General features: G+C 44.4%; 1 protein-coding gene across 3 annotated transcripts; it reads left to right on the top strand.

Annotated features, from left to right (window-relative positions):
- Positions 1–51,840: 51,840 nt before the first annotated feature.
- XDH (xanthine dehydrogenase) lies at positions 51,841–120,661 on the top strand. 3 transcript variants are annotated; one of them, XM_049696316.1, is made up of 35 exons: positions 51,841–52,181; positions 57,210–57,267; positions 60,141–60,237; positions 61,542–61,650; positions 64,871–64,997; positions 65,951–66,012; positions 69,499–69,567; positions 69,886–69,972; positions 71,011–71,152; positions 73,451–73,543; positions 74,128–74,279; positions 75,530–75,623; positions 77,242–77,351; positions 79,469–79,653; positions 81,103–81,277; positions 82,673–82,756; positions 84,589–84,758; positions 86,397–86,520; positions 88,206–88,325; positions 88,804–88,900; positions 89,882–90,006; positions 91,010–91,143; positions 91,558–91,645; positions 92,877–92,963; positions 98,161–98,352; positions 98,531–98,676; positions 99,468–99,549; positions 100,058–100,153; positions 100,788–100,916; positions 101,506–101,580; positions 103,862–103,914; positions 109,115–109,229; positions 109,888–109,953; positions 111,408–111,596; positions 112,906–120,661. In XM_049696316.1, exons 1-35 carry the CDS (start codon positions 52,140–52,142, stop codon positions 113,089–113,091), a joined length of 3,960 nt encoding a protein of 1,319 aa, XP_049552273.1. In that variant the 5' UTR covers positions 51,841–52,139; the 3' UTR covers positions 113,092–120,661. The 3 variants fall into 3 exon arrangements, with proteins under 3 accessions (XP_049552273.1, XP_049552272.1, XP_049552274.1); XM_049696315.1 differs by having other exon boundaries at positions 51,842–52,181; positions 69,883–69,972; XM_049696317.1 differs by lacking the exons at positions 51,841–52,181; positions 57,210–57,267; positions 61,542–61,650 and having other exon boundaries at positions 60,157–60,297; positions 69,883–69,972.
- The last annotated feature ends 12,027 nt before the right edge of the window (positions 120,662–132,688 follow it).

Raw genomic sequence — 132,688 nt, forward strand, 5'->3', positions numbered from 1 at the left:
ACACTCTGTGCTGGTAGTTGCCAAGTCCGGAATTCCGCACCTGGAGAAATTTTTCGGCCAATGGGGCAGCCACAGGGAGGTGAATGGGGGAGGAAATTAATTTTAAGGATCCAGTTTGAGGGCATTTTTATTAAGGTTAAGTAATGGGAGCATACACTGGCCCCCACTCTATTGCCATTTTCCCCATGGTTAGAATAAAATATGTAGATGTGGACGCTGGAGAAGAGTTATGATGAAAGAAGAGAAGGAATCTGGGGGTGGTGGACATTTGTAGGCAGAAAAAGTGACAAAGAAAGTGTTGGGAGGAAAAGCTGCTGAGGGTAAACCATCCTTTTCCTTTTCCTCCTGCAGAACAGGACACTTGAGAGGAAGATGGTCTATTTTGAGGGTAACACACCACCTACATTTGGCAGGAAACCAGACCCTGGCTAGGTGGTTGTGGGCCTGTCCTACTTGCTGTCCTATGTGGAAAATTGATTCTCCCATCGCTGTGAAACCTGGCATTGCTGGCTCTTGCTCTCATTTCCAACACTGGACTCTCAGCCTCCTGAAAAACACCCTCTCCACCTCTGGTGTCCAGTCCATTCAGTTACCCTGTAATTTTCATCTCTTTCTCCCTCTTCTCTTCTGCTTCTACTCAGTGCTGTATGAAGAGGTAACTGTGACTTTGGGGACCTCTTGAGTGTCTCCCTCTGTCTCTGCTCCAGGGGTCCTGGGGGCCAAAGCTGAGTCACATTCTTCCTCCTTAACCAAAGCCAGCACCACGCTGAGCCACATCAGTGCCTGGGCCCAAAGGAAAAACGTGCACCCCTATAAATAGGTCTTTACCACTCTTTTAATTTTTTTTTTCCTGGAACATTCAAGAAGTTGAACCAATATTGAAAAATTAACCTCTCTGTGCCTCAGTTCACTCATCTGTAAAATGGGAGTTAATTACAGTCCCTGTCTCATAGCGTTGCTGTGAGGTTAAAGGCCTCTGGCTGACTGAGGCTGCTGCCTTTCTGCAATTCACTCGTAAGGTGCTGGAGAGGCAGTGATGAGCTGACTGGGTGCAGCCCTACTCTCCTGGAGCTGACAGTCTGGGAGGGAAGAGATAATTAAGCAATAACAGAGTAACTCATGGGGTAAATGGCTTCATTTTTCTGACAGAGAACAAGCCTCCACAAGCCCTCTGGGGTCAGAAAACTTAGAAGATCTACTTCACTGTCTTTCTCATCTATCTTTCTTCAGTAGATCCTGATACTGCAGTGAGCAGATCTTTGTAGAAAAGCTTAGGGCTGTGCTGTAAAGTTTTACAGGGTGGGGCTGCTGGTGGTGGTGGCAGGAAACCAGGCACTGTGTCATGGGTTCTGCTCTCATGCTTCCCTGTTTTATCCTGAGCAAGAGGTTAGTTTCCTTGCCAGGTCTATGATATATTGGGTGGTGGAGTTCCATGTGAGGGGGGTTCTTAACTCTCCTCTTCCCATTTCTTGCTGCCCTTTCCCTTAATCCCTTTTACACGACACTTGCACACACCCTGCATATATACATACCTTTGCCATAAGACATGCCACATTTCCCTAGAGAAGTAGTTAAGCCTAAGTTCTCATGAGCCCCCTCTGGGTCTTGAAAAGTCCTAGTCTCAGGTGGTCCCTGTGTGTTTGCAGCTTTTCCCTTTCCTTCAGTCATGGCTGTTTCAAGGAGGGGGCTTGTAGCTACATCATTCCAACCTCTGCCTCCATCTTTACATGACAGTATTCTCTGTCTCTATGTCTTTTCTTCGGTCTCTTATAAGAACATTTGTCATTAGAGTTAAGGCCCATATGAATAATCCAGGATGATCTCATCTCGAGATTCTTCACTTAATTATGTGTGCAAATATCTTTTTTTTCCCAAATAAGTTCACATTCACAGGTTCCAAGGGTTAGAATGTAGACATATCTTTTGTGGGGGTGGGAGGATGCCATTCAAACCACTATATACACAATTATTTCTTACCAGGATCAGTGCAATAGCTTTTTTACTGGTCTCCATGTTTTAATTTTTGTATTTCCCTAAACACACACACAGAATTTATTTTAGAATAAAATGTAACTTCTTACCATGGCCCACAGAATAGGTAAATCTAATCTCTGACCTCATTTATCAAATACTACTGATATTATCCAGGCTAGTAGGTGACCCTCAGACAGAGAAAAACAGGGGCCAATCAGATTCTCATGAGCATGGGAGGTCAGCCATTCTAAGGAGAGGTATGTAAATAACACACACACAAAGCTGAACTCAGTATGTATATTTCACGGAGGAGCGAGGGAACAGGCAGGGAGTGAGATGGCTGGGAACACTTCCAGGGGTTGGGACTCAGAAGGAGGTGGGCAGAGTAGACATCAGAGGGTGAAGTCAGAGACACACGTACGGGGTTTAGCCTTAGGTGGGTGAGTCCATGAAGAGGCACAGCATTGTTACAGCTACTGAGGTCAGTCTGTTCATTCCTCCTCTGCATCCCTGGGTCCTGCACAAGTGTAGTACCACCAAGGGGCAAGACGCCATTAGAGGGTGGTAACTGAACTGCAGCAGTCATCTTGTGTTCAGGGAATAAAGCCTTCGCAAAAGCGAATTATCCAGATATGTGAATATCACAGCGGTGGAGTAAAAAGAATATGAATTAGACACCTGCTTTTAAGTTCCAGTTCTTCCACTTACTAGACTTGTTTAAGTTACTTTCCCTCTTTGGAAAATTCATCTGTAAAATGGGCATAAAAGCATCTGTGCTGGATGCTGTGGATTGGGTCACCCAGTCTCCATTTTAGCATTCTTCTCCCTGGAGAGGCTGGAAGACTAAAAACTACATTTCTCAGATTTCTCAGTTCAAAATATGAATTTGATTTTACCAATTTGATACACTTGTATGATTTTTAGAAAGCTAGAGGCCATTATCTGGGGAAAAAAAATTGTAGAAACACTTGACATCCCTACAGATGGTTCCAGGGTCAAGTCTCCAGTTTCCTGGGGATAGAGAAGGAGTGGTAGTGTCCACAGCTTCTTGGTATGACTTCTAATCCTGATCACAGATTGGGCTGCCCATTCTCCAGTTCTCTGAGCATGAGAAGTAGTTGGCAGGGCAGTGGCTTTTTGCTTCTATAGCTACAGTGACAGTCTCAGAGGAATAGCTCCCATGGTGGATCAGTTCTCCATTTCTGGGGATTATTCCAAGAGGACCAGTCTGGAACCTGATCCTTAAGCCCTTCTGATGATTTTGAAAAAGGCCTAATCTTAGGAACCAAATCCTTTCTTGCTTAAAATTCTCAAAGTAGATTCTATTTCCTGAATTGGAGAAAGGGACCCTTAGAAAGGCATGAGGGGTGTTGCCTGGGAAAGACCAGTTCAGCATGAAGAAGACTCACAATATACTATGGTATTTACCTTGCAGAGTACACTTGAGGCGCAGGTCTGGCCTTTGGCTTACCGTCTTAGGACCTGATGTATTAGGATTGATGGGGCTTGGACACTGACTCATGCTAACAAATCTCTCAAGATGAGAATTTATGAAATCAGAATGCTGATTTAGTCATTTATAATGAGAACGGCACTGCCAAGAAGACCAGATGCAAGTTTTAGCCTGACTAGAAGCTCTGTCAATTGTGGTCAAGCCACACGGGAATTTAAATTATCAAAGGCTGCTCGGTGAACAAGCTATAGAAACAAAGAAAGAGCCACACGGAGATGGAGTTGCCTCCTGTGCCAGACCAACCATGGGTCTCGGGCACCTGGACGGTGTGTGGAGGGGACTCTCCAAAATGGTGTCCCTGAGGTCCTCCTTTCCATGCTTTTAAGGCAGACCAGAATTCCTTCTGATTCTAAACATCACAAATCCTAAGACCTAGGAGGCATTCTGCTCCTTAGGTAATGCCTAAGAATATCTCTATTCTGTTTCATAATTAGTGGATTCTCAGTTTTACATCTCATAAGATAAACTTACTTCTCCAATTTCCAAGGTCTTAGAGAAAAACTACCCAAAGCACATACTTGTCAAGGTTGTTGTGAGGATTAAATTAAGTAAAATCAGTGTATGTATTCAAAATACCTACCGTAATATCTGGCATATAGCTGCATAGTTAATAAAATTAATTTTCTTTTTATGATCCTTTTTTCCTCTCCCAGATTTGAGCATAACTTTAATAATATTAAACATCTTAATATAAATCTTTGGAGAGTACATTGTTTACTTATCTGCCTTCCTAAAGAAAGGATACCAAACTTAACTTGGCTTTTTCTTATTGACTTTTGGTTATCAATATAAACAGCCATTACTTTTAATGTAATGATACTCTCTGGGGTTCATTTGGATATAGATTAACTTGTTTCGAAGTCAGATGGCTCTCCCTTCCTTTGTTTTTCTTGTTCCATGTCTCCTACTTAGGATTTATAGTCTCCTCCTTTAGAGATAATTGGTACTTTGTTACTTCTAGGTACTGCCAATTTGCCTGTCTTTATCAACCATGACCTACCTGTAGGTTACACATCAGGTACTAAGCCTTGTCAGAATTGCTTATCAAATAAGAACTGTCAAAGCTCTGAGTGAGCATCTAAGCATTGCCTATGGGTTCTAGGCAGATGAGAGAAATTCTAGGTGGAGAAGCAGCAGTAAGTTTGAGAGCTCTAGACAGGATGAATACAGGGAGGCCAACCAAAAAGTACATGCAGGTGTCATAAGTCAGTCCAAAAGCATCCTGAAATCAGGAGGTCAGTGCTAACAAGTATAGCTGAAGTCCTATTGGAGCAGAGGCTGTTTTCTCTCTGCTGCTGCATACTGCCTGCCAATCAGGTGGAATTTATCATAAATATGAAAGAACTGCAGAAAGCAGGGAGAGGAGCCCAGATGAGTCAGTAAGAAAAGTCTTTTGGAAATTACCCTGTGGGATTTTAATCCTACAGCCTCCACCAAAAGAATAGAATGTCTCTTTGTAATTTCCAGACTTGGTTTTTGGAACTGCACCTCTTCTTCTTCAAGTCACCCTTATGTATTTTGAAGACATGAATATTAGCACTTCTTCTGGCATCTTAACTTTGCCTTGGGTACAGAGGTGAAGGCCTTCAATCAGCAGCCCTTAGAAGTCCATGCTCAATGAGAAAATGTAACCGGGCTTCCAAGAGGGGGCTAGGAAGTGTTGACACAGAGACAATGTTAGCGCAAGTCCGTGTGCCTGAAGCACAGTGAGGCCAAACAAACCGAAACGTTGGACTTTGGAGCAGAGAAAGTTTTATTGCAGGGCCACGCAAGGAGACAGGTGGCTCATGCCCTAAAAATCCTTGAGCTCCCCAAACGATTTTGGCAAAGCATTTTTAAAAGCCAGGTGAGGGATGGGGGTCACAGGGTACGTGATCAGCTTGTGCACAAGTCTCTGATTGGCTGACGGTGAGGGAACAGGGTAGTGTCATAGGGGTTAACATTATTAGTCCTTAGGCTCCAGGACGTGTGGGGGCTATGTGCTCAGGGTCATTATGTAGTTAACATCTTCCACTTGGGAGGAGGGTTCACATCTGTAAAACAACTCAGGAAATGTGCATCAAATACTGATATCTAGGTACTTCAGAGAGGAGCTAAGGCAGAGGATATGGGGGAAGAGCCTGTCCTGGGAAGGCCCCATAGGGTCCTGCTCCCTTACAATTGGACTTGGAGGTGCAGGCAGGCAAGGGGGAGATTGCAATGTAAACATAGATTGCACCTCTCTAGGCAATCTGCCAGCAAAAGACTCAACCAGGACTTTGCCCTAATTTCTGTCTAACTCCCAGTATCTTTAGAAAAATATGTAAGATCTGAGCAAAGGTCAGTTATCATCAGGAAGAGTAGGCTTAATATTGATTAATGAAGAGTAAACTCAGACTCTCAGAGAAAGGATTATATTTAGCCAAACATCTTGATAAGCTATGTTTTGACATGAAAGAGTAGCCCTCAAAGAATTTTCTGGACTGGCTGGCATCAATCAAAGAAGACAAAACCATTTCTGCAAAAATCATGAAAGCAGAATTTTGAGTGTCCAGGGGCAACCTAAGAAGGAAAAAGGTGAGGACAGACCCGTCCCCTTTATTTTCCTCCTTCCACCAAAGGCACAAGGAATAATCAAAGGGAAAGGGAGAGGGGGTATTGGGGAGAGGACTTAGCAAGATGCACACAGCTGAGGAGAGGCATGGAGAGGTTCTGTATCCAACCTTGGGGAATTGGTAGGGGCTGCGACCTCCATGTCTGTGTCCCAAGATCCTTAATAAAACCTTTCTCTTCATAACTGCTTATGTGGTGTTGCTTTGGAAAAACAAGGGAAAGGGACTGAGCTCTAGGTTTGGGTTGCTGCAAGATGGAGAAGAAAAAGCACTCCACGAGGGAAGATGGCGGAGAGTACGAGAATTCTGTGAAAGGAGGAGGTGGATTAAGCAGTTGAAGCCAAATCTGGCCTCTGTACCCCAACACCGAATTAAATCTCGGAGACAGAGTTTTGGGTAAAGTAGAAAAGAATAGCTTTGTTGCTTTGCCAGGCCAAGGCAGGACACAGTGGTCAAATGCCCTCAAAACTGTGTCTCAACCTGGAGGGGGTAGTGAGGAGTTTTATAGTAATGGTGCAAAGAGGGTGTGATCAGCTCATGGACATTCTTCTGATTGGTTGGTGGTGAGGTAAGTGGGAGTCAACATCATTAACCTTCAGGTTCCAACCGGTCTGGGCAGCATACCATTAATTTCTCCCACCTGGTGGGGGTTTCAGTATCTGCAAAACATCTCAAAGATATTGTTATGTGTGTCCCTTGAGGGGGAAACAGGACCCTGCCCCAAGGCTGCACTATTGTTTCTTTTGACTGTTCCTCCCTTGTCTCCACATACCCTCCCTTCCTTAATTAGCAACTGTTTGAACCTGCCCCTTGGAACTCAGGGAAGGTCATGGAAGCTGAATGAAGCCTATTTCCTGTAATCAAGAAATGGGAGAGACAGAAAGGCTTTTGCACCCAGGAGCCCCACAGGGTCCTGCTCAGTATCACAATGACTGGAATATATAACTCACTAAGAATTTCCAGTGATCATGGTGGAAGGAGAGTGCTGTGTGTTCGTACTATGCAGGATCAAGTTCAACCCATTTTTATTTAAATCTCAAAGGACTGGCAATCTGGGTGGGATCGAGAGCACAGGGCACCCAGAGTCAGTGCAGCCAGGAGCTACAAGGTTTGGCTTAAAGAAGAGGAGGGTGTCAAGTACAAGACAGCATAAGTAGACCCTTGTGTCCTGCCTTTGGAACAGATAGTTCAACTTCTTACAGTTCCCCTTGACCTCTTGGAAGATGTTAATAACTTAACTTTCAGAAGCCAGAGAGGGAAGCTTTTCTTCTAGTACTTCCTAGACTTGTTTCCTCCCGCACTATGTCTGACTGGCCAACACGGTTTTCTGCTAATTCCTAAAATAATCCCTGAACTTTCTTCCCATTGTGTTAATACACAACAGGAGATCATACTGACTCATGCTTCTCAGGCTTTAAAAAGCCCATAGCACCAAATAGTACTTCCTCTTTGTTCTCTAAGTCTTAAAAGACCTTTGGTGGAGATCAGTAAAATTCTGTCCCACTATATATGTTAACTGCAGGGTTTTAACTACTTCATGAAAGGCCCTTTCCCTTGAGAAGAAAATATCTTCTTCCAATTAGGAACAGCTGATCCTCAAGGATAAGTCACACAGCTCACTGCCTGGCGCCCACGTGAGGCTTCTCAGGACTCGCGTTTGGGTTTGAAGTCACTTTGTATAAGGGACTTCTCGTCATGGAAGGGGACAAAGCTGAGTGGAGGAGTAGGAACATGAGCTCTCTGGAAGGTTCTATGCTGCTGCCAAATGCTTCCACTGAAAGAGTGGAACAGGGTGTCTGTGAGACATTTTGACACCAGATTACCCAAAGCTTTTAAGAGCCTTAGTCAGGGCCAGAAACCCTTACTCATGAGTAAGGATCTTGTGTGTGAAAGGAATGTTCTGGCCTAAGTTTTTTCAACTTCATAAATAGAACCAGAGTGAAATCTGAGGTAAATAAAACTTAATGAGTTATAGCAGTGTTGTTCACAATAGCCGAAAGGCAGAAGTAGCCTAAGTGCCCATCAACAGATGCATGGATAAACAAATGTAGTATTGTTTGGCCTTAAAAAGGAAGGAGACTCTGATACAGGCTACAACATGGATGAAACTTGAAGACATTATGCTAAGTGAAATAGCCAGTCACAAACATGCTGCATGATTCCACATGTATGAGGCACCTAGAGTAGTCACATTCACAGATACAGAAAGTAGAGTGGTGGTTGCCAGCATCTCGGGGGAGGGGAGAATGAGAAGCTATTATTTAATGGGTGCAGAGTTTCAGTATGAAAAGATGAAAATAGATCTGGAGATGGAGGTTGGTGATGGTTGCACAACTATGCGAGTATACTTAATGCCACTGAACTGTATATTTAAAAATGGTTACAATGGTAAAAATGATAAAATTTATGTTACGTATATTCTACCACAATAAAAAAAAGTTTAGTGAGAAAGATATTGTGCTGTTTGCAAAATTTTGCATTTCTTTAAATCATATTTTTCCACGTGTATTCCATGAAAGCACTCATGAGAAAAAGATTCTGTTGTTTGAATCAGCTAGGGAACTCTCCATACACAAAGCACATTAAGTACAGAAAAGTCGCTGACAAGACCTGCATTGAAATTTTTAAAGCTTTGTTTAAGCCAGCTTTTCACATATGTATTTGACCCCAGAACACCTTTTTCTCAGAGATCCCTTAAATACCTGTTAGAACTGGTATTCCATAAAACATCAGCTTGGAAAGCACAATTTATTTATTTTTAAAATATTATTTATTTTTTTCATACAGCAGGTTATTATTAGTTATCCATTTTATACATATTATTGTATACATGTCAATCCCAATCTCCCAATTGATCACACCACCCCCCACCTCCCCACCGCTTTCCCCCTTTGGTGTCCATACGTTTGTCCTCTACATCTGTGTCTCAATTTCTGCCCTGCAAACCAGTCCATCTGTACCATTTTTCTGGGTTTCACATATATGCGTTAGTGTACGATATTTGTTTTTCTCTATCTGACTTACTTCACTCTGTATGAGTCTCTAGATTCATCCACATCTCTACAAATGAGCCAAATTTGTTCCTTTTTATGGCTGAGTAATATTCCATTGTATATATGTACCACATCTTCTTTATCCATTTGTCTGTTGATGTGCATTTAGGTTGTTTCCATGACCTGGCTATTGTAAATGGTGCTGCAGTGAATATTGGTGTGCAGGTGTCTTTTTTAATTATGGTTTTCTCTGGGTATATGCCCAGTAGTAGAATTGTGGGGTCATATGATAATGCTATTTTTAGTGTTTTAAGGAACCTCCATACTGTTCTCCATTAGTGGCTATATCAGTTTACATGCCCACCGACAGTGCAAGAGGGTTCCCTTTTCTCCACACCCTCTCTAGCATTTGTTGTTTGTAAATTTTCTGATGATGCCAATTCTAACTGGTGAGAGGTGATACCTCATTGTAGTTTTGATTTGCATTTCTCTAATAATTAGTGATGATGAAAAGCTTTTCATGTGCTTCTTGGCCTTCTGTATGTCTTCTTTGGAGAAACGTCTATTTAGGTCTTCTGCCCATTTTTGGATTGGCTTGTTTGTTTTTTTACTATTGAGCTGCATGAGCAGTTTCTGTATTTTGGAGATTAATCCTTTGTCTGTGGATTCATTTGCAAATATTTTCTCCCATTCTGAGGGTTGTCTTTTCATCTTGTTTGTAGTTTCCTTTGCTTTGCAAAAGATTTTAAGTTTCCTTAGGTCCCATTTTTAATTTTTTTTTTCCATTACTCTAGGAGGTGGAACAAAAAGGATCTTGCTGTGATTTATGTCAAAAGGTGTTCTTCCTATGTTTTCCTCTAAGAGTTTTATAGTGTCCAGTCTTACATTTAGGTCTCTAATCCATTTTGAGTTTATTTTTGTGTATGGTGTTAGGGAGTGTTTTTTTTTTTTTTTTTAGGGAGTGTTTTAATTTCATTCTTTTAGATGTAGCTGTCTGGTTTTCCCAGCACCACTTGTTGAAGAGACTGTCTTTTCTCCATTGTATATCCTTGCCTCCTTTGCCATAGATTAGTTGACCATAGGTGTGTGGGTTTATCTCTGGGCTTTTATCCTGTTCCACTGATCTTTATTTCTGTTTTTGTGCTAGTACCATACTGTCTTGATTACTGTAGCTTAGTAGTATAGTCTGAAGTCAGGGAGCCTGATTCCTCCAGCTCCATTTTTTGCCCTCAAGACTGCTTTGGAAATTCAGAGTCTTTTGTGTCTCCATGCAAATTTTAAGAATTTTTGTTCTAGTTCTGAAAAAATGCCATTGGCAATTTAATAGGGATTGCATTGAATCTGTAGATTGCTTTGGGTAGTTTAGTTATTTTCAAAATATTGATTCTTCCAATCCAAGAACATGGTATATCTCTCCATCTGTTTGTATCACCTTTAATGTCTTTCATCAGTGTCTTATACTTTTCTGCATATAGGTCTTTTGTCTCCCTAGGTAGGTTTATTCACAGGTATTTTATTCCTTTTGTTGCAATGGTAAATGGGAGTGTTTCCTTAATTTCACTTTCAGATTTTTCATCATTAGTGTATAGGAATGCAAGAGATTTCTCTACATTAATTCTGTATCCTGCTACTCTACCAAATTCATTGATTAGCTCTAGTATTTTTCTGGTAGCATCTTTAGGATTCTCTATGTATAATATCATGTCTTATTCAAACAGTGACAACTTTACTTCTTTTTTTTCCAAATTGGATTCCTTTCATTTATTTTTCTTCTCTGATTGCTGTGGCTAAAACTTCCAAAACTATATTGAATAATAGTGGTGAGAGTGGGCATCGTTGTCTTATTCCTGAACTTGGAGGAAATGCATTCAATTTTTCACCATTGAGAAAAATGTTGCCTGTGGGTTTGTCGTATATGGTCTTTATTATGTTGAGGTAGGTTCCCTCTATACCCACTTTTTGGAGAGTTTTAATCATAAATGGGTGTTAAATTTTGTGAAAAGCTTTTTCTGCATCTATTGAGATTATCATACGGTTTTTATCCTTCAGGTTGTTAATATGGTGTATCACACTGATTGATTTGTGTATAATGAAGAATCCTTACATTCCTGGGATAAACCTCACTTGATCATGGTGTATGATCCTTTTAATGTGCTGTTGGATTCTGTTTGTTAGTATTTTGTTGAGGATTTTTACATCTATGTTTATCAGTGGTATTGGTCTGTAATTTTCTTATTTTGTGACATCTTTGTCTGGTTTTGGTATCAGGGTGATGGAGACATCATAGAATAAGTTTGGGAGTGTTCCTTCCTCTGCAATCTTTTGGAAGAGTTTGAGAAGGATGGGTGTTAACTCTTCTCTAAACGTTCAATAGAATTCACCCGTGAAGCCATCTGATCCTGGACTTTTGTTTGTTGGAAGATTTTTTTTTTTTTTTTTTTTTTTGATACACGGGCCTCTCGCTGTTGTGGCCTCTCCCGTTGCGGAGCACAGGCTCCGGATGCGCAGGCTCAGCAGCCATGGCTCACATGCCCAGCCGCTCCGTGGCATGTGGGATCCTCCCAGACCAGGGCACGAACCCATGTCCCCTGAATTGGCAGGCGGGCTCTCAACCACTGCACCACCAGGGAAGCCCTGTTGGAAGATTTTTAATCACAGTTCCAATTTCATTACTTGTGATTGGTCTGTTCATATTTTCTATTTCTTTCTGGTTCAGTGTTGGAAGGTTACACATTTCTAAGAATTTTCCATATCTTCCAGGTTGTCCATTTTATTGGCATAGAGTTGCTTGTAGTAGTCACTTAGGATGCTTTGTATTTCTGCGGTGTCATAACTTCTCCTTTTTCATTTCTAATTTTATTGATTTGAGTCCTCTCTTTTTTTTGATGAGTCTGGCTAATGGTTTATCAATTTTGTTTATCTTCTCAAAGAACCAGCTTTTAGTTTTATTTATCTTTGCTATTGTTTTCATTGTTTCTATTTCGTTTATTTCTGCTCTGATCTTATGGTTTCTTTCCTTCTGCTAACTTTGGATTTCATTTGTTCTTCATTCTCTAGTTCCTTTAAGTGTAAGGTTAGATTGTTTATTTGAGATTTTTTTGTTGCTTGAGGTAGGCTTGCATTGCTGTAAACTTCCCTCTTAGAAGTGCTTTTGGTGCATCCCATAGGTTTGGATCATCATGTTTTCATTGTCATTTGTCTCTAGGTATGTTTTTATTTCCTCTATGACTTCTTCAGTGATCTCTTGGTTATTTAGAACGTATTGTTTAGCCTCTATGTGTTTGTGTTTTTTACATTTTTCCCCCTGTAATTCATTTCTAATCTCATAGCATTGTGGTCAGAAACGATACTTGATATGATTTCACTTTTCTTAAATTTACTGAGGCTTAATTTGTGACCCAAGATGTGATCTGTCCTGGAGAATGTTCCATACGCCCTTGAGAAGAAAGTGTAATCTGCTGGTTTGGGCTGTAATGTCCTATAAATATCAATTAAATCTGTCTGGTCTATTTTGTCATTTAAAGCTTGTGTTTCCTTATTAATTTTTTGTTTGGATCATCTGTCCATTGGTGTAGTGAGTTGTTAATGTCCTCCACTATTTTTGTGTTACTGTTGATTTCCTCTTTTATAACTGTTAGCAGTTGCCTTATGTATTGAGGTGCTCCTATGTTGGGTTCATATGTATTTATAATTGTTATATCTTCTCCTTGGATTGATCCCTTGATCATTATGTAGTGTCCTTCCTTGTCTCTTGTAACATTTTTTATTTTAAAGTCTATTTTATCTGATATGAGTATTGCTACTCTAGCTTTCTTTTGATTTGCATTTGCATGTAATATCTTTTTCCATCCCCTCACTTTCAGTCTGTATGTGTCCCTAGGTCTGAAGGGGGTCTCTTGTTGACAGCATATATATGGGTCTTGTTTTTGTATCCATTCAGTGAGCCTGTGCTTTTTGGTCGTAGCATTTAATCCATTCACGTTTAAGGTAATATCGATATGTATGTTCCTATTACCATTTTCTTAATTGATTGGGTTTGTTTTTGTACATCCTTTTCTTCTCTTGTGTTTCCCACTTAGAGAAGTTCCTTTAGTATTTGTTGTAGAGCTGGTTTGGTGGTGCTGAATCCTCTTTGCTTTTGCTTGTCTATAAAGCTTTTGATTTCACCATCAAATCTTAATGAGATTCTTGCTGGCTAAAGTAATCTTGGTTGTAGGTTCTTACCTTTCATCACTTTAAATATATCATGCCACTCCCATCTGGCTTGTAGAGTTTCTGCTGAGAAATCAGCTGTTAACCTTATGGGAGTTTTCTTGTATGTTATTTGTCGTTTTTCCCTTGCTGCTTTCAATAATTTTTCTTTGTCTTTAATTTTTGCCAATTTGAGAAGTACGTGTCTCAAATTGTGTATGTATTGTGTAGTATGTATCTCTGCGTGTTTCTCCTTGTGTTTATCCAGTATGGGACTCTCTCCGCTTCCTGGGCTTGGGTGGCTATTTCCTTTCCCATGTTAGGGAAGTTTTCCACTATAATCTCTTCAAATATTTTCTCAGGTCCTTTCACTCTCTCTTCTTCTTCTGGATCTCCTATAATGCTAATATGGTTGCATTGAATGTTGTCCCAGAGGTTTCTTAGGCTGTCTTCATTTCTTTTCATTCTTTTTTCTTTATTCTGTTCCACAGCAGTGAATTCCACCATTCTGTCTTCCAGGTCTCTTACCCATTCTTCTGCCTCAGTTATTCTGCTATTGATTCTTTCTAGTGTAGTTTTCATTTCAGTTATTGTATTGTTCATCTCTGATTGTTTGTTCTTTAATTCTTCTAGGTCTTTGTTAAACATTTCTTGCATCTTCTCGATCTTTGCTTCCATTCTTTCTCTGAGGTCCTGGATCATCTTCACTATCATTACTCTGAATTCTTTTTCTGGAACATTGCCTATCCCCACTTCATTTAGTTGTTTTCCTGTGGTTTTATCTTGTTCCTTCATCTGGTACATAGCGCTCTGCCTTTTCATCTTGTCTATATTTCTGTGAATGTTGTTTTTGTTCCACAGGCTGCAGGATTGTAGTTCTTCTTGCTTCTGTTCTCTACCCTCTGGTGGATGAGGCTATGAAAGAGGCTTGTGTATGCTTCCTGATGGGAGGGACTGGTGGTGGGTAGAGCTGGGTGTTGCTCTGGTGAGCAGAGGTCAGTAACACTTTAATCTGCTTGTCTGCTCATGGGTGGGGCTGGGTTCCCTCCCTGCTGGTTGTTTGGCCTGAGCGACCCAACTCTGGAGCCTACCTGGGCTCTTTGTTGGGGCTAATGGCAAGTCTGGGAGGGCTCACACCAAGGAGTACTTCCCAGAACTTCTGTTGCCAGTGTCCTTGTCCTCACTGTGAGCCACAGCCACCCCAGATCTCTGCAGGAGACCCTCCAACACTAGCATGTAGGTCTGGTTCAGTCTCCTATGGGGTCACTGCTCCTTTCCCTGGGTCCCGATGCACATACTACTTTGTGTGTGCCCTCCAGGAATGGAGTCTCTGTTTCCCCCAGTCCTGTTGAAGTCCTGCAATCAAACCACTCTAGCCTTCAAAGTCTGATTCTCTAGGATTTCCTCCTCCTGCTGCTGGACCCCCAGGTTGGGAAGCCAGACGTGGGGCTCAGTACCTTCACTCTAGTGAGTGGACTTCTGTGGTATAAGTGTTCTCCAGTTTGTGAGTCACCCACCCAGCCATTATGGGATTTTATTTTATTTATTTATTTATTTATTTATTTATTTATATATTTATATTATATATTATTATATTATATAATTTATATAATATATATTATTAATATATATAATATATATAATAATTATATATTATTTATTTATATATTTATTATCTATTTATTTATTTATTTATTTATTTATTTAATTTTTATTTATTTATTTATGTATTTTGCATTACGCGGGCCTCTCACTGTTGTGGCCTGTCCTGTTGCGGAGCACAGGCTCCAGACGCACAGGCTCAGAGGCCATGGCCCACAGGCCCAGCTGCTCTGTGGCATGTGGGATCTTCCTGGACCGGGGCACGAACCTGTGTCCCCTGCATCGGCAGGTGGACTCTCAACCACTACGCCACCAGGGAAGCCCCTGATTTTATTTTGTTTGCACCCCTCCTACCCTCTCATTGGGGCTTCTTTGTCTTTGGATGTGGGGTGTCTTTTTTTTTGAGTTCCAGTGTCTTCCTGTCGATGATTGTTCAGCAGTTAGTTGTGATTCTGGTGCTCTGACAAGAGGGAGTGAGAGCACGTCCTTCTACTCTTCCATCTTGAACCAATCCCAAAATAAGTTGAGTTTTGGAAAGCACAATTTAAATCTTCCTCCAACCTGTTGAGGGGGTGTGTCTGGAAAGTAATGGATTGTTTTCTTTGGAAACTGAGTTCTTTATAAATATATCTGGTGGACTTTGTGATTAGCAGTTAGAGATTAATTTGTTATGTTTTGTTAGTTCAGTAAAGAGACCATAAATAAAAAGCTCTCAGTGGATATGTCCTCTGACCCACCTACTGGAAAACTAGTAGGATTTTTGGATTTTGCCAATAATGGAGGCAACCTCTGTCACTCCGATGGTAACTACCTGGATTGCAGGCATGTGATTTGCAAATATAATAAAAATCAGTCAGTTGACCGTAACTGTCCCACAACCAACATTTTTTTTTTTTTAATCTGCCAAGGGTTTCCCTTTGCCCTGATTGTTGTAAGTGGTCATTAAGCCTGTATGGATGGAGAACCTAATGAAAGACATGATCTTGCTTTTGCAGTTACTATTTTATGCTTGGATTTTGACCTACATCTCCATCCAGGAACATTATTTCACAGTGTATCTCATGCCCACAAATCAACATTTTGGGCAGATTATTTCCACATTCTGGATTTCATATTACCCATCTTTAAAATAAAGAGCTTGGATTAGATTGCAAAAGTTCCTTCCTGTTTAAAAAAATGCCTTTTTTTCCAGATAAAAGGGACTCATTTTCCCTTTCCTTGCAAGTCAACATTTCTGTCTTTACCTTATGAAGATTTGAGGTCTAGATACTTCCTGTTTTATAAGCATTAGCAATTTGCATACAATATATTTTATATTTCATACCTACCAAACGCTTTTCTTAACAGTTCTGTTGTTCTGACACATTTATTGCCATGTTTTTGACCAATTGTTCTTACAAAAGTTGGAAGGTATGAAACTACAGGTATTTTAGAAAAGAATAGAACATTTAAAGTGAAACAAAGCAAAGTTTTAGAAACACCTACAGACATTCACAGAAAGATAGACAAGATGAAAAGACAGAGGGCTATGTACCAGATGAAGGAACAAGATAAAATCCCAGAAAAACAACTAAATGAAATGGGGATAGGCAACCTTCCAGAAAAAGAATTCAGAATAATGATAGTGAAGATGATCCAGGACCTCGGAAAAAGAATGGAGGCAAAGATCGAGAAGATGCAAGAAATGTTTAACAAAGACCTAGAAGAATTAAACAAACAGAGATGAACAATACAATAACTGAAATGAAAACTACACTAGAAGGAATCAATAGCAGAATAACTGAGGCAGAAGAACGGGTAAGAGACCTGGAAGACAGAATGGTGGAATTCACTGCTGTGGAACAGAATAAAGAAAAAAGAATGAAAAGAAATGAAGACAGCCTAAGAGACCTCTGGGACAACATTAAACGCAAAAACATTCACATTATAGGGGTCCCAGAGGAGAATAGAGAAAGGACCCGAGAAAATATTTGAAGAGATTATAGTCGAAAACTTCCCTAACATGGGAGAGGAAATAGCCACCCAAGTACAGGAAGCACAGCGAGTAACATACAGGATAAACCCAAGGAGAAACACGCTGAGACACATAGTAATCAAATTGGCAAAAATTAAAGACAAAGAAAAATTATTGAAAGCAGCAAGGGAAAAATGACAAACAACATACAAGGGAACTCCCATAAGGTTAACAGCTGATTTCTCAGCAGAAACTCTACAAGCTAGAAGGCAGTGGTGTGATATACGTAAAGTGATGAAAGGGAAGGACCTAAAAACACGACTACACTACCCGGAACGATCTCATTCAGATTCGATGGAGAAATCAAAACTTTACAGAAAAGCAAAAGTGAAGAGAATTCAGCACCACCAAACCAGCTCTACAACAAATGCTAAAGGAACTTCTCTAAGTGGGAAACACAAGGGAAGAAAAGGACCTACAAAAACAAACCCAAATCAATTAAGAAAATGGTCATAGGAACATACATATTGATAATTACCTTAAAGGTGAGTGGAATAATGCTCCAACCAAAAGACACAGGCTTGCTGAATGGATACAAAAACAAAACCCATATATATGCTGTCTACAAGAGACCCACTTCAGACCTAGGGACACATACAGACTGCAAGTGAGGGAATGGAAAAAGATATTCCACGCAAATGCAAATCAAAAGAAAGCTGGAGTAGCAATACTCATATCAGATAAAATAGACTTTAAAAGAAAGAATGTTACATGAGGCAAGGAAGTACACTACATAATGATCAAGGGATCAATCCAAGGAGAAGATATAACAATTATAAATATAGATGCACCCAACATAGGAGCACCTCAATACATAAGGCAACTGCTAACAGCTGTAAAAGAGGAAATCGACAGTAACACAATAATAGTGGGGGACTGTAACACTGCACTTACACCAATGGACAAATCATCCAAAATGAAAATAAATAAGGAAACAGAAGCTTTAAATGACACAATAGACCAGATAGATTTAATTGATATTTATAGGACATTCCATCCCCAAACAGCAGATTATACTTTCTTCTCAAGTGCGCATGGAACATTCTCCAGGATAGATCACAACTTGTTTCACAAATCAAGCCTCAGTAAATTTAAGAAAAGTGAAATCATATCAAGTATCTTTTCTGACCACAATGCTATGAGTTTAGAAATGAATTACAAGGGAAAAAACGTAAAAAACACAAACACATGGAGGCTAAACAATACGTTACTAAATAACCAAGCGATCACTACAGAAGTCAAAGAGGAAATCAAAAAATACCTAGAGACAAATGACAATGAATACACGACAATCCAAAACCTATGGGATGCAGCAAAAGCAGTTCTAAGAGGGAAGTTTATAGCTATACAAGCCTACCTCAGGAAACAAGAAAAATCTCAAATAAACGATCTAACCTTACACCTAAAGGAACTAGAGAAAGAAGAACAAACAACATCCAAAGTTAGCAGAAGGAAAGAACTCATAAAGATCAGAGCAGAAATAAATGAAATAGGAACAAAGAAAAGAATAGCAAAGATCAATAGAACTAAAATCTGGTTCTTTGAGAAGATAAACAAAATTGTAAACCATTAGCCAGACTCATCAGGAAAAAGAAGGAGAGGACTCAAATCAATAAAATTAGAAATGAAAAAGGAGAAGTTACAATAGACACCACAGAAATACAAAGCATCCTAAGAAACTACTACAAGCAACTGCATGCCAATAAAATGGACAACCTGGAAGAAATGGACAAATTCTTAGAATGGTATAACCTTCCAAGACTGAACCAGGAAGAAATAGAAAATATGAACAGACCAATCACAAGTAATGAAATTGAAACTGTGATTAAAAATCTTCCAACAAATGAAAATCCAGGATTATATGGCTTCACAGGTGAATTCTATCAAACATGTACAGAAGAGCTAACACCCATCCTTCTCAAACTCTTCCAAAAAACTGCAGAGGAAGGAACACTCCCAAACTCATTCTGTGAGGCCACCATCACCCTGATACCAAAACCAGACAAGGATACTACAAAAAAAGAAAATTACAGACCAATATCACTGATGAATATAGATGCAAAAATCCTCAAAAAAATACTAGCAAACAGAATTCAACAACACATTAAAAAGGATCATACATCATGATCAAGTGGGATTTATCCCAAGCATGCAAGCATTCTTCAACATACACAAATTAATCAATGTGATATGCCATATTGAGAAATTGAAGAATAAAAGCATATGATTATCTCAATAGATGTAGAAAAAGCTTTTAACAATATTCAACACCGAATTATGATAAAAACTCTCCAGAAAGTGGGCATAGAGGGAACATACCTCAACATAATAAAGGCCATATATGACAAACCCACAGCAAACATCATTCTCAGTGGTGAAAAACTGAAAGCATTTCCACTAAGATCAGGAAAAAGACAAGGATGTCCACTCTCACCACTATTATTCAACATAGTTTTGGAAGTCCTATCCATGGCAGTCAGAGAAGAAAAAGAAATAAAAGGAATACGAATTTGAAAAGAAGAAGTAAAACTGTCATTGTTTGCAGGTGACATGATAGTATACATAGAGAAACCTAAGAATGCCACCAGAAAACTACTAGAGCTAATCAATGAATTTGGTAAAGTTGCAGGATACAAAATTAATGCACAGAAATCTTTTCCATTCCTATACACTAATGATGAAATATCTGAAAGAGAAATTAAGGAAACACTCGCATTTACTACTGCAACAAAAAGCATAAAATACCTAGGAATAAACCTACCTAGGGAGACAAAAGACCTGTATGCAGAAAACTTTAAGACAGTGATGAAAGCAATTAAAGATGATACCAACAGATGGAGAGATATACCATGTTCTTGGATTGGAAGAATCAATATTGTGAAAATGACTATACTACCCAAAGCAATCTACAGATTCAGTGCAATCCCTATCAAATTGCCAATGGCATTTTCTATGGAACTAGAACAAAAAATCTTAAAATTTGTATGGAGACACAAAAGACCCCGAATAGCCAAAGCAGTCTTGAGGGAAAAAAACGGAGCTGGAGAAATCAGACTCCCTGACTTCAGACTACACTACGAAGCTACAGTAATCAAGGCAATATGGTACTCACACAAAAACAGAAACATAGATCAATGGAACAAGATAGAAAGCCCAGAGATAAACCCATGCACCTATGGTCAACTAATCTATGACAAAGGAGGCAAGGATATACAATGGACAAAAGACAGTCTCTTCAATAAGTGGTGCAGGGAAAACTGGACAGCTACATGTAAAAGAATGAAATTAGAACACTCCCTAACATCATACACAAAAATAAACTCAAAATGGATTAGAGACCTAAATGTAAGACTGGACACTATAAAATTCTTAGAGGAGAACATAGGAAGAGCACTCTTTGACATAAATCACAGCAAGATCTTTTTTGATCCACCTCCTAGAGTAATGGAAATAAAAACAAAAATAAACAGATGGGACCTAATGAAACTCAAAAGCTTTTGCACAGCAAAGGAAACCATAAACAAGACCAAAAGACAACCCTCAGAATGGGAGAAAATATTTGCAAACGAATCAACGGACAAAAGATTATTCTCCAAAATATATAAGCAGCTCACGCAGCTCAATATTAAAGAAACAAACAACCCAATTCAAAAATGGGCAGAAGACCTAATAGACATTTCTCCAAAGAAAACATACAGAAGGCGAAGAAGCACATGAAAAGCTTTTCACCATCACTAATTATTAGAGAAATACAAATCAAAACTATGAGATATCACCTCACACCAGTTAGAAGGGCATCATCAGAAAATCTACAAACAACAAATGCTGGAGATGGTGTGGAGAAAAGGGGACCCTCTTGCACTGTTCGTGGGAATGTAAATTGATACAGCCACTATGGAGAACAGCATGGAGTTTCCTTAAAAAACTAAAAATAGAATTACCATATGACCCAGCAATCCCACTAGTGGGCATATACCCAGAGAAAACAATAATTCAAAAAGACACATGTGGGCTTCCCTGTTGGCGCAGTGGTTGGGAGTCCGCCTGCCGATGCAGGGGATGCGGGTTCGTGCCCCGATCCGGGAAGATCCCACATGCTGCGGAGCGGCTAGGCCCGTGAGCCATGGCTGCTGGGCCTGCATGTCTGGAGCCTGTGCTCCACAACAGGAGAGGCCACAACAGTGAGAGGCCTGCGTACCGCAAAAAAAAAAACCAAAAAGACACATGCACCCCAATGTTCATTGCAGCACTCATTACGATAGCCAGGTCATGGAAGCAACCTAATGCCCATCGACAGAGAAATGGATAAAGAAGATGTGGTACATATATGCAATGGAATATTACTCAGCCATAAAAAAGAATGAAACTGGACCATTTGTTGAGACGTGGATGGATCTAGAGACTTTCATACAGAGTGAAGTAAGTGAGAAAGAGAAAAACAAATATTGTATATTAACACATGTATGTGGAATATAGAATAATGGTACAGATGAACCAGTTTGCAGGGCAGAAGTTGAGACACAGATGTAGAGAGCAAACGTATGGACACCAAGGGGGGAAAGCTGTGGGGCGGTGGGGATGGTGGTGTGATGAATTGAGCAATTTGGGTTGACATGTATACACTGATGTGTATAAAATTGATTATTAATAAGAACCTGCTGTATAAAAATATAAATAAAATAAAATTTAAAAATTAAAAAAGAATCATGTGACTGTGGTCACAGGAGAAATGGGAAATCCTCAGATGCTTGAAATGAAGGGGTAACTGGAAAAAAGCAGTGAACTTTGGAAGCTGATGAGCACCTTTCCAGAGAGATTAGTGGTCCTGGAAGCCTTGCTTGGAGATTTTTCTTTTAACACCAAAACATTGGGCTGGGCCCTTGAGCAACTGAAACTGATACCACTACATAAATTTGAAACCTTTAAAAGATTTGCATGGTGGTCCAGTGGGTAAGACTCTGCAATCCCTGTGCAGGGGGCCCAGGTTCATTACCTGGGCAGGAAACTAGATCCCACATGCCGCAACTAAAGATTCCACATGCCACAACGAAGGTCCTGTGTGCTGCAGTTAAGACCCAATGCAGCCAAATAAATAAATACTAAAAAAAAAATAAAAGATTTGCCTCCTAAGTAAAAGGGCAGAGTACAAAAAGTCAAAAACCCAAACCCATGCATCAGCACTAAGAGAAGATAAGAAAAATAAATTAATTAATTAATTAAATAACACCTATAAATGGCAACGTTCAAGGACAGCCATTATAAGAACTGAAATGGAGTGTAAATCTTCCAAACCAGAAAAGAGAAAGAAATTGAATAAGAAAATAAACATGTCACAGGGCTTCCCTGGTGGCGTAGTGGTTAAGAATCCGCCTGCCAATGCAGGGGACACAGGTTCGAGCCCTGGTCTGGGAAGATCCCACATGCCACGGAGCAACTAAGCCTGTGCACATGACTACTAAGCCTTTGCTCTAGAGCCTGTGAGCCACAACTATTGAGCTCGTGTGATGCAACTACTGAAGCCCACATGTCTAGAGCCCATGCTCTGCAACAAGAGAAGCCACCACAATGAGAAGCCAGCGTACCACAACTAAGAATAGCCCCCTCTCGCCACCATTAGAGAAAGCCCGCGCACAGCAATGAAGACCCAACACAGCCAAAAATAAATAAATAAAAAGAAAGAAAATAAATATGCCACAAATTCAATATTTTTAAAAAAGAAAAGAGAAAAAAATCCTACAAAAGATAACACAAAGTAAAATGGTAGGAAGAAGCCCAAACATTTAATCAACAAAATGTAAATGAATTAAATATGTTAGTTGAAATAGGCTTAGAAGGATTTTGAGAACAGTAATACAGAATTCAGCCATGTGCTTTTACAAAAGAGGTACCGAAACCTTACAGACATGGGAAGGTTAAAAGTAAAAAGAATAGAAAAAGATGAAACACATAAATCCTAAACAAAAGAAAGCTGGTGAAAAGATATTAATTTCAGATAAAGTGGACTTTAAGACAGAAAAGATCTTTAGGAGCAATGCAGTTTCTACATAATATTTTGAAACCTTTAACACTAGAAAGATGCTTCAACATAGTTTCAAAAACAAAGTAAAAATTTATAAAATTACCTAGAATTACCAAGAAGAATAGGAGAATTCCCCATCAGAGTGAAATATTTCAATAAAAAATGTGCAATTATTGGGAGGTGAAATAGACAGATGTTAGGGTTGTGGTGAGGGTTAACCCATAAGGTGTATCATTTCACATATAAAATTTTGCCTGAGTGCCTATTTAGCGTGAGGGCACTATTCTAGACTTTGGGTTAGAGGCATGACACACAGATGTGGTCCCTGATCTTGAGTCAGAGTCCAGGACCTGGGGGAGTGCGGAGAAGGTGGCCAGGACACCCCCTCTCCACGGTATGAAATTTGGAGGTATAGTTCACATACTTGGGACTTAGGTCTTCTTTGGGTCTCGTCTGTAGCACTTAGGAACCGCACATATTGGGACAGTAGTTTAATCTCAATCTATATATAAAATGGGATGCAGTGCGTCCCTCCAAGTGTAGGTGGGTAACATGACATAAGGTATTTGAAAGTCTTAGCACGATGCTTGGCATAAGTTCTCAGTAATTGATAGCATTTACTATAACTCATTATTTTTCAAAAAGCTCTGAATCAGCAGTTGCTGCTGAACCTGATGATAAAGTTTTAATAACACTCTGTTTGAAAGCAGTGGTACTTTGTGAATGAATATCAGATGGATGAATCTATTTTCCCACAAATCCTAGTTTTCCAGTTTTTTATTCTTTTTATCTAACTTTATAGTTCTGCATATTTGAGGCCCACAGTAGGCAAACCTGAATGCTGTGTTTACTTTTGGCAGTTCTTAGTGTGCTTAGAATTTTAGAGTCAGTGTAATGCAGTGTGTCTTTCTTAGCATCCTGGTCAGAATGGTCAATGTCTCATGGCCATGCCTAGACCGTCTAACATGATATTTGCATAAAACTCAGAATCTGAAAACATTAACTCTTTAAAAAAATTCTTTCGTCAGTGGTTTCCTATTTATATGAGCTGCCATTTCATTTTAAGAGATTAGCACCAAATGTGGCAAGGATTCACAACAGAACAGGTCCCAGTGCATTTCTGCTATCTGTCGTTTTTTAAATACATCAATAAATATTTACTAAACTCTTCTTAGATGACAGACACTTTTCTATGTCAGGCATAGCAGAGAGCACAATCATGAATAAGTCATGATTCCTACTCTGGAGGGTCTCACTGTTTAGTGGGAGAAATAAGACAGATTAAAAAAAATTACTCTCCCTAAGATCAGGAAAAAGGCAAGGATGTCTACTCTCACCACTTCTACACAACACTGGTCTGGAGATAATAACCAGTGTAATAGGCAAAAATTTAAAAAGAGAAATAACATAAATAATGGAGATGAATAATTAAAACTCTTTATTCTCAGACAACTAAAAGCTTCTTTGTATTTTGTCACAGTCTTTGTTTTAAAGTCTAGTTCATCTGATACAAATATTGCTACCTCAGCTTTCATTTCATTTCCATTTGCATGAAATACCTTTTCCCATCTCCTCACTTTCAGTCTCTGTGTGTCCAGATCTGAAGTGAGTCTCTTATAGGCAGCATGTACATGGGTCTTGTTTTTGTATCCTTTTGGCCACTCTACATCTTCGATTGGAACATTTAGTCCACCTATATTTAAAATAATTATTGATAGGTATGCAATATTGCCATCTTGTAATTGTTTTGAGGTTGTTTTGTAGTTCTTTCTTGTTCGTTTTTTCTTCTTTTTCTCTCTTCCCTTGTGATTTAATGACTATCTTTAGTATTATGTTTGGATTCCTTTCTTTGTGTGTGTGTGTGTGTGTGTGTGTGTGTGTGTGTGTGTATCTATTGTAGATTTTTGGCTTGTGGTTACTATAAGGTTTATATATAGCAGTCTCTCTCTCTTCCCATTTATATATATATATACTTATATATATATGTATATATGATTATTTTAAGTTGATGACTTCAAGTTCAAATGCATTTTAACAGCCTTGAATTTTTACCACCCCCCAACGTTTAATGTTTTTGACATCATATTTTACATCTTTTTGTTTTGTGTATCCCTTAACTACTTATTGTAGATATAGATGATTGTACTACTTTTGTCTTTTATCCTTCCTACCAGCTTTATAAATGGTTGATCTACTACCTTTACTCTATGTTTGCCTTACCAGTGAGACTTTCCTTTTGTAATTTTTGTATTTCTAGTGTGGCGTTTCTTTTCTGCTTAGAGAAGTCCCTTTAACATGTCTTGTAAAGCTGGTTTCTTGTTGCTGAACTCTTTTAGCTTTTGCTTGTCTGTAAAACTCTTGGTCTCTTCTTCAAATCTGAATGATGGCCTTGCTGGGTAGAGTATTCTTGGTTGTAGGTTTTTTCCTTTCTTCACTTTAAATATATTGTGCCACTCTTTTCTGGCCTGTAGAGTTTCTGATGAAACTTAAGCCGATAGTCTTATGGGAGTTCCCTTGTATGTAATTAGTTACTTTTCCCTTTCTGCTTTTAGTATTCTCTCTTTATCTTTTGTCTCTGCCATTTTAACTACAGTGTGTCTTGGTGTGATCCTGTTTGGTTTGATCTTGTTTTGGACTCTCTGTGCCTCCTAGACCTGTTGCCTTTTTCTTTTCTCAGGTTACAGAAGTTTTCAGCTATTATGTCTTCACATATGTTCACTGTCCCTTTCTCTCTCTCTTCTCTTTCTGGGACTCCTATGATGCAAATGTTAGTATGCTTGATAGTGTACCAGAGGTACCGTAAACTGTCCTTATTTAAAAATTTTTTTTTTGCTGTTCAGCTTGAGTAATTTCCACTACTCTGACTTCCAATTTACTGATCTGCTCCTTTGCATCATCTAGTCTACTCTTGACTTCTTTAATGTATTTTTAATTTTAGTTATGGTATTCTTCAGCTCTGTTTGGTTACTCTTTATATTTTCTAATTCTGTTAGAAACTTCTAACTTCTTACTGTGCTCATCCATTCAACTCCCGAGTTCTTTGAGAATCTTTATAATCATTACCTTTATAATCATTATCTTTATAATCATTACTTTATTGGTAGATTGCTTATTTCCACTTCACTTGGTTCTCCTTCTGGGGCTTTATCTTGTTCCTTCATTTGGAACATATTCCTCTGTTGCCTCATTTTGTCTAACTATGTGTTTTTATTTCTATATATTAGGTGGGTCACTTATGTTTCCTGATCTTAGAGAAGTGGCCTTATGTAGGAGATGTCCTATGGGGACCTGCAACACACTCGTCTGTGGTCATCAAAGTTATATGCTCTAGGGCTGTGCCCTGTGTGGGTTGTGTGGGCCTTTTATTATAACGGGTTGACTGCTGTGGATACACTGGAAGGCATGGTTGGCCCCCAGCCCAGTTGGTTGCTAGGCCCTGCCTAATTCAGAGGCTGCCACTACTGGTGGCCAGGACCAGTTCCTGGCATAGCTGGTTACAAGGCCTGAGGAGTCCCATCTTGGTGCTGGCCCACTAGCAGGAGGATCCAGGTATTTAGGTAGCTGCTTGCAGTACTGGGGTTTCCAGGGCTCATGCCCACCCACTGGGTGGCAGAGCCAAGTCCTGGGGCTAGGGCTGGCCCACTGGTGGTTGAGGCGTGATCCTTAGGCGGCTGGCTGAAAGGCCTACAATGTTCTGGAGCTGGTGTCTGCCTGCTGATGGGTTGGTGGGGTCAGGGCCCAGGGGGTCCAGGAACTATCACTGGCCCACTTGTGGGTAGAGCTGGGTCCTGGGGTTTCTGGCTGCAGGGTCCTGGAGGTCCTAGAGCTGGTTTTGGCCTGCTCTTGGGTGGGTCTGTGTCCCAACAGTGGATAGCTCGGCCCTGAGGGTCCCAGGGCTAGTGCTGGCCCAGTGGTGGGTGGAGCTGGGTTCTGGTCCCTCTGATGGGTGGGGCCATGTCCTGGGGTGGTTGGGGAGCTAATGGGGGTCCATGGTGGCCAGGCTCCTGGTGGGTAGGGCTGTGTCCCCCTGCAGCCAGTAGCTCATCCTGGGGTGTCCCAGGACTGGTGCTGACTGGCTGGTGGATGGGTCTGGATCCCAAGGCTAATAAACTAGAGAGAGGATTCCAAAATGGTGCTTACCAGCACTAGTGTCCTCCTGGTAAGATGAACTCCCCAAAATGGCTGCCTCCAGTGTCTATGTACCCAGGGTGAGTCCCAGTTGCCTCCTGCCTCTCCTCTCTGGGAGGCTCTTCGAGATCAGCAAGTGGGTCTGACCCAGGCTCCTTTCAAATTACTACTTCTGCTCTGGGTCTCAGCGTGTGTGAGATTTTGTGTGCATCCTTTAAGAGTAGAGTCTCTGTTTCCTATAGCCCTCTGGTTTTCTGCAAAGCAAGCCCCTCTGGCCTTTAAAGCCAAATATTTGGGGGACTCATATTCCCAGGGCAGGAGCCCTGGGCTGGGGAGTCCAATGTGGGGCTCTGACTCCTCACTCCTTGGGGAGAATCTCTGAAACTGTGATTATCCTCCCATTTGTGGGTCACACACCAGGGGGTGTGGGTCTTGACAATACTGCGTCTCCCCGCAACTCCTACCCATTTTGTTGTGGTTCCTTCTTTATATCTTAAGTTATAGATCTTTTGTGCTAGTCTTCAGGTCATTTATATTCATAGTTGTTCTGTAAATAGTTGTGATTTTGGTGTGGCTTTGTTAGGAGATGAGCTCAGGGTCTTCCTACTCTGCCATCTTGGCCACTCTCTCCCATGTATTAACTTTTTAAGAACCCCAAAGTAGAGGATAATACAGAAGCTCTACCTGTTTCTCCCTACTACTAAACCCAAACACCTGGTGGCATTACCACCCAGTTTTCTTCCTCTTCTGTGTCTGGGAAGAAGTGTCCCTTCCCTTCCTCTGCAAAGCTAGGTTCCCTATTTGTGCTCTGGATGCCACCCCTTTTTTTTTTGCCTTATAAGGCTCTTCGTTCCTTTATTAGGGATTCTGCCTCCACCTCTCTTTAACCCTTCACTCTCCATTGGATCCACCCAATAAATATTCAACATTTGTATACTATCCTTGTTATCCTCATCTCCTCCAAGTATTGCCCCAATTTTCTGCTTCCTTACTTAACTACACTTCATTCAAGAGCTGTCTGTGTCATGTCCTCACCTCTTATTAATCCTTCAGTGTATTCATTTTCAGCTTCTGCACCCTCTACTCTATAGAAACCCATTTTCCTAGGTCACTACATGGTGCCAAAGCCAACGGTGATTTCTCTGTCCTTGTTTTACTGGACCTTTTTGTGGCATTCTAAGCTGTTGGCCACTTCTTCTTTCTTGAAATATATGCTTCCTCTCTTGGCTTCCATGGCACAATACTACCCTGGTTTTCTCCTAACTCCCTGGTCTTCTCAGACTTCTTTGCCAGCACCCCTGTTCTTCCTCCCCTCATCTGAACTCTAATACTTTGAGCTCTTCAGGGAGCAGTCCATGGACCTCTTCTCTTCTCCCTTTAAATCCTCATCCCATCCATTCCCATGACTTTTGACATTACTTTATATACTATGACCCCTAAATGAGTATCTGTATCCCAGATTTTCTTCTGGGCCTCAGACTCTTATATTTAATAACTTATTTGATATTTCTAATATCAAATGAAATGGCTCACAGGAATCTCAAAATTAACACGTACCAAAGAAACTTTTCATTCCCCTATTCCTGGCCCTTCATCATTCTTCATCTGGGTAAATTTCATTCAGGCAAAACCAGCTCTATCTTTCCTGCTACCTTTCCTCATTCACTGCTCCTCTTCTCCCAACACACATTCTAATTCATCACAAACTGCTATTGATTCTACATCTAAATCAACAGTCTTGGAATCATTACGGATATGTCCATATCCATCTCCAGAGGGCTACCTCAGGCCACCACATCTTTTGTTTGATTCCTGCCTAACCTCCAACCTGGTTTTACTGTTTCAACTCTTGCCCCACTTCAATCCACTCTCCCTGTAGCAGTAAAAATGATTTATAAATGGGTGTAGGATAATGTCTCACACTTACACATAAATTACACCCACCCTCCATGATGGAAAACTGTCAATGGCTTATTTCAGTTAAAACACAATAAAACCCTTACCATGGTCTCAAGGCCCTCCATGATCTATCTTCTCACTAACCTCCCCTTGAACTGCTTTTCCACACTCACTACACTGATTTCCCTCCTCCCACCCGTACTTCAAGTAACCAATCCCTTTTTCCATCTCAGGGAGTTTTTACAACCTGTGTGCTCTGCCTAGAACATTCTTTCCACCACTCTTTGCCTGGCTAACTCAGTCAACACTCAGTTTTCTCATCACTTCCTCAGTATGGCCTTCTGTCTGCATTTCTGTCCCTGACAGCCCAGTGTTTTCCATTGTAACAGCCCAATTTGTAAGTATATATTTATTTGTGTGTTTATTGGTTTAATTTCAGTTCTTTTCTAAATATATTTAATCTCTGGGAGGGTAGAGACCAGGCCACTTTTGTTTGCCACTGTACATCAGTGGGTTCAGTTCCTGATCCATAGTAGATACTCAATAAATATTTGTTGAGTGAATTTATTGTTGAATATAATATACATAATGATAAGTTCTCCAACTCTAGGTCAGGATCAATTGTCTGTTTTTCTGTTTAACTGTCCCTACTCCCTTAATCTCTAGTACAGGCAGGATGTACCATTTCTTCCTACAAAGTTCTGTTTTAAAGCCCTCTGTATTTGCATTTACAATGCTACTAATGTCACGTGAATGAGAAATAAATCACTGTTCCTATAAATTATTGAGATTTGGGGGGCTGCTCATTGCCACCATTTAACCCGAACTGCACTGACTGATGGACTCACTTCCTTGAAGTTAGATGTAACCAGTGTTACTAGCTCTGCCAAGAAAATGTGGGCAGAAGTCACATGTATTACGTGTATCACTTGGTCACATCTCCCCAGGCTTCAGAAGTCATACTTCTGGGTCCAAATGCAGTGGGGCAGTAAGGAATCAGGAACAAAATGCAGAGGTTAGGTATTTATGACTTGGTAAAGAGAGAATGAGATTGCCTGGAAGATCTTGTACATCTAATATAAGTGAGCCTTGACTCTCTCTTCCAAATCCTTACTTCTGCCTTTGGGCCACCCAGCATTTTCTTGGATAGAAACAGAGCTAAGCGTCCTGAAGTCCTGGATGTCAGAGACTTAGTCCCATCTCTGCTTGGCTCCCCACATGTGAAGTGAAGGGACGTTGTGTACTTACTGCAGCCGTGTGGCCTAAGGCAGGCTCTCAGGAGGGGTTCATTCTCCTCATGCCTCCTGGTGGTTGCTGGTGTGTCCCAGTGTGAGATTCAGGAACTCTCCACTAGGAAGTGCCTAGTTGATATCACCAGTTTATTGACAGATGCATCTGGCTGGTAGGTTCTTGGGAGAGTGGCTAAAATACAGTATAAAATACTGCCAAGCTCCAACTTCTGCTTCAGGAAACATTTCCTGAATACCTGCTCTAGTCCTGGAAATTAACAAACACTTCTCCTTGCAACCACCAGATAAGGAAAGTATTATCTCCATTAGACAGACGGGGATGATGTTGGTTCAGAGACCACAGGGATCTTATCCACGGGTGCAGAGCTAGTGAGTGAAGAACAAAGGATTTGAACACAAATATAACTAAATGTACAACTAGGCTCTTAACATTCCCTTCTCTAAATCTCATCCCTGCAATCTTTTTCTTGAAAGCTCTTCCTACTGGCCTGGTGTTAAAGCAATTTTTCAGTGTCCTGGAAATTATTGCTTTGTGATAAAAATTAGTTCATAGAAGTTTGATGGAAGAGCCCAGAGGGGCAAGCCTTGGGAATCAAAATAGTAACACCTTCTTTCCTGATTCCTGTTGTTACTCCAGCACAAGCTGTGCTGGGCTGATGTAGGGATTCATAGAGCTCCCAGCTGGAGCCACTGGCCCGAGACAGTCCTCTCTGGGTTACTTCATACACCTGAGCCGTCACTGTTGTCCAACTGAATACAGTAACATAATCCAGAAGAAAAGACCAGCTGTGGGGTCCGTCACCCCAGAACACTTCTCAGAACTAATTGTGGGCTTCCCAAATTGGAGGGCATGCCATAATTAAGGGGATCTGCTGGGGTAGCCACAGGCACCCCCAGCTCAGACAGTGCCTCCCACCCCTCCCACCTGCTGCTGCCATACCTGTCCTCAAGGTGCTCTCCCAGCTCTTGAAGGTGACTAATTACTATGTGGTGGCTCTGCTGGGCATTTCAGCCCTGTGGTCACTTGGGCCTTCAGAGAATTCCTGGTGGGAATTTGAATGTCATGTCTGTGTTATGTTAATCTTTGTACAGAACAGTGTCTTCCCACCCTCTTCCCTGACATTTCCCTTCCTTTCAGTGGGTGCTGGTAGGAGAGGGCTGGATCTCCAGGCCCTTACTGAAGGAGAAGGCAGGTACTAGGTGTATGAAAGTGGATGCAAAGTTGGGCTCTTTAATTTAGGTAGTGTTAATTACCGCTTCTTGGAGTTTATATCTGCTTACATAGCCTATTCTTTTTTCTTTTATTTGAAGCAAAATTTATTTTTTTATTCATTTATTTTTTAAATTTATTTTTTATTGAAGTATAATTGAATTACCATGTTGTGTTAACTACTGCTGTACAGCAAAGTGACTCAGTTGTACATATATATACATTCTTTTTTATATTCTTTGCCATTATGGTTTATCACAGGATATTGAATACAGTTCCCTGTGCTATAGAGTAAAACCTTGTTGTTTATCCATTCTATGTATACCAGTTTTCATCTGCTAATCCCAAAGCTCCCAATCCAACCCTCTCCCACCCTCCTCCCCCTTGGCAACCACCAGTCTATTCTCTGTGTCCCTGAGTCTGTTTCTGTTTCATAGACAGGTTCATTTGTGTCATATTTTAGATTCCACATATAAGTGATATCACATACCCTAGTCTTACACTCTGGAAAACTGGCCTTTACTGACGGGTGCTGGGCTTTAACTTATTCCTCATCTCATCTACAAAGTCCAGTACAGCACTATGCTGCTTCCTACACAATATAAAACTGAATAACATCTTCCCCACCCCATGTCCAAACAGAAAGGGACTGAATTGTGAGAGGGCACAGAGGGAACCTGGGGAGACCTTCTGGAGGAAAGGAGAGGCTCTGCTCTGACAGCCCAGCAGGGCAGTTGTTCCTTTCCAGAAGTGAAGTAAGAAGAGATTGTTTTAGCTTTCCAGGGATTTTTGTAGGGTAGGAGCAGTCAAGCCTGTGGTCTACCCCTTCCAGTCAGAGCTGACTCGGTTGGGTGCAATTAGGTTTATATCATACCACTGGAAACCATGAGGCCATGGGAGTGGGCAGATGTTCCTGGCTCATCCTCTGTCTTCCTGGGGTTGGCTTTCTTTGAGCTACTTCCTGGTTTCCTTCCTCGTCCTCTGCCCAAACCAGTTTCCCCACTTTTCCTTTCTCACTTTCCTTATAATCTTTACTTGTCCATTTCTGGACCACTTCCATCCCTTTAGCAAACACTGTTTCCAAACCCCTTTCAAAATGTTTCTTATAAGAGAGCACCCAGCATTGCCCATGACAGATTTCCAGACCATGAGTAACTCCCATCTGACCTGCTGTTTTCTGGAAAGTCCTATTTCACTTAAGCTAGCATTTCTGGTGACTGGGGTTTACTTAGGCCAAACTCACTTCCCAATCCCTGGATTTTCATTGTTGGTTGTTGCTATTTTGTTTTATAAATGTTGAGGGTTTCCTCCCTGACTCCTTATTTGTCCAAATCCAATGTTGATTAGATCTCTGCACTGGTCAGTTACTAGGGTCTACATGAGCTTGTCAGTCATAAGAACAAGGGGGGTGCTCAAGTCATAATCTTGGGGATCCAGTAGAGAGGAAGGAACACTGAAACTGGAATTAAAACCTGGGGTTCAAGTTCAAACTCTGCTCTTCTCACTCTCAGATCTATTTCTTCAGATGAAGATGGGGCTTATAACATTATGTAATACTTATGAGGATACCATGAATTGATGTACATGAAAGAGCTGTAGTGCTGTACAAACCGTAGGGCATGAAGATGAGTGCAGAGAAGTATCACGATAAGAATAAGTGTGAGATTAAGATGATTTTTCTCTCTGGATGGGAGGGAAGCAGACTTAGGTAAAACATGTGAGAAGAATCAGTGCCTTTCCCTCAGCCCTTTATAGCTGAGCAGAGGTCATTGAACAAATACTGATTGACCACTACTAGGGATACAAAAAAAGTAACATCTAGTCTCTGTGTTTTATGCCGTACTAGAGGTAGACATAAAATACACTGGAAATAGATGAGAGAGCAATGAATTTTCCTAGGTGTGGTTGTGTGTGGAAGTCTGAGGCTATGGCCTTTGGGGAGCTGATTGCATTTAAGCTGAGCTTTCAAGGGTTTCATTATGGGGAGAAATGGGGAAAAGGGGTTCTAAGCTGAGGGAGTAAACTGGGAAAAGGCATTGAGGTTTGGTGGTGAGTTTAGGGATTGGGGAATAGCCTATTGGCCAAAAGATGGGTTCTGTGGGCTGGGTCCAGATGGGTCCTAATGGCACAACCCTGTATGCTAAGGCAAAGTGGTCCGTGCTGTGGACTCTTGGTCCTTCTCACTGCGCTTGGAATCTTTCTGTTTGCATTGGTTTGAGTTTTAGGAGAGGTTTTCACTTAAAGCTGTGAGTCTTTGCCACTGCTCACCTACTTTCCCTCCTCTTTAATATTTATACAAGCTGTTGGAAGTGCACCACTTTCCAGACTCACTCCCAGTATTTGCAGGGAGAGGGTACAAATGGAAGCCCATTTGCTATATGTTTATATATTTAAAAGTTGTAAACCAACTTAACAAATGTTAAATCAAGAGGTTGTATGCTCCTCGCTTGACAAATGCACCTTCATAATCACCTTGAAGACTAGGTTTTAATTTATAGTGTACGGACTCTCCAGCGAACTGCTCTCCCCAGCATCATAGTGCATCTCCCCTTTCCACCTTGACCTCCCAACCTCAGCTCTATCCCACCCTGTGATGGTCTTCTCTCAGGCAGATGAGTGGATAAGGCAGCTCACAAATCCAAGCTATGCCCACTGTCCCCAGGAGTCACCCTCTGGGGACCTCAGGTTGTACATATCAGGAGCCAGGGGTGGTCATACTAAGAGCACAGCTCTCCTCTGTGGGAATAGACCAAGGAAAATGGCCAGATTGGGCCTTGAAGTGAGCTGGGGCCATTTGGGGTTATGCTATAAAAGGGGGAGTGATATAGGCTATGAGTGGTTACTTTCTTAGGCCTAAAGGACCTCTCAACCCATGGGGAGGGGGATAACCACAGGAAAAATGGAGAAGCGTCCTTTAAAAGGCAGTCCCAGGGCAGGGCCACATCTTGCTTGGGCCTCAGGGTGGGGCTGTGATGAGCAGCTCCTATCCTTGGTGAGTCCTACTTTCAGGGTTACTGGGCTGACTTTGTAGGCGCGCCCAACCTTGCCGGCAGGAAGACTTCTTGTCACCTCCATCCCCCAATAGATCTTTTAAGGGAGTCAACTCTGTGCATTGGTGGACAAGAGTCTGACAACATATTTCATAATGCCATACAATGTTATGACTATTTCAGAGGCTTACTAAAGAGAGGATTACTCAAGGATACTCTATATTAGGAAATGCTGGTCCAAGCAGTTATATGAAAATGATAAGCATAAACTAAAGCACTTCTATCATCTGATATTATTTTCTTTTCCTTAACACTCTGGCTGCACTGATGTTGCACAAGAGTTGAGAGTGTCCCGATAGCAATGCACAACTTGCTCAGAGATGAGTGAGGCTCAGAGGACATGAATATAGAGCACCGTTGCACACTTGAGCAGGCCATGCCATTGGAAAGAAGGATGCAAAACAAAAGTCCAAGTATTATCCCACACCATAATACCCTAGTATGACAGAGCTGCGAGAATACGTGGAGTTTATAGACGGGAAAGGGTCTTGCCGACAGAGCTGCGAGAATACGTGGAGTTTATAGACGGGAAAGGGTCTTGCCGACAGAGCTGCGAGAATACGTGGAGTTCATAGACGGGAAAGGGTCTTGCCGACAGAGCTGCGAGAATACGTGGAGTTCATAGACGGGAAAGGGTCTTGCCGACAGAGCTGCGAGAATACGTGGAGTTCATAGACGGGAAAGGGTCTTGCCGACAGAGCTGCGAGAATACGTGGAGTTTATAGATGGGAAAGGGTCTTGCCGAAAGGGTCAAGGAGGAACAGATCCTCGGTTGCCCCTGAGTCTCTTGTCTCTTAGACTGAGACTCTTTCCATGGCTTCATCTCAATACAATGTTTGGTTGCCAGAATTTTTTAGATCAGTTGAATGAGGGCTCTGTTTCATAACAAAGGAATGGGAAGCTAGAAGATTTTGCCTTGGAAGAAGATACTCTTTTTCTTATTTGGAACAAGTTCACGAACGCTGCTCATAGACCCACCATTGAGGCACTCTGATTCAGCCTCCAGGCAAGGTGCTTCATGCATTTCCTGGGAGCTGCTACTTCCCTGGCACCCAGACATGGCTACTGGGGCTGTGTGATTCAGTCACAAGATCCTTGTCACCGTAGTTCCTACTTCCATATGAGCTTCTCAGAATAATGGTGATAATTAGATACAGGTGATGAATAGGGGACATTTAATATCACTGATAGCGACCAAGACTGAAAAATTATAGTTGCCAGGTCACTAAGGACTGTTAACTCTTCTGGTCTGGCTACTCACCTGGTTCTAGAAGACATCCGAGAATCACAGAGGTAGGACATTAGATTAAGAGGCCATGGAGTGGTCCCTGAGGTAACTTCGTCATCCTTGGGAACCACTCTATTTTTTCTCCCTTTGGGTGTTCTGTCTTCCTTCTTGTCTCATTATGTCCTAAATCTATCAGGCCCACAAGTATCATCTATGGGAGATTAAAACCTTTCCCATCCAGATTCATGTTCCCTTCATGCTCCAGGAAGCTACCAAACCACCAAAGGGTACTGTTTTCCAGAAGCTTCCTTGTTCTCCTAGAGAAAAATGGCCAAGTCCAAGTGTCGGGTAGACCCTGCAAGAATGCTCCTGGCTTTGCCCTTCTCTGCACATCCTGGGCCTGGGCTTCTGGAGGAGTGGTGACAGTAGTCACATGTCCTGTTTTATCTGCTTCTCTCCTGGTAGAGTGAGGCTGGGACCTGGGACCTTTTTCTTGGTCCCCAGGGAGTCAATTGTCAGATGGGTGACAGCTAAGTTTGCACTGACTTCCTACTGTTTCTTCCTGTCTGTTTCTTCTCTCTCCCTAGAACTTTTTTACACTTTACATTTACTTTGGGATTATAGAATCCCTTAAGATTCGTGTAGTCTGACATCTTGTAGTCTGACAATTTCTGTTCACTGGGTGATCTCTGTCTATGAAGCACTTTATGGGGACTGTAAGAGTAAAGACAGAGATGTAAACTATCTCCGTGTATTTTCAGAAGACAGACCTGAACGGCCCTAAGCCTGCTTCTTCCATACTGCACACCATTCTCCTTGTTGTTTCATCCCTTGCTCTACTCCTCTGATTCTCTCAAGGTCAAAGTTTCTCACTGCTGATACCTCTTCAGTGTTAAGTGAGACCTTTATCAATGAAGCAGTTTCTCCCCTGCCTCCAGCCCCTATAATAGGTGGTGTTGAGCTAGGAAAGCCTAGTCTCTGCTCTCTTTTGCTTTCAGAAGATTCTAGAATCAGAGGAACTTGGGTTCAAATCCTGGTTCCCCCTTACCAGCCATGTGAATTACATAACCTCTCTGAGTCCAGACAGCTTTTTCATATAGAAAAGAAGAAATGATATCTATCTTGTAGGGATATTGTAGAAAGTAAATGAGATCCATATAGAATGCCTAATTTAGGACTTGGCATATATTAGTGGCTTCATAAATCTTTGTCCTCTTCAAAATGTCTCCTACTAGGGAAGTGATTTAACTTTGACCAGCAGACTAGCCTTAGGACTGGAGGCCTTCCATTGCAGCATTTATAGCAAGGACTATATACTCTTCTAAAAGACCTTAAGGTTACTTGCTAGATCAGTGAGGAGATGTGGTTGTCTTAATTTCTCCAGTTGTCACAAAATGTACTAAAATAAAGCTAACAGTGTAAGAAATCTCCTTAAATCACTCGATGAGAATTGCTCAGCGTGCTGTGACGTGGATGCAGCATTATAGCTCATGAGATTACAATTCACGCTTCAGAAAAATGGCAAATATTATGCCATGAAACTTTGGGATTACCCACAAATGGCTAAAATCTCAAATATTAATCCACAAATGCCAAGGATCAACTAGCTTTCAAGACTCTGGAGAGAAGGGTAGACTTCTTCCAAAAGTGCAAGAAAGGATGGAAGGGAAGGTCCCATCAGCAGTGGACAGCATTGACCAGGCATGGATAAGACCACCTGGAAGGACTCGTGCAGAAGGGAAGACTCTATGCAGAAGGTTGCTCCAGTTTCCTTTTCCTCTCCTTGAGCACTGGGAAAACTGAACTTAGTCTAGAGAACAGGTCTGAGGTGGCTGGCTTGCTCTCTGTCCCTGATTGCTTTGGGGACTGTGCTCCCTTTTTGGGCTTTATGCCTTGGGATGTAAACAGTAGTTTAATGGATTTTTTTTTTAAAGCAGGAGAGATGGTGTTCCTTCTTTTTTAAAAGAAACACAAAGCAAATAGCATCATTAGCAACACTATGTTCCTGTGGAGAGTTCTGCTTCAAGGACAGATTTAGAATGGGAGCAGCAGGTGATCCTCCTATGCACTCTTGCACCCTGACTTGACTTCCCAGAGGCTACTGTATTAAAACTAGGGAGGCAGCCCTGGGAGGTCTGAAGGAAGCTCTCAAGTTTTCAGATCATAACTATTTAAAAAATATCAATATATATACGGGACTCCCCCTGGTGGTGCAGTGGTTAAGAATCCACCTGCCAATGCAGGGGACACGGGTTTGAGCCCTGGTCCGGGAAGATCCCACATGTCGCGCAGCAGCTAAGCCCGTGCACCACAACTACTGAGCCTGCACTCTAGAGCCTGCGAGCCACAACTACTGAGCCTGCATGCCACAACTACTGAAGCCCGCGTGCCTAGAGCCCATGCTCTGCAACAAGAGAAGCCACCGCAATGAGAAGCCCGTGCACCGCAACGAAGAGTAGCCCCCGCTCGCCGCAACTAGAGAAAGCCTGTGCACAGTAACAAAGACCCAACGCAACCAAAAATAAATAAATAAATATATTTATTAAAAATCACTATATAAGCCTGAAATCTGCATCTTTGCTTTGGGGAGTGGTGATATTTAGGAGGGAAGGTAATGTTCTGAAATGTTCAGTTTCTGAAATGTTGGCTCAGAAATCATGGGTTACCTATAAGGTAAAATGAGGGTGTTCTTTAAGCCTCTTTGACCCTACCAAAGCCTGTCATAGTGCCTGAGACAGGGCAGAGTCCTATTAAAGTTGATAAATAAATGGGTGTGTGAATATTGCCTTGTGTAGAGGTTGCTCTGAGCCCATCCTTAAAACAGAATGTGAGGATGGGGACACTAAAGGCCAGGGATCTGGGAAGGAGACCAAAAATAGTCTTCTTCTCAGGGGCCCACAATCCTTGGTGGCCATCATTTACACATGCAGCTTTGCACATGGGTCAAGCCAGACATCTGAGCCATGCTCCCTTGCCTTTAACTAAAACCAGGTCCCCTCATTGCTCTAATTCATTCGTTTGTTCATTCAGTATTCAAGAAATATTTATTTCTTTCTTTTTAATCATTTGCTCCATTTACATGAAAGAGACAGATTTGAGCTTATTTATAGAGAATTTGATGACTCTTGGGACTAACAAAAGACTACAAAGAAGAAATTTCAAAATACTTCTTGAATTAATATTGTGTTCACCATGCCCAGGCAGTGTTTTGCACTGACGAAAACACACATTAACACGTCTGTCTTTGGGGAACTTATTGTATTAGTGAATGTAATCCTAGATGTTGTAACAGACAAACCCAGAAATCTCAGTGGGTAACTACAATACAAGTTGATTTCTTGCTCCTAAAAAGTCAAATAAGCAATAAGGTAGGGGAGGAGAATGCTCAGATCATTGTAATATTTATTTAAGGACTTTGGCTGACTTGAAGCTCTGTTATACTTAGTGTGAGGCTTCCAAGATTACGCTGGATGTAGACATTAGCGATCAGAGAGTGGGAGAGAAAATGGCAATCTGGAGATTGTTAACATCACTTTCACCCATATTTCATTAACCAGAACGCAATGATATAGCTTTATCCACATGTAAGGGGGCTGGGAAATGTCGCACCTGGCTGGTAATTGTTTCCCAGCAGAAACTCTCTATTAGAAAAGGAGGGCATGAATATTTGGTTGGCAGGTAGACACATCTGCCACACTTACCTTCTATTAGGTTCAGGTAGATAGACAATACACATTTAAGTGAGTACATTATATAGTATTTCAGATGATCATAAGAAAAATAAATCAGGAGAGAGGAATAGGGCTGCAAACAGTTGTGAAAATAGTTTTCCCTAATGGTACACATTCAGCCATATTGCCTACAGGTTGTATGTGAGTTGATCCTTTGAATGAGCAAAGTAGTAAGGACTCTCCTTCCCGAGTTGTGCTGGAGCAGCTCAGATTGGAAAGAGAGACTTTACTTGGTATCCAGACAAGCCCACATTGTCATCATCACAATGATGATGAGATTATAGAGTTTATTGAAAGGTATTATTGGAAAACATAATATGTGCAGACAGATAAAGTGGGTTTAAATTTGCTTCTGGGCGTTTTCTACTTTTTGAGCTTTGTGTCAGCAGTATCGACCCAGGCAGAAGTTCGGGTGCTTTTAGTTTTGACTCTGTATCCACTTTTGGATAATACCACCTTGTTGATTCTAAAAGGATCTACTTCGCAGATGTACATAGAAAATCAAGGGTTGATTTTCTCAGTAGTAATAGAGTAATGTGGCCTTTATGCTGAGGAATACCAGCTGGTTACCTAATATCAATGACAGAAGTTTAGTTGGAAAGAAGCTGGTGAGGGACTTTAAATGGTTCTAAGAATGTATGGAGTGATGGGAGAGAGTTCCATATTTGGCAAAAGGCAGAGGCTTAGACATTTCTGAAAACTCAGTTCATTCCTTGCATTGTGGGCTTAATTCAATGGGCATTTATTGATCCTTTTTATATACCTGGCCCTATGCTGGGCACCAACAATATAGTAGTAAACGGTTCTGCTCCTGATCTCAGGGGCTCACCATCCAGGCCTGAGAGAAAGACTTCAACAACCAGAAGGCTGAATTTCAGCTGGACTGAGAGGACCCATGAGTGCTATGCTAAAAATCTTGGGTCTTATGCTTCCTAGTTAGTGAAGAAGTATCAAGGAGATGCTTTCTCTGCTGGGTAGTGGGTGACAGGTGTAGAAACCGGTACTTGCTTGTGAGACAGTTGTGAGACAGTTGGCAACTCAACTTATCGGACCACCATTTTCTTTGTCTGGAGAGGGAAGATAATAACCTCCCTGCTCATCTTGCAGGGCTTTTATAAGGATGAAAACAAATCACATTGTGTGAAAGAAATGCTATTCAGTTGTTAAGAACTATTATTAGGACTGGTTAATAAACTAGACATCTGGGAGAACAAGGGAGGACTTAGGTGCTGGGCAGTGATGCTCTGAGAATATAGCGACATCTTTCATCTAGAATGGTCGTATGTAGGAGGGAAACCAGTCTTAGCTAAGAAAACAAAAACCCCAAAAACTTAGTAAAAAATAATCTAAACAATGGAATATTTTGAAAGAAAAGTGATTTTTTTTCAAGTAAAGTTTGTTGTAAGTGAAGGAAGTGAACAGGGGATGCCTGTCAGACACAGAAATGATGCACATCTGGATTCAAAGAGAGGGAGTGAGCAGACCAGAGGCACTGCTGCACAGGCAGGTTTAGGGCTGGCAGTGAGACTTCTGAAGGGAGCTGGGGATCTGCCAGGGCACAAGCTACCAGAGAATGAACTCAGAAGCAGCAAAGGCTCTACAGCTGTTGACCCAGCCCAGCCTAAGCCTTCAGAGAACACGCCAAAGCTTTCCTGAATAGCTCTTCCTCTTTTGCAGGGAGTACTTGGCCCCAAGGGGGCTCACTCTTCCAGAAACAATGACTTGGCTCTTGGCAGCATTTTCTCTCTTATCTTTTATGATTTCCTAACAGTGTTGTTCCAAGAGGAAGAGGTCTGTGTCCAGGAGGCCTCAGGGTTTATCTGACCTTTCTGTGGACTTTGGGACCTCACATGCCAATGCAGTGCATATTATAAACCAAGCAGTCCTTAGGGAAATGAAGGAAATTAATGTCATGTAAGTTATAGTTGGCCTATTTCAAGACCACGAAATCCCATTATTCAGCCCAAATCTGAGACTGCATCCCAACGTTGAAAGCATATACAGAAGGTCTTCAGCTTGGGGAAGACCTAATTTACAGCACCTTGAAAAACTGCAGAGAAAGACATGGTCACAAATATTCTTCTGAATTAGAAGTAATCATACTAAGTTAAAGTATCAATATGTCAGAGTTTTGTTAGATCTCAGTTTTATAGAAACTAGTTATTACAAACATAAAATCTGAATGACAACATAAGCCCTTATTGAAATGTTCCATAATAACAGTGGAATTTCTTCTCCAGATAAGAGAAGGAGGCTAATGATTGGCTGAGTGGGAAGTAAATCAATCCTTACAATCAGTTCTCTGTATCCATTGGTTTCAACTCCACAAATTCAACCAACCAAGGGCAGGACATTTGATCCGCGATTGGTTGAATCTGCATATGCTAAACTGTGATTAGGGATATGAAGAGCCGACTGTATTCATTGTACTCTAGCCATTTTACATAAGAGACTTGAGAATCTGTGGATTTTGATATCTGGAACCAATCCACCACGGATACTTTGGGACAAAAGTATATGTTGAGTATTTACTATGGGCAAAACATCTAACCTCTGCCTCATTTAATTCTCACTAGTGTGGATTCCTACACAGCTGGTATAGTTAGCCCCATTTCGTAGATAAGGATATTGAAGCCAAGAGAGTGATTTTTGCCAAAGGTCACACAGAACTGGTGGAGCTAATATTCAAGTTGTCTACCTAACCCCAAACCTGAGCTCTTTACTCAGCCTTCCCCCTTTACCTTGAGAGTGTCCTGGTGCTTTGGTTAGAGACTGGCTAGGAGGAAGTGGAGGTCTTGTAAAGCTGGGTAGATCAGTGAATAGGGGAAACGCCTCTCCATCACAGAGGTGTGGGCACTGTTGGGAGAATTGACCCATTATAAAACACTTACCCAAGCTTCACTCCTCTACCTCTCCCAAACTCCTTCCTTCTTATTCCTTTTAAGGCAGGATTTCTCCATTGACATTTTGGACCAGATAATTTTTGTTTATAGGAGGCTGTTCTATGCATTGTAAGGTGTTTAGTAGCATCCTTGGCCTCTATCAATTAAATACCAGTAGGAACTTTCCCCAGTCATGTCAATAAAACTGATGGAAGAAATGTTCACATATTGAGGTATGGGGAAGTAATTCTGGCTTATATATGATTTAACTTAAACTTTATGCTAACTAGAACAGCCTGTTTTGTGACCTGTTAAACTACATTATACATATGCTTTAACCATTAAAGAAAAGAGTGCACTGACCAGAAGTAAAAATGTCTATTTTAAAGATAAAGATTAAATGCCTCCATTCCTGAGACACCAGTGCTAGTACACTTCAATGACAAGGATCCTTTCCCAGGCGCCAAGGCTGTACTGACTTTTGGTGTACATGCTGATCTGTCATCTTTGAAATCTTGAAATAATGTACTCTTGTCATGTTTGATGTTCTTTGTTCTGACAGGACATAAAACTCTGCTGAAAACCATGCTTCTCAGGATCAGTTCCTCAAAGCAATCTGAGAGTCTGAGGCTGTAGTCCTCAGTTTAACTCCAATAAAGCTCTCTTCTATTTGTATGGTAGATTGATTATTGATGATTTCTTTGACGTTACTTTGTGTAGTCAACAAGTTATCAGAAAAACCCACCTGAGGTCGCCTGGAGTCTACTCTGGACTCAGTGCCTAGCACAGACCCCTTGAGTCCCCACTGCCCTGGCTTCACAGAATTCTTCTGGTGCTTTTGTGAGTTCTTGCTGATATATGGACCTCTTTATGTTAAGTTTGACGTTCCTGTGACTTCTGTTCAAGTTGTCACCTTAAGCCTTGAAGTTTTATTGTGGAACCGGTACAATTCCTAGGTAGAAAGGACCTAGGAGGAATCCCTAGGCAGGAAAAGCCTAGAAGAAATTTTTGTTATATTTCCTAGGTGAAGAGGACCTAGGGAGAATTCCTAAGCAAGAAAAGCCCAGAAGAAACTTTGGAGTGCTTTCCTAGGCAGGGACCTAGAGGTGATACCTTACCCAGGAACCTAGAGGGAATTCCTAGGCAGGAAAAACCTAGAAGGAAATTTAGAGTTAAAAGTTTTGGCTGACCTCTTTTTCAAATTTGGCTTAAATTGGAAAGATTTGTATGTATATATTATGAAAAAGCTGTTTGAGAGCAAAATGAGAGACTGAGTCCATTCAGCTCTCAAAAGAAGGGACACTAGTTCCTTCCAGACCAGAGGCATTCTCAGGCAACTGACAACCTAGAGGAAGTGTCTGAGAAATGATCGTCATAACGAGTAGTGGTCCCACAGGGAACCCCATCGTGACACTTTATGTAGTTTATAGCTGTCCTGGGGATGCACGTAAGAATTTGTCATCCAGTGCTCTGAACCCGCACAGTGGTTTTAGACAGCTGGCTGGAGAAACCGAGACACAAAAGAGCAGAACTGACTTGAGGGCAACACCTTGATGAGCTAAGCTCACAAGTAGCACACTTCTTTTTTTTTTTTAAGTTTCAGTTAAAGTTAAAAATTTCTGCCAGGCCAAAACCTCCCTTACTCTACTTTCCCTTGTCCTATAAAAAGCCTGATCCTACTTCAATGCCGGAATCATCTGGTCTTCCAGTAGCCTCGATGCTCACCAGCTGAATAAAGCCTTTAACAAATTTTATTCTCTCAGGCAAGTCATTTTGTTTTGACAACTAACACATTCACTTTAGACTTTCATTTATCTTTTCTCTCTAGAGTCATATTTTCTTCTTTTTATTCATTTCTGCTGTTTCATTCTGATTTATAAAAAACTTTTATTCTTCCTTGCCTTCCTCTGCATTTTTTACTTGAATATTTTTTAGATTTTATTTTGCAAATTATACATATTATTCTTTTTATTTTTTTATGCAGTTTTAATATTTTAACAAGCATTCTAACTTGAAATATAGAGTTTATCAACACCCCTAATAATACAAAGATTTAGAGCTTTGTAGTTGCAATCACTTTAAAAAATTTGCATTACTAATTTATTATTTATATTTATGTTGTTTTGCTTAAACCCACAATTAGATATCAGTGTTGGTGTTTTTGTTATTATTGTTAAATAAAATTAAGTATTGCTTGTATTGTGTATTTTTTCATGACATATTTTCTAATATTTCAAATTTCCATCCAGTTAATCCTTCTTTCTTCCTTCCTTCCTTCCTTCCTTCCTTCCTTCCTTTCTTTCTTTCTTTCTTTCTTTCTTTCTTTCTTTCTTTCTTTCTTTCTTTCTTTCTTTTCTTGTGAGTTGTATAATAGAAAACTGAAATTAGTCACATTTATTGATAACAGTAGAGTCTATCATAAAACCATAATTGTGAGTTACTGAAATAGGGGGGAAATTGAGACCATTGGAGTACACAAAGTCTAGAAATTTAGATGCCAGTATGTTGGAGAAATCATCTAAATGAGTTATAAAAATCACCAAGAATTACAACTGGGATAGCACTGGAAAAAGTGACAATAATCTAGTTGCTAAGACATTCAAGGAAAAATGACCAGAGTATGGCAGATGAATATTACAAGGCAAGGTAGCAGTCAGTATGACCTAATGTACTGTCATAGCATTCTTTTTTTTTTTAAAACATCTTTATTGGAGTATAATTGTTTTACAATGCTGTGTTAGCTTCTGCTGTATAACAAAGTGAATCAGCTATATGTATACATACATCCCCATATCCCCTGCCCCTTGCACCTCCCTCCCACCCTCCCTATCCCACCCCTCTAGGTGGTCACAAAGCACCGAGCTGACCTCCCTGTGATATGCAGCTGCTTCCCACTAGCTATTTATTTTACATTTGGTAGTGTATATATGTCAATGCTACTCTATCACTTCGTCCCAGCTTACCTGTCCCCATACTCATGTCCTCAAGTCCATTCTCTACATCTGTGTCTTTATTCCTGTCCTGCCCCTAGGTTCATCAGAACCAATTTTTTTTTTTAGATTCCATATATATGTGTTAGCATACGGTATTTGTTTTTCTCTTTCTGACTTACTTCACTCTGTATGACAGACTCTGTGTCCATCCACCTCACTACAAATAACTCAATTTCGTTTCTTTTTCTGGCTGAGTAGTATTCCATTGTATATATGTGCCACATCTTCTTTATCCACTCATCTGTGGATCGGCACCTAGGCTGCTTCCATGTCCTGGCTATCGTAAATAGCGCTGCAATGAACATTGTGGTACATGACTCTTTTTGAATTATGGTTTTCTCAGGGTATATGCCCAGTAGTGGGATTGCTGGGTTATATGGTGAGGAAACACAAGCTTTAAATGACACATTAAACAATTTGAACTTAATTGATATTTGTAGGACAATCCATCCAAAAACAACAGAATATGCTTCTCAAGTGCTCATGGAACATTCTGCAGGATAGATCATATCTTGGGTCACAAATCAAGCCTTGGTAAATTTAAGAAAATTGAAATCATATCAAGTATCTTTTCCGACCACAATGCTATATGAGACTAGGTATCAATTACAGGAAAAAAAAACTGTAAAAAATACAAACACAAGCAGTGGTTGGGAGTCCGCCTGCCAATGCAGGGGAGGTGGGTTCGTGCCCCGGTCCGGGAAGATCCCACATGCCGCGGAGTGGCTGGGCCCGTGAGCCATGGCCGCTGAGCCTGCGCGTCCGGAGCCTGTGCTCCGCAAAGGGAGAGGCCACAACAGTGAGAGGCCCGTGTACCGCCAAAAAAAAAAGTGATTTTGTCCTGAATCTGGTTATTTCTAAATGGGAAAGAAAATAAGAGACAAATTTGGATATAGAAAGTTGTGGGAGGTTTGTGGAAAAGGCACCCTGAGAAAAGTGGTGGTCAGGACTGGCTGAGATTGAATTTAAAGGTAAGCTGCTGCAAAACTAGCATTTGGTTCTCTCCCTGTTAGGAGGACAAAGTTTTCTTGGAATATTGATCTGTTTTGATAACGGATTGTAAAACTTTCTTTACATTTTAAGCAATCTGTTGTCTTTCTGTATTTGCCTTTGAAATATTTTATTGTCACTTTGGCTAAGTGAATGACTAAACATTTTTTTCACAGTGACTTATTTGACTGTTTTAAAAACCTTTTTGATATCTTTGAAAAACTTTCCCAAACTCAAATTCTAAATGAAGTCTTTTGGTTTAGAAATAACTTTGAGATATTTTTCTTTCCTTATAAAAAGAGAGATATTAAATTAATTAGGCATGTTGTCATGGGAAGCACTGTCAATAAATAAAATATTCAGCTTTCTTTATGTAACAATAAAAAGTAATATTCAGCTTTCTTTAAGTAGTGTCCATACATATGGATACTACATATGCATTATAAGTGTTCCAGACACTTATATGCATTGTAAGTGTTCCAGAAATTATGTGAAATTCCTGGAAGTCTTATATGTCCTGACATAAAATGTTATCTGTCATCAAAATTGGGACTCACACTAAAGGGACTGAACTCAAGTATCAGGGAAATGCCCAGCAGACTTTCATGCCAAGGCAACAACAACAGAATCTGTAAAGATTATGGCATGTATAAAGTCCATTCTACTTCTGCAAAAAATTAACCCCTCATTGTCAGACTTTTGCCATCCTGATGTCCTTGTAACATGGCAACAGTCTGCTCCTAAATCAGAGGAATTGAGATGTGTAAGGAATAGCTGTAAATTAAATAGTTGGGCCTTGGGAAACCCAAGATGACGGCTTGGCTCTTCCTGGATCCCTGGCAAACTCCATTTTTCATTTGATGGGTTAAAGCCTTCCCTTACTGCAAGGCTGGTGCCCTCACAATGACAATGAAACTGTTAGAAAATGTTTTCTACTTGGGGTATACCTTCCACAGTCTCCAGTGATCAATGCACCCACTTTCCTGTGTAAATTGTAGGAGCCTTAACAAAAACCTTGCAAACTTCTTAAAATTATCACTGACACTATTGCCTTCAATCATCAGGGAAGACCAACAGAACTAAAGGAAATATTGGACTCAAGAAGAATAAGAATTAGTTATATGGGATTGAATGAACTGATAAATATAATGGTAATTTTAGTGATTTTTTTTGTCTGAACTATTACTGGCCTTTCATCTTTATTTTCCAGATATAAGGAAACATTTCCCCTAAGCTAATTATGACTTACACCAATTTGGTAAATTATACCTTTGTAATCAGAGTTAAAACCTTTACCTTTTCTCCCTTCCTGATCCCACCAGAATTTGGAAACTCTTAATTAGTGAGTATTCTTATTTTCATGGCAATGCAATTATTTGCATGAGTTCAGTAAGAATTTGTTCTCCTTATAACAAGACGCAGCTGGAAACACTGGCAATATTACTATGGCTTTGACTGAAATGTCACATTTGGGAATATACATAAAATAAAGTATGGCTAGATAGTTTTAAGGAACTAAGGTAGACTTTATGGAACCATATAGCCCCTTGAAAAAACAAGCTGGTACCTTACTTACCGGGTTCCCAGCAACCTTACCAGGTGATTAAGGAGGGCCACTTCCTGGCACTTGCAGGAACCTCAAGATATTTTGGATCTTGAGAAGAGAGAAATCCTACCAAACCTGTAGGTATTACAGGCAGAATCTGATGGCAAGTCCCTGGCATGACTTTCCTGGCCTTAAGAAGCCTGTTGAAAGTTCCATTTGGATTCCTTATGAAAAGGTCCAATGAAGTCAAACTTCAAGGAGTCCATATGATCAATTACACTTATGTTAATAGTCAGGCCAAGTTTATTGAAACCAGACTTATTTTGTAAACAGATTAGTCTTAATTTGGCTATATTTTGTAGAGATATGGATAATTTTAGAGGGAAAAAATTGTTTCATTAATATACCTTCATGTATATTAAGTTCTCATGATGTTAATTATCATTGAGGTTTGATATTTATTGCCTAAGACTCATTTCCTAGATGGCTCCTTGTTTCTATGTTACATTATTGTGAAGTTTCACTGAATTATTTAGAAGACATTCTAAGCTTGGTTCTGAAGCTTACCTCAATAATCTATCTTTGGATAAAGATCAGATGCCCCATAACCTGCAATGTGTACAATCTCTGCAGGAGATTATGCACATTGGAAAAGAAATCAAACAAAAGATTCTCTGAAGCCATGTTGTAAAATAATGATACCTGATAATACCTTATCAGGTATTATCTACTAATCCGTGTGCTCTCAAATTAAAGGGCATAGACTCATGGATTCACATCTCTCATTTAAAAAAGTCCCCTCCACCCAAGTGAACTTTAACACCTATTCCTGACCTGGCTTTCACTGACTGAGGCAAGTACCATCAAGCCAAGATGAGAAGGAGACATCAGTGGTAGACAACAGACCCAAGAATCTGGACCAAGCCTGTAAGACTCACTCTACCAGTTCAATTGAACTGTTTACCAAATGTTTATCTATCAAATTGAAAATTACTGTTTTATTTCTAGCTATGCTTTTGCCCCAATGTTCAGGATGAAAAGAACATTGTGTAGTAAAGTTGTCACAGCGTATAGTTACTGAGGGCAATTTAACACATTGTTGGATCTGTCATCAAATTCCTCAGTGAATACAAGACTGATTTAGGCCCCTCTTAATACCTGGCACCGACTTTTCTGATGTTCCAAACATTACCACTCATCTAGAATGACCTCTCTCTGGCCTAACATTTCAGGTTCAAATTCTTCAACATATTAATGTGTCCATCCCTTGTCTGATACTGTCCTCAGTCTTTAGAGACCAGATACAACATACCCTAGGACTGCTTCACTTTGTTCCTTACTTAATTAACAGATGTCTTAAAGAGAAAAACACGAGTAAATTATGCCAGCTACTCTTAAATGTCAAATGTCATACAGATAGCTTTTGGAAAAACTGCAAGAAAAATGATCCGTGGTTTAATATTATGTTAAGAAAACTTCCAATTAACAAGGCTATCATTGAGACTGCTTGTGCTCCCCCAGGCTTTATCTTTGCTTGTGGTATTAGAATTGACCCACTTTCCCAAAGATGGGCACATAAATGTCTTAATAGCTGGCAAATAGAATCATTATGTTTACTGGTACATTATGCTACCCCATTGTTTCTAAAGAGATGATCAGAAATCTATCAGTCACCATTGGTCAAATAGCTGAGGACACTGCAAAAAGCACTGCAGCACAACAGACATCCCTAAGCTCCTCAGCCCAAGTAGTATTTGATAACAAGGTTGCCTTAGATTTTCTGCTGGCTTAACAAGAGTTGCTGTGCTATTGCTCACATTACTTGTTGCACTTATATCAACACCTGTGGAAAAGTAGGCATACACTTAGAAAAAAAATTCCCAAAAGGCAAAAAGGCTAAAAGATGTATGGGAAACTAACCCTTTAAATAATCTCTTTGGTTAGCTTCCCTCAGTAATAGGCGTTTTTTCCCCTGATTTGCTTTATAGATGATTGTCACTGTTGTAGTACGTATTATTATTCTTTTCCTAGCTCTCAAGGTACTCATGACATGTATCACTGTTTGCTCTAAGTTGACTGCCCCAAACACAAGTATAAAGTTTGTGCAACAATTTGATATAATTGATAATATACCCTGTGTTTATCCATCATCATATACCTCTGTGTTTACTTTGGTTGATTAATTAATTACTCCCCAATGAGAATAATTAGGCAACTCTTTTCCTAGAAAAAAGAAAGAGAGAGGAAGTCCTAGCACCGAGGGATATGTTGGACAGGCAGCAACCACTCTGGCATCAAGGGACAAATACTTTGGTCATCACTGCTTTCTTTTGAAAGATTTTATTCAATCAAAAGAAATGATGGAAGAAATTTTCACATATTGGGGTATGGGGAAGTCATTCTGGCATATACATGATTTCACTTTATGCTAACCAGAACAGCCTGTTTTGTGACCTATTAAATATACGTTGTACACCTGCTTTAACTGATAAAGAAAAGGCTGCATTGACCAGAAGTAAAACTGTCCATTTTAAAGATAAGTAGTAAATGCCTCCCTTCCTGGGACACCGGTGCTGGTGCTCCTTTCATGATAAGTCTCCTTTCCTAGGTGCCAGGGCTTTACTGATCTGTCAGTAAATGTGCTGTGTATGTGCTGATCTGTCTTTTCTGAAACCATGAAGGGATGTACTCTTGTCATGTTAGATGCTCTTTTTTCTGACAAGATATAAAACTGTTCTGAAAACCATGTTTCTCTGGAACTATCGGAAACACTGTCTCCTGGAGTGTAGTCCTCAGTTTGGCTCAACTAAAACTCTCTTCTATTATTATTATTATTAATTGATTATTGATGATTTCTGTCAACAAGACATATCCCCAGACATTGCCAGAAAGGCTCCTGGGATGAAGATCCCCCTTCCCCAGTTAAGAACCACTGTTTTATGCTGACCAATCATCTTAGTTTGCCTTGGACTGAAGGATTGGCCAGGGATTTCGTATTAAAACCGAGACAGTTGGGGACAAATTGGGATGATTAGCCACCCTACGAGTGGAATTTCATCTCCTGCTTAAATAAAGTCTGTGTGGAGAGCGGCATCGTGTTGATAACATGGTGGCTGTCCTGGCAGTCTTCAGTTTCTCTAGATTATTTCTGTACCAAGCACATCTGCCCAATACTGCTTTCTTCGCCACTCATATCTTTCAGGGGGTGTAGGGGAAGTGACCTACTTCACAGAGGCTAGCCTCGTAGAAGACCAGAGAGAATGCTGGTGTGTGTGTGTGTGTGTGAGAGAGAGAGAGAGAGAGAGAGAGAGAGAGTTGGGAGGGGCAGTTGGCCGCTGGACTTTATAGCTCATTGGTGCTGCCTGGGTGGGTGATATGCATGTGTGTTTATACCAGGAATTAATGGAGACTGGATGGGGGAAGGTTTTCAGCTCTGTATTAATTTGGCCTATGCCTATGAGATATGCACATTTTATTTGGTACAGTATTTTGAAATATTTTTATGAGTTATTCTGACAGTTTAATCAAGGGTATTTCCCTGAGAGAAACAAAAGGAAAACCTCAAAAGTGGTTTGTTATCAGGATTATTTTTGCTGTGCTTTTGAGAATACATTTGCAATAGTAATAGAAATTTTGGTTGTTTGCTTATTTACGAAGCACTTCCAAGAATACATCATTTGTCACTCAGCCTTTTGCTCTTGATGTCATTCATTTGCCCATTTACAGGATGAAAATAAGTGATTCTGAAAGTGATAAGAGACCTGCTGAGGTCAAATGCAAGATTTTGCGTCTGAATAACTGGACTCTGCCTCTTACGACTCCAGACCCCTCCAAGCTCTGGGAGAATGAGTCCTGCATGTAAGTGCTGAGTCTGGGTTGCTGTAAACCTAAATGGTAAAATGACAAGTGTAGACGCGGAGGGTGTGAATCACCTCTATTGGCGTGACTGTCACTATGACCATGGCCCTTCCGCCTTCTCCGTCTTCAGCAAGTGGGAGGATGAAGCAGGTTCTGTGAGGGTGGTTCCTAAGACCCACAGTCGTCTGGCACCAGCATCCTCCTTGCTGATATCTGCCTGTGTCTTCCTCTGTGCTCTTCGACACAGGTGTTGGGGGTGTGATTTGCTGTGTGTGATTGCATTTTCCTTGATTATGTAAACGGGTGTCTTTTGCCAAGAGCTCTCCATGCCCCGAAGCTCTGAGCTTGGTCCCTCCCATCGGCTGACTTCATTTCATTTTTTTGGGAGGCGTATTTTTCAAGTTGCAGAGCAGTAATAACTGGCAGTGCCTCTTGGGCATAAGGTACCTGGAGTTCAGGGACCCCCAACCCGTGACAATGACAGCAGATGAGTTGGTTTTCTTTGTGAATGGCAAAAAGGTAAGCAGAAGCTGACCCTTTCTCTGGTTTCCCTGATCCCCGGGAGGGATGTGTGTCCTCCGGAAAAGACCTGTTCTTGTTCTCTCTCTTTTGTGTTCTCCCTTATTTGTTCGCCTTCTCTCTTTCTCTCTTCCTTCAAAGCTGTCGCTGCGTTTGGGGTAACACTGGGGAAAGAAGACCTTCTCAGGGTTAGAACACAGCCAAGATACTCACAGGGTAAAGCAGTGATGGGGAGGGAAGCGAGAAGAAAGGCGTCTGTGAGTTCACCCGTGCTCCTTGCCACCTCTTCGCGGTAATAGAGACACTGGCAGGAAGCTGAGAAAGGTGGGCAGGGTTCTAGGTGAGATTGGAGGTCACCTCCATTTCTGTGTTTAATCAAATGTATCCTAAGGCTTTGTTGCTTTCTTTACTGAGAAAAGGAGCAGGAATGTGTTTTCTTGCTAATCTCAGGGTATAAGATGTACACAGCTGCTTTTTTTTTTTTTTTTTTTTTTTTTGCGGTACGCGGGCCTCTCACCTCCGCGGCATGTGGGATCCTCCTGGACCGGGGCACGAACCCGCGTCCCATGCATCGGCAGGCGGACTCCCAACCACTGCGCCACCAGGGAAGCCCTCAGATGTACACAGCTTTGATTCTGATATTCCATCTGTGTAAATGTAACAGCTAAGTTGTGTGAGGACATACACTGACATCTTGTGGCAAGCCACAATTTTTATTTCTTAAAGGGCACGCTTTTCTCCCCCCCACACACACTTAGTTATACATATAAATATTGCAAACCTCTTACTTTGATAAAAATTGCTCACTTGGATTAACTTCATTGCTGCACAGGGACCTAGGGAAGGTGGGGATGGTAGGGCAGAGGGCGGTCTTATGATAAGGGTACCAGTCCTTGCAGCACCGGAAGGGTGAGGATCTTTGCGGATCTTAATGCAGGTGCAGGGAGAAGAGGGGGCAAGCACATCACATTGTCTCCACTGTCCACTTGCTCTCCCTACGCGGGTGTTGAGGTGCTTGCATCTGCTTCAGCTCCCTTGTTGGAAAGGAAAGCGACGGTGAAAGGGTAGGCTTGGCTGCACATTGTGAATGGCCGTGTGCACAGCATGAGTGATGATTATACCCCATCGTGAGAGCAATTTTATTTGTTTTGCAGCATTGGCAATTTTGAGTTGAGAAACTGGGTGACTTTGGAGGCAATTTTCAAGAACTAAAATGCTTCTAGTGCTTAAATTGTCAGGATATATTTGGGTGAGTAGCAGGGGAATTCCATGAGCCGCCACAATGTCAGTGCTCCCAGGACTGTTGGATTCAGTTTGAGTGGTATCACTGGGTGGCCCTGGGAACTGGGGTCAGCTGTGCTCTTCCAGGTGCAGAGCTGTCTCTCTGTGCTGACTTCTTTTCAGGATTGGTCTCTGGTAGCAAACTAAGAGGCAGGGCAAATCTTCCTTGTTGGTGGCTGTTAGACTTGCAGCCAAGAATTCCAACGACTTTGTCACATTCAGCAATTGCATTGTAGAGATTTAAGAAACAGTCGTTGAATTGGCTTTCTCGATCCATTACTTACACAGTGGCATCTTCATGGCATTTTTCTAAGCAATTTTTATATTGGGTGAGCAAACGGATTCAGTGACTTCCAAGGCACAGTCTCACTCTAAGGTTTGATTATTTATTAAGCCATCAGTTCACGTGTGACGGTACAAGCTTCTGTTCTTCTTTGGGGACGGTTTGCTATGATGCACCAGATCTAGAAGCGAGCATTTCAAGGTGAATCTGGTTTGGTGAAAATTGTTTCCCCATGTATTTTATTTTCACCTTAGGAAAGCAATTTAAAATTTGTAGATAGTATCATTACATCAAACCCTACTATCTCTTTTTTTTTTTTTTTTTTTTTTTTGCGGTACGCGGGCCTCTCACTGTGGCGGCCTCTCCCGTTGCGGAGCACAGGCTCCGGACGCGCAGGCTCAGTGGCCATGGCTCACGGGCCCAGCCGCTCCGCGGCACGTGGGATCTTCCTGGACCGGGGCACGAACCTGTGTCCCCTGCATCGGCAGGCGGACTCCCAACCACTGTGCCACCAGGGAAGCCCAAACCCTACTATCTCTTGAAGCTTCTACTACTACAGGTTTCTGTGATGAATATCAGTGCTTTTAATTTTATAAACACGCAGACTTTTGAGAATCTGCTGGAAAGGTGGTGAGGCAATGCAAGGAGGGATGAGGTGAAAGCAGCGCTATAAAAACTAGACCAAGCGAGGGAATTCCCAGTCAAATAAAGACAGCTGTAAGTTTCTTCCTAATTCTATTCCCAAGATACTCTAGATCTTTTGTTACCAGATATTGTGCAAGGAGGTTACCAAAGAAGCTGTTGGTACTTAGTGGCTCACTCTTAAATATGAGCTTCCTACTCTCCCTGTTTCAGATCGCTGTCCAGGATTCTGTCTTCACTCACTGTGGTCCTGGAGAGGGTGTAAGATGTCAATGATCAAATACCTCGAGGGCCTTCTGTGGTGGTGACAGGTCTTGGTGACGATGGTTTCCACATCTGATCTAGAGTCAGAGTCGAAGGGAAAGAGCTGCGCAGGATTTTGGTATCACCGTAGTGACCATCCTCTTGGAGGACAGGATTCTTGTTTTTCTGAACAGTCACTCTCTGGTTAGTGGAGATGGTGGCCCCTAGAGGAGTCTGGGAAGATTCGGCGTGTAGGGTGCAGTTGAAGGTGTCCAGGAGTGACCCCCACGAGAAGCAGCAGTCAGTGATGAGGCAACAGTCACTCACTCACCCACCCACCTACCCATGTCGTCAACATTTACAAGCTCCTCTGAGGCCTGAGCCTATGGGACACATATGTACTGGAGGAATACAATCTGTAAGACCAGGCAGTTACCATTCAGGAGTTCATGAGCTAGTTGGCAAAGTGGATTGTGATTAGGTAAGGTACCGTATTCCAAAATGTATTTCAAAGAAAAGTATCCCACCAGATACTCTTCTTAGATATCCCTAGACCACTTTGTATAGTGTTGGCACATCGTAGGTACCCAATGAATGTGGACAGAATGAAAGGATGAATATTAAAACCCTGAGAAACCCTCCACTAAAGAAACGTATTTTTCAGACTTTGTACTTTAAAGGTATTTTAAATTTACAAGGAATTCAAGGAAGGTTGGACCACTTGTGGCTGGGGTGATAGGGAAGTGTTTGGGGTCTTCTAATAAGTCAAGATGCAGGTGAAAGAGGAATGGAATGGCCAAAGGCACAGGAGTTAGAAGGTTTAAGTTGTATTTTCACTGGAGTATGAAGACCAGCTTGGCAGGGAAGCAGGAGGGGAACAGGCTGAAAATGAAGACTGGGGACACATTGAAAAGGGTCTTGAAAGACAGCCTAAGGAACTTGGATGCTACCTTGAATATGTGGGAGGTCACTGAAGGCACTGAGCAGAGAACTGATGGGATGTGATAAAAGGAGAGCAGCAGGGCAGGAGGAAGGGGAGGCAGGAGCCTCTTGGTAAGCTAAGAGGACCTTATTGCCATCTTTGAGAAAGGTAATAAAGACTTTTATTTTGTGCATTTATGATTTAATTTCCAAGAGAAAAGAAACAACTCCTTGTGTGAAATTTATAACCAGGAAAATTTGAACAAGCTGTACCTGTGGGGTGTAATCATAAAAGAAAATTAATTTTATCTTCCACTTTCCTTTCAACTTTATTCAAGGGTAAATTTTGGTAGTTTCATGACCTTCTGGATTACTCTTAGCGAACAAAAAATCCTATGGGCAATTATAAGTTGCCAAACACAGTTTCATTTCGGAACAGAGAGGAGAGGGTAGTGAGAAAGTTCTTATTTATTAGGTGCTGGTGTAGGATGGCTTCCCGCTGCTGGGAACCTTCAACTGCAAGTCTCATGACATGGTGTAGGGGGCTGTTTTCTCAGTCTGGCTGTTCTCCCTCAGACTCCAGTTTTGGGAGGTCCACTCCACACAGACTCTGATGGAGGTCCCATCACCTCCTGTAGTCAGTCTTCCAGGAATGATTTAAACACCTCCAAGCAAGTTCTCTCTCTCACATATGGCCTGTGCTGGGTCCATGGCACAACAATTTCACATCCTTTGCTCTTCCAAACTCTGGAAGTGCACATCAATCCTTACACTACAATTCTTCCTCAGCTTGTCTGGTAAGACCTTTTCTATCTTTTAGCTAAGCCAGACCACCATATGCCCTGCAGCATGTGAGCTTTACATGGAGGGCTGTAGAAGCCCCTCGTGAGGTTGGAGGTGTGAGGCAGATTCCTCCTCCTCCTACTTTAGGAAGATGTGAGAATCATAGTGCAGGTCTCTCTAAAGAAACTCTTATCACACATTCTCTCCCCTTGATCATCCCAATCACCCAGACCCTTTTAGGCTTGATGATGCATGAGGAGAAGTGAAACAGGTTTTCATAGATTTCCTTTGATGATTTTCATCTGAAACTAGCACCACACCTCATGGACAAACTTTCTGCCTTATTGAACATTCTGTTTGTGGGCCTTTGGTTTGAGATTTCTCCTCCATTTCTAACCTGTGTTAGTGCTGTTGACTGTGATGACCCAACGCACACCACACTCTGTTATGAGCACAGGCCGGCAGACTGGCCGTCCACCGCCTGAGAGTCCACCCTCCAGGATGCAAAGCCAGAGGTCTGCATGCCACCGCTCCCAGCTGTCCCTGGCTTTCACAAATGTGCTCCAGCAGCTGGAAATGAAATGACTTGTTCAATTTGAAGGGAACTTTGCCTTGGTCAGCCCAGCACGGCCGGCGCCGTACCTAAGTGCTCTGTGGTGTCCAGAGCTGAGCACTAATGCAGAATTTTACAATTGCAGCATGTCCGCAGGTACACGATTTGGCTTGCAGCTGATATGCTCATCTTATAGAATTAAGAAAAACACCTTCGTTTTCATGATATATGTAGCACATCTCCATTAACTCTACAAATTCTTGGGTGAGACGATGACTAAGTATACCTCTGATATAGTTTTCTTTGGTGTTTGCTTTTATAGGTGATGGAGAAAAATGCAGATCCAGAAACAACCCTTTTGGCCTACCTGAGAAGAAAATGTATCCTGACTTTGGAGCAAGGGTGAGGGAGAGGGGGCACTTGGGGACTCGTTCTCTGGGCCTTACCCCATTTGCTAGTGACTGGTCTGGAGGCCGTGAAGTGCAGAGGAAAGAGCACTGGGTTAGGGCTCTGGACCCCTGTGTCTTAGTTGCAGCTCTGCCACTTGCCAGCTGTGTGACCTTGGGAAGTCATTTGAGGCTGGTGCATCTGAAATTCTCAGCTGCCGAGTAAGAATATGGTTCTTGATGTTCTTCAAGTCTCCTGCATTTAAGGTTCTACCCTGGGCCTGTAAAACAAGCAGCTCCAAAAGACCCTCCCTAGCTCTGGCAAGCTTCATGGCCATTCCCCTCCCCCCACCCCCAGGAGGAGCAGAGCCTGCCTCAGCAGACCTTTGTTAATACGTAAATGGGCTTCCCGGGCAGGGTTTCTAGCTCTGCGAAGGTGGAGAGAAAGTCAGGGGAAGGGGTATTTTTTGGGGAAAATGCTGCCTGAGGTAGGAATCGTGTAGAGGCACCATCCACTGTGGGAATGGCAGGCACTGGGAAGTGTGGGGTGGGGAACTCCTGAGCAGGGTTGGGGTACTGCTCTGCTCCCAGAGTGGGGAGTGCTTCTGTAAGATCCCCCATCCCTTTTGTCCTTTCCTAGTAGGAAAGTATTCTGAGGCCCTGGAACAATACCAGCAGTAAAGCTAGAATAGGAGCTAACATTAATGGGCACTGACTGCATATGGGTGGAGTTCAAGGTGATTTATGTAGGCTATCTCACTGATTCACAGCGATCCCTTTAACAGAGGAGGAAGCGAGGCTGGATGTGTTAAGGGATACACCTCCCCCTCGTGTGTTCTGGGCAAATGCTGGCAGACCTGGACTGAAGCCGGGAGCCATGCTCTGAACTTCCCACCCACACTGGGAACTCTCTAGGGGTCTGTTGTAGAATGATACTCATCCTGACCTCTGTCTATAAACCCTTGTGGCTCCCAGAGGCAGGGACGTCTGGTGGCTCCTTGCAGTGACATACTTTGGAACAACAAAGGGTCGTTTCAGCACCCTCAGAAGCCAGCCTGGAATCCATGGCCTTGCCTCTGGTTCTTTCACCTCCTAGCAGATAGTGGCTGGCTCTAGTGTACTTTGTCCTGGATTTTTGACCTGGTGGGGCAGGTCTGGAGGTTCACAGCACATGGACCTGATGGCGTTTTTTGTAGACCTGGAGTCACTCAGTGGGATCAGGGGACTGCGTGGGACTCCATTTCCAGCCCATCTACCTGGGTGGTCTGGAAAGAGAGGCTCACTCTTAGAGATTGTTGACATCAATTTTAGATTTCTAGCACAGTTTTGAAGACGTGACAGCCTCAGAAATTCCTGATCATAGCAGTTGGCTGGTTTAAAGGCCAAATCTCAAATGAACTCCACACCTGAAAGTTGGCATGTAAATATGAAGTCCTGGTGGCTTCCTGCTGCCTGTGTTGAGAGTTGATCTGTGGGAGTTCCAGGCAAGAGAGAAGACACTAGCCTTGACTTCTACCCTGGCTTCCAGAAGGATGCCCAGGCTAGCAGAAGACCTCTAGACTACTTTGGGCTGCTTCCATTCGTCCTCACGTGCCCCTAGAGTGGTCTAAACTGCTGATCTCATACGTCCAGACTAGTGAAGAGAATAACTCGAGATCTAGAGATCCCTCCCCAGCTGTGCTTTAAAAGAAGCAGCAGCATGGTGGGGGAGGAGTCAGATGGTCGTGTTCCCTAACACTCAAGGTGACACAAGTGGCTGTCACCTTGCAGGGCGCACATTACATCTTGGGTCTCAGTCTTCCTCCCTTCGTTCCTTCGTTCCTTCATTCCTTCCTTCCTTTCCTTCTTTCTTTCTCTCTTTCCCTCTCTCTCTCTCTCTGTCTTCCTTCCTCCCTCCCTCCCTCCCTCTCTCTCTCTTTCTTTCTTTCACCAATTCCTGCCCTACCTGCTAACCACATTATTATGAAGATCAAGCGGGCCCATGGGTATAGCTGCTTTCCAAGTAGAAGATGCTTTATCATTGTTAGTTATTAATTTTATCTTGAAATTAGGGAAGTGACCAGGGATAATAACCTCAGGTCCTTCCATCTTCAGTAGGAAGATAGATGGCCTGGAGGCCTGTGGGCCTGAGGGAAAAGCAGCGATGGAGCCTGTGTGTCCCCGGGAAAGAGGCCACCATAACTGCTGTTCTCCAGAATAGCCTATTAGTTAGGCACTTTTCAAGCGCAAAGTATCGGAGATTTTGTCTCCCCCAATATATAAGAGGTGGCTCCAATATTGGTTTCTGACCTCAAAAATATCTTCATTTTAATTTCCATTCACATATCCTATGGGATGGATATTCAGAAGCCCCTGGTCCAGCCTTAATTTTGGTCCCTGGACTTCATCAATCCAGAAGGTTTGGCGGGGGGATGAGGGAAGCCGAACTCAGCAAGTCCCATGCTGGCTTGAATGGCTTCCTTGCATGACCAGCTGGGGTGATGTGAGGGCTGGCCCACATACTCAGTCTTTGAGGTGCCTGATTTACCTGCCCAGTGAGACCACAGGGTTGGGGGACTGTTAAGACCACACCTAGAAGACCTTGATCCCAAGAAAATCTCCAGGATTAGAGAGCAGTGGAACTCCAGTCCTAGGGGTTGACACATGGGTGCTGGTGCCTTTCCTTTTCTGTACAATGGAATTGGCCTCATTCCCTGATCCCGTCTGAGTGGGAGGCCGTGTGGGTCTGCTGCCTCCCAGGTTGAGGGGCCTGAGCCTGCGTGTGGACGAATGGCTCTTCACTCGAAGCTCAGTGCAGGCATTTCCCAGCAGCCCAACAAAGACTTTTTTTTCTCTGAGTTCATATTCTTTAACCCTTGACCATCCAGTGGGGCTGAGAGGGACAAAGCTGGGCTGCGGAGAAGGCGGCTGTGGGGCCTGCACGGTGATGCTTTCCAAGTATGATCGTCTCCAGGACAAGATCATGTATCCTTTGCCTGCTGGCTGATGGCCTTTGAGGACCGTGAAGCAGGGGTCAGCTTTTGAGTGAGTGTGCGTGTGCGCGTATACATGTAAGCCCCTGTGTTTCTAAGTAGACCTTGGTCATGAAGAGGGACATTATAGAATGATGTCTTAGGAAGTATCTTCCTGGCTTATAAATATATATGGACAAGATTCTGAACTGCTGAAAAAAATCATCTTTTTAAAATTCAGACTTATATCACATCCCATGAAATCCTTCAGTAGGCCTCCATTGCCCCCAAATTAAAGTCCAATCTTTTTGTTCAACATGTGAGGTCCTTCAGTTTTCCCCATCTTTCCTCTCCAGTTTTCTTTCTCTTCACGGGTCCAGCACTCTGTTCATGCAGAAACAATTGTGAACTACCAATGCTCCATGCCCATTCATTTCTTGGTCTTTGCAGAAGCTGTTTCCCATCTTGAATGTCCTTTTCTCAAGGACTTCTCTACCTGGCTATCTCTTACTAGCACTTTAGGACTGGGCAAAATATCACCTCCTCTAGGAAGCCTTCCTTGACCTCCCAAGACTGGGTTAGGTGCCCCTTGTCTCTGCTGGTGCCATGGTGCCCTGTGCCTAGCCCTCCTGAAACACTTACCGTAAAATATTTAAATTTCATCTTCACACTGGCTTCTGTTTTCCTGAGTTGAAGGCAAGCTATTAGAAGACAGAGATTCCATCTTATTCACCTTTATTTCCTCAGCCCTCGGCAGGGTACCTGGCACTTGGTTGGCCTTCAGTAACTGATGTTGTCTGTATGAGTGAATGAGCGATGAATAAAGGGATAGATGTGGGGAAGCTATTTCTAAGGGGTTGGTGTCCCATGCCACCTGGGGATTTCCCCTCCCTCTCCCCACAGAGGAATGGGAGAAATGGAGGTGAGTGAAAGCAGAGAAGCAAAAGTGACAGGAGGTTCTGAAATTGAAGTGGCTAAGGACGGGCCCTGCAGAGAGAGGAGCACACTTTGGGCCTGGAAACTGCCAGAAGCTTCCTCTTGACTCAGCCTCCAGTGTCAGGCTAAGAGGCAGCTGAAAGTGACCCTGGCTCCCGTGCTCCAGCTCAGAGGCCTAGGTTGCACCGGTGTGTGACTCCACAGGACGCTGGAGGGGCTCGGGCGCAGAGTCTTGGGTAGAGAGGTGAGGACACCTGTAGAAAAGAACATAATATAGAGTGAAGAGAAGTGACACAGGCATCACAGATCTCCCAGACCCTGCACCCAGGTCTGCTCTGATGACCTGAGTGGTCGATGGAATGACCTTAATTTGGGTTCCAGTCACTTTTCTGCCAATGCCTGCCTGGCTCCCATTTGCTCCTTGCACCATGTTGCCGTGACAACTGTGGAAGGAATCGGAAGTACCAAGACGAGGCTGCATCCTGTGCAGGTAACCAGAGGCTCTGACCAAGGCTGCAGACTTGCTCTGGGTCGTTGGGCCGAGTGTCACCTCCCGGGCCAAGGTGGCATTCCGGCCCAGCCACCTCCCCAGATCCTCGTGGAGGTGAGGGGGTGGCTGTGAGGCAGGAAGTGGAGGCACCCGAGCCTGGAGCTCCCTCCTGTGTCTGGGTGGATGGTGACATTGCATGCCCCATGGGAACCAAGAGGTCAACTGGGTCTGGCGGCTGGTAAGTCCAGCTGTGTCAGAGCTGGAGGAGGAGGGGCAGGGGGACTTCCTCACCTTGTGCCCAAGCGTGCTTAGGAAGCCCCCTTGCCGTCTCAGACTGAAGATTCCAAATGCTCTGCGCCCCTTGATAAAAAGCCCACCTACTCCCTGCTCCCTCCAGTGGTAATTTCATTGCACCTCTCACCTTTCACCCATGGATCCTATAGACATGGGCTCATTAAATTGGAGGTTAGCAAGGGCTGAGTCAGAGAACAGAGACACATGGGTATCTGACCAGTGCTTTCTCCCTGATGGTACCAGGCACCTGAGGTTGAAGCGAAATTGGGAACACTTTGGGGAGGAGTGGGCAGTAGTCTGAGGGGTTTGTGGAGAGAGAAAGGATGCTCGTAGACAAGGTGGAATGGAGCCCATGTGGGAGCAGAGCACAGTGGGAAGGAAAAGCCACTGTTCCTGGTGCTTACGTTCAGGGAAACTGAGGCAGGAGGTCCTTAGGAGATTGCATCACGGAAGGTGCCTGAGCCAGGCCCTTTTCTTAATCTTCCCTTGACTGTGTCGTTCAGATCCTGCCACGCTTGTGCCCCTTATGTGAGTCTGGAGTCAGGATCGCCGGTTATATAATTAGCAAACTAATTATACTATTATATATTATAATTATACTATACAAACTAATTATATATTAGCAAACTACGTATAATTAGCAAACTAATTATACTCCCTGGAGGGAGCATCTTGGGCCAGTCATGTGGGGTCAGAGCGCGGTGGGGTGGTATTGCTTCACTGCCATGTCTTTGCTTCCTAGGCAGGAAAAGGGCAGATTACTAAACTTGTCCAACCTGCAGCGGATGTGAGAAGATTAATGAGGGCTTGTACTTTTCTTTGAAACATAGATGAAAGAAAGAATGAACCGTTTAAACACAGGGATCGTATCCGTACAATGAGGCGAAAACCCTCTCTTTCCGATGGAATAGATCCTTATTCCTGATATACTTCTTTTGGCTCCAAATAAGCTGTAGATTCCACTTCCTCTTGTCCATTTATGTTTTTCTCTTGGCTTCTACGACACCACACTTCCCTCATTTTCCTCCTACCTCCATGCTTGCACCATGTACAGCTCTTCCTCGGCTCAGTGCCTAATTGCTGCAGCACCCTGGGCTCTGGCCTGGGCCCCATCTCTTCTCCGCCTTCACACTCTCCTGAGGTGAGTTTAATGCCATCTACATGTGAATGCATCATCTTTGTATCTTCAGTTTCGACCTCTCCTCAGAGACCAGACTCCTCTTTCCAGCTGCCTACTTAAATCGCTAGATGGATGTCTAATCTCAAACTTAACAAAACCCTATTTTCCCCCCAACTTCTTTCTTCCCTGGTCTTCCTCCGTCTGAGTCAGTGGCAAAAGCATCCACCCAATTGCTCAAGATAAAAATCTAGGAGTCACCTATGATTCTTTCTCTGATACACCACACCCAATCCATCCAGAAGTAGTAACTACTCTACCTCCAAACTTTACAATGAAATCTTCATTTTTTTCCTCTGTTTCCCCCATTAATGTTTGGTTCAAGTCACTATCCCCTCTTGCCTAGGCCACTTTAGTGTCCTGTTCCCCTGTTTCTTCTCTTGCCCCTACAGCTATTCCCTGCCCAGCAGCTACAGTGATTCTTTAAAAACACGAGTTCGATCATATCAAGCCCTGCTGAAATTCCCCTTAAAGCCCTCTCGTCATCACACCCAGAATAACTATCCGGATCCCTAACCCTGGTTTATGAAGAGCTGCACGGACTGGCTGCTGCCTGTTCCCCCAGCTGACATCCCTTGTCCCAGGATTCCATCCACCCCGGCCTTTCAGCAGCTCTAGCGCATCAGACTTTCACACTGTCTGTGCTCAGAGCCTTTGCACTCGCTGTTCCCTCTGCCTGGGATACACCCTTCCCTGCTCCAAATTACGTCATTAAGTTCAACTGGAAGGTCACTTTTTCAGAGTGGCTTTTCTAACCACTCCAAATAGCCACTAGTCAGTCTGGGTCATGTCCTCTTGTACTAATTCTCTACAGAGCACTGACCTCCACCTCAAATTTTCTTCTTTGTTTTTGTCAGTATTTCCCCTACTAGGATATGAGCTTCATGAGACCAGGAACCTCATCTCTCTTCTTCACTCTCTGTCCCCAGTGCCTTTACCACTCCTGGTACATAATAGTTTCTCAGTAAATATCTGTCAAATGAATGACTAGCCATGCTAGGCACTGGGGATACAACATTCTAGCAATTTTACTTAATGTAAGTTCCAAGAGAGATTCCCAGAGATTAAAAAATAGTGTAGATGAGGAGAATCTCCTTGTAATAAAAATCTTGCAGGTTTGAATGAAAATTCTGTGACATTCAGTGCTTTTAGTGAATTCTCTATCACACATTTCCCAATTCTTAAGTCCCCACCCGTTGGACTTCAAGGATTGCCTTCACATAAGAATACAGCAGCATTCTAATTTGGAATAAAATGCATTCATTTGGTTGATTTTGGATTGTGGGGTCGTGTAGTTAGAAGAACCTGACACAGCTCTAGCATTCACCATGTGTGATCTTGCATACATGTCTTAAATCTCTGAGCCGGCTTCCTCCTCTCTCTATTGAAGGGAATGAAGGGTGAGAAGCCCCTCTGGCTTTAACAGTTGTTGTTCTTTGAGGGGGCTGTCCTATTAATAACTCCCATGGGTTGACTCCTTCCTCTATGCCATGGATGATGTTAAGAGTTTTATGTGAATGATCTCACTGAATCCTCTAAGTGCTAGGATGGTCCTAAACATATAGACAAGGCTTAGTGAGGCTTGGTAACTGGCCAAGGTCACAGCTGGGAAGTGGCAGCACTACGATTTGACTTCATGCGGTCTGCTACCCTACGCTGCCTGTCGACATGGGCTGGCTCCAGCTGAGTCGCGAGGGAGCCTGGGAGGGGTTCTGCAACACAGGTGTCTACGTCATCTGCCCCTTTTAGGAGAGAATCGCCAAAAGCCACGGCTCCCAGTGTGGGTTCTGCACCCCCGGCATCGTCATGAGCATGTACACGCTGCTTCGGAACCAGCCCGAGCCCACTGTTGAGGAGATCGAGGATGCCTTCCAGGGTATGGGCCTTGAGGCAGGGCCTGGGAGGTGGAGTGGCAAGTGGGGCTCTGAGGAGGGCAGGGCAGGGCCAGAGTGGATGCCAGGCGTGGAGTAGGAGTTCCAGGCACCGCCTTTTGAGGGAAAGGCTCAGGCCATCCCACCATGTTGGTTACGATTGACTGGAAGGGTGGTGCTTTCTTAATTGGAAGAACACTTGGGTGGTTTGGAGACCTTCTGGGGTCTCCTGCCTTAGTGTTCATCTTCCTGAGGTGTCTTCTGCTCTCACCCCGTGCTAGGATGGGGTAGCCATGAGTGGCCGGAGTGGGAGGAGATCGTCTGGGAAACCGCACAGAAGCTAATGACATGGCGTCTTCCCTTGCTGCTTCCTCAGAGCAGGGTTCTGCAGGGCAAGGGCCACCTATGAGGAAGGAGGCCATGACTCTGAGCCTTGAGCAGGGACTGGCTTCCCACTTTGCCTTCTGTGAATGGGCCCAGATGGTTGGGCCTGGTATCTGTTCCTCTGAATTGAGTAGAGAAGGCTCCCCATTCATTCAATCCTTTTTAATGCATCATTTATTCAGTCAGTTATATGAAGTCCTATCATATGTCAGGCACAATACAGGGGACAGGGGACACAGGGATGAAAGACACAGTCCCTCCTCTCAAGGAGGTTGTACTCTGAAGGGGAGGAGAGCTTATAATGTAGTTTGATAAGCTCACTGATAAAGCTATGACTAGACACCATGGGAGGACTTAGGAGGAGCACCTGATTCAGTCTAGGCATTCTAGCAAGGCTTCCTGGAAGAAGTGGTAGATGTTTTGAAGTCAGGGGTACAAGCAGGAGGAGGGTCATTCCAAGCAAAGAAAATAGAATATGTAAAGAGAGCATTTAACTGAGCTGGGAGCAAAGCCACAAACCCCTTAGCTGCTCTGGGGCCTGCGCTGACACTGCAGCTTTTTCCTTGGCCCACAGGAAACCTGTGCCGTTGTACAGGCTACAGACCCATCCTCCAGGGCTTCCGGACTTTCGCCAAGGTAAGTTGGGGCCCTGGGACAGCAGTGGCCCTGCTCCTGAAGCAGCAACACTCAGGAATCACAGCTGGGAGGGATGCCATGGGCTTCTGGGTTACAGAGAAAAATGATCATGTGGCCAGCTGGCGGGTCCTTCTGCCGCAGGTACCTGGCAAGGGCGTTGGGCTGTGCCGTTCTTATTCTGGGGGTTGGAGGAAGGTGGTGGTTCTCATCAATAGCACGGAGACTTTTCTTCCAGGGAAGGCCTGGAGAACTGGTTACTGGAAGGGACATGCTGCCTAAGAGCTAATTTCCTCCAGGGCATTCGGGCTTGGCATCCTTCCTTGGTGACCGGCATGCTCAGCCCCTGGCACAGGTGCTGAACGTGGCATTTAATAACAACCCAGCCTGACTCAGCACTCGAGTCCCTCCTCCTTTCCTGTCCCCGCTGCTTTCTGCAGCTGGCACTCTGCTGGGCTTATGAAACTGCTAATTAGATCTTCAGACAGTGTGTGAACCTCTGCAGTGTTCATATTCCTCTGCGTGAGAAACCACAGCTGGGGTGCATGAGCATCGATTACATAAATGCAGACACACACCTGTCATCCGGCAAGGAGGACGGGGGGCTGGCTTCTCCTTTCTTGGCTCAATCTCCCCAGATTTTACCTGATTTCCCAGCTGGGTCAAGTTGATTCTGACTCCAATCAAACTGTCTCGTCTCAATTTGATTTTGGGTTAAGGGGAGAGTCACAGACTCCTGTGCCTTTCACTGACTGTTAGAGTTGGTACAGTACAAAAAGGAGCATTGTGTCCAAATAGTCCAAAAGGGTGGAGATGGAGATGGAGCCTCTAAGGATGGAAAATGCCACATCCTGGTGAATGCTGTTGATGATGAGGAACCAGGAGGTATGGATTTAAATGAAAATGATTGAAAGCTTAGATTCAGAATCCGCAGACCTGGGTTCAAATCCCATTCCATCACTTAACTGATGCATGATATTGGGCAAATTTCCTTGTTTCTAAAATGGGGATTGTAATAATACCTACCTTACAGTGCTTGTGGAAAGGACTTCTTGTAAAGCTCTTAGGACAATGCCTGGCACATCTTACATTTTCAGTAAATGGCAACATAAATTATGATGCTGGTACATTTTTTCCATTACCCATATTTGATCTTCATGTATTGCTTAGGCTTCCCTGAGAACCAGGGATTGTTAATCTTGTGCATGTACTTATTTCATAGGAGGCTTCTCAAAGAAATACAATCTGACCAGCTCTCCTAGTTTCTCCAGAGAGAAGGGCTTTTGAGTGTAGCTGACAATTATACTCCTTCTGTGGGTCAGAGTTTTATCATCATTTACACAGTTCCTGAGTCTGTTGTGACACCATGGGAGGAGGTGAGCTGCACCCCCTTCACTCCAGCTGCCTGGCAGTGTAGAGCAGAGTAGAGCTGGGTCCTCCAAGCAGGCAAAATGACTGGCTCACAGAAGGTGCTCAGAAGCTCATGCTTGTTACTCCTTGGAGGCCCCCAAGGCCTTTATTCAGAGCCTTTTAATTGTTACCTTACACACAGTTCTAAAAAGCTCATCTATCTAGTTTTCATGGCCATAGCACACACCGGAAGAGGGTGAGAAGAGCATGCTATAGCGAGGCAGCCTGTTCACAGCAGGAAATGACAACATTCACCTAGCAGCAAGGAAGGAAATGGGGGAACCGTAAAAATAAGCCCAGCAGTTTTAGCCTACTGAGAAAAGTGGAAATCTCTCTGGGGAAAAACCCTAGCCTTATCTAACCGCAGTAGGCCTTGAGGGCAGTGACACATTATTGTACTTACAGTAATTTATATCATAAACACATCAATGAATTATCAAGGAAAAAGATCTAAGTAAGAAAGTGCTGACACTTTCATTATCTGAATAATCCACTTTTGCGAAATATATCCTTCCCCACAAGGACCAGGTGAGGGAGGCTGTTGTATTCCTGTACGCAGGGCCTGGTAATTTTCCACATCACTCCTCCAAAAAGAGAGATGCGAAGAGGCCCTCTCCGTTCTGTCCAGATTCAGAGGGGAAGGGCAAGGTGGTGGTGTGGCGGTATAAAATAGACCGAGCTGCTCTGAGATCCAGTGGCAAAGCAGTGAATGCAAGAGGGGTCTGCACGCAGGGCAGCACGTGCAGGGGGGTGGAGGCAAGTCTGACAGTGCTCGCACGTTCTCAGAGGCTACACCTTCGGCCTCCTTGGCCCTCTGAGAACTTCCTCGGGGACACTGGTGGGTGGTGACTCACCCTTTGGGAAATGTCGGCGTGAATGGTGTCTTCCATGATTCACGTAAGGAAGGGCTACTCCCAGCCTGCTCCCCCAGGAATGGCTGCCCTGGAAATGTGTCTAGGTCTATGCCTGGGAGTTCCCCCACTTCTGCCTCTTAGCACAACTCCATGATTCTGTAGTGTCTTCTGGGGCTCTGAGCTGAGACTCCTGCCTCCTTGGGCTAGATGAGTCAGGTGAACACACCCTTTCCCACGTTCAGTGCATTGGTTTTGGGAGGTAGCAATCTGGGCTCTATTCTGTGCTCCGCCATTGGCACCCCAAGAGGTCCTGAGCAAGTCCTTTCCCCATAGGTGATGAGTCATCAGACCTGTACATATCCTCCAGAACAGGCCTGCAGTGAGGAATAAAGAGTGAGCTTTCTGGCGAGAAGTGCTTGAGAAGGCGTGGGAAGGCCATCAGGCACACTGGCCGGGCACACCGCTGGTCCTGAACGTCTTTGGCAGCAGCCCCCCAAAGACTCCAGCCTGGGAGGCGCCCAGCCCATTCCCATAGAACTTGATGGTTTAGAAGTAGAGGCATGAGGGGCTTCCCTAGTGGTCCAGTGGTTAAGACTCTGTGCTTCCCCTGCAGGGGACACAGTTTCGATCCCTGGTCGGGGAACGAAGGCCTCCTCAGGAAGCAGTACTGAAGAGGAATGTGGGCACAAAGAGATGATTTGATAAAATAGGACTAGCTTTTATGGAGAAATTTTCTCATAATTAAATATCCCTGCTGCTTCCAGGAGAGGTCCTGTTTGTTTATTCTCAAGTTATTTAATCTACGTTAACGAAGTGAAAGTAGTTAAAGCAGAGGCCTTTCCTCTGCAGAGGCAAGTGGGATGGGGTGGGGTATCTGCTGTTCCTTTTGATGCTGGAATAGGTATCATACCCAGATTTCATTTTTTTTTTTTTTTTTTTTTGCGTACATGGGCCTCTCACTGTTGTGGCCTCTCCCGTTGTGGAGCACGGGCTCCGGACGCACAGGCTCAGCGGCCATGGCTCACGGGCCCAGCCGCTCCGCGGCATGTGGGATCTTCCCAGACCAAGGCCCGAACCCGTGTCCCCCGCATCAACAGGCGGACTCTCAACCACTGCGCCACCAGGGAAGCCCCCAGATTTCATTTGATAGTAATCATCTAGGTTCTTTAGCTTCTGTGAAAACTCTTTGCAAATATCTTTGTGTGAATGTTGGTCATCTCTCTAGGATGGTGGATGCTGTGGAGGAAATGGGAACAACCCAAACTGCTGCATGAACCAGAAGAAAGACCACGAGGTAAGTGGATCCTTTTCAGCCTGGAAGCCTGAGGGCCAACCTCAGATCAAAGGAGCCAGTGGGCTCTCTCCACACTCTGGGCAGTGGTGGCTGGAAGAGGAAACGGTTACGCCCCAGCCACGAGGGTGGTGAATGTGTACATTAGCCCTGGAACCTCTGTCAAGACCTCCTTGTCCCTTCTTCCCAGGAGATACCAGCTCCTCCACCAGCCTGCTGGGGTCTGTGGATGAGCTCGCTTGGACAGAGGGCTAGGCCAGCCCTGTGGGGCATTTTAAAGGAGGGGACAGTGTATCACTCATCTGTCCCCTTTTCCAGCAGGTCACTCTCTCGCCATCTTTATTCAACCCAGAGGAATTCATGCCCCTGGATCCCACCCAGGAACCCATCTTCCCCCCAGAGTTGCTGGTAGGTGATGCCCCATGAGCCCCTGGAGACCTGTTGGGTCCCACTCGTACCCACTGGGGCCTTTGTGTCCTCCTTGTCCTGTAGGTTTCAGCCTGAATTTCCCTTCCTTTCTCTGGCACCCAAACGTCAAGTCCCTGTGCCACATACTCCCACAGGGACCCACACTTCTCTCCTTCTCACACGTGTCACCCTGAGGGAGTGGATCCCTTTGGCACACTGTGTACAGTAACAGGAGCTCCAGAAGTATTTGGTGACCTCCTGGCTAAATCTCATGTATAAGCCCTCAAGCAATCCATTCTTCTTTCTGTTAGCAGTCCATTCATATACGAAACAAACAAAGAGAGCTGTGTTCAGAGGACACAATCCATGGCCTGCAGCCATGTCTTAAGGACACCTCTCACGCCTACTTTCTCACCTTGATGATTCTGCTCCTTCACTCCAACATCATGACCAAAATAATAATAATAATCAAGCCACTCTCAAGGCTTCTCAAGTGCAGATTTCTCAGGGGGTGGCGAGCTCACGAAGGCTGCTTTAGGAATTCAACAGGCCAGAAAGAACGGCTTTGCAGCAGACCGCCAGCATATCTTTCTCTGTGAAACCTTGAAAAACCATCAGTTTGATTTGGGGGTTTTCTCTCTCAGCCCCGCATCACCCCTCATGCTCTAGAGCCAACCTTCCATTGCCTTCCCTTCTGATCCGCCTCCCGTACCTCCTGGAGACAGTGACCTTCAGCAGGTCCCATAACCTTGATCCTCAGCTTCCTCCTTCACCTGTAAAAGATGAGACTAACAGTGCCTCCTTCACTGAGATCTTCTGAAGACTAAGTGACATAATGTCTATAAAAGAGCTGCAACGTAATTCCTGCCTCGATATGTGGTGTCCTCCCTCCCTTCTCCCCTGACGTGCATTTTCCATCTGAATTCAGTATTAAACAAATCCATAGTAGAGTTGATCCCCTTGCAAACTTAAAGCAATGGCCCTGGGAATGGCAGTGGGGAGGAAGAGGCAGCACAGTAAGAAAACTTCATTTTCCAGAGGCTGAAAGACATTCCGCAGAAGCAGCTGCGTTTTGAAGGGGAGCGTGTGACCTGGATCCAGGCCTCCGCCCTGAACGAGCTGCTGGACCTCAAAGCGCAGCACCCTGAGGCCAAGCTGGTGGTGGGGAACACGGAGATTGGTAAGGGTGCGGGGTGGCCCTGGGCCAGTCTGCCCAGTTCAGCCCCTGTGGCTGTGTGTCCTCTGTGTGTCCTCTTTTGCCCTCACTTCCCCATTTCATATGTGGAGTAGTAACCCCTCCTCTAAGGGTTGTCCTGAGTACTAACTGAACTCCTTGCTGACTGTTCTCCGTAAGCACTGACAGGGAGCCTGCTCTGCGCTGGGTACTCTGGGAGAGCCAGGGGTACCCAGATCACCTGGACCAGACCCCTTCCCTTCAGTGTCTCCCAGTCTAAAGGCGGAGGGAGCAACGTAGCTTACGACGTGTCTGGGCCGGTGCCTGACGGACACTAGGGGTTCCATAAAGGTCACTCTCTTGCCCTCCCTTTTCTGGGGGTGATGTGGTAAGGCTAGGGAGAGGAGATGTCCAAGTGTGACTGTGCTGTGTTGCCCATGAGTGTGGCCACCTGCTGTGTGGTACCACCACCTGGGACCTGAGGCCCGCAGCACGTGAACAGGTCAAGGAGACACCAGACGTGCAGCTCTTGGGCTTGGTCCTTGAAGACACAGGAGCAGAGGTGCCCAGGTCCCTGCTCGTCTCCATCCATTTATAAACCTGGCCTGGCCCGTTTCCACTTGGCTGGACCCAAGCCCAGTGGGGATCCAAGGAGAGGATGGTAGCACAGCCAAGGTCTGCCTCAGAGGAACCCTGGTTTGGGGGAACTTGACATGCTTTTAAGCAGCCAAGTCCAGCTTGTGGGGGACTCCTGGCTCTGGCTCTGGAGGGACCCCCCGAGCCTTGGGTTCTGGTTGGTTCTTCAGCCACAGAGAGGAGGGCCTGGCTCAGGTCTGTGCTGATGAAGTGCTGAGCTGGGCCACCCTTGTGAGCACAGGTGCTGTGCAGAGTCCCCTGCTGCAGTAATGTGACACATCAGGATGGCAGGGTGGCCTGTGAGACGTGCCTCAGGTGATATGACCACAATGGCTGGCCTGTGTAGCCATGACCCAAGGGCCCAGGGTCCCATGAGTTAAGGTGGAGAATGACAGGCTGGAAGAATATTTGGGGTCCTTGGGTATATGACATGTTCCTCGCCACGAGTCACACAATGTCCTGGGCTCAGTTAGATTCTAAGAGAAAGGCATTCACAAAGATATTATAAGCTCCAAGTTAGAAATAATTGCTTAAGACCATGCCACAGCTCTACCTCCTCCCTCACACGCACTCCGCACAGTGTAACCACCTACCACCATGACGTCGGGGGAGGTGGGTCATGGAGAACCACAGCTCTACCTCCCTCCCTCACACACTCTCCGCACAGTATAACCACCTACCGCCATGACGTCGGGGGAAGTGGGTCATAGAGAACCCCTTATCAAAATGAGCCACTTAGTGCCTCCATCTGCATTCTTTGACCTACGAGCTGATGTTCAAACAGGCCAGACTCCTCAAAGCCTGCGCCTCCCTTCAGAGACCCTCAACAGCACCGGCAAGGGGCGGGGGGGGGTGATGCACAGACATTTCCTTCTTACCCTTTTCCATCTACAGCACTGTGGGCGGGGCTGGGAGAGGTGCTGTGCTAACTGGGTCTGAGGAGCAGAAGCAGGGCTGTTCGCAGAGGTTTCTTACTTGATTCACCGGAAGGACAGAAACCAGACACAGACATTCGGTCCCACCAAGCCATGCACCTTAAGAACTCAGACAGATATTGGGGACCGGGAGGCCAATTTGAAGTTTTCTCCCTCAGTCAATTTTCCTTTTTTGTCTGAATGCTAGACTTTCATATCATATTACTATTACATCCCAATTCTAATAATTGCTCCGGTACTGAAATATGCCCATTCTTAGCTGTGTAATTTGGGCAAGAAACTTAACCTCTCTGTGCCTCAGTTTCTTCATCTATAAACAGAGAAAATCACAGTATTTCATAGTGTTATTGTGAGGATTGAGTTAAAATATGTAAAGTGCTTACAAGCGTTCCTGACTTATTTTCATGCCCTTTTTCTAGTATTGTGATTAAACACGCACGCACATATGCGCACACGCACACACACGCGCACACACCACACACACGAATTCGAGTGCATCTTATTTGAATTCCGATGGGTTTTTTTGAGAGGGAAAGACATAGCTTTCAGGCTGATTGTGCGGAAACTGCACTTACTCTCACATCTTGTCCACTGCACCCCTAATCACCCCCAAGTCACCCACGGAGCATGTTACGATCGTGAATATGTCCTCCGTCCTGTGTGCAGTGGTGGGGGGAAATGCCCTGGTGATAAACAACAGACCTATAACTTGAGGCTTCTTGTTTCTCTTCAGGCATTGAGATGAAGTTTAAGAATCAGCTGTTCCCTGTGATCATCTGCCCAACCTGGATCCCTGAGCTGAATTCAGTGGAGCATGGACTGGAGGGTAAGGGGAAGTTTGCCTGAGCCCACAGAGGGGCTGGGACGCTGGAGGTGGGTCATGCGGGGGGATGGCGAGTGCCAGGAAAGGCTCCTGTTTGGCTCCCGCTGCCGCCTGCATTTTTGGGAGCCGCCCTGCATGGGGAAGGCGGGCACCCTCAGTGCCCTCCTCCTCAGAGCATCCATGGTAGGGGCCAGCGGGCAAGGGGCTTGGGATTCTCCGTAGCTGTTCTCTATCCTGGCTGCATGTTAGAATCGCTCATGGAAATAGGGGGTAGGTGGGGGGAGCTTTGGGGTGCTTTTTAAAAAAAATGCCAAGACTTCATCCTCAGAGATCTGATTTTATTGAGTTGAGAACCACTGGTTTAGAGAAACGAGCACTCTGGTTGTAGGGTCGACAGGCCTGGGGTTGAGTCCTGGCTCTTTTATTAGCTGTGTGGCATTGGGCAGGTCACTTGACCTCTCTGGGCCTTAATTTCCTCATCCATATAAGGATGTGCATCCTGGTTTAGCCTTAGTGGGGCTGCTGTGTACGGAAGTGCTTTCCGAGCTGTGACGGGGATCGCTGTCATTCCGAGTGTGTGTTCCCAGGTATCTCCTTTGGAGCCGCTTGCCCCCTGAACTCTGTGGAAAAGACCCTGCTTGATGCGGTTGCTAAGCTTCCCACCCAGAAAACAGAGGTGTTCAGAGGCGTCCTGCAGCAGCTGCGCTGGTTTGCCGGGAAGCAGGTCAAGTCTGTGGCGGTGAGTCCCTATTTAGGGGCCCAGGATGGACGTTTTCATCGCAAGGCGAGGGGCGCTAGTCTGGACTCTGCTGCAGACCCAATGGGTGTCAAACTTAAGTGCTTAGAATTGCCTGGGGTGTTTGTTGAAAATGCAGATTCCTGGGCCCCACCCTCAGAGCGTCTGACGGCAGGTCTGGAGTGGAGCCCACGGGTCAGGGTTTAACAAGCCCCACAGGTGTTTCTGATGAAGGTGGCCTGCGGGCCACCCTTGGAAGCACCCACGCTGTGACTCAGTCTTTACCCCTGAGGTTGGAGCCACCTGCCCCCCTCTTCCTGGACTTGGCCAAGGCTGCCAGCAGGTGAATGAGAGATAAGTTAGGGAGAAGCCGAAAGAGGAAGGGGGACTGCCTTTCAGAGCTGGGGAGAGAACCAGAGGTAGACCCCCTGAGAGGAGGGAGAGGCCCACCTCTTGACTGTTTGTAATAAGTCTTCAGACTAGCCCCCAGATTCTGGGTTTGCAGACGGCGTTCTCACACCTGGCGCCATTTCAGTCTCACAGTTGTTGATGGAGTTGGGAGAAAAGCTGGCCCTCCCATTCCACTGCTGCTGTTGTTTTAAATTAGAACAAAAAACAAAGCAAAACAGCCTACTCCCATTCTCATCACCCTACCCCAGGCACCTGCCTCCTTTGATTACAGATGAGGAGACATAAACCCAGAAAACTCTGCTGAGTTCCCAAGCCCAGATGCAATCTACTTCTGGGAAGGATTTTTTTTTTTCCTGGAACAACTGGTTCTCTTCCTCTTTTCTAATAATAGGAACCTTGTGTCTGATTCTCCTTACATTCTTTGCCAAGGAAGCTCAGTTAGAACACACTGTTCATCCTTAAGCCTTCCTCCTCATTTTCCTTGATCTTTACCTTTTATTTCTCTTTCACTAAATCTCTGTGGCCTCTGTGATAAACCACATCAACCCTTTCAGAAAGAGTTTGGGTGAAATCGATCAAACAAACAATTTAAAGGGGCTGATCCCGGTTTACCAACAGGTAAATTTCAGAGCTGAGAGCCAACCCCAGGCACTGGAATCTCTGGCATGTTGCCCGAATGCCCAAGTTCTTACTGTGCTGACCCTGTGTCTCCACAGGGGTGGAGACCCTCAGGGCTCTCCCTTCAGCAGGTGTCCCCCACCTTCTGTGTGTTCGGGAGCCCGCTGTGTGAGCAGGGCTTTCCCGGGGTGGGCTCTCTCACACGCTCTCTCTGCTTGTCCTAGTGCATTGGAGGGAACATCATCACAGCCAGCCCCATCTCCGACCTCAACCCTGTGTTCATGGCCAGTGGGACCAAGCTGACCATCGTGTCCAGAGGTGAGCTGCCTCATACAGTGGTCAGGAAAGAGGGCTGGGGATAGGGTGGAGTCTCACAAGATAGGTCACTTTCTGGAGAAGCAGAGCCCAAAGTTCAGTGATGCAGCTCTCCTAAAGTTTGGATCCCTGGCAACTGCAAAGGGAGATGTACCCAGCTTGGGGACCAGGAGAGCTGGACCATCACTTTATTAAGAATTCACAACAGGACCTGTCAACCAGATGCCTTACTTAGTGGTGTGTGCTGGGGCCAGAGTACACTGCTCACCACAGCTGATTGCTGGGTTTTCAGAGAATCTGAGCGTTTGTTAAACATGGCAGCTATTAAAACTTAAACTATATAACCTTACAATGAAATAAAGTATATTTAAAAACAAAGGTAATGGGCTTATATACACTACCAAATGTAAAATAGGTAGCTAGTGGGAAGCAGCCGCATAGCACAGGGAGATCAGCTCGGTGCTTTGTGACCACCTAGAGGGGTGGGATAGGGAGGGTGGGAGGGAGAAGCAAGAGGGAGGAGATATGGGGATATATGTATATGTATAGCTGATTCACTTTGTTATAAAACAGAAACTAACACGCCATTGTCAAGCAGTTATACTCCAATAATGATGTAAAAAAACAAAACAAAGGTAATAAGTACTCAACATTCACCATTTCCCAATTATTTTATTTCATTTTACAGTTGTCTGTGCCCTTGAGGTTATTTCCATTTATTATATTTGTAGAGGGAAATGCTGCATCAGGGTGTACTCCTGTCCATCTTTCCTCGTTGGAGGGTCCCCAAGACCACCTCTGGGTCTGATGACTCTTAGGAGGTCAAGGAAGCCTCACAGGACTCAGCGTAGGGTCTTACTCATGGCTATGACTTATTACAGCAGGAGGATAGAAAGCAAAATCAGCAAAGGGAAAAGATGCATGGGGCAGAGGAAACCAGGCACAAGCTTCCAGGGCCTCCTCGCAGGGGAGTCACACAGGACATGCTCAGTCTCCCCAGTAATAAGTTGAGCTGTGACAACACATGTGAAGGGTGGTCTACCAGGGACACTCGTTAGAGACTCAGCACCCAGGGCTTTTACTGGGGGCTGGCCATGTAACTCTGCCTGGCACGTACCAGAAGTCCAGACTCCCAGGAGGAAAGTCAGGTGTTCAGCATAAACCATATGATGTGTACAAACATTTCAGGCCCAGTGAGCCGTTCTTATCAGGGAATGGTGGGAACTCTCCTGAAATCCAAGGTCCCAGAGGATAGCTAGTGGCCAACCTTGTAAGCAGGACTTTCAGAGGAGGGCAGGTCTGCTGTGTCAGCTCTTTGCTACCCTCCTTCCAACATCACACTGAGCGATGTTGCTCTTTTAGCTTTACATTGGCCGTGGTAGGAGTATCTATACCACATAAACTAGCAAATGCTTTGAATCAGGGTTTTTTCTCAAAGAACTGATTGTTAAACAGTCACCAGCACACCAGTGCTTAAGGATTTCAAATGGAGCACCTTGGCCCCCGTTGTGCCAGCCACTGCCTCTGACTGTGGGCATCAGAGACCAGGATGGAGAATTCCACTGGTGGTCTGTCTTATGCTTTCCTCACATTGGTCCCTCTCTGTCTTGCCTCTGTACAGGCACCAGAAGAACGGTTCGGATGGATCACACCTTCTTCCCTGGCTACAGAAAGACCCTGCTAGGTCCAGAGGAGATACTGCTCTCCATTGAGATCCCCTACAGCAGGGAGGTGAGATGCTGTCAGAAACATCCTGAATCACCCCTACTCCTGCCAGGCTCCAGACAGGGAGACCAGAGCCTGCCTCGGGAGCCAAACTTAGCATCTCTTCACTTTAACATTGATGTTCTTGTCTCTGAACATTGCCTTTAACCAACCATATTACTCTCTGAGTAATATGGGGGCACAGGGCATAATCAATGAAACCAGAGAGGTAGATGTGTGATCCTGAGTGAGTCATTCATCTTTCTGAGCCCCAATTTCCTCATCTGTAAAATGGGTCCATGTTACTGACTGTGCAGGTTATTGCAAAGACTGAAAAGAAAGAATTCATAAGGTTCCTGGCAGATATCCAGGAGCTGGTGGAGATCACCAGCTAGTGCTAGTGACATAGTTCCAAGAACACATCTAGTTGTGGAGTATCCCTGCCCCAGTTTTCGTATGATGAAGTGTGGAGTTTGCATGCTGGGTAGAGAAGCTACCTGTGAGTCAGGTCCTCACATGCTGACCTTGGGCTTGACAAGGTGCTTTTTCCCTGACCTTGCCCTGTGTTGTCTTGGATGGATTTCTGCTTCACGAGAGGGTTTTCTGGCTTGTTGGGGCAGGTCTGGGCTCCTCTGGCCGCCTTGCTCTTGTTCCTTGGGGCCTGTGGTGTCTTGAGCTGGTGTGGTTTTGTCCTACACATTCCACAGTGGGCCTTTTAGAAAAGTGATCTGTGAGAGCCAGGAACCAGCTGTAAAGGAGAGTGTTAAGGGTTTACCAGAGCTTGTGCTTTAGCGAGTGTTACAAGGCATGTTTTGCCCTTGCTGATTTTGACCTCCTTCATGAGAATACTAATTAAATTAAAGCAGTTATATCCCTGTAGTGGTTTCTTAATGATTTTCCAGCCTGTCCTTATAGACCGTTTTGAACAGGGATTCCCAGAGTTTTTGTATTTCACAGATCAGTAGATTTTTATTTTTTTTTTAATTATGAGGTGGGGAAAGGAAGAGGAAACAGGCATAGCACTGCCCAGTTTTTATTTTGCCAAGTAGGGACATTAACAGAAACATTTTATAAATGAAAAGAGGTTTTAATACCCAGAATTAGGTCTTTCTCAAGAAAGAACAGCTGATGACCTGATGCTGACGCTGCATGAACCCCGGGAAAAATGTTGCCGTGGACGAGCACAGTCCTGGGAGTGAGCGGCTGGAACCTCTGTTCCAGAACCGAGTTCAAGCTCTGGGCTGATTGCCCCAGGGCCATGTTAGACATCAGAAATCTAGACAAGCTTTCTCATTAGGAGGGGTCTCCGTGGCTTCTTCAACAAAAGCCTGGGGCCATTTTGAACCTCAACAGTGGGCCTCCTTGCTTCTCCAATAAACCTTTCCTTAAACCTCCCACCTTTGACATTCATCAGAACTTGTGGTGCCAGGGTGAGTTCACACCTCGAGCAGAACCTGAAACAGCTGGTTCTTACCTGGAAAGTAACTCACGCTCTCCTCCTATCTCCAATGACAGAGATTGGCTTGGATCCGGGGGAAATGTATGTTCAAAGCACAAAGGCAGCTACTGTTTCATAGTGAGTCTTTCTTTCAGGAAACAAGATTTCTAACCATAGCCAGTAGACTGGTAGGAGACACAAGGCAGGGAGAGCATCTGCAGAAGCCACAAACACCTCCATCTGATGCTGGGTCTCAAACACCCTTTGGCATCGCACTGTACCTGCTTGAGAGGTGGTCAGGCCAGTGGAGCCTTCAGAACAGCTCTGGGGAGGCCGGGTGGACATGATACCAGGCACCAGGATGGGGAAGCCGTGGTGGGGCTGCGGCAGTCTCTCAGGAGCCTTCGTTTAAGCACCTTGCCCCCTCCTGCTCTTTGGTTGAGAGCACCCAGTTCTCCTGTGTCCCTGATTTCCCATTTTCCAGACTGATAGGCAGAAATCCTGGCCCTTTCCCAGCTTCCAGGAACATTATCTGGAACTTCTCCTGAAAGGTGGCAGTCATGTCCCGATCGTTGACCTCTACCACCAGCTGTTGGCTGCTCTGTGATGGTCTCACCACCTCACCCCACCTGTGTCCCTGCTTCAGGCTCACTTTGCAGTCCTTGCAAAACAAGGGAGGAAACAGGTCTTCTTCTGTGATTTTCAGGGTGAGTTTTTCTCAGCATTCAAGCAGGCCTCCCGCAGAGAAGATGACATAGCCAAGGTGACCTGTGGCATGAGAGTCCTGTTCCAGCCAGGAGCCACGCAGGTAAAGGAGCTGGCCCTTTGCTATGGTGGAATGGCAGACAGAACGATCTCAGCCCTCAAGACCACGCAGAAACAGCTATTGAAGTAAGAGCTAACGGCAAAATAAAACTGCTCCTGGTGCTACTGATATTATCACTGCTGCTGCTACTACTATGGCTACCAGCAGTATTACCATTGCTGCTACTACTGTTACTACTGTAGCTGCTTCTACGACTACTACTGTGATTTCTGCTGCCACTGGTGGTATTACTATTAATTGTGTTGCTGCTGCTGTACTACTATTCGCATTGCTACTACTGCGGCTATTACTAATACTATTACTACCTATTGCTGCAGCTACAACTACCGTTACTATTGCTACTACTGCTGCTGCTTCTACTACTCCAATTGCTACAGCTGTGCTACTCATATTATTTCTGCTACTATTATTACTGCTGTTCTCCTACTACCATTACTGTTATTCCTATTGCTATCACTACTATGACTAATATTACTATTGTGGCTACCGCCACTATTATAGCTGCTACTACCACCGCTGTCTCTTCTACTACTGATATACTATTATTGCTGTTACTCCTAGTATTACTACTACTGGGGTTACTGCTGCTGCTACTTTTAAAGATGCTACTATTAATGCTATTATTATTGCTGTTACTACTACTGTTACTGCTACTACAACTATTACTATTGCAACTAGCACTGCTGCTGCCACTATTACTACTAATAGTATCACTACTGCTGCTGCTGCTGCTTCTACTACCAGTAGTATCACTGGTGCTCTTGCTATTACTACTGGTGCTTCTCCTATTTCTGTTATTACTTCTGCTTCTACTACTATTACTATTGCTTTCACTACTACTATTACTGCTTCTGTCACTGTTAGTATTACTGTTAGTATTACTACTACTGGTATTGCTGCTGCTACTATTGCTATTGCTACTATTACTGTTACTGCTGCTACACTATTATTATAGCAACTGCTATTACTATGGCTACTATATGGCAGCAGTTGTACCAAGCACTTTGCTGGCACTGTCCTATGTAATCCTCACAATAACCATATGGATAGATAAAGCTTAACTTTGGAGTTTGGTTCCTTGGTTCCAGTTCCTGGCTCCAATACTTAACAGATGGGTAATATCAGTCAAGTTACTTAATTTTTCCATGTCTCAGTTTTCTCGTTGGTAAAATGAGTATGAAAATTTTCCCGACTATACCTTTTAATTTAAATTGAAAACAACATTTCATATAAATCACTTGGGACATTACCTAGTACATTATAGGAACTCAATAGATTTACCTATTATTTACCTATTACTATTTTTGTGGTCTTTAAAAAATTGTATCTATCTTTAAAAAAGAGAAAACTGAGGCTCAAGGAGGTTCAGTAACTTGCCTAAAGTCACATAACTGTAAGTATCTGAGCCACATTTTGAGCTGAGGTTCATGACTCTAAGGCCCTGTGCAAACCACTCACACAATGGATTCTGAGAGCTGGGTGGGAGTGCTCTCACACAGCCTGCTCTCTGGCAGGTTCTGGAATGAGAAGCTGCTGCAGGACGTGTGTGCAGGCCTGGTGGAGGAGTTGCCCTTGTCCCCAGACGCCCCAGGTGGCATGATTGAGTTCCGGCGCACCCTCACCCTCAGCTTCTTCTTCAAGTTCTACCTGACAGTGTTGCAGAAGCTGGGCAAAGAGGACTCAGAAGATGTGAGTTTGGGGCCTGGGCAAGGCAAAGACTTCCTGCAGCACTTGTGTTTAGGGATCTGGGAAGCTGGCCGGGGTAGGAGAGTGCCGTGGACCAGGTGGTAAACGTTCCTCTCCTCTGGATGTCTAAGGACAGAGGAGCAGGGACCAGGGACACAGCCTAAGGAGCCACACGGAGATGGGAGCCAACTGGGTGGCTGAGAGGCAGAGCACTGGGCTGGGAGTCGGGGATGTGGGTTCTTGTCCTGGCTGTGTCATTACCTTAGGTGAGAACTTGAGTAGGTCACCACTCTTTCTATGTCTTAGCTATAAAAATCTGGGGGCGGGTAGACCAGATGATCCTTCCAGCAGTGTAGCTGATACAGCTGTGGTTGTGTAGTTAGAATGGGAATGTGATGTGATGAGAACGTGAGGTGGGGCTACTACAGCCAGGGGAGATGCGCATCCAGGAGAGGATGCTAGTTGAGGTAGAGCCTTAACTCCTGAGATGGGTTTGCCAGCAAGTATTTATTTTGCACCTGTTACATCATAAGATTGTACTGTGTGCACTAGGGGTGGCAGCGGAGAGCCTAGTGTGGGAGAGAACGGGATCAATAAAGGTCAGCCTGGTGTGACAACTGAGGAGATGGAGTGGGGGGTGGGGCACAAAGGAGAGAAGGCTTCACAGCTGTGGGTGCAGCAGAGTGAGATCCCTTTTTATAAACATTTGTAATAGTTAATTTTTTCTGATTATGTAAGTAATAAATTTGTGGAAAACTTTAGAAAATACAGAAATGTATAAAGAAAAAATTAAAATTACTCTCAGATCTTAGATAAAGCCACTGCTAATATTTTTCCTTATTTCTCTCATCTTTTTTCCTATGTTTATCTGTCCATCTGTCTGTCATCCTATTTGTCTGCTCAATGTCTCTCTCTCTTTCTATCTGTCCTTCCATCTATCTATATATCTATCATCTTCCTATCTTTTGATCTGGATATATCATTTTCTGAATAGATTTGATGTCATACTGCATAGAGAGCTTCACGTTCCCCTTAATTTTGTTGAGATGATACTATGAGAATTTCCCCTACCACTAAATATTTCCCACAGAATTGAGGAGAAAAAGGATGACTTTTCCAGGAAGACTGAGGGAGAGGGATATTCCCAACAGAGAAAGCAACATGCATAAATACAGGAAGGAGGGAAACTTTGGTTTGGTGTGTCAGAGGAAGTAGGGTGCAGGGGTGGGGAAAGAGAAGCTGTCAGAGCCCACGTTCGGATGTTGAGATAGATCCAGCCAGTACCAGGAGTGTAAATGAGGAGATGAGAAAGTTGTTACTTTTACCACTTGGGAACAACCAAGGATGGGACCAATGATAGAAATAGTCATGATCACCTCTGTTATCTTGTCTCCACAGAAGTGTGGTAAACTGGACCCCACCTATTCCAGCGCCACCTTACTCTTTCACAAAGACCCTCCGGCCAACATCCAGCTCTTCCAAGTGAGTACAGACTGTATGTGGCTAATATCAGTGGCCCTTGCAGGGCACCTCAGATGATGCTGACCATTGGTGAGTGACCGACTCACACTGTATGTGGGTGCTTAAAGCTCCTTCCCGTTGTACATAAATGTCTAGTGAAGGAAATGGGAATTATATTAATGTGAATGCAGCCATTTCCCCCCTTGCTCACCTAAATTTCTCTCTTGGGATTCCTCTCATCTTCACCTGCTCCTTAAAAAGCATTTTTTCCCCATTTTGTTTTTTTCTAGTTCCTCTGCAGGGCTAATGTGCAAAGCTAGGAGTTCTCTTGAGCATGTAAACTAAACAAAATTTTTAAAACCCTATTTATATCAACAGTAATTTTTTGAGAGGTATTAGTTAAAGGGTCAGCTGTAAATGTTTTGGATTTTTGTGGGCCACATAGTCTCTGCTGCAATTCCTCAACTCCATCATTGCAGCACAAAAGAAGCAAGAGGCAATATATAAATGAATGCGTGTGGCTATGCACCAGTAAAACTTTATTTGTAAAACCAGGGAGTGGGGCTTCCCTGGTGGCGCAGTGGTTGAGAGTCCGCCTGCCGATGCAGGGGACGCGGGTTCGTGTCCCGGTCCGGGAAGATCCCACATGCCGCGGAGCGGCTGGGCCCGTGAGCCGTGGCCTCTGGGCCTGCGTGTCTGGAGCCTGTGCTCCGCAGCGGGAGAGGCCACAACAGTGAGAGGCCCGTGTACCGCAAAACAAAACAAAACAAAAAAACAAAACAAAAACAGGGAGTGGGCCAGATTTGGCCCATTGTCGATGATTTGTAGACCCCTGCTCTAGATTGTAATGGTCCAACGCATAAACTCTGGGCCTGACTTCCAGCACTTGAATCCAAACTCTGCTATCACATAACTGTGTAACCTTGGACAAGTTACTTTCTCTCGGTGCCTCTTGGGCAAGTTAATTATGCCCAGCTGCAAATGTGGCTAATGAGGGCCCCTGTTTCACAGCATGGTTTTGAGGATTCAATGGGTTAATAAAAGTGAATAGCTTAGGTAGTTCCTTGTATATAGTAAACTCTCAATAACTACTAGCCATCATTATTATTACTTTGAAAAAACACACAAAACAGTGTTTTATTATAAACTGAATACGTTTTAGAACATTTTGAAAAATATGGAAAAACATAAGAAAATAAAAATCACCCCAAATCTCACCTCCAAGAGAAAATCATTATCATATGTTTGTATACTTCTTTCCATTTTTTCCTATGCATATATGGACATATCTGTACTATATTTATAACATTTTTCCACAGAATTTTGAATCATTACCCACACATACAATGTTGTATGTCCTGCTTTTACACTTAGCGTGAGCATTCTTTCCTCCTAATTAAAATTCTTCAGAACTATCTTTTGACAGTTGTGTGTTATTCCATCCTGTGAGCATAGCACAGTTTATTTACGCAACTCTCAACAAATGGACATTTAGGTTCCTTGTTTTGTTTGCTCCTGCATATAGTCAGCCGTCATCTGTGGATGTGGAGCCCATGGATACAGAGGGCCAACTGTACTGCCCCATTTTATATAAGGGACCTGAGCATCTGCAGATGTGGGTATCCATGGGGCGTCCTGGGCGGCTGCCCATGGCTGACTGTATAGTGATACTGTGACCACTCTTCTCAATGCCTTCTTACCTGCCTTCTGTTTCTTTCACCCTGTTCCCCGTCTGCCTCCTCCATTCTCACTCCTCACATTTGCTTTGGCCTGAAGCTCCCCATGGCTCCCTGGGGCCTCTAGGGGAACAGTGTCTCTGCAGCTCAGCCTGATTGGTGGCCATGTTGTTCCAGGAGGTGCCCAAGGGTCAGTCTGAGGAGGACATGGTGGGCCGGCCCCTGCCCCACCTGGCCGCGGCCCTGCAGGCCTCTGGGGAGGCTGTGTACTGCGATGACATCCCTCGCTACGAGAATGAACTCTTCCTCCGGCTTGTCGTCAGCACCCGGGCCCACGCCAAGATCAAGTGCGTGCAGTCAAAACACTTGGGAAGGGGGGTGCAGGGAACACACCTGCCAGGCCCTGGAGATGCCACGACGACAAGCCTCCTCCAGGGCCTCCCGGTCCAGAGAGGAACACAGGAACTCTTTTTAAAACCAGTCTGGAGAGAAACAGGAGATGTGAGGGGCTCAGGGGTGCTGGGAGGGTGGGGGGATGACATTGGAGAGATAGGCAGGGGCCAGATCAGGAAAGCCTTGGGGTGCTGAACAGGGACACTACACTTGGCCAGAAAAGCAATGAGGAGCTGCTGAAAGGCCTTTCTTAGATCTTCACTGTGGATATTGGGCTAAACTTCAGTGCAAATCTTCAGGAGAACTTGAGTCAGCACCAAAGGGAAGAAGGAGGCCTTAGAGTGCCTGGCATTGACTTCCTATTCCAGTGCTTAGCAACCTGACCTTGGCTTGTGTGCTTAAGCTCTCATTTTCTCCATAGGGTACTTTTGTGAGGATCAGTGATAGTGTCCACAAAGGACCCAGCAGAGAATAATCACTTGTACCCATTTGTTGAAACTTGAGAGCCCAAATGGCAAGAATTTCTACCTCGATGATGATGGTGATGATAATAAAAACACTCACGTCACACAATATTTGCTGCAGCCTGGTTTAAAGCATTTTACACATGTGGCCTTATCTCTTCCTCGCCACAACCCTATAGGCAGGTCATATTATTATCCCCATGTTCCAGATGAGGAAACTGAGTGGTACAGCAAAGGCCCTAATGTGCTGAATCTGGATAGGTATTAGCTGTGATGTGGGTGTTGGAGCTCTCCAGAGTAAATGCTTTTCGGTTCTCTTGTACTTGGAGACCAAAATAGGGCATTGTACAAGGTCCATAGGGACAAACGTGTCCTATTCATCTTATATCTACCACAGCACGCAGCACAGTGGCCTCCACGTGGTAAGCATTTAATCAGCATTTGCAAAATAGGATAGGATAGGATAGGATAGGATAGGATAGGAGGTAGAAAAGGGAAGCGTTAGGGTGGAGGAAAAACTGTCAAAAAGAAGACAAAGTTATCCAATTGGGTAATGGGTCTTTTTTTTTTTAAGATGAAAATGTTTTCCAGTTTACGTTCATGGATCCCTGAATTCTATCAATAGACCCTTTGAGGGTATAGATCCCTGTTCTAGATGATAGTATCTGTTCTCCCTATGAAGGGATGGATGGGATTGGATGAGGAACTACAAGGAGCAAGATTTATAAGATATAAAAGTATAGCTGGGCTTCCCTGGTGGTGTAGTGGCTGAGAGTCCGCCTGCCGATGCAGAGGACACGGGTTCGTGACCCGGTCCGGGAAGATCCCACATGCCACGGAGCGGCTGGGCCCGTGAGCTATGGCCACTGAGCCTGCACATCCGGAGCCTGTGCTCCACAATGGGAGAGGAAACAACAGTGAGAGGCCCGTGTACCGCAAAAAAAAAAAAAAAAAAAAAGTATAGCTGAAGATATTTTAGAAATTTTCTCTATTATACAATCTTCTGGGAAAGAATTATTGATACACAGGTAGAAGCAGAGCATAGTTCATCACTGAGTCAGGTGACAGGTGACAGGTCTTCTGCTTGTTTTCCTCCCTGGCCCCTCACATTCCTCCTCCTCCTTGCAGGTCCATTGATATTTCAGAAGCTTGGAAGGTGCCAGGCTTTGTTTGCTTTCTCTCCGCTGATGATATTCCTGGGAGTAATGAAACTGGACTTTTTAATGATGAGACAGTCTTTGCAAAGGATAAGGTACATCTTGGATTTTTTTTTTAAAAAAATATGAAGTTAGTGGAATGAGTATTTAAGTTTTAATTTGTGTTTTTTCCTCCAAATCCCTGATCTTGAAAAGATTATACATTTGCACATATCAGGGCCATCATCCAATTAGCCAGTATTCAGGACAATCAGTAAAGGGATAGAATATGCCTGGTAGCACTTTTACTTTTAACTTAATGTTTATTTATTTATTTCATTGATGGCTGCAGCTTGTACATAGTATAAGACATAGTAGGATGACTCCATGCCAAAGTGGCATTAAAAAAAGGCCTGTGACTGTATTTTAAGAAACAATCAGGTTCTTAAGTGTACAATATTAAACTCCTTTATTAAAAGAAAATAAAAATACACTAAACAAACCAAACAGAATAGGAATTACAAGTACAATACCACCACTATGTGTATTGATAATTCACTTACATGAAAGTTTATCTATTGATTTCAACCATATATGGAGTTCTGCCAAAAAAAAAAAATTCCAAACATTCAAGGCAGCTGCTACAAAAACCTGTATACTCATAGGATAGTTGTCAGTCATTTTATAATTCCAGTACAGCTCAAATGTTGCAAATTGGAGGTTGATAGGTGTTGCTGAAGGACAAATTCAACTTATTATTAAGCTAAAAGTGAAGGAGGGAATGAAAAACTATAAACCTGAGATACAAGGACTCTAAAAGGAGAGCGTTTGATAGAAGACAAATTGCTTTACAAACTTCAAGAGCCTCTAAGACCATAACTAGCATTATGGTTAGTGAGAATCAGCCAGGTTCAACAACCACTAGGCTAACCAATTAAGTCAAGAGCTTAACTGGGTCCTGAAGAGGTAATTATCAGAGACAAGACATGTTAAGTATTGGTTCCTATTGTCAGAAATCTCATCTTCCCAAGTGATGAGTTGGACAATTTTTTTGTTTATTTTTGGAAGGATGTTGGGAAAAAATTATCCCTGAAGGAGATCCATGAAGTTTCTATAGTAACTGAATTTATTAAATGAAAAGAAAACAATAATCATTAATTATTCTATAAATCTAACAACCAAAAAAACTGGTTTATAGGTCATCACGTCTAAGAACCAGTATTGGGGAATGACCACTTTGGGCATCTAGGTGAAATATAAGACATGATTGCTGCCTTTGAGAAACTTTTGGTATAAATCTGAGAAACAGAAGATAAAAGAGAGTAGAGTGGTAGAAAGAAAATAAAACTGGAAGTCAAGGGTTAAGATTTAGTCATGGTCTAGTAGTGAGGCAACTGTGATCTTGCCATCTGGGTCTCCATCTCTTAATATGAAGAACAAGGGTGTTGGGGTAGATCTGAGTTGACAGATATACTTCATGGTGCCCTGCTTTCCATTCTGCTGCTCATGGCAGACATCACTAATCAATCACCACATTTTATCCTGGGCAGCTTCTCAAGAGGCTGCCATCAGATACTAGTTATCTCCAAGTCCTATTCCAGTTCTACTGATTCTAAACACTTATGAAGAAGCACATAACCCCAAATAGTAGGATAAGAACTTGAAGAGGCCTCAGGACATTCCTTAAATGTACCTTAAAAAATTATGGGGGCGAGACTTCCTTTGCTTTTTTGAACAATCAGAAATAATTTGCTTCACGAGAAGCATGTTATGTTCTTTAACCATCTGGCTCTGCTCCTAGGTGACTTGTGTTGGGCACGTCATTGGTGCTGTGGTCGCCAACACCCCAGAACACGCACAGAGAGCCGCCCATGGAGTGAAAGTCACCTATGAGGATCTTCCAGCCATTATCACGATTGAGGTAACTGGGGAATGGGCTGCCTGGAGAGGGGAGAGCTACCTGTTCCTGGAGACACCTTTATTAGGATCCTCTAGAGGAGATTCAAACAGCAGGTGGAATCTGACCAGATAAGTTTTTAAATCTCCTCCAGCCTGCGATTGTGGGTCCTATGAATCCTTCCCCATCATGATCCTAGACTCAGTCCATAAATGGCCAAGCTGCGTTCTTCCTTCCCAGTTTCAGCTCCAGCTGGTTCCTTGAGGGATTCTTTGCTTTCCTCAAGATCCAGGGTTGTATGTCTATATCTAACGAAATAGAGAAATAGGACACCTTGGGCTACAATTGAGCTTTAAGTCTATATAAGAAACTTACAGAGATGGCTGTGTGACTTATGTGGGAAGAGAGAGGTAATAATTCCAAGAGCTTCTCTTCCCCAATCCCTTTAAGCCACCTTCTGTCCTTTAAAGCCAAGTCACTGAAGCTTCGTTTTAATCCTCAGGATGCTATAAAAAACAATTCCTTTTATGGATCTGAGCTGAAGATTGAGAAAGGAGACCTCAAGAAGGGGTTTTCGGAAGCAGATAATGTTGTTTCAGGTATGGCCGCATGATGCAGCAGTGGGAATGGGGTGGCCCTGGTTTATGAGTTAAATTCAAGAGCTGTACCTGAGCCCTGGAGCAAGGGAGTGATTTCCTGACATTTCCTAACAGAAGAGTCTCTCTGTTGTTTGTAACAAAATACTAGACAGGTGGCTGGGAAAGAACGTCAGCATCTTAATCTCTACTCTCCTGTCTCTAGACTGGACATACCTAAGTGGTTCTGGAGACATTATAATGTGTTGGATTTGGAAGACTGTCTAGGGAAGATAAGGGTCACAGATGTCTCTAACACAATATTGTAAAGCAATTATACTCCAATAAAGACTATAAAAAAAAAAAAAGGGTCACAGATGTCTGACCAGTCTTGGGTCTGCCCCGCCTCTGGCTACACAGACGTCTGGTCCTCCCCATCTGCCTGAAGGCAGTCTTCACCCATCTCCAGCTAGTGCTCTCTCCTCTCCTCCCCCTTTCCCTCCCGCACTGGGAAATTAGGTCCAGAGCTCTCACCCCAGAGCAAGGCTGCCTATCAGCCCCCTTTGGGGATGGTTTTCTACATTGGTTTCTGTACATCGCTAAGTTACTAGTATGCCAGCTATCCAGCTGGACTGACAGCTTGGGGTCTGGGAGACGCTGTTTATTTTCAGCTTCTGAATCACATCTGTTAATTCCTTTTTTACTCTTTCCAAAATTTTACAATGATAGTCTAAAAAGCTTTCATTTCCGCTGGCTGCAGCAGGAAGGGAGCTTCACACCTGATGCATTTCAGTGTCGTTCTGATCTCTTTGTTAGCGTGCGGGGGTTCAGCTCCCAGATGGCTAAGACTTTGAGACCCTTTTCCATCCCAGTTGGGGAATTGAAAGGGTACCTGTGAACAGCTGGTAACTGCACAGGGCCCTGCATGAGTACATTCTCTCCTTAAGCGAACTCACCGCCTCTGCAGCATCGGGCTCACTGTGGGGAGTCTTGTTGCTTCTCCAGGCGAGTTGTACATCGGTGGCCAAGAGCATTTCTATCTGGAGACTCACTGTGCCATTGCTGTCCCGAAAGGCGAGGCAGGGGAGATGGAGCTCTTTGTGTCCACACAGAATACCATGAATACCCAGGTAGGTGTCCAGTGGGTCAACAAGGGGCCGGGGAAGAGGGAGACATGGGCTGATCCAGGAGGGCATGTGAAGGTAGTGGTTCGAAGCCAGGCCCTGTCACCAACAAGCTGGTGTCATTGAGCTTGTTATATAACTTTCTCATCTATAACATGGGGCCTGCCCAGGACGTTGTAATGATTAGATGAGTTTTAAAACTTGGATAGAGCCTAGAAAATGTTAGCTTTTATCATTCCAGTGCTGTATTGCCTTGGTCAGATCATATCTGGCCTCAGTTTCCTCATCTATTAAATGAAGGGGTTGTGCTAAGTGAGAGCCATGGGGACCACTACATTAGCTGCAGTGGCTCAAATATTCCTCATTTCTCTATTGCGTGTAGTAGGACAGTGGTTGCCAGTGCTTTGGGCAGCTGGTCTTACCCTCATGACCCACCAGTTCCTGGCCAAATGGAATGAATTTTGGCTCTGAAAGTAGGCTGTGAACAGCTGCTCACCCCTCTGGTTAAAAATGAGTGTCTAGGGGCTTCCCTGGTGGCGCAGTGGTTGAGAGTCCGCCTGCCGATGCAGGGGACACCGGTTTGTGCCCCGGTCCGGGAAGATCCCACGTGCCGCGGAGTGGCTGGGCCCGTGAGCCATGGCCGCTGAGCCTGCGCGTCCGGAGCCTGTGCTCCGCAACGGGAGAGGCCACAGCAGTGAGAGGCCTGCGTACCGCAAAAAAAAAAAAAAAAAACAAAAAAAACACAAGAAAACAAAACAAACAAAACAACAACAACAACAACAAAAAAAACGAGTGTCTGAATTCAGTGCACAGTGACTGATGTGTGCCAGACCCTGACACCACTACCCAAGGGCTGCCCTGGGACAGGAGGGGGATTCTCGAATCAAGGAATTTCAGTGTTCATAGCAGTAATTAGGCTTCTGTGTGTCGGGTAGGCTCTGGGTCAGGCCTGAAGTAAGTCCAGGTGGCATATGCATTCACTGGGAGTATTTTGTTCTTTTGCCCACAGTCCTTTGTTGCAAAAATGTTGGGGGTTCCAGTAAACCGGATTCTGGTTCGAGTGAAGAGAATGGGAGGAGGCTTTGGAGGGAAGGAGACCCGGGGCATCGTGATGACTGTGGCTGTGGCCCTGGCTGCATACAAGTGAGTTCCCCCAGTGGGCTCTGGGAAGAGGAATAAGGCTGCCTCTGCCAGGAAGGCTTCCTGGATTCCCCCCTTTGGGAAGTAGATTCCCCTTGCTTCAAATTTTCACAGCCCTCGGTTTTTAGAACTCGTGGGCATAGGGGTGAGGGCAACATCACCTGGTTCATTGTATTCAAATGCATGTGTCCATGTCCTATCTCTCCTACCTGGCTGTGAGGACCCCAATGGCAAGGACACACTCCACACCCCATACCCCACACCTGGATGTCCCCCACCTTGTCCAGCACAGTGTCTAGAGAGCGAAGCAGTCCAGTGTACCAGGTGGAGAAAGAAGGCTTCCTTGCTGTTTTTATCCCTGAGACTTACAGGGCTGGGCTGTTGTAGAGGTTTCTCATGCTCTGGTACCTCCCCCAGGACTGGCTACCCGGTGCGCTGCATGCTGGATCGTGACGAGGACATGCTGATAACTGGCGGCAGACACCCCTTCTTGGCCAGATACAAGGTTCTAGATGTCGGGGGCTGTGCCGGGTGGGCAGTGCCCTCTGCTTAGGAAACTGGGGATAAAGATTCAGGGATCCTGGGATACACTCTGACTTTTGTCATGACTGCCTATAGAAATTCAAAGAAGGAATAACAAGGAGAGAAATTCAAATCAACCAACAGCAACATAGGAGGGTGATCCTGGGGGAGGCTGACAGGCCACTTCCCAAGAGATGCCACGGGATGCTGTGCGTGACTTCTGTGAATTTGCTGGGGTCCAGATCTGGTCCTTGTCCACTCAGGCTCGGAAACATGATTTGTCAGCAGATCTGGGGTGAATCCATCCCACAGGATGGCCTAATGTTAATGTGTTTACAGCCTGATGTCAAAGTCAGAATGACCACTTAGTAATCTCCAATGAGAAATACAACTTTCCAGGGGCCTGGTCAGGTATAAGCTGTTAGGGTGCCTGCTTGGCCAGAACATGTATGGCTGGGCACTACCCAAGTGCCCTGTGCGACTGTCCCTTTTCTGGGCTTCTGTGGATGACCAACTACTGTTCTGACCGTGCATCCTCCTCTCTACACACCAGTAGAACTTTACAGGTCCCAGTCTGGTGCTATAAACCTGGGAGCCCTCTGTCTCCACAAGTTGGCTTTGAACATCTCCTCTTTGGCCTCTTCTGACTTTATTCCATGATTTAACTCACCAAAAGGGATTGCATTTCTCTTATTCCCAAATTTTTGTGGGCTCCAAGAAAGTAACTTGGTCTTGTGGGGTTCCTTGCTCATGAAATGGCCTGTCAGGGTTTGTTTAGATAGTTTACACGAGGTTGGGGATGTGAAAGCACTTTCATGCTTGTGCAAGGTGTAACTTTTGCTGTCTTCTGGCCAAAAGCTGTGAGCGAGTCTCCAGTTTCTCTCCTAGTTTCTCTTCCCAGCCCTCCCCTCCCTGACCTATCATGACCCGTGTTCTTTCTTCTACCTCCTCACTTCCGTTGGTAGAACCAGAAGCCAGGAGTAGGGAGGAAGAAGGAGGAGTGTAGGGAGAAGGGGTGTCCAGGGTCCATCACTGGGGAGATGTTGGTTCCTCTCTTCTTCACCTGTGAGGTCTGGTGATCTCTTAAGTTCGACTTTATTTTGTGGTGGGATGTCTTCTTCTTTCTGTTTTCTCCAGGTAGCGTAAGTGGGAGGAGATGGCTAGAGACAGACAAAGGAAGGGGACAGTTGAGAACTCACTCTCCTTTTTTTCAGGTTGGCTTCATGAAGACGGGGAAGATTGTGGCTGTGGAGGTGGATCACTACAGCAATGCCGGGAACAGCCAGGACCTCTCTCTCGGTGTATGTAGGATGTGCCCTTGCATCCGGGGTGACTGGGAGGTCACGGGTGTGCCCCATAGCATGTTTGCACATGCGGGAATAGGCCTCCTCAATCCTTGCCTGCTGTTGCAATAGCCTCCTACTTGGTCCCCCCACCTTCAGGTTCTCCATCCTTGGTTATTCTCTAAAGCATGGAAGTGATCATATTACTTATCTGACTAGAAACTCAACCTTCTGGTGCAGGATATTTTGCCAAGCAAGTAAAGTTAGTTACAAAACTTTATGTATAGTATGGTGACATTGAGTGCATGAATGTAATACTAATTTGTGTGTGTGTGTGTGTGTTTAATGATATGTATGACAAAAGTCTGATAGACCATACTCCAAACAGTGACTGGGTGGGATTAAGGGGGGATACTAACTGCCATTTTCTATATTATGCATTTCTGTGATGTTTGAATTTTAAATAATGACTTGATTTACCTTTAAAAATAATTTAATTGAAATATAGTTTGCATAACATAAAGTTCACCCATTTGAAGGACAGTTGACCTTTGAACAACGCAGGCATTAGGGGCACCACCCCCAACCCCACAGTCAAAAATCTGTGTTGGGCTTCCCTGGTGGCACAGTGGTTGAGAGTCCGCCTGCCGATGCAGGGGACACGGGTTCGTGCCCCGGTCCGGGAAGATCCCACATGCCGCAGAGCAGCTAGGCCCGTGAGCCATGGCCGCTGAGCCTGCGCGTCCGGAGCCTGTGCTCCGCAGGGGGAGAGGCCACAACAGTGAGAGGCCCACGTACCGCAAAAAAAAAAAAAATTCTGTGTATAACTTTTGACTCGCCCAAAACTTACCTACCAATAGCCTACTGTTGACTGGAAACATAACCAATCACATAAACAGTCCAATTACACATATTTTATATGTTATATGTATTATATATGTATTTTTACAATAAAATAAGTTAGAGGAAAGGAAATGCTCTTAAGAAAATCATAAGGAGAAGAAAATACAGTACTGTACTATATCGATACTGTAAATTTACATAATCTGTTTATAGGATGAACCGTCTGTCTGTAAGTACCTACATCAATATTATCTTATATGATACAAAACACTGTAGATGTTATTTGAATTACTAACACTAGACATCAACAATGAAAAGATAATGTGAAAGAGAAATTCATGTTTATTTACAGATAGTGATTCATGCATTGATAACGAAGAAGCAGCAGTATGATTGCTTTCTGGTAGCCCAGTGTAATCAATATGATTGCTTCAGGATAGCCTAGCCTATACACTCATGAATGAATCGTTATAAAATTTTTATGACACACAGTAATTTTTATGGCATATAGTATATGATTACAGTCATAGACATAATATAGTACTGAAAACATTGTTACATTTTTAAAAACCCACTTCCCTGTGATGACAGGCTGAGAGGCAGTTTCTCCAATTACAAGAGAGGGGCATACTGAACAGTAATATAATTCTTTGAAAGCAAAGTTATAAAACAGTAAGAAAACTAACATATTATTTTATATTTAAGATCACTTATGTTATACCTATGTAAGGATAGACTAATATCTACATATATCCTATGCATTCATGTCATACCTTTTCCTTAATTTTTTGGTATTTCTAGCCTCTTCAGTTCATCTGTGAAATTTTTCAAATTGTTGCAAATCTCCAAAATAATGTCCAATATCTTTATTGAAAAACTATGCTTATAAGTGGACCCACATGGTTAAAACCATATTTTTCAAGGGTCAACTGTTTTACAATGTAACGGTTTTAGAACATTTAAGGAGTCAGGCAAGCATTATTCCAATCCAGTTTTTTTAACACTTCAATCACCTCAAAATGATCTCTTATGCCCATTTGCAGTCACTCCTGTTCCTACCCCTCGGGCCCAGACAACTGCTAATCTACTTTCTGTCTTTACAGATTTTCCTTTTGTGGCCAATTAATATAAACGGAATCATATACTATGTAGTCTTTCTTGTCTGGCTTCTTTTCTCTCAGAATAATGTTTTTGAGGTTCACCCGTGTTTTAGCATGGATCACTCCTTCATTCCTTTTTATTGATGGAGAATATTCCATTGTATGAATAGACCATTTTTTGTTCTCCATTCACCACTTTAAGGACATTTGGGTTGTTTCCAGTCTTTAGCTTTATGGATAATGCTGCTTTGAACCTTCTCATATGACATATATTTTTGTCATTTTGAAAATTAACCAAGTTACCTTGGTGGTACTACCTTTTAAGTTTTTTAAATCTTAATTTTATAACCATATTAGTTATATATGCATAGATTCTTGTTAAAAAAAGAAGTCAAACATTTCAGGAGAAGCAGAAGTTCCCCATTTTTCCCACTTTGAATGTGCTAAGGGCTTCTCTAATTGGCTTAATTAGGAAACATTATACTTCAGATCTAGTGTAGGAAACTGTTCAAAAAAGAAAACATTTCTGGTAGTCTCACCAAATATAACACTTGCTTCTTGGTGTTGTAGGAAAATCAGGTTGAAAAAGATATAGGACTTATCCCCAAAGATTTTACAAGTGTTAAAATTCAATCCAGCAAATATTTATCAAGCCCCTAGGGTGATGACATATAGAAGAATATGGCATTGTTTCTGCCCTCTAGAAGGTCACAGTATGGTGGGGGAGACAGATAATAAAAGATAAAATGAAGTACAATTGACAAAGTGCTAAGGGAAAGCAAAAATGGAATTGAGACATATAAAAATCATGTAGGATGACTAAAACTGAAAAAAATCAAAGAACCCCAAAAGCAACCTGTGGGAAAGAGGCTATAAATGGGGAAGTAAATTAAAGCCAAAATGAAACGAACAAACAAAAGCTACCATTTAGCTCATCAGAGAGATGAGTTATCACACTTTAAAGAAAGAACAGGATGCTATAAAAATGAAGCAGTCTAAGAATAAAAATGAAGCCTTGTGAATTAAAACTGTGAAAGCAGAAGGGTTGAAAGAAACTTGAGGTGCTCTCTTAAAAAAAGAGAAAACAATGGGGAAAAATAGCAAGAAAATACAAGAAAATCTGAGGACCAGCCCGGGAGATCCAAGTAATAGAAGTTTCAGATAGAAAGAATAGAAAAAAGAGAGAGAAGGAAAACTATTAAGAAATAATTCAAGAAATTTCCCAAAACTGATGGGCATATATTTTGAGATTAAGAGAGCCCATCCAGTAACCAGCACAATGAAGGAAGATAGACTTATGCTAATTTACATTATTGTGAACTTTTAGAAACCTGAGGACAAAGGAAATTTTACAATTATCAGGGAGGAAAAAAAACGGAACTCATTCCAAGAGTTGGAAAGGCCTTGGTTGGATTTCTCAATACTGGGGAGCTAGAATGCACTAGTAAAATGCCCTCAATATGCTGAGGGTAAATGGGAAACGTAGTGCCAACCTAGGATTCTGTATACAGCCAAATCATGAATTAAGGGTGAGAGTAGAACAAAGACGTTTCAGACATGCAGGTTCTCAAAAATGTACGTTTAGATATACACTTTTGGGGAAGATGTTGACGGTTGTACTCCAATCATATAAGGGTGTAAAACTAAGAAAAGGGAAGACATGGGATCTAGAAACAGGAGATTCAATGTGGAGAGAGGCAGAGGGAATCCTTGGGATGAAAGTGAGGGGAAAACCCCTGGGCGACAGCTGAGCAGAAGCCTAGGGGCTGCCAATTTAAATTGAAGTTGGCCAGAAGGCTCCAGAAACAATTTCTTCAAAAAGATGAGATTAATAGAAAATCAAATGTGTTTGAACATATTGAAAGCAAATTTGTAGTAATATGTGCATAGAAATGAAGCAAATGAAAAAAAGTAAAGATAATTGTTAACTCCAAGGGGGGAAATATTATCAAGAAAGAGAAGTAAACCTAGTATAACTACATGGTTCAGCTGTAAGTGATGTTTATAGAATGATTAAATGGACAGTTGATGAGAAGAAAGTATAACTATACAAGGACGAGGCGAGATAGGAAGCTGGTGTATATGTAGAGAAAGGGGGCTGGGCGGGAACTAAATCCTCCTTTTCCATGATGGGAAAACAGTATAAATAGTCTAAAACTGAACAAGTCAAGAAGTGGCAATATAAGCATTATTTAGAGACGTGGAGGACAACGTAAATAGCTGACAGATATAAACATTGTTTAGAGATGTGGAGGACAATGTAAATAGCTGACAGAGAATAAGTGGTTGCTTCTGGGCAGTGGAGGGAAGAAAGCGGAGGCAGCTGCTGGTTTGTATAACGTGGCTTATGGAAGTATTTGATTCTTTAAACTATTTGCAGTACAAGTTTAATGAGAATAAAGTCACCAATTTTTTAAAAGAGGCAAGTGATCAATTCCAACTAGAAGATCTGGAAGGGGCTCCTCCATGTGGGAGCTGAATGGGGATTTTAGCAGGTGGATATGGTGGGGAGGGGCCTTACGGGTGAGAGTAACATGCAGTCAGAAAAGAGGATCAAAAGTATATTGGGGGGACTTCCCTGGTGGCACAGTGGCTAAGAATCCACCTGCCAATGCAGGGAATGGGGGTTCGAGCCCTGGTCTGGGAAAATCCCACATGCTGGGGAGCAACTAAACCCGTGCACCACAACTACTGAGCCTGCACTCTAGAGCCCGAGAGCCACAACTACTGAGCCCGTGTGCCACAACTACTGAAGCCCACGTGCCTAGAGCCCATGCTCTGCAACAAGAGAAGCCACCGCAATGAGAAGCCCACGCACCGCAATGAAGAGTAGCCCCCACTCGCCGCAACTAGAGGAAGCCCGTGGGCAGCAATGAAGACCCAACGTAGCCAAAATAAATAAATAAATAAATTTATTTATTAAAAAAAAAAAGTGTATTGGGGAAAGGTCAGTAAGTGTCTTGAATTCCATGCTTAAAGATATACAGACTTTACTCTGGAGATAGTAAGTGTGACTTTGAAGCAAGTGCTTGACCTGCTATGACCTTATATTTCAGAATGAGGCATAAATTAGAAGGAGGAGACACAGAAGGCCACGAGTGCACTAAGGAGGTTTGCAATACCCCAGGAAAGAAATAATTTGGGCCTGAGGAAGAACAGTTGACTGTGGGGCTGGCAGAGGTGGGGTTGCTCACAGCCCTTGAAATTCCTTTTTGGAGGAGCCAATGAAATCCATGCATCGTTCTCTCCCATTTTGGTTTCTTCTGCTTCAGATAATGGAACGAGCTCTACTCCACATGGACAACAGCTATAAAATCCCCAATGTCCGGGGCACTGGGCGGCTGTGCAAGACCAACCTGCCCTCCAACACGGCCTTCCGGGGCTTTGGGGGGCCCCAGGCATTGTTCATTGCCGAGCACTGGATGAGTGACGTCGCGGTGACCTGTGGGCTGCCTGCAGAGGAAGTAAGCGGGGAATCTGGGGGCACAAGTCAGAGGAAGTTAGCCTGCTTTGTATCTTGGACATCTCCCGTGGGGGTAGAGGATGGGCAGGCGCTGGTGAGGGGCAGGAAGCTCAACTTCCAGTTATGCCCCCCTGGTCTCTTGCCACCGACCTGGCCTCAGTGTCTCTTTCCTTGGGAAGGTACGGAGGAAGAACCTGTACAGAGAAGGGGACCTGACACACTTCAACCAGAGGCTTGAGGGTTTCAACTTGCCCAGGTGCTGGGATGAATGCCTGAAGAGCTCTCAGTATCATGTCCGGAAGAGTGAGGTTGACAAGTTCAACAAGTAAGCGCCAGGAGGGGAAGAGCCTGACGTTCTGGGGCTTCTCTGGGTTTCAGATTCTATAGCCTTCTTGCTGAACTCAAAATAAGAATAATAACTTAATAGGTAACTTAGGAGACTGCTGTGTTTGCTAACTCATTCACAGCCATCTCTTTAAGATCCTGAAATGGTCTTCAGCCCTGGGGCTCAGGGCTCACAGCACTCAGCGTCATAGCACATCAGTGTGGTCCATCTTTATACGTTTGTCTGCCTTCTGGGCAGACGATGGTCTAGAGAACACCAGCCTGGGACTAAAAACACCATGTTATGTGCCTGCCTCTGACACTAATCTATAAATGTGACCTTGGCAGTCACTCCATCTCCTTGGGTCTCAGTTTCATCATCTGTAGAGTGGGGATAATTGTGCTGGCTCTGTCTTTCTGACAGAGTTACTTGGATAACCAAATATACAGCACAAAGAAAGTATTATCATTATCATCAGCGAGCCACAGTTCCTCCCTGGGGCGAGTAGAGTCCAAGATCACCAGAGCACTCTGACCCAATCCGAATCCCACTCAAGACTTTCAAGGGTGGGCCCTGTTTCTGCGCCACTGGAGGATCTAGAACCCAAATTTCCGCTGTTCTCATTTTGTCTACACAATTGAAGCACAACTCAGTTATGACAGAGACTAACTGGGCAATTCCAAGGATGCTTTGTTCCAATTTTACAAAGATATTGACATAAAATATGTTCAATCTGACATGAATATAGCGGAGAAGTTGCTATGAGAATTTTTTTTTTTTCTTCCCTCCAGGGAGAATTGTTGGAAAAAGAGAGGATTGTGCGTAATTCCTACCAAATTTGGAATAAGCTTCACAGTTCCTTTTCTGAATCAGGTAATTGCTTTATATAATTTTGTCCATCTCCACTGCACTGGGGCCCCATTTCCCCCTCTGCTTGCAGTGTTGCAAGGGAAAGCCCATTGTCACGGGAACAGAGCTGAACAGAGGAACTCTTTGCTGTTTAAATGAAAGTTGAACTTGCGCATACCTACTTGATCTGGGGTCAATGTCTAGTTCCTATCTTCCTGCCTATAGGACTATGGACATCTGTTCTGCCTTTCTGATCCCATTTCTTCGTCAGGAGAATCAGGACAAAGACCTCCCTCCCTCTTAGGATAGGTGACAGAGAGATACGAAAAAAATAAAGTGGTTTTGCAAACTGCTGAAAGACTGTATACTTAGATCATGAGATTTGTACTGCTTTGATTTTTCTGTCTGAGTTTTCTATCCAAATTTCTACTGCTGGTTTTCTTTTTCCTGGGCTCCAGTGCTTTTGGTCCCAGGCCTTAAACTGAGTTAGGATTTGCTGAATTTTCTGTTTGGTATCGTTCTCTTCCCTTAGGCAGGAGCCCTGATCCATGTGTACACAGATGGCTCTGTGCTGGTGAGCCACGGGGGCACAGAGATGGGCCAAGGCCTTCACACCAAGATGGTCCAGGTGAGCAGTCTGGAGACCATGGGCATCCGCCCCAGCGCTGTGGTGTCTGCATGAGGGAAGATGCAGAAAAAGAGAGCAGTGCCACATACCAGAAGCAGAGGCAGGCCTAGGCTCTGGCCCTAGCCCTGCTGCTCATTTACATGTGACCCTGGGCAAGTCTGCTCCTCCTCTTGGCCTCAGTTTCCCCATCTGTGCAAAGGGGTTGGCCAGGTGATGATTCAGGCCACTTCCATCACCAGCACTCTAGGGCTCTGTGACTGTGTGTAAGGTGTGTGTTATGTGTATTAAGGTAGCTGGCTACCCTCACGCACACGGGACTCCTCCCAGGGGCGCTGAATTAGAGTTGGCATACCTGCTTGGCTTGTGGGTACTGGCCAAACTGGATTTTTTTAAAAGCCAGCGTTAGTTTAAAAAGGCATTGTTCATCACCATTACATTTATGACTTTTTTTAATCCAACCAAACCGCTCCATAAAGTGCTGCTTCAGATTCAGACAGATGTGAGAACATCCGAGTCTCAGTAGAATTATGGTTTACGAAATGATTTTCTTTTCTGTAACAGTGAATCTGAATCCCATCTTGGGGAGAAGGTAGACAAGCCCTTCCCTAGGGGGTGACGTCCTCTCTGTTCGCAGGTGGCCAGCAGAGCGCTGAAGATCCCCACCTCTAAGATCTATATCAGCGAAACAAGTACTAACACTGTGCCTAACACCTCTCCCACGGCTGCCTCTGTCAGCACCGACATCTACGGACAGGCCGTCTACGTAAGGAGCCTCAGGGGCCACCATGCTGAGGGCCAGCCCAAGGCGGGGGGCGTGGAGAGTCCCCGGGCCGGGGGCTGGAATGGCTCCTTGCAGGCTTGTGGCTGTGGCCATGCCTCTGGCTCTCTTCTCCAGGGGACACCAAGCTAAAAGAGGGGTTCAAGAACCACAACCACTTCCATCAAGGCCAGGAAGGATGAACGTGGGAGGGCAAGGGTAGCTGGAGGGAAAGCAGGGGATTCTGGGAGGACACAAGACAATGGAGCGAAATTGAAATTCGATTGTGGGGTCAGCCAGGTCAGACCACGTGCTTTGTCTGATGTCATCAAACAAAGGCGTTTGACGGGAGAAGGCACCTCCTTAGGGATCCCTCAACATCTCCCCCTCTGTCAGCCTCAGGACTGGGTCAGGAAGTGCTCTCCAAGCAAGAGCCCACGGCTTCTACCCTGGGACTCAGACATTCCTAAGAGGGTGGCAAGGCTGTCTGAGAGGCACTCTGGGCACAGCGTCGCTTGCAGGTCCTCGGGGTTTTGTTTGGGTCTGGGAATGCAGAGGACTGATATGTCTGCCATGTGGGGCATGTGTTCTTCAGGAAGCCTGCCAGACCATCCTGCAAAGGCTGGAACCCTTCAAGAGAAAGAATCCCAGTGGCTCCTGGGAAGACTGGGTAAGTCTGAGCTGATTCAAGTCGCTTTTGCAAATTAAAGTGAAGTTAAGAGCAGGGCTTTGTCCCCGACCCTGGGCAGGAATAGGAGGTCGGGATCTAGTCACACAGGCAAAGAGAAGTTGAGGAGCTCTGTGTACTTTCACAGGACAAGTAAATGCCCAGCCGTACTGGGCCCCTCTCTACAGTGTTCATAGTTGAGGGAAGTCACTTGAGGAGAAGTTTTGATCCAGAATCTTGACAGCCCCGTGGGAACTAGGGGTTCGGCTACCCTGAGCCTCAGAAGACGGGGTGAGTGCTACCTCCACCTCACTGAGAAGCCTTGGTCCCTTGGGGCTGGTCCCCTGCCCCACTTGTCTGCAGTCTTGATGAGCCTTGTTTTCTCCAAACCTCCATCTCTTGGAGGACTGCCCCAGGAGCCTCTCCCCGTGCCCAGCTCTGGGGTCCGGAGACGCTATCTGGGAGGGGGCAGGGAAAAAGATACTGCCCACGAGTTTATATCATCTCTGTGATTTTAAGAGTGACACAACAAGCACTCATGATAAGAATGAGCCCACTTCTCTGATTTCTGGTTCAGAAGCCTGCATGTCAGAAACCCTCAGAGGGAGGCTGCAAGGAAGTGTCTCTCAGGTGAGAGACCTCAGCTCCTCCCATGAGCAGAAATAGCCATGGTGGCCCTGCCTCACCTTCCCCTAATGTTGGAATGAAAGGACTGGATAGAACAGTAACACATAAAATGTGACCACACGTGAACCAGCGCAGATAGTACAGATCTCCCTCAAGAGAGTCAAAGAAAATAAGCTATTTCTCTCTGACTCACTCACCTTACTATGCCTCACACAACCTGCACTCCCCTGCCCACATTCATAGATACCACATGCATGTGGGTTGATTTGGGTAGTTTGAATTTTAGTATGGATTTGTAAGGCAACGTAATTGTTTTTAATAATGCCTTTCCAATCCGTTGACCTGGACTTTGTCCTCAACTATCAGCCATGTAGTCCAGTGTTCCTTATAAGCAGATAACCCCCAAAAGGCCATTATCAGAAGGGTGTGATCAGGAGACGACAGGCATCAAAGCTCTTTAGTGTTTGTACTGTACTGAAAAACAAGCCATCACTGCCACCCCTATGATCTATGTATATATTTGATATCATGCACATATAGTAAGGATCCTAGAGAAATTTTTTCTCTAAACCTTAGTTTTCTCATTTGTAAAATGAAGATAATAATCTTCTTAAGTGCTGACCTTATAGGATTGCACTGAATATTAAGTAAGACAGTATCTGTGAAGGACTCAATAGCATTTGATATATAGTAAAGTGCTTGGTAATTGACAATGATGATGATGCAAACTATATCAGTAACAAATTAAATCTTAGAGCTGTGGATATTGAAAGAGAGAGAGAGAGGAAGGAAGGAACGAAGGAAGGAAGGAACGAACGAACGAACGAACGAAGGAAGGAACGAAGGAACGAAGGAAGGAGGGAAGGAAGGAAGGAAAGGAAGGAAGGAAGGAAGGAGGGAAGGAAGGAAGGAAGGAGGGAAGGAAGGAAGGAAGGAAAGGAAAATTTATTATGTAGTTAAAGAGATAGAATGGATGGAGAGATGGGTAGCTTTATTAACAGGAAAGTATAAGTAGGAACACAAGGCTAACATGTTAAGTATCAAATGGGCAGTGTACAGAGCTGCTGTTGTAATGCCCAGATTAGGGAGTAATCACAGGAGAAGTGGATGAAGAGGCAAGCTTGCGCTGGTTGCTGAGGGAAGAAAAGGATTGGGACAGATATAGCAGAGGACCCACGTAAACAAAGGTGCAGACGTGTGGGGACATGAAGGATTGGGAGAGACTTAACACTTGATTTTGGCTGGAGTAGCAATGATGTGTGTGTTACATAAAGCCAGAGAGAAGACTGGGGTCCTGAATGTCAGGCATTTGGTCTATTGCTCTGTAGGCAATGGGGAGACATGGAAAGCTCTAGAGGAGGGGAGTGACATGGCTAGTGTGGTGTGTTAAGATGACCCCTCTGACTTGGCTGGGCTACACGGCAGGGCGCGGAGGCGACAGTTAAGAGGCTACTGCAGCGCTCCAGGCTTCAGGTGACGAGGACCTAGTGCAGGGGGTACGGTGAGAAGGGGAGGTAAGGTATGCAAGTGAGAATCACTAGGAAAAAGAGTTGATCAGCTTCCAGATGAGGAAGACGAGCTTCTGAAAGCTTAGTGCTGGGCCAGCGTTTCTGGAAACCATGGTTCCCCCTTCCTGACGGCCATTTCCTCTGCTCAGGTCATGGCTGCCTACCGGGGTACAGTGAGCTTGTCTGCTACCGGGTTTTACAGGTAAGTAAGGCGCTGATCTCGCCCGTCTTACAGTGTGTCGTCATCTTAACCTCTGCAGGGCCTCCAGCCCTGAACTCTGTCAGCCTATGGTCAGGAGAGAGCAGTTGCACCACAATGCTTGTCTCTCCCATAGACCCCCACCAGCTTCAATTCAAAGATGCTCTAAAATGCGTGGCTCACCCAGCCATGCGCCGGAAGCACGAGCTGTTACATCGGAAGACCTCTGTTCTAGTTCTGGTCTTACAGTATACTATTCCACCTGGGGGAATCACTGGTTCTCTCTGAACCTGTCTCCTCATTTATTGACATAGTGGGTCAATGACCAGCCATCCGCCCCTCAGCGTTCTCCTGCAAGAACCAGAGGCGTCTGGTGTTCCGAGTTACCCGTGTGTGTTACTTTGTGCTACGCGTCACATTTCTTTAAGGAGGCTTTCCTTCAAAAGAATGAGAGGAGGATTTAGAGCACATAGTCCTGTTACAAAATGCAGAATTCAGTGGACTTAAAGTGAGTTTTAGAAAAGAGCACGTATCTTCTGCAACTTTAAAATTCAGTAGCAGAGACCCTGTCCATCTGATTTAGAAGCTGTAAAAAGATATGATCATATCTACTGTCAGCCATAATGTTTTAGCTTTCTCTGGGAAATTTAACTAGTGCCTTTTCTTTCACAGATCAGTGGATTTGGAAAATAGTTCAATGTTTGCTTTAAAAGGTCTTGTGTGAATTTATGAATATATATAATATATATGTAACATAAATGTATATATATATACTTTCGGGCAAAGCAATGTTTTGCCAGTGTTCCTTGGGTTATGTAATATTTGACCTACACAAACACAAACTAATGCAAATTTTCTCATAAGTTCCTATTTCATTTTTAGAGTTGATAAAACTGGGGTTATATCAGGGAACACCCAGATGAAGATGGTGAGTTCAGAGGTCAAAGAAGGTGATGATCTCCTGGGAGAAGCCTTTTCCCTCAGCCCTGTATCGGTTTTGTTTTCATGCAGATTCTGATCACATCAGCTCACATCATTATTTCTGTGGAGTGAATAGAATAGCACAGATACAGAGTGTTATAAGCAGAGAACACACACACACACACACACACACACACACACACACACTCGTATATGTTGACTCATGCAAAATTGAATCTTATAAGATATTCAGGATTGAAAAAGAAAAAAATTTATAAAAGAGCATCTGCTTTTATTAGCAACCCTTTGCTCAAATCATTTGTTGAAACTTAGAAGGGATCAGTAGATGAGGAGTAATACCAGGCAAGGTGGCTGCGTTAAGAGGCACCCAAGTTGGCACGAGGTACTGATCTTATGACCTTTCACCTCGAGAAAGGTGAGCAGCCCTGTGAGCAGGTGAACTTGTATGAAAAGCTCACAAGCCGGCCCAGAAAGAACCTCTGGTTCTGAGATCTTGAATCCCTATTCAGTAGATCATTTGGAGTGTAGCTTGTGTCCTTCATGAGCTCAGGCAGATCTGTCACCTCCATTTCTACCGTGTAGAGGCCAGCATGCTGGGAGCCTCCACCACTCAGCTCTACAGAATGATTCATATAAAGGCCATTGGCAAAGTAGAGCCAGAGACAAGGGACAAAATGCTCCAGAGTGCCTGGGTTTCAGAAACAGGTTCAAAATGTTCAAAACTCATGGACTTTTTTGAAGAACAGCTGAATAAAAAATAAAACCTTATGACAATGGAGACACAACGACCCAAAACCTGTGGGATGCAGCAAAAGCAGTTCTAAGGGGGAAGTTTATAGCAATACAAGCCCACCTTAAGAAGCAGGAAACATCTCGAATAAACAACCTAACCTTGCACCTCAAGCAATTAGAGAAAGAAGAACAAAAAAACCCCAAAGCTAGCAGAAGGAAAGAAATCATAAAAATCAGATCAGAAATAAATGAAAAAGAAATGAAGGAAACAATAGCAAAGATCAATAAAACTAAAAGCTGGTTCTTTGAGAAGATAAACAAAATAGATAAACCACTAGCCAGACTCATCAAGAAAAAAAGGGAGAAGACTCAAATCAATAGAATTAGAAATGAAAAAGGAGAGGTAACAACTGACACTGCAGAGATAAAAGAGATCATGAGAGATTACTACAAGCAACTCTATGCCAATAAAATGGACAATCTGGAAGAAATGGACAAATTCTTAGAAATGCACAACCTGCCAAGACTGAATCAGGAAGAAATAGAAAATATGAACAGACCAATCACAAGCACTGAAATTGAAACTGTGATTAAAAATCTTCCAACAAAGAAAAGCCCAGGACCAGATGGCTTCACAGGCGAATTCTATCAAACATTTAGAGAAGAGCTAACACCTATCCTTCTCAAACTCTTCCAAAATATAGCAGAGGGAGGAACACTCCCTAACTCCTTCTACGAGGCCACCATCACCTTGATACCAAAACCAGACAAAGATGTCACAAAGAAAGAAAACTACAGGCCAATATCACTGATGAACATAGATGTAAAAATCCTCAACAAAATACTAGCAAACAGAATCCAACAGCACATTAAAAGGATCATACACCATGATCAAGTGGGGTTTATTCCAGGAATGCAAGGATTCTTCAATATACGCAAATCTATCAATGTGATAAACCATATTAACAAATTGAAGGAGAAAAACCATATGATCATCTCAATAGATGCAGAGAAAGCTTTTGACAAAATTCAACACCCATTTATGATAAAAACCCTGCAGAAAGTAGGCATAGAGGGAACTTTCCTCAACATAATAAAGGCCATATATGACAAGCCCACAGCAAACATCATCCTCAATGGTGAAAAACTGAAAGCATTTCCACTAAGATCAGGAACAAGACAAGGTTGCCCACTCTCACCACTCTTATTCAACATTGTTTTGGAAGTTTTAGCCACAGCAATCAGAGAAGAAAAGGAAATAAAAGGAATCCAAATTGGAAAAGAAGAAGTAAAGCTGTCACTGTTTGCAGATGACATGATCCTATACATAGAGAACCCTAAAGATGCTACCAGAAAACTACTAGAGCTAATCAATGAATTTGGTAAAGTGGCAGGATACAAAATTAATGCACAGAAATCTCTGGCATTCCTATATACTAATGATGAAAAATCTGAAAGTGAAATCAAGAAAACACTCCCATTTACCATTGCAACAAAAAGAATAAAATATCTAGGAATAAACCTACCTAAGGAGACAAAAGACCTGTATGCAGAAAATTATAAGACACTGATGAAAGAAATTAAAGATGATATAAATAGATGGAGAGATATACCATGTTCTTGGATTGGAAGAATCAACATTGTGAAAATGACTCTACTACCCAAAGCAATCTATAGATTCAATGCAATCCCTATCAAACTACCACTGGCATTTTTCACAGAACTAGAACAAAAAATTTCACAATTTGTATGGAAACACAAAAGACCCCGAATAGCCAAAGCAATCTTGAGAACGAAAGAAGGAACTGGAGGAATCAGGCTCCCTGACTTCAGACTATACTACAGAGCTACAGTCATCAAGACGGTATGGTACTGGCACAAAAACAGAAAGATAGATCAATGGAACAGGATAGAAAGCCCAGAGATAAACCCATGCACATATGGACACCTTATCTTTGATAAAGGTGGCAGTAATATACAATGGAGAAAGGACAGCCTCTTCAATAAGTGGTGCTGGGAAAACTGGACAGGTACATGTAAAAGTATGAGATTAGATCACTCCCTAACACCATACACAAAAATAAGCTCAAAATGGATTAAAGAGCTAAATGTAAGGCCAGAAACTATCAAACTCTTAGAGGAAAACATAGGCAGAACACTCTATGACATAAATCAAAGCAAGATCCTTTCTGACCCACCTCCTAGAGTAATGGAAATAAAAACAAAAATAAACAAATGGGACCTAATGAAACTTCAAAGCTTTTGCACAGCAAAGGAAACCATAAACAAGACCAAAAGACAACCCTCAGAATGGGAGAAAATATTTGCAAATGAAGCAACCGACAAAGGATTAATTTCCAAAATTTACAAGCAGCTCATGCAGCTCAATAACAAGAAAACAAACAACCCAATCCAAAAATGGGCAGAAGACCTAAATAGACATTTCTCCAAAGAAGATATACAGACTGCCAACAAACACATGAAAGAATGCTCAACATCATTAATCATTAGAGAAATGCAAATCAAAACTACAATGAGATATCATCTCACACCAGTCAGAATGGCCATCATCAAAAAATCTAGAAACAATAAATGCTGGAGAGGGTGTGGAGAAAAGGGAACACTCTTGCACTGCTGGTGGGAATGTGAATTGGTTCAGCCACTATGGAGAACAGTATGGAGGTTCCTTAAAAAACTACAAATAGAACTACCATATGACCCAGCAATCCCACTACTGGGCATATACCCTGAGAAAACCAAAATTCAAAAAGAGTCATGTACCAAAATGTTCACTGCAGCTCTATTTACAATAGCCCGGAGATGGAAACAACCTAAGTGCCCGTCATCGGATGAATGGATAAAGAAGATGTGGCACATATATACAATGGAATATTACTCAGCCATAAAAAGAAACGAAATTGAGCTATTTGTAATGAGGTGGATAGACCTAGAGTCTGTCATACAGAGTGAAGTAAGTCAGAAAGAAAAAGACAAATACCGTATGCTAACACATATATATGGAATTTAAGAAAAAAATGTCATGAAGAACCTAGGGGTAAAGCAGGAATAAAGACGCAGACCTCTTAGAGAACGGACTTGAGGTTATGGGGAGGGGGAAGGGTGAGCTGTGACAGGGCGAGAGAGAGTCATGGGCATATACACACTAACAAACGCAGTAAGGTAGATAGCTAGTGGGAAGCAGCCGCATGGCACAGGGATATTGGCTCGGTGCTTTGTGACAGCCTGGAGGGGTGGGATGGGGAGGGTGGGAGGGAGGGAGACGCAACAGGGAAGACATATGGGAACATATGTTTATGTATGACTGATTCACTTTGTTATAAAGCAGAAACTAACACACCATTGTAAAGCAATTATACCCCAATAAAGATGTTAAAAAAAATAAATAAATAAATAAATAAATAAAACCTTTAGCGTCTCAAGATTTTAGGGGACAAGCTATCTGTGTGTGTATGAGTGGGGGGCATGTTCCTCTTAATACATGTGCAGTATTTTCTCTTTTCTCCCCCAGGACACCCAACCTTGGCTACAGCTTTGAGACAAACTCAGGGAATGCTTTCCACTACTTCACCTATGGGGTGGCTTGCTCTGAAGTGGAAATTGACTGCTTAACAGGGGATCATAAGGTAAGAAGTTTGCCAAACTTTAGTACTAAAGGGAAAAAGAGAAACGTCTGAAATTGCAATACAAAGAGCCGATAGGAATGAACTTTCTGGTTGGGAAAATAATGTGTTAAATCATGCCTTGGCAAACTTCCTATAAAGGACCAGAGAGTAAATATTTTAGGTTTTCTGGGCCACAGAGACTCTGCCTCAATTATTTCACTCTGTCTTGTAGTGTGGAAACAGACATGAACGTGTGTAAACAGATGCTCATGGATGTGTTCCCATAAAATGTAATTTATGCACACTGAATGTGAATTTCGTATAGTTTTCATGTGTCACAACATATTCTTTTTATTTTTGTCACTCATTTAAAAATGTGAAAACCATTTTTAGCTCACAGGCCGTAGAAAAACAGGGGACAGGCTGGGTTCAGCCTGTGGAATGTAATTTGTGAACCCCTTCCTTACATGATCGACCCAGACACAGACAGGTTCAAAGCCTCAGGAACCTGGGGACCTGCCCTTCCTACTCAGACTCCTGCCTGGGTGTGCCTGGAGTGCTCTGCTTGTGAAAGTACTACTCAGGTTGGCACTTAATAACCTAAGGGTCACCAAGACCCCTCTGTCATTCCACACATCCCTTTCTTTTCAAACTGCTTTTATTTTGCTCTCTGCACTAGAACCTCCGCACAGACATCGTCATGGATGTTGGCTCCAGTCTGAACCCTGCCATCGACATTGGACAGGTAAGACTCCTGGGGCGTCAGAGTGGTGACAGACTTGGCCACTGATGTGCCCCACCACCTCCTAGGGTCCCCAGCCACAGCATCTTGTCCACTGTCATTTTTAAGCAGGTCTGAGCACGGTACCAAGTGAGTCTCCCTGAGTGGGATTTAGGTAGATGAGAGCCCACCCAACTCTCGGGGAGGAAGACAAATCCACGTGGTTAAACTTGGAAAGGGCACTCATACATCAGAAAACAAGATGATGGGTGGTGGGAACACTGGGTGAGCACACACTCAAACGCATGCATACATGCACACACACGCACACACATGCATAGTCTGAGCGGGAGCATGGGGGAGTGGAGATTGAGTCTGGGATCAATGGCAGGTCGTGGGGTCTCAGGTCAGAGGCATCTTCTCCCTCCTCATTCCTCTTCCACCGAGGACAGCTCTTGTACCCTAGGAAGTAAATGCTACCAAGCGCGGGGTGGTGGAGGGTCCTGGGAGCAAAAGACATGGGTTCCAGCAAGAGGAATAAAGGGGTGGCTGGAAGGAAATCACTTTTGGAAAACATGAGAGTATTAAGCAGAGCAGCAGAACAGAAAAAGACAGAGGGAGGAATCGAGAACTGAGGTATTGAACATCCGGCAGAAAATGTGCATTGTTTCTCAAAACTGGACAGTTACTGAGTATAGAGAAACTTAGTCATAAATCTGTTTATTAACTCCCTGAACAATTGTGGTGAGGAACCCCTGCTACAGGCAGGCACAGGGCTCAGCACGGCAGACACAGATGCTCAGCACCTGGTCTCCCCCAAACACTTGCTTAGCTACGATGGTGCCACATATCACGATTCTGAGCAGTGAGGCTGGGAGAGCAGACGTGTGGGCCAGCAGAGCATGGCAGTGCCCTTTAAGAGATCTGTAAGCTACAGCAGAGGCGCTCTTCTCCCAGAGGGCAGGCAGGGCTGGGAGTTCAGAAAGCCTCAATCCTACTGTCCAGGAAAGTCCTCCTCTCTTGTGGGGCTGCCGCAAAGCGCATGGTCCCACTCAGCACAGAGGAGGGGCGTGGGCCCCTGCGGCACACTCAGCCACCATCAGCCCACGAGCTTGCTTCTCAGCTCGGGGTCGCCATTTCTCCCCTGGCAACGTGGAAGGAACATCTCCATCTGCCCTGCGGCAGGTTCTAATGGGATATTATGCCTACAGCTGCGTGTCCCTCCTGGAATGGCCGACAAGTTCTGAAACTGATTTCAACGTCAGTGCCTTTGCTCTGCCTACACAGATGCCTGGCAAAGGCCCAGATCAGTTATCCTGGGCTGGGGCGGGAGCCAGGGAAGCAGTGGGGGGCTCTTTTCAGCTTCTTTCCAGGCTCCACTGCAGGTGGGGCTTGCTGCCCGCTCTGGGAAGCAGCACCTGTCTTTGGGTGAGGGGGGCGGGAAGGCAGAGTAGCCACGGTCTCTGTCTGCCCTGCAGGTGGAAGGGGCATTTGTCCAGGGCCTGGGCCTCTTCACCCTGGAGGAGCTACACTACTCCCCTGAGGGGAGCCTGCACACCCGTGGCCCCAGCACCTACAAGATCCCTGCATTCGGCAGTATCCCCACTGAGTTCAGAGTGTCCCTGCTCCGTGACTGTCCCAACAAGAAGGCCATCTATGCATCCAAGGTACTGTTGCCCTGGGTCTGTGCTACCTTCCAGTCTACACTGCGGGAAACCACGGGTGGTGATGAGGGGCTCCAGCCACCCGCCATGTGGGTCTGTGGGGGGCTCGTGTGGAAGAGAGAGGAGAACCTGACACGAGCCTTGGTGAGGGCGATGGAGGGGTGGGCAGTCCTGCCTGGGAACATAGGGAACTGGGTCAAGGATGACACCACCTCTGTGTGGTCCAAGCCAGCTCTTGTGGGTACACTCAGAGGGATTCCTTAGTTCAGTCCTGTAGGTGGAATCCTGACCTACACCCCCGTCTCAGGTGTGCATCCCCAATGCTTGACCTTAGAGATGATCTCACAGGTCCAGCACCCATGTTGTCTCATGAGAATCAGCCTGTTCACTGCACACGGGGCAGCGCCTCTGTGCACACACTTTCACCTCCTTCAGTGTCCACCACTAGACCTTAAGTCTTGATCAGCACTCCTGGATGGTTAAAACCATCCTTTATTTCCTCCATGCTCTGAATAAGTATGAAAAAATGGTTGAAAATCAATCAAGCTGATTGATACGGTTGTTGGTCTAGGAAGGAAGACAGATAATTACTTGTAACCAATGAGACACAGCCCTTTGCTCATCTCACGGTTTACTTTACTGTGGGAGGGCCTGGGATACTTTGTGATCCTTGCCATTGGCTCTTACACTTCACTGCACATCAGATCACCGGGCGTTGGAGCTCATGATAAAAATGCAGCTCCACTGGGCTCACCCTTAGAAATTTTGATTCGGTGGGTCTGCGGTACAGCCCTGGAACCTGCGTTTTTAGCAAGTGTCCCTAGTGATTCTGATACAGGCAGTCTGTGACCTATGCTTTGGGGGATAAAACAACCTCTGCTAGAAAATAGTTTCATTCCTATTTGTCACAATGCCTCTATTTCAGCAAATTGTGAGAATAATTTGATGCCTGTGAGAGCTGGTGACAGAGCTGCAGGTGGACCATTCCCCTAGGCTTATTGCTGTGAGGAAAGGGTCAGATTTCTTTTTGTCTGTAAAATATAGTTACTTAATATAACTTTCAACGGTCCATCATATTTGCACGGTGTCACCAGAGAAAATCACATAGTAAGAGTTAAAAGAAATATGCCCACAAGGTTGAGTCATATACTGCACTGATTGTTCTCAGCCTCTGATTAATTTTGACCGTTCCTCCTGTCTTGCTCAATGTAGCCACCAGTGCTGGCTGGGCTCCCCGACATCCCCAGCCCTGCAGATGTGGAAGCTGGGCCCTCCCCTGACTCCCCGCCTACACTCTGCTCTGTCCACTCAGGCTGTTGGGGAGCCGCCCCTCTTTCTGGGCGCCTCCATCTTCTTCGCCATCAAGGATGCCGTCCGCGCAGCTCGGGCTCAGCACACAGATAATAATACGAAGGAGCTTTTCCGGCTAGACAGCCCCGCCACCCCGGAGAAGATCCGTAATGCCTGCGTGGACAAGTTCACCACCACCCTGGTATGATGCCCCCTCAGTCTGGGGAGGCGGGGCATAGGCTGGGGAAGGTTCTGTTGCAGAGAGAGGGGTGAGACAGTAGGCTCTCTCTCAACTGGGAAGCCTTGGGTCCACGCCCGCCCTCTGCTATGCAGTTGAGGTACCTCCTGCAACCTGCAGGAAAATAACAAGAAACCCTTAAAGCTGCAGCTTGCAGCTAGGCCTCCTGAGAGGAAGGAGGGCTGTTTGATGCACATTTATCACCCACAGATTTCATTGTTTTCCATAACGATGAGGGTGATGGATAAAACTCCAGAAGAGCCTAATCTTTTGTGTCCATCACTGGCATTTTTGAGACCCTTCTTTGTTAAACACACTGTGTGAGGTACTAAGGAAATGGAGAGAAAAAGAAGAATTAATGAATGAATGAGATGGAACACATATGTTCTGTGATTACCCTGTGCCATGCTGATACTGGGGACACATAAGTGCCCTTGAAGAGTTTGCAGCCTTTTAGGAAACCAGATGATTGCACTACGTGGTGATCGGTCACTACCTTGGAGGCGTGTGTAGCAGTGAACTCCACGGTCGCTGGAATCATTTTGGGGAAGCCCCTATGTGATACTTGTGGAGACAATGCCTGGCAAAAGGAGACTGTGCCAGGACAGTTTCATCCACTGGTGGAGCCTCAGAAGCAGCCCAGTCTCTGAGTTGGGCTGAAGTGGGCCCTGCATACACAGGACTCTCCAATTGCCTTTGCAGCCTCTACTGAGTTAGCAGAACTGGATTCTTCCTGATACCCAAGTTGGATTTCCTCTTGGATATTTGATAGGAAATTTGATAGGCCTTTTGGGTTTCAAGATGAAGTGGGTACTCATGAACCCAGAGTTCCTGGGATGGGAAGGGTACAGGAGAAGCCCCGGGGGCAGGCAAATCCGCCATCAGTACTGAGCGTGAGGAAGGAAGATGGGTCCCCAGTCAGGCTGCCCTTTAGGTTTTCCAGTAGATTTAGCTTCAGGGTGAGGACCACACAGCCCATGCGCAGGGCTCCCAGGCAGTGAGATGCCCACGCCTGTGCAGCAACCTTCCCATAGCCCAGAACCTCCCCACCGTGGCCCCAGTGCTGACAGTTACCCAAACCCCATTCTCAGAGGGCAGAGGTGCTGCATGGCTCCCAGGAAGCGCACACAGATTGCAAAGTTAGCTCCTTGTATATAAACTGATGCAGAACTCAACGATTTGATGAGCCCCTCCTCTGAGGCCCTAGACCTAAAGCAGAGTTTCAAACCTAAGCCCCTTTGTGATGCCACAACACCCAGGTGATTTTAAATCCCTGCAGTGGATTTGCATGAGCAGCTGATCCAGGAGTCAAGTGTGCTTTTGAAGGACTGTGTCACATGACAAAGGGCCCCTTCTCTAGTTGGTCATCCCTGGATCTCCAGAGCCTGCCACAGTGCTTACCACATGGAACGTGCTTAATAAAAATAAACGAATGACTAGGAAATTAAGGGGTCCTGCCCTGGGGGCACTCCCAACATCTGGGACTGCAGAGTGGTGTCTGGTCTTGGAATGGTGGCTGGCACTGGTGAGCTATGTGAAGACCCTGCAATAAGTTCCCTGTTGTTCCTTCCTAGTGTGTCACTGATGTACCAGAAAATTGTAAACCCTGGTCTGTGAAGGTCTGAAGAAAAAAGCCCCATTGGAGTCTTCTTATCCTACAGTGGGGATTCCATGGAAGATGACACTTGCTCTGCAGAACATGAACTTATAAAACTTGCAGGATGACAATGGTGTGATTCATCAGGACGGTGTTTGGAAGAACATTGAATGCATTGGAAGATTTTGATCAAAAATATGATTTATACAATGATAAGCAAATTCAGAAATGTTAGGCCCAAGTGGCTAATAGGCAATTAGCATCATTTCATGTCTGTTGTAATCACGTATTTGAAATAGATTTAGGAAGTGTTTGTGCTATGTCCCAACTCACTGGACAGCCTGTATAACCTCAAGTGTTGACAGCATCTGTTCTTCAAAGAGGATTTCCACAAACCTCCAGAGGCGTAAACCAAAGTAACTCTGAATCTGTGAGCCTTCCTCAGAAAGCTTTTCCTTCAAACCAGTGAGCGCCATATTATAACCTCATATCCACACTCAGATTTGCAATGGGACAGTGGGGTGAGATTCAAACCTCTAAGCACTTCATGGGAGAGAATAAAGAATGGAACAAATTCAAGGTTAATTGGATTTAATCTTCTTAAGCTGCATAAAGTAAGATTATTCTATAACACCAAAAGCCAACAAACCCAGTTATTGAGTACCTACAATGCATTAGCTTCTTCCTCTTTGTGCATTAAAAAAAGATCAGGTTTAAAAATCTTCAGCTGAAGCCAGTAGTTCTCATCTACAAATGAGGCTACTCGAATCAAGATAGGCCAGAGAAAAAACAGTCAAGGAGCCTGGGTTCTCATCCCAGCCATGTCTCTAATTATGTTTGTGACCTTAGGCTGTCACTTCCCTTTTCTGTGCTTCATTTTACTGCAAAATGAAAGGATTGGACTGGAATAATCTCTTAAGGTCTTCTCTGGATCTAAACGTCTATAAATATATGACCTAAAAACTCCAGTTACATAAGGGAACTGCAGCACTCAGAGACTTGGTTCCCTTACTGTGATGTGCTATCTGGGCTTCATGAACTTGACTTAAATCCCCCCAAGTGTCTGAGGTTGGAAAAGAGAATAGGAGAAAGGCAAGCATCCCCTCTGCTTGTTCTGACGGGTGATTTCATCACCACCTGGTGCTAGGTGGACAGTGTGACCTTGTCATGTGCCTTCACTGTATAAAATATCCAACATTCTGCTGGATGGGATCCACGGTTCTGGCCACAGGAGAAGGATAGTGTAAACCACGCAGCTGAGCCCGGCGCTTGATGTCACCAATAAATGAAACCGTCAGCTGGTTGGCATGTGAGAAATGCTTCTTCATCATCATAATCACACCAGATGCTGACATCTGCCATATATTAGCCAACCTTCATTGCTAGAGAATGCACACACCAAACACTCACATCTATACACACACACACACACACACACACACACACACACACACACTTTCTTACAAAATTCCTTTCTTCAGAATATTCTAGACTTTTACAGCATGATTAAAACTGAAGAGCTTTAGAAATAAAACCGGTATTTGCACTGAGATCCACACAGTTCCGTTTCATTGATTTTCTGGAATGTTCTAGGACATGGCCTGAAACTGAGATGTGTCTGTCAGCTGTTAGTAGTCTATCAGGGCTGAACAATGACTGAATTCCCTCTGAGCTTAGGAACAGAGGCAAGGCAGGGTGGTCGTGAAAATCAAACAGGCAAGTGCTTTGTGAGCTGTAAGTCACCGTGCTATTCCGAGGTGTTGCCTTCCTCAGACACCTGGCCTTGCCTTGTTGTCTTATCTGTAAACTGCTTCAACTCTGTAAAGTGAGGGTCCTTGGGCTTGGTGTTGCACAGGGGATGCCAGCACTGACTGCAGTATCTCACTGCAACCTGCAGAGGGCAGTGGAAGACTGGACATGAGACCATAGTCTCCAGCTGGCCCAGCAGCGTTGCGTCCGCTGCAGGTTAGTTACCGGGGAGCTGATTTTACTGCCTCAGGATAAACCAGGTGTCTTCAAAGGTCTCTTCAAGAGCCAGATTTGAAGCTGATTTAGCGTTTCAGACTGAAGAAATCTCCTCAAAGGAGCTCTCAGAAGACATGGGTCAGCTGTGGGAGTCTGAACTCCTGGTGAATGGCTGGCAGGGGAAGGCAGGTCTTACTTTCTCAGCATCTACAACTTGCCAGGTGCCAATTTTCATGTTTTACATACGGCGTCTCATTTAATCATCCCAGTGGCCTTAAGAAGTAGTACTTTAATGTCTGTAACGACATGAAGAAGAAACCCTACCCACAGCCGTGTGGTAAACGGGCGTTTACTCCCGGAAGACAAGCTGCGACTGAGCCATGGAGGCAGGGAAACCTGGCATATACCGGGAGTCCATCTGCCTGTCAGAGTGGACCCGTGCTACTCAGGCTCCCAGAGGTTGGACGAGGCCCCTGATCGCCTATCTGTTCGCCTGTGTGCAGGTTAGGACTCTCACAGGGGCACGGCCAAGCCGTGGACTGTGGTCAGAAGGCAGTGATGAGCTTCAATCTACTGCAGCTAAAAGGTGGCTGGGGAGCCAGGACGGGGAGGACAGGATGGATGGAGGTCGTAGGAGGAACCGTGGGCAAGGGATAAGGACAGAAATAGTCCTAGCTGATGGATTTACGACTGGGAACATCCCCGGGCCCACGGTATTTTTATCTTTAGCGGAGGGGGAGCCTGGAAACCATTCCCTTTGCTGCCTATTTTAGATCCTGGGACAAGGCTGTTCGGAACATGCAGCTTCCTTGACCTGCTGAGGCTTGATGTCGCCCTGGGGCCCCCCAGGCCCAGGGACCTGTCCTTTTGTTTTGTCTCTATCCTGGACTGGGGGAGTACATGCCCCCAAGGCAGGAGACAGATCCTGTGACAATCTCATCACCTGAAACAAAGCAGCCCACCGATGGGAATGGAAATGTCAGGAACCGCCCGAAGGGTTTTTGGCATCACCTCTGTCCTTGAACTGGCCTGGCCCTGACCTTGTCCAATCTTCTAGACCGACTCAGCATCCTAGAACTGGAAAGAACTTGGGAACCATCAAACTCAAGCTTTTTGTTTAACAGCCAAGAATCGTAAGCCCAGAGAGGGTAACTGACTTGTCTACTGTCCCACAGCACTTTAGTGGGAGAGACAGGCTTATGACAAGGCTGCCTGACTCCTGGTCCAGATGCTTTAAACTAAATCATACATCCACTAGTCAAGCGAGCCTTCTCTTAGGCAACCTTTGGGTCAAATTGTGGGGAAAATGATAGAATTCTAGTCACGTGGGGTGGGAAGACGATATGGACAGCTTGGAGCCCAAGACAAACACTGTGCCCTACTGTCGCCTGTGCTCTAGGACAGGGTGCTGCAATTGGAATCCTTCTGAAGCTCCACAGGTGGGAACAAAACAGTAAGTGCAAAACAACCCCTTGTTCCAAAGTGATGGGCTAAGTCACCTATGCGAGACTTGCAGAGGGGCTTGGCTGGAAACGGACTTTGCTGCCTTTAGCTCATCACCTACCTCAGGGAGTAAAGAAATGAAATACAGAGTTTGAGATATTGGAGAGAGAGTATGTCTTTGAAGACAGCAAGATGTATATCCTCCTTGTTACAGAGAAAAGAGGGAGGGAGGAAGGGATGGAGAGAGAGAGAGACTGTGTATGGGGCAGCATTTTCCCCCACCAGGTCAGGGGAAGGGGAGCTTCAAGGGTCCACTCAGAGACCCACATCCTGAGAGCTTCTTGAGCGGCTGTGGTTTGGATCAGCCTGAGGCAGCAGAGCAGCAAGAGGAAGTGGGTGAGAGCGAGTTACCCATCCTCCAGTGTCAGGGCAAGGATACCAGTGTGGCCACACTGGAGGAAGCCACCCAGGAGGACTGCCTGGAGGGGGTGATGTAATCCCAACAGAGGGAGAGACCATTTTGTGCCTAGGGATCAAACTAGCCTCCGGTTAGCTTGCTCCAGGGTGGCCCACTGGAGCACCCTTCCGAGTGCTCTACTGTGCCTTTGTGATGGCCCGAGCCTGAGACCTGAGATTTCTCACTCAGAAGTCTTTCCTGAGAATGAGCCCTGAATGTTGGGGGAGGGGGCTTAAGCAGCCCAGGCTGCTCCCACTGTTCTGATGCATTCAGAACACCAGCCCTAGAAGCACAGAGCGCGTTTCTGAGAGTCTGGGCAGCGTGTGGCTTGCTGCCTTTTCCTCCTGCCTGCCCATCTCCATCACACCCTAGCGGGGCTGGAGACCAGGGCCCTTCCTCCGTGCAGCCAATTGTCCTCACCCATCAACAGCGTTGAACTGACCCATGCATGTGCCCTGTGTTCTTCCTCCCGTGAGATGTGTATTTCCTGGGGTCCTCCTGTCCATGTGATGTACTGGAGGGAGGCTGCCTTTCCTTGCTTCCCACCAAGGCTGGAGTGAACACCTGCCCTGGGCAGTGGCACCAGCATGCCTCAGGCATTGCTTGGCTATTTAGGAACTGAGTGTGGGCGGGCCAAGCCCCTCTGCTTCTCCTCTTCTTCCTCTCTCTTGGGCAAGTCACTTAGTCACTCAACCTCAGTGTTTTCATCTGTAAAATGGGCTTGAATAATCATACCAACCCTGCAAGAAAATTTTATTTCTAAATGGACATGCATGAGGTATCCACCGCAGCATGGGGAATTGTCCTTCCTGCAAAAAAATTATAAATGGAGATACTCGACTTTGGTACTTGCTCCTAGTCCTTTATCAGACCCACATAATTATTTTGTACTATAGTTTCTTAAAGCATTTCTATGTGCTGAAACAATTATACACAGAAGTGGAACATCTTGTCTATTACTCATGTTTTGAGTGTTGTGTTTATAACCAGATACACTTTGAATTTGTTTGTTTCCCTGTGGAGGGTCTGTTTTTCCTTTAAGAACTTTTTTCTTAAATAAATTCAATTACAATGTATACCAAATATAAGTAATATGGAGAAAAATAAAAGACACATATATACTTCCCACCCAGTTCTAAAAATGTTTGTTTCCCCATATTTGTTTCTCATGCTTAAAAATGAATAAGTACAGCTGAAGCCTCCCATTTCATTCCACCCCCGCCCTCAGACTTGCCTCTCTGCCTTAAGGTAGTCAATATTCTAAGGTTGGTGTGTATCCTCCCCCTTCATGTTTTTATATTACATGTGTATTCATTCACAGGCAACGTACAGTAGTTGTGCATGAATGTGTTTCAAAAGTCATACCCATCAACCACCAGAATGACTAAAATTAAAAAGACTAAAAATTCAAGTGTGAATAAGATGCAGAGTAACTGGAACTCTCACACACAGCTAGGAAAGTAAATTGGTAAAACCCTTGGGGAGAACTACTGAGAGTCTCTACTTAAAGCTGAAAGTCTGCATACCCCCTGCCAGGAATTGCTGAGCTTATACCTCAGAGAAATGCATGCACATATGCACCAAAAAAAAAGTCCCAGACTGATCATAGGAGCACTGCTTGTAATACCTCCAAACTAAAAACATCCCAAATGTAGATCACCAATGAAAAGCATAAATTATCGTGGCACGTTCCTACAATGGAATCCTAGCATAGCAAAGAGAACGAATAAACTATAGCTACATGCTTCAACAAGGATGCGTCCCCCAAACATAATATGGAATTAAAGAAGCCAGACAGGAAACAAGTACACACTTTGTATGTATATGATCCCATGTATATAAATTTCAAAAATAGGCAAAACCAATCTATAGGATTAGAGGTTACGCGAGTAGTTACCTTTGGACAGGGGTAGTAACTAGAGTAGAGCAAGGTGGAGGAGACATCTTCTGGGATATTTGTTAACGTTCTATTTCTTAACCTGGGTGTTGGTTACAAGGGTGTGCCGCTTGGTGAAAATTCATTGAATGGTTCATTATGATGTGTACATTTTTATGTATGTATATTGCTCTTCAATAAAATTTCCTTTGGAAAAAAACCCACATCCATGATATCATATGGTGAAATCCTTCTGCAACTTGCTTTTCCACTCAACCTTACGCTTTTAATATGTATTCATTTGATCTAGTTCAGCCATTTATCTGTTATGTAGTGTTTTATTATATGTATATGCCAATTTTTATTTTTTCTTCCTCATACTAGCGGATGTTCATGCTGTTTCCAATCTTTCACTGCTACAAACAACACTGTGGGAAACATCCTCGAACATACCTCCTTCTGCAACGGGTGAGAATTTTCCTCCACGGCCCATACTCCCAATTGTCATTTCCGGGTATGTCTACTTTGTTCTTTTATTTCTGACTCGTTCATGTTATGTTTTAGTTGAGTCTCTTATAAATAGTATATAAGATGAGGGGGTGTGTGTGTGTGTTTAAATGCAATTTGAGAATCTTTCTAACTGGCAAAATAAGGTATTTACAGCAGTTGTGATTAATAATGTATTTTGATTTATTTCTGTCATTTCGTTTGGTGTTTCTCTACTGACCGTGTTTACTCTCTTTTGCCCATTGTCTTCCACTGGCTTAATCAAGCTATTTCTTTCCTTCCTGCCCTGCTCTCTCTACTAGTTTTTTTGTTCTACAATCTATTTCTACTCTTTTAGAGATAATCTTTAAATTTTTAACATGCACACTGTATTTAGAAAAGCCTATGTTTAATTAAATATATATGCTGCCACGAAACAGGTTAAGAACCTTAAAATGCATGAACTCTGATCATGCCCTCTCTTCCTCCATCTCTGTAACTGAGTAGTTTCACCTTGTTCTAACACTTTCTTTAGTCATTGTTGTGTTATCCTTGAAAAGGTTAGTTGTATTCATATGTTTACCTTTATTTTCTCATCATTGCTTTTATATCCCACTCTTCCTTCTGGGTTCAATTTCCTTCATTAAGAGACACATCTTTTTTTATTCTTTTTTTTTTTTTTTTTTTGTGGTATGCGGGCCTCTCACTGTTGTGGCCTCTCCCGTTGCGGAGCACAGGCTCCGGACGTGCAGGCTCAGCGACCATGGCTCACGGGCCCAGCCGCCCCGCGGCACGCGGGATCCTCCCGTACCGGGGCATGAACCCGCGTCCCCTGCATCGGCAGGCGGACTCTCAACCACTGCGCCACCAGGGAAGCCCCGAGACACATCTTTTAGTAGTTTTTCAGTCAGAGTTTGTGAATGGTAAACTCGGTCTTTTTTGTAAAAATGTCTTTATTTTGTCCTCATCCTCAAATCATGATTTAGTTGGGTATTGAATTCTAGGAAGCAGCTCTTTTCTCTCAGTCCTTGCCATATGTTTTTCTGATGGCAGTCAAATTGTCATTCTTTTGCAGGTAATACATCTCTCACTGGCTGCTTTTCTTCTGTTAAGGTATTTTAAGATATTCCATTATCTAGGTATGTGTTAACTGTTTATTATGCTTGGGATTCTCTCTGCTTCTTCATTCCCATGTCAACATCAAAGGATATTGGTGGGGATCTACTCTGCTCGGTCCCTCAGGGACCAAATGTAACAGAGGCTCCATCATCTGGTAGTTGCATCAATGGGACTATGAGGTCTCTTTGGAGCTCTTGCTGACTTCAAGCTCCCTCTTCTTTTTGGAACGTGGGGGTGTCCCTTTCTTTTTTTTTGAGCTCAGCTGGGTGTTATGTTACATTTTCTTCTACATTTCTATCCATTTGAAGCAGAAGAAGAACATTCATTTAATTAAAACTTCATGTGGCCAAGAAGTTGAATCTTTTAAGAGGTTATATTCTAAAACACTTTAGATAACTTTCAGTCCTATTTATTTTGCATATGAATTTACATCTCAGAGCCAACTGCCGGAGCATAATTCCAAACATCCCCATATTCATATATCCTTCTGTTGCCCATTCTAATTTTCCTTATGCTGTCAGTATCCATCATCAATCAGCTATTCCTTTCTATATTTACAAATATTTCTAGGGTCCATCTTTCAATTCCTAATTGCCACAGTAATTCATCTTATTAAAACAATAACCATCCGTACAGGCTGTGAAACATACTTCCAAGAAAAATTTAGCACTGACTACACATGAGGTGCTGTGCCCTGGAAGGAAAATGAAGATGAATAAGCCTCAGTTGCTGTCCCGAGTAGCACATCATCTAGTAGGATAAATATGACATGTATGTAAATAACCCTACTTATATAACCCAGGTGGACCATGGTAATGGCTGAAGAGGCTCAGGGCAGAATGCTTTGAGACTTCAGAGGGGACACACGGATAGATGGATAAACTGGAGAAGGCTTCATGGAAGTGGCATTTGTACTGAATGATGGTGCTGAAGGATGGTGTGTTAATTTTCTATTGCTGCCACAACAAATTACCACAAATTTAGTGCATTAAAACTACACCTTGTAATGTACAGCATGGTGACTATAGTTAATAATACTGTACTACGTTGCCAGGAGAGTTATTATCCCACAGTTCTGTAGGTCAGATATGTGGGTACCATGCGGCTCTGCTGGCTCCTTTGCTTAGAGTTTCACAAGGTCAAAATCAAGGTGTTGGCAGGGCTGCGTTCCTTTCTGGAGGCTCTGCAGAGGAATCTGCTTCCAAGCTCATTCAAGTTGTTGGCCGGATTCACTTCCTTGTGGTGGTAGGACTGAGGTCCTGATTCCTTACTGGCTGTCAGCTGGGGCCTGTCTTTGCTCCTAAGGGGACATTTATGTTCCTCCTCATGCTTTCCATATGCCCCACCCCTGCCCCCAGCAGTGAGGGCGAATCCTCTCATGCTTTGAATATCTGTGATTTCTTCTTCTTGTCTCTTCTGACCCCAGCTGGGGAAATAGATTAGATTGGGCCCCACCTGGGTAATCAACCTATTTTCAGGTCTGTAACCTAATTTACATCTGCAAAGTTCCTTTTGCCTTGCAAGGTAAGGTATTTACAGGATCCAGGGATTAAGGCGTGGACTTCTTTGGAGAGCCATTATCCTGCCTACCTTTGATGGGTAGAATTTACATAGGCTGAGCCTGGCCAGAGGGCTCTTCAGGCAGAGGAAATGGAAAGAATGAACTTTGGAGACAGGAGACCTGCTGCAAGGAGCAGTGAGAACAGCCAGCCTTCCTCTCCGGGTGTCCCCCTAAGGAGCAAAGACAGGCTCCCAGCTGACATGTCTATTAATATTCTTCCTCCATGTTATTTTTAATGGATACATAGTTTCCTATTGTATGGATGGCACCGTGGTTTATTTAATGAATCCCCCCCCCACCCCGATGTTGACATTTGGCTTGTTCCCAAGTGGTTTTACCATCATAAACAATGCTGAGATGAGCATAACAAAGGTTGTTTTTATGGACACAGTGGACAGGATGTGCTCAGACTCCCAGCAGGAATGCAGAGGGGAGCCTGGGTGCAGTCACAGCTGCTGGGGTGAATGCCTTCTTGCCCGTGTCCCCAGCGGGGCCTCTTGGCTGTTCCCATGTGTGTCTTGTTTTGCAGTTAACTTGATCCAACTGCACCCAGGGCTCCAGTTGGGACCCTGGAGCTGCGGCATGAGGAGGGGGTGTCGGAGCAGTGGTTGAGCGCTGCCGCAGACAGTGGGCGCTCAGGGTGCAAAGGCAGTGAAAAAGGAGTGACGGTAGCTGTGTGCAGTGCAGGGCTGGTTAAATGACTGCCCGCAGCCGGCTGACCCTGCCCTTTATACTGCCACATGGAAAACCAACCTGATTACAATAAGCTATCATTCTAAAGCAAATTTTGGAGGGATTATTTATATATATACACACATGTCTGCTTTAGCTTTAAGATTACTCATGTTTTAACAGCAAGCTACATGTCTTAAAGTCTAGTTATTGGGAATGTTCAGGCCCCACTTGTGTTGGTGTCATTCTGCACCCCTACGTACTATAGGGCTCACCATGGAATCCACAATAAACTAAATCAACCATGACAAACCCGCAGTAAGTTATCATTAAAGACCAAGAAGAGCAGCAGTTCAAACTCATGACCAACTCAAGACAGTGATGGGCCTCTGACTACAGTGAGTCCTCCTAAAAGCATCTCTGGGCACTTCAGTGTCTTTGTGGACATGTGCCCCGTGGAAGTCCGCAGGATGGCCACATGCTGCCATTCCAACCGGGGAGAACAGTGAGTTGGGGTCCACTGTAAACCCGACTAAATTTTTAATGTGAGTTTATAGATCCCAAATAATAGTAGTAATTCACTTGATAACTCACTTGGTAGGTATTTGGTAAATAATCTTTTGATATAGAAATAAAATTTTATACAAATTAAAGGGAGGATCAGTGAGGGACTTACCAGAAGGATCTTCCCAGTGCTTGAGGGGGTAAATATTATACACTGAGAAGTCTTAATCTAGAGCAACAGAATCACCTGAGCTGGTTACTGAAAATGCAGCTTCCAGGGCCCCCCCACAGAGATTCTGGTTAAATGGGTCCGGAGTGGGAGCCCAGGAATCTGCATTTTAAACAAGCAGGGAATACTGATGTAGGTGGTTCACAGACGCAAATTGATCAAAAACACCCTAGAAAAAGAGTGGGCCCACTCTAGGCCAGATGCCTGCGTACCTGCTATTCTGAGAGAATTTCCAGGGCTGGAGTTTGCCTCTATGAGTTGGGGGTGGGCAGGTGAGTCAGGCTGGTTTATACAGCCAGAGACAGGGAGGGCAGTGAGGAAGGGCCCAAGCAAGGTGAGCTCTCTATGTTGGAGAAATCTTCTGGTTTGATCCTTGAGTTGTGGCAGCTGAGAGAGAACTAAAATCCTCTTAGAGGGAATGGGACCAAGGAATGAGAGACTCAGAAGCCAAGGCTGGAGATGCAATGTGAGAGGGAGAAGACCTCACAGAGAGTGCTGGAAGGACATAGGGGAAGTGATAAAGGAAAAGGAATGTACATCCACACAGCGCTGACTGTGGACCAAGGGCTTTACCTGTCTATCTCACTCACAGCTCACCACAGTGCTCCGAGCTGGCAATAGCATTCCCTCCTACTTGTGCAGAGAGGGTGGCTCGGAAAGGTTAACCAACGGGCTAAAAAATAGCTGGCCGTCAGGATTCCATTCCAGGGCCACATGGTTCCTGAGCTCTGGCTCTTTACCTAGAGCTTTGAAAGATGAGTAAGTTACGTGCAACCACTCTGTCCATTTATTCGTTATTTCATTTATCCACCCAACGTGAATGAGCTGCTACTAGGTCTCAAGGCACTGAGATAGGGTCCAGGGATTGACTGGTAAACAAGAAAGACATTATCCTAGATTTTAATAGACGCATACATTAGACAACCACACAGGTTAACATAACTTTGCAAACAGTTGTAAGAACTAAAAAAGAAAATTGCAGGCTCTGTACAAAAGAAAGCAGGGGCTCTTATTTTAGGCTGGAGGATCAGAAAAGGCCTCTGTGGGAATGTGACATTTAAGCTGAGACTTGAAGGATAGGTTGGAGTTAGCCAAGCTCGAGTGTAGGGAAGACTGTCCCAGAACTTCTGTGATGATGGGAATATTCCATATCTGTACTGTCCAGTATGGTACCAATGAGCCACATGTGACTTTTTTTTGAGGTACACGGGCCTCTCACTGCTGTGGCCTCTCCTGTTGCGGAGCACAGCCTCCGGACGCGCAGGCTCAGCAGCCATGGCTCACGGGCCCAGCCGCTCCGCGGCATGTGGGACCTTCTCGGACCAGGGCACGAACCCGTGTCCCCTGCATCGGCAGGTGGACTCTTAACCACTGCGCCACAGGGGAGCCCCACGTGTGACTCCTGAGCCCTTGAAATGTGTTTCATGTGACTGAGGAACTAAATTTTAAATTTTATTTAATTTCAATTAATTTAAGTGTATATATAAAAAAGCCATGTGTGGCTAGTGGCCATTGTATTGGACAGCCCAGCTCCAGAACAAAGGGAAAGTTTGTGCAAAGGACCTGCGGTGGAAAAGGATTTGGTGGCTTCCAGGAGCCTAGTGTTGGGCTGCAAGGGGGAGATGGAGCAAGGTGTCCAGGCCTCATGGGGGTTTTCGATTTTACTGCGATGGGGAAGTTGATGAAGGGTTTTCACAAGAGGAATATCTTGGTCAATTTTACTTTTGAAGAAGCTCACTCTGTGCTATGCCAAAAGGATCATAGAGGGTGAAAGTGGGAGAAAAGAAACCACGGAGGAGGGGATGGTGATGGTTCAGCCTAGGGCGGAAACTGGAAATGAAGAGAAGAGGACAGTTTTGTGCTACCATTTTCAGGTGGAATCGACAGAACATGCAGTTTAAAAGAGACAGAATCCAGCTCCCCAGACCTGTGTTGACTAATATGGTAGTCACCAGCCCCTTGTGGCTACTTACATTTAAAGTAATGAAAATTAGGGACTTCCCTGGTGGTCCAGAGGTTAAGACTCCATGCTCCTAATGCAGGGGACCCAGGTTCGATCCCTGGTCAGGGAACTAGAGCCCGCATGCTGCAACTAAAAGCCCACGTGCCACAACTAAAAGATCCCACACACAGCAGCGAAGATCCCACATGCCGCAACAAAGACCCGGTGCAGCCAAATAAATTAATTAATTTAAATAAATAAATTAATTAATTAAAATTAAATGAAATAAAAAATGTTGCTTGCCCACACAAGGCACATTTCAAGTGTTCAATGGCCACACCTGACTACCGGCTGCCGTTACTGCACAGTGTAGCTTTAGTGAACATGTCCATCATGGCAGTAACTTCTACTGGCGAGTGCTAAGATCATTTGGAAAAGTATTTAAAAATGGGTCTATAAGAAATCAAAGAGGTCATTAAGTCCAACACCCTCATTTTAGAGGTGACCTGTTGGAGGATGCCCAGGTGATGTCACTAGAGGGGCACCCACACAGGCTCTCCTGTGGCAACCTCCTATGCTCGCTGGCTTTGTAAGCATCATTGGCAGAAACTCCAGCTTTCCGGCTCCTGGGAGGCTCAGGCCTGATCCTGACTCAGATCACTTAATCATTGCATAGCAGCCTGGAAGGAGAAGGAAGGGCGAGATATAAACAAAACGTAGAGGGGTGGGATAGGGAGGGTGGGAGGGAGGGAGCTGCAAGACAGAAGAGATATGAGAACATATGTATATGTATAACTGATTCACTTTGTTATAAAGCAGAAACTAACACACCATTGTAAAGCAATTATACTCCAATAAAGATGTAAAACAAAACAAAACAAACAAACAAAACCATAAGCACCATTATTGTTTCCAGCTAACATGGCCCAGGGCTGGAGGCCCCGAGGATGTGTCTTTAGTCCTTTCAGCAGGAAAGGATGCATTGCCTCTGGAAACCACGTACCACATGGGGAGCCTCATTTTGTCATTCAGTCCCATCCCCTCACTCAGCCTCTCCAAAGATACCAAAGAAGTGGGTTCCAAAGAAACACTACCCGCTCACACTTTACACTGAAGTCTAGATCCCAAGTAGATCTTGTCATCAGAGAAGGAACAAGAAAAGAAAAAAGAAAGGAAAAAACTGAACTAAAGAAGCTTCCTGGTGACCTGGTAATTTTGGGAAGAATTAAGTGAGTTCACAGGAAGTAGGTGAAACGAAAAGAGAGCCTGTTTTCATCACCTCTGAGCTTCTGGTTATGGGCTTAGCTTCGGATGAGTCAAGTGGAGGAAGGGGTGGGGGAAACTGTGTGAGGAGCGGACTTGGGAAGGAGACGGTGGAGGACAGCAGACGTCTAAGGGTTCACGATACCCCCCCCAACAGCCTGATTTGCTCAACCTGGGACAGACTTTACTATGGGACAGAGGGTTCATCTCCACCTCCCCTCCCACAGCACAGGCTGCTCAGGAGATCCTCCTCAGTGGAGGCAGCGGTGCCCTGACAGCCTTCCAGCATTTCTTGTTGCCCTGAGCCTTCCTGGGCTGCAGAGAGATGATTCATGACTATGACGTACCCATATGTCATCCCCCTCAGACAATGCTTGGATTCACATCCCTTACGTTAGTGTTTTCACGAACCTTTGAGTAGGCTAACGAGCAGTGCTCCCATTAGCTGAGCCCCATCTACGTGCTGGATGCTGTGCACAGTGCTTCACGTGCAGTAGCTCAATCAAACATCATGAAGAAAGTGAGGCTCAGAGAAGCTACAGGAACCATACGATCCAGCACTTGTATTCTTTGGTATTTACTCAGATGAAAACTTTACTCCATACACAAACCTGCACGTGGACGTTTATAGCAGCTTATTCATAATGGCCCAAACTTGGAAGCAACCACGATGTCCTTCAGTAGGTGGGCCGAGAAGTAAATCATGGTACCTTGGGACAATGCATTATCATTCAGTGCTAAAAACAAAGGAGCTATCGAGCCATGAAAAGACATGGAGGAACCTTAAATGCACATTACTCGGTGAAGAAGCCTATCTGAGAAGCCTCCGTAGGATATGAATCCAACTATATGACATTCTGAAAAAGGCAAAACTATGGAGACAGTAGAAAGACCAATGGTTGTCAGGGCCGCGCAGGCTCAGCGGCCATGGCTCACGGGCCCAGCCGCTCTGCGGCACGGAGCACAGAGGATTTTGAGGTCAGTGAAAATATTCTGTGTGACACTGTAATGGTGGATACATGTCACTATACATTTGTCAAAAGCCACAGAATTGTACACCACCAAGAGTGAACCTTAATGTCAACTAAAGACTTCGAGTGATAATGCCTTTGGGTGACAATGTAGGTTCATCAGTTGTAACATCGGGGCAGGATGTTGATGGTGGGGAAGCTCTGGACTGGGGAGATGGGGAGATGGAAGTCTCTGTAATTTCTGCTCAGCTTTGCTGTGAACCTAAGACTGCTCTAAAAAATAATCTACATTAAAACATTTCAGTGCCTGTCCAAGGTCCAGCCTGAGTAGAGAGTGGAACTGGGACCCAGTGCAGAGCTCTTTAACCCCAAATACCCTGATCTTCACCATCACGTGATCCCACCTCAGTGTAACCTTTCATATTATACTTCACAAATACTTTTGTTTGTAATTCACGGTGACTGTATGATGTGGGCGTTAATCCTATTTTCTAGGTAAGGAAATAGGCTTCAAGAGGTTAGCTAACTTACGAGTTGGGTGGGTGAGCAGCTGAGTCAGAACTTGAATTTAGGTCAGCTGACTTGCAACTCGGTACTCTCAGATAACACCTTGATCTCCCTGATCCAGAAACTCATCTGACCTAGAAACACGCGGAGTGGTGTCCGCACTGATTGCCTTCACCTCCCAGCTACTACGTGACATTCGCAAGATGTTGAGTTATTCCATGAGCTGCTAGTGGTGGAGGGATCCCTGTGTATCACAGGACTTGGGTCATTCTCCACCAAGGCAAGATGCCATTGGTCCACACCCAGAATAAAGGGGTGTGTGTTACATGGAGAGAGAAGGGACAAGGGAGGTGACTGGGCTTGTGTGCTGGGAAATTGAGATGCAGGCCCAGCACCTCCCGCCTCACCCCAGAGGCCTCGGCTCTTCTTCCCACTGACATAACGGGCCGCCTCGTGGGTGGCCAGACCTCCTGGCTGCAGGGGAAAGCTCGCGGTAGGAATGGAGAGGCCCTTTGGAAACACTGGGAGCATTCAGAACTCCCTTCTCCCTAGGTCCCCTCCGTAACGGGAAGTTTAACAATGCCCTCTTCTCCTCTGTACACTGAGAACTTCCCCGATTGAAATCCTGACCACATGCTGGGCTCCCCCTCTCCTCTTTCTTTCCTCTGATTCCAGGCCACACTCCTTTCCCTGTTCTCTCCTAGGAAGGGAGGAGATGAAGGGTGCCACCCCCGCCCCGTCTGTCTGTCAGGTTGGTGCCTTCTTTCTTGACCAGTCTACACTCTGGCCCACCGATTTCACTGCTCTATGAGGGGACAGCCTTCGAAATAGTGAAATGTTGAGCACACAGCCACCCTGCTGCAGAAAAACAACTCAAAACTTAAGGTGATAACCACAGGGGTTGCCAACACGGAGTCGGGCAGGTTGGACACTGCCCAAGGGTGCCTGGCACCGGGGGTGAGTGGTGAGTGGGGTCTGAAATAGAAACCTTGGTATCTTCACCGGGCTGCACTCCCTCAGCCCAGAGGGGCATCTAATGAACGCAGACGTGCCAAGCTGCCTGAGGTATTTTAAAGGCGGTGGTGATCTCTGTTGTAATCGGCATTGCTGTTATTTTTAGTCCTAATACTTGACCCAGCATGGAAAGAGGCTGAGCTTGGGAGTCAAGGCCCTGGGTTCCATGTAACTTCTCCACTTATAGGAGGTAAGGACTTTGTAAGTCTCTTGGCCTCAATTTACCCAAAATGCTTCCAAATACATATTTTCATTGACTTTCAGAAAAGAAAAAGAAAAAAAAAGTAAAACTCTGTAAGGAAAGTAAAGCTTGAACTACCAGTCCCATTTCACAGAGGCAAAGTTAGGTGATTTGCCCAAGGCCACCAAGTTAGTAAGTGGTGGAGAAAGCATGGGACCTGGGTCTTCTCTTTTGGTTCCAGCCTACCTCTCTCCAGCACCCACCACCCCCGCTCCAAACCCGCCACTGTGTAGCAAACCTGCACACACTAGTATGACATCTGAAGCACTCTCACATTTGTTATCTTATTTGAGTCTTAAAATGAACCAGACAAAGAAGACAGTGGATGTGTTTAGGGCAGGTCCTGCTGATATCTTGTTTAATCCAACACTAGGGGGATGAGTGTCCAGAATTAGCCACGAACACAGTGAATGAACACAATTCATGGGCCATTCGCTAAATGATACTCTCTTATTTTTGCACAGCCCTTTGCAGTTTAAAATGTCCTTCCAAACATAATATTTGAAGCTCTCATTGGCTCTCCCACACAACCCAGGAAGGAGCCGGGGCAGTTCAGACCGACGAGGGTGCGGCTGTGAGAGGAGTGCGCTGACGCCTCAGCTCACCCAGCTGCAGGGGCAGAAGCGCAGGTCAGAATCAGACATTCTGGTGCCGAACCAGCGCCCCGCCCAGGGCTCCCTTCTGCCTGGAGCCATGCCCTAACCTATTGGTTTTCAGAACGCTTGAGGGCTTCCTGGAGGTGACTCCAGGGCTTCCCCCTGAGGTTTGTGTGTATGGGGGCGGGGGAGGGGATCATTTGCGTCTGCTCTAATAATATTAAGTTTTTAGTAGATAATGCATACATAGTGAACAGACTTCAGAATATGTATTTATTTGGCCAAACACACGTGTGGGTGCTTGGCCCTGTGCCAGTATGCCAGACAGAGGCAGGATCCGCGTGCGGTGTGGAAGCTTGATTAGAGAGCGCTCTTGGGATGGACATCTGTGGAAGGAAGGGAAGGAGGAAGCAGGACTGAAGTGAGGGGAGAGCTGTGGGCTGGTGCAGCGGCAACAAAGGCCTCCGCCAACACCGTGGGGAGCTCGGAAGCTGGGGTGGACCTTCAGAGTCGGATTGAGTGGTGGTGATGGTACAGGGCTTTCCACCTCCGCATCCACCAGTCATTGGATGCAGGTTGCCCTGGGAAGAGGGTGTCATGTGGGGTGAGGCAACTCTACCACCAAGGCAACTCTGAAGGGGGTTCTCAGCTGGCAGCACCTCCAGCAGCTGCGGGAGTAAGTTCTTTAGTCCTGAAGCGGCATCTGGGCTGCTCAGCACAGCATCTTCAATGGTCTGTCTTTTGTGCCACTCAGACCCACTTCTTCTTAGACGTTCTGGAAGCAGCTCATCCAGAATTCTGGTGGTCTCTTTTCCTGGGAGACACTTACAAGAGGAAATGAGACAAACCCCAGCTGGTCTCAGGGCCACATCCATGCTCATATCTCCATCCTTGTTGCCCACACCCTCAGCCAGCCCTTCTACTGGTCTCAACAGCTTCCCTGGTGGTGTGACCCAGATAGACCCTCATCCCTGAGGCATTTGAGTCTCTTCAATGCTTTTCTAAGCCCATGACTGCTTCATTTTCCATATACTGTCAAGATTGGGGCAAAGAGTAGCAAGGGCACCCAAAGGAATGGCCTGGTGCCCTCACTTCTCCCTGCTGCCACTGGGTAACAGCAGCCT

The sequence above is a fragment of the Orcinus orca genome, chromosome 13, assembly GCF_937001465.1.
Source record: "Orcinus orca chromosome 13, mOrcOrc1.1, whole genome shotgun sequence".
In the NCBI taxonomy this organism is placed as follows: domain Eukaryota; kingdom Metazoa; phylum Chordata; class Mammalia; order Artiodactyla; family Delphinidae; genus Orcinus; species Orcinus orca.

Excerpts from the sequence above, each read along its gene's own strand:
- XDH (XM_049696315.1), top strand. The coding sequence starts at position 52,140 with ATGACAGCAGATGAGTTGGTTTTCTTTGTGAATGGCAAAAAG. Across the intron at positions 60,238-61,541 it reads CGTCTCCAGGACAAGATCAT|TCACTTTTCTGCCAATGCCT; the intron begins GTATCCTTTGCC and ends TTTGGGTTCCAG. Across the intron at positions 66,013-69,498 it reads GCTTCCGGACTTTCGCCAAG|GATGGTGGATGCTGTGGAGG; the intron begins GTAAGTTGGGGC and ends TCATCTCTCTAG.